The 144,179-nt window shown below is 47.7% G+C and overlaps 1 protein-coding gene across 1 annotated transcript; it reads right to left on the bottom strand.

Annotated features, from left to right (window-relative positions):
* Positions 1 to 49,239: 49,239 nt before the first annotated feature.
* Positions 49,240 to 132,807, bottom strand: ABHD10 (abhydrolase domain containing 10, depalmitoylase). Its single transcript, XM_063954779.1, has 5 exons — positions 132,652 to 132,807; positions 87,576 to 87,759; positions 60,624 to 60,735; positions 55,924 to 56,061; positions 49,240 to 49,887 (listed from the first exon to the last, which is right to left on the bottom strand). Exons 1-5 carry the CDS (start codon positions 132,752 to 132,754, stop codon positions 49,546 to 49,548), a joined length of 879 nt encoding a protein of 292 aa, XP_063810849.1. The 5' UTR covers positions 132,755 to 132,807; the 3' UTR covers positions 49,240 to 49,545.
* Positions 132,808 to 144,179: the final 11,372 nt, after the last annotated feature.

The following is a 144,179-nucleotide window of genomic DNA, read 5'->3' as shown; positions in this document are numbered from 1 at the left end:
TGTGAATTTAGGCCCATACCGTGTGCTATTATGTGAATTTCGGCTCATACTGTGTGCTATAATGTGAATTTCGGCTCATACCATGTGGGGTAATGTGAATTTCAACTCATACCGTGTGCTATAATGTGAATTTTGGCTCATACCGTGTGCTATAATGTGAACTTCGGCTCACACTGTGTGCTATAATGTGAATTTCGGCTCATACCGTGTGCTATAATGTGAAAGGGGCGCCAGTACTAGAAAGTATAAGGGGTCCTACTATACTGAAGGACACGCCCCTTTTGAGTGACCATGCCCCCTTTTCCGCATAATTGCTATCTACACTTTTTCATTCCCCCTTCAAAAATTCAACTTCGACCACTGCACCTACATCTATACATAGTTACACACCCTGACATCTTTATATACAGTGACACCGGTGGCATGTGCACATACTTTCCTTTTGTAGTTTTTATTTTTTTTTGGGGGGCGCCATTATTGATCTTGCCCTGGGCTCTAAAAACCCTAGCTACGCCTCTGGCCAGGGAACAGGCAACATTCTAGATTAAATAGAAATACTGTACTACATCTTCCTCTCAGTCTACTATTATATCAGTCTCAAGTCATCTGAGGAGGAAGGTGAAAAGAACACTCTCTCTGTCACAGATTCATGTGTAGCAGAGGAGGAGCCTTCTATTACTGTAGATGTACCAGCATTAATAGATGCAATCAAACAGATCCTTCAGTTATCTGAAGGTGAACCTGCGGCTGTTGCTAGGGAAACTGATGTATTTAAATGACAGAAAATAACCATTTGATGGAAATTAGACAGGAACCTTGGAATACCCCTTGTAAAAAGTTTCCTGTCTAAATGATTAACATCTCACTATCCTATCGCTTTGGAGTATAGTGCGAGGTGAGAGGCTCCTCCTCCAGTGGATTCTCATATCACACGTTTGGTAAAAACATCTACCTTACCTATTACAAATATTTAATCATTAAGAAACCCACAGATAGACACACTGAAAATTGCCTCAAGAATATCTTTTAACTGACGGGTGCTGAAAATAGACCTACAATAGCAGCCTCATGGGCAGCAAAAGCTATTGAACCTTGGTTGCAGGCAATAGAGGAGGAAATGCCTCTAGTTATATCAGAAGAGTGCAGAATATATTTGGATTTTATCTAGAAAGCGACTTCTTTCATTAGGGAAGCACTATGTGCTGCTGGTGTGTCGGCAGCAAAAGCGTCGGCAACATCTGTGCCTGCAAGACGCATTATTAGGTTACGCTCTTGGAAAGCGGATTTAGACTCCAAGAAAGCTCTGGAAGTTCTACCCTTTGCGGGAGATGTTCTGTTTGGAGAAGAACTGAACAAAATAGTGGCATCCTTAGCGGCTGCCAAAACAGCTTTATTCCCTTCAGCTTCTACTCCACGTTTTAAGAGCTCAAATTTTCGTACCTTTCGCCCACAAGGAAAAGCGAAAGGACAAGCATTTCCTAGGCAATCAAATGTCTCAACGTCTACTAAGCCCAAGACTAAGCAGTTATGGGCAGCAAAACAACCCCCAGCAAAAACCTGATAAAGCCACAGCCTGATGGGGTGGGCCTCCCCGTGCGAGACCTTAGGGTGGGAGGATGACTTCTTCACTTCGCAATAACTCTGAAGCAAGAACACTTCAGGTGCTTGGGTGCAAGAGGTAGTCTCTCACAGGTACACCATCTCTTTCAAAGGACGTCTCTCCTCAGCAGTATTTTCGCACGAGCCTTCCATCAGACATAGAAAAGTCTTGGACACCACAAAAAGTGCTTCAATCACTCCTCCAGTCAGGAGTAAGAGTGCCAGTTCCTCGGGCTCAAAATAAAAGGGGCTATTAGTCTTCCCTGTTCCTTGTACCAAGGCAAATGGGACATACAGACCTATCCTCAATCTCAAATCTCTCAACAGATTTGTGAAAGTTTCCAAGGATTGCAAGGTTTGCATGGAAACCCTACACTCCATAGTTCTAGCAATGAAATCAGGGGATTTCATGGTGTCATTGGACATACAAGATGCATATCTGCATATACCTATTGCACTGTCACATCAACAATACCTGAGGCTTGCTATCCTAAACCAACACTATCAGTTCCAGGTGCTGCTGTTTGGCCTGGCTACAGCGCCCTGACTAGTTACAAAAGTGATGGCAGTCATGGCAGCACACCTGCGTCATCAGAGAATAAGGATACTTCCTTATTTGGACAACATACTGCTCCTGGCCAGTACACAAGAGGTATTGCACAGCAAATTACAAACAACGATAGCCTTCCTACAAAGTCATGGTTGGCTTATCAACTGGAAAAAGTCCTCACTCATACCGTCCCAAAAGAGGTACATATGGGAGCCCTGCTAGATTCTCAAAATCAACGACTGTTTCTACCAGTGAACAAAATATTAAAACTAAGGAACAAAATACAGTGGTCCCTTCACCATCCTCAGGTGTCAATTCACTCGGCCATGGAAGTCCTCAGCTTGATGGTATCAACATATGACATGGTAGAATTTGCACAATTTTACGCTCGCACTTTACAAAGATTGATTCTAGCCAAATGGAATGGCCAGCCTCAACAGATCAAACGGCAGATAATAACCCTGACTCCGGAGGTTTGGGATCCCGAATTGGGTGCTTCTCACTACAGCCTTCGCAACACTCGTTTCAAGGGAGATGGAGCCTGGCAGAGTCTCAGTTACCAATCAATGTACTGGAACTGAGGTTACCAATCAATCAGTTACCAATCAATGTACTGGAACAAAGCATTGGCACTGGCACACACAGTATTCTCCAGGACAGGCCTGTGCAAATTCAACTGACAACACCACAACAGTGGCATATCTCAATCACCAAGGAGCAGATGCGGAGTTAGACCTCATGGGGCCCTAGACAAGATACCAATTTGGGGCCCCCCTTCCTCAAACATTCCATAGCACCATATACTGTTATCACCGCCATTGGTTGTGGGCGGCAGCAGCAGCGCAAGTCCTACCTGAGAGAGATGGTCACAGAGAGGAGATGGCAGGGGGGGGGGGGGGCAGAGAGAAAGATGAGAAAACATAGCATGTACTAAAGGATGCATTGAGTAAAGCCAGCTTTTGCTGGCATAATCCTATAGAAGTGTACGTCCTGCTTTCTGCATTTTCCAGATCCAGTCGGATCCCTCCCAGCACCCATTATGCCACACACTGTAATGCCCATTACACATTATGCCACACGCCGTAATGCCCATTACACATTATACCACACGCCATAATGCCCATTACACATTACGCTCCACAGTAAAGTTTCTAATTACTTTTAAATTACCTGCTCATTACCAGGGGTTTTTATGCTTTGGGTTCCATGCTCGTTGCCAGGGGTTTCATGCTCTAGGTTCAATGATCGTTGCCAAGGGTTTCATGCTCTGGGTTCCATGCTCGATGCCAGTGGTTTCATGCTATGGGAGTCATGCTCATTGCCAGGGTTGTAATGCTCATTGCCAGGGTTGTAATGCTCATTGTCAGGGGTGTCATGCTCATTGCCAGGGGTGCCCAATTACAGTTTAGTGAATAGCCCCAAACATAGGCAACCATGACCATGCAAATAAACAGTTATAAATACTCACACTTCAGTCTCAATATTACTGTGACATTATGACTGTCTGTCAGATACGGTAAACAGGTCCTGGGTGCCGCTGCTGTGCAGACATGCAGCTCAACCTCTCTCCAGTCCGCATAGTCAGTGCGCACCACGCTGCCCTGGCTTGGCCGGCGTCTACTCTGACCGCTCACACACACACTGAAAGGTGTAAGGGGCAGTAAATTGATCCGCACTTCCGGGTGGGCTGCTGCTGCAGGCTGTTGCTCAGCCTCTCTCCATCTCCGCATACCACATTGCCCCCTGGAATCCTCCCACAGACAGCAGAGCTCCGCTCTGCCCCTCACATCTTTCTGATTGGGCAGCCACTCGTGGCTGGCTCCTGCTATAGGTGAAAGGCAGAGTCAGTCCCCTTCGTTCATCACCCATCAGCAGCCGCCGCCCCCACGCCAGCGCAAGGTCTGCGGAGGAAGTAATTACACCACTGACAGACTTTGTCTCAAGTTAAAAGAACTATATATACAAAATATACAGTACATATCTAGAGAATACGAGCACCCATATGTCTATAAAAATTTTTTTTACCAACAGTACCATGTATTTACAAAATACCTTTTTAAATTAATATACATACTGCCCCTTACTGGTATTATTATGATAATACTCTGAATATGTACAGTGATGTCTTGCTCAAATTCTAGTCTTTACATAGGCACTCTGGCTTACACTCCTGTCCTAGGTCTTATATAATAGGAATTTAGAGCATTAGCAAGGACTGCAAATACCAGCCATAACTTTCCATCCATTGAGAGCCTCATGGACACAGAGGCAAGCTAGACAGCTGTCTAGGTACAGCTGCCTTTACCATTTAGAAGAGCTTTGTTATCTTTCAGGCTCACCCTAACTTGGCCGGCGTCCACTCTGACCGTGCATACACACAGTGAAGTGTGTAATGCGCAGTATATTGCCCCACTCCCAGACAGGCCGGTGCTGCAGGCTGTAGCTCAGCCGCCCTCAGCTTCTCATTGTCTCCATCTCCACGCACCATGCTGCCCATGGGCCCAGTATCCTCACACAGACAGGAGATCCCCGCCCTGACCCTCACCTCTTTCTGATTGGGTGGCCACTTGTGGCTGGCACCCATTATTGGTGAAAAGCAGTCAGTCACCTTCATCCACCATTACCCATCAGCAGCCACCGCCCCCACACCAGCGCGTGGTCTGTAGGGGCAGTAGTTACACTACTGAAACTCCTAATGAATTTTACCACAATCCCACCTGTCTGTCTGTGGGCCCCTGGAAGCCGCTGGGCCCTAAGCGACTGCTTATGTCGCCTTGCGGTAAATCCACCACTTCCAAGGAGGCACTCGCAGCAAAAGGGCAATGCAAGAGGTAGCCAAACATCATCTTCCGGCCATATCAGCAGTGTTCATATCAGGCCTCCTCCACTAAGAAGCAGTCTTCCTCAGTCGTCAGGATGTGCACACGGGCAAATGGGCTCTCCACCCAGAAGTGTTCCAACTACTAATGGACAAATGGGGCTGGCGAGACGTGGATCTGATGGCATCATGTTACAACCACAAAGTCCCAGTATACGGATCCAGGTCACGAGATCCGCAAGCAGCATTTCATGGATGCTCTAGCAGTACAATGGACTTTTCATCTACCATACATATTTCCCCCAATATCCCTTCTGGTAAGGGTAATATGGAAATTCAAACAAGAAGGAGGAAACCTCATTCTGATAGCCCCAGCGTGGTCCAGACGACACAGGTTCTCTGACCAACAGAGCCTATCAGTAGGGACAACAGGACCTTCTATTTCAAGTCTACATCCGGACCTGAACCGTCTCTGTCTTTGATGGTGTGGCTCTTGAATCATCCATTTTAAGAGCAAAAGGATTTTCAACCTCTGTAATTTAAACGATTCTTAAGGCACGCAAGCCTGCTTCAGCACATATATATTATAGAGTATGGCATACCTATTTCACATGGTGCACTTCTAAGCGCTATGATACATCTATACTTAAAGTATCAAGAAAAATGGGTAAAGTGGTCTCTAGGTTTCACCTTAATCAGGAAAATTTTAGTCCCTGCATTTGTCTCATCAGATCTTTCAGCAAAAGAACGGTCTTTGGATGTAGTACATTCCCTACGTATCTACATAGAAGAAGAAGAAGAAGAAGAAGAAGATCTGACTCTATATTCATACTTTATGGATTTCACAAGCGTGGCTGGCCAGCTAACAAACAGTTGCTGGCCAGATGGATTAGAATGGTTATTGCACAAGCATACAATCAAGCTGATTTGCCTGTCCCAAAATCAATTTCTGCCCATTCTACTAGATCTGTAGGTCCATCATGGGTGGCACGGCGTGGTGCATCTCCCGAACAATTATGTAAGCCACTATGTGGTCTTCCATTCACACATTTCTAAAATTATACTCATTTGATACCTTTGCATCCCAAGATGCTTCCTTTGGACACATGATTCTGTTATCCTCCCAGATGCATCCCCTCCCTTAAAAATACTGCTTTAGGACTTCTCCCTGTGGAGCCCTATAAGTCCTGAAGAAGAAAACGAGAGTTATGGTAGACTTTCCTTAGTTAACTGGCCTCTCTGGGTTTTTGTGGCATTAGTCACTGGTTCCTTTCTCCTGTCTGCGATAATGTGTTCTTATGTATACAATATCTTTCTTCTCTGCTATCCACTTCCTGCTTTGGGCTTGTAAACAAAACTGACCTGCATGAGTATGGAGGCGGAGTTATAGGGGAGAGGAGCCTTGCATTCTGGAAAGCTGGAAAGCTTGACTGTTTGGTGCCCGGACTCTGATCCACCACCTACAACCCCAATGTTCTCCTTGTGGACCATATTAACCTCAAAGAAAGACAGTTAACAAAGTTAAGACTACCATAACTCTTATTTTTTACCCAAATTCTGACAACATTTGTGAAGGTATCTGCTCCATTTGTGAGGCCAAAGTTAGTAGAGGTAGGGATGTTAACAATCTAGACACCTCCATGTTACATCATTTGCGGAAAGTTCATGAAATTAATTTTACAAACTTATAATATGATTAACATCCTCATCATCAACCTCTTCATTAGTGATAGGAGATAGTCCTTCCAAAAAATTGGTTTGTGGGGGCCTAAACAAAGCAAGCACTTCAGCCACCAAAGTGCCAATCCATCGCTGACCAGCTTAGGGGGTGATTCAGACCTGATCGCTGCTGTGCATTTTCGCACAGTGGTCAATCAGGTCACAACTGCGCATGCGTATGCACTGCAATGCGCACTCGCATCGGACGACAACAAAGGGCATCGTTGGTCAGCGACAAGATGGTGCGAAAATTTAATTTGCATGGGCGTTCGCAAGATGATTGACAGGAAGCGGACATTCATTTGTGGTAACTGACCATTTATTGGGAGTGTCCGGAAAAACGCAGGTGTGCACAAGCGTTTTCAGGAAGGGTGTCTGACGTCAGCCTGTTCTGATCGCACTACAGGAGTAAGTCCTGGGCTGCGAACAGTGGAATTTTGAAGCTCGGCATAGACATGGGATCACACACTTGCACTGTGAATTTACACTCCCCCTGGGGCCGGCTACTATCTGAACGCAGGACAGCAAAGTTACCTGCCCAGTGATCAGGTCTGAATCACCCCCTTAGTTTGTTAAACTGTGCATGTCCTTTTTAATATCCAACATAAAAGTGGGTGGAAGGGCCCAAATCCATCTTACACCACTTTTATTTTCATAACGGGTTGTATTTTGGGGGGCATTAGGGACAGTCTTTGTATTACTAAATTACAACACATTTGAAACCGATATACTGTACATTTCGCGTGTTTGTGCCGCTGCTCTGTTACTTAGTTCAGCTAGCCAGCATTGGCCAATACTGGTGAGGAATATTGTGCTCTGTGAGGTGGTCAAAACTGAGTGGAAATGACTGGATATTAATAATACTGTAGGTATAAAAAAAGACCCATATTATGTGAGTTTAGATTCAAATCCAGAACACATGAGGGCGATTTTGGCAAAATCAAAACACAAAGTTAATACAGATGTAAGAACCAGAACACAGATGTCAGCGCTCATTTCTACTCCGTACACACTCTACAGGTTTCAGGCTATGCTGATGCCAGCTGTAAATACAATTTGCAAAATTGGCAGGCTTCATCATGGCAAAATGCCACCTCCTCATTAGTGACAGGAGCCGGTTGCTGCACTGTGACATTATGTGCAGCTCCTGTCACAGTATAGGAGCCAGCAGTGCACCCAGATGATGCTCCGGAGTCAGCCCAGCATCTCCAGGAATGCTGGCCATGCCCGGAGAGTGATGAAAACATGGTCAAGCTACAAGACCATGCCCCTTTTCGGAAGCACGCTGGGGTCCTCTCAGTGCACCGAGTGAAAATAGAGGGGGGCTAGTCAGGGCCATCTTTTCATATGGGCTCAATGGGCACTTTCCCAAGGGCCCCAGGAGTCTAAGGGCACTAATAGCTGAGGATCCCCTCTTTCCACGGGTACCAGATATATGAAGATCAGCCCTAGGGAACCTGAGATATCCGACTTCTAAGCAGTGGTCCCCATCGGAGCCTGCTAATTGCTCTTCCCAGCCAGATATCTCGGGTTTTGTCTGACCTAAGGGCCCCACACACCTAGCGACCCTCCGCCGAGCTGCCCGACGGCCGATACGGTAGACGGGCGCCCCGGGCGGCGGGGGGGAGTGAATTCTCTTCACTCCTCCCATCACCCGGCTCCATAGCACTGCATGCTAATGTGGACGAGATTGTCCATATTGGCCTGCATGTTTAAATGAGCCTGGGGCCGTGCATCGTTCATCGCTGGTGCCTACACACTGAAAGATATGAACAGTATCTCGTTCATTAATGAAAGAGATCGTTCATATCTTTCACTAGTATCGACCAGTGTGTAGAGCCCATTTGAGTATTTCTGAGGGTATAATATAAAAGCTGTGTCTCTCTCCTTTCAGTGGACACTGGCAGCTTGTCTCTACTATGCCCAGAACCAGAGATAACAGACTTCGAGCAGCTGGTCCCTGCTCCAGCTCCACATGACTGGTATGCAGTTTTAGATTTTCGTTGGTGGATTGATCTGGCTCCTGAACTCTGATCCCCAAGTCCCCAGTATCTCCTGACAGGTGGGACTCTCTAGTGTTTTACCTCATTGAAAACTAAGAAATCTATTTCCAGGAACTGAAGATATCTGCAGTCAAGCAAGCTGCCCTCCCACTAGAAAATTATGAATAATAAGCCCACTCCAAAATCCACCCCTCCCCTGTGTATTAAACCCAATGCCTCTTCTACAGTTTACTGTTCTCCCTCCCGACCCATCTCCCACCATCTGTGCAATTAAAAAGTAATTAGCAGAAATTACTGCTCCAGGTCCTACATGCTGAGCGGAAGATGGAACACCCCGTACCGCCCGCGGGACAGCACAGCGGCTGCTGATAGCACCCCCTACCCCTACAGCTGTAGGATGGGTAGGGGCCCCAGTGCATTGCTTTGCCCTGGGGCCTACACTGCTGTTAAGATGGCCCTTGGGCTAGTGAAATACCATAGAGTTCCCCCTATTTTCAATAACCAGCACCAGGCATTACCAGCCGGTAAGACTGTATTCGGTTAGCCCTGCATGTGTAACATGCTTTCCTGTATTACTGTGTACTATCAATTGTTCATGTAACTTCCGTTGTTAGTGTACTATTCATTTTCTGTGGTTATGGGTGCACTGGGTGACATCATCAACAAGTGCTTGGCAACCGGAAATGGAGCCAGCGGCGCGGCTATGGCGGTGAAGGGAGAGCGCATTCGATGAGTGTACTGTTTGTATTATTGCCCTGATGAAAATGCTGCTGCATTGAAATGTTGGCTTTGAAGTGGCTGTCGTTTTTCCCCGTTCTGTGTTCCTGAGTGCTGCCGACAAAACTCTTCTGCATGGTAGTTGTACTACACTTATTATAGGGGGCAACTCGGGCTGTTACTATTATATATGTGTATATTATTACTTTTGGCCTCTTGCTTTATAGGTCTGTTGTATATACTGTATGTGTATTATCCCCTTAGGCTTAGGGGTGGATGTAGGGGTGACAACGCCCCTAGGCACAACAGTAATGGGCCTCAACACCTAATTTTATTATTTGAATGGATGGTTATGAGCTCTCTTTTTGTTATTTGGTCATATTCTCATCATTAGAGCCTGGCCCTATAGGTTTTTGATGAGTGGAGAGAAATTGTCAGTTTCATATGCCGTACGTTGGGGGCCCTTACCAAATGTTTCTACAGGGCTTACAAATGATAGTTATGTCCTTGCTTGCAACCAGAACTCAGTAAAAAACAAAAAGGATTTGCTGTTCATCCAAGTGGCAGTACACACGCTATTTCTGTGTTGTGCTTTGACCCAGTTTTCAGGCTGTTCAGAGAACATTTCACAAGCTTTATTCCAAATGAATGACAACACAAAATAAATGTACATTAAGAGGGCAATTCAACTGAGGATGGGAAAATAAATAAATGTTTTTACCACAGCTGCTGGGTTTTGCTTTCAATTAGAGGACGGAAAATGAGATGCTTTCACACACCTCCAGAGCACGTCTGATCTTTCCTGAAATCGTTATTTTTGGGAAAAATCACCAGGACTTCCTCTAGTACCCAGGCAGATGTGGACTCTGAGTCGACCAGTCCATCCCGGTTACTGAATTTTTTTTGTATACCAGTCCAGTGTCTCCCTGGAAACACAGCCTACGATGATCCCCTTTTCAAACTTGGTTAGGATTTGGTTAGTAAATGATCTAATCAGTGCTCCTCTATCCGTTTTATACCTTCACGAACACGTCTGCTGCAGGAGCACACCATTTTGCTTGTACAGGGGCTGTCCAATCACTTTTGTCTACATAGAGAGAGAGAGAGAGAGAGAGAGAGAGAGAGAGTGTGTGTGTGTGTGTGTGTGTGTGTGTGTGTGTGTGTGTGTGTGTGACGTCCCCCCTGTGTGTATCCCACCCGGAGGTAGCAGCTGGGAGTATTACATCTCCCAGCAGTCCCTGAGCCTGCCAGCAGTCCCCTCCCCTTTGCAAAGATGGAGGTGATATCAACGTGAGCCACCAAGACCACTGGAGGGGTAAGTATAGTTTTTTGTTTTACCTGGACTGCAGGGTTTTCAGAGCTGAAAATTCCCTCTGTGGGACACTGGGCACGAGGTTGGTAAGGTTTTTTTGCTCACTAAATCTCATGTCCACTTGAATTCACCACTTGCCATGCTTATTAAGATCCATGGGTAACTCTTTTGCAGTGAGCTGCAACATTGTCATAAAAAGAAAAAGTCTAGCAATTGTCTGTGTAATATCTACATAAGGGATGTAGTCGAAATCTTCTTAATGTCGACACCATATTGTAGATGGTTATGATGTCCACACTGTAAAAATGTCAACAGGCAACATGTCAGCATTCTTACAGTGTCAGCATGTGAAATGGGAGGGTTAGGCTGCAGGGGGGCTTAGGGTTAGGCACTGGAGGGAGGGTTAGGTAAAGGGAGAAATACTCATCGGAACGCTGGAGGATCACAGGTCTGAACCAGAAATGGCTGCTGGAACCTGGAGGCCGCACTGGAATCGCTGCAGCTTTCAGGAACCAGGACGATATGTTCACATGCTAACATATCAACATTTCATCACTGTCTACATGATAAATGCCTGGATGAAAGGCTATTGGAGGAGAACCATGGCAGTGCAGGTAGTAGGCAGCAGGACTTGGTATGTTGGGGCAGACTTGGTATGTTGGGGCAGCCAGAAAAGCATCGCACGAGAGGGGTTAGGGTGATGTGGGCCAGAGGCAGAGTGCAACAGCAGCTTGAGAATTCCCAGACACCTCCTATCGGGGTTGAAATGTCGTCCGGACTCTCCCAAGCATATTAATTAATGGGCACCTTGGGAATTAGCTGAGAAAAACTGTCTTAAATATGGAAAAATAATATGCAAGCGAAAACATCACCACATATCATAAACAATAGGCTATATGTATAACCAGCCCTCTGACGAAGTCTGTGATGAAACGCGTAGGGCCGTGGCCTGCTGACGTGCCTGTGTGATCCCCCTTTTGCGTCCTCCGATTGCCGGCAAGTGAAGCTGTCCTGGCGTGCAGTGGCCATTGAAGTAGCGGTGCGGTCCATGGTCCCGTCCAAGGCGTGCATCTGAGGAGGTTGCCGGGGATAGTCAATATAAAGCCATGTGGTATTGAGCCCATAGCATGTTGTGATGTGGTACGAGCACTAACGGTGTGATCTTAATTCAGTTAGCACTGTGATACTGTTTTAACAAATTAAATTTATTCTGCACTATGGGGCATCTGTTTGTGTTTTTAGATGTTCATATTCCCGTAGGATTCCGGGCTAATAGTGACGGTTTGGAGCTGCGGTCTTATACACAGATAGACCCAAGTGCACCGATCCTCTCCAGACCGGAGTGTGGTGGATTGAACTTTTTATATTGTTCAAAATTATCTGTATTATTGGACTGAGCGCAGCTGTTGTATTTTCACTATACATATGTATAACCTGCCTATATTATATACATAAGCACTTTACATACACAATATCATTAAGGTGCCCTTCCCAATACTTATCAACTGCAACCCTCAATATGGACAGTACTCCGGGACTTTTAACCAGTCAAGATGCAGTCCAATGTTTCAATATATTACATTTTTATCAGGGAACAAAAATAAATAAATGTAATAAATTGAAACATCTCGACTGGTTAAAATTCCCAGAGTGCCATTATGTCCTGAATGTGTCAGTCTGGGGGAGGGGACTCTGAGGGCGGTGTTATAGGGGTGACATTATATGGTATAATAATGCCGATATTATCTTAGACTGCAAAGCTATACCTCTAAATACACTATTACCGTGGAGCCGCTATGGCCGCTAGACTGAATGCATGTGCTACGCACTTTGTACGCTATTTGCGTACAGAGTCCTGCACGTGGTACGCACTTGGTGTACACACGCCGCGCTGAGTGTACGGAGTACGCTCAACGTGCGCACACACAATGGTTAACCTTTAAACCTTGTTAAATGATACAATGTAATGATATGCTTTACACTTTAAACCCTTAACAGCAAAGTACTGTAATGATGTAATACCTTTAAACCTTAAGTAGCGCTGGCGATACAAAGTACCCGCAGTGCGTACACCTTATCAAGGCTTATACACCTTATACAGATAAATCTACTTTAAAGCCCATGCAGGAAAGTGAAAACACAACACTGATTTGTAGTTGCAACCACAGGGTTCTAAGGCCTCAGTGGATTAATTCCAAAAGGTAAAACAATACAAATCATACACTACAGGCTAACAAGTAAATCTAAACAGAATAATGGCTACAGAGAATGTACATACGTGAGAATGTTCGCAAGCGCAACCCGGCCGATCCTCCACTGGTCATACATATAGCGTTCAGAGTCTTCTGACCGGCCAGGCAACAATGGTCTTTTTATACACAACATGCATACACAATACAATGGTCACTGTAATCTCATTGTTCATTGGACACAGAGATGTGTCTCTACATTACAGAAAAGGTCATAGGTGGATTTGAATAGGTGGGCGATGTCTTTCCCCAACTGCTCTTGTGGGTGGTATCCTCTGGATTCCCGCCGCATACATAAAATACAGTAAATACAGTTAATGTTCATATTCTACTTTTGCACAAAACTATACGCAGGAATAAGCGATCTTTCTCTAACTAACACCGGAATGTTACCCTCAAAATACCCTACAGCTGGATACTAGACATCACCTTCCAACCTTTATCTGACCCTTCCTATCATGCAAAGGCGAATCCCTCCGTCCAGGAACTGTTTAAACTAATAATACTCGCTGACATGGTCTAGGGGAACTATATCTACAATGTACACTATTTGGGTTAAATATGTAATGTTCTAATAACCCTCTATGCGTTCACAAACTCTACCGTAAATGCGCATAACACGCGCTAAGGCGCATGGCCGTTACAAGCTCCGTTACGCAAATTGCGGATATGCGCACGCACGGCAGACTGAGTGCACGCGCAGCGGGCATGTGCATGGGGTTAGTACGTTAGGCATGCATTACAATATTTTTCGACTTTGACAGGTAGATAGGGGGTTAGGTCTGTGTCAGGTAATAATATGGAGGATGCATTCATGTACTACATGTCCTGTGTCTGGCAGAGGAGAAGTCTATTTATTAAGGTGTGTACACACGGTGAGATGCTTGCTATGTCCGATTTTGACTATGGGATTTCCCTTGAACTCCCCCAGAGCACAGATCTGTGCTTAAGATTTTGTCTATGTACGATTTTGATTAAGTGACAATTTTGACTATGCTTTGAACTAGATAGTACACTACATAGTCAAGATTGACTTGTCTGCACAGTCTATCTAGCTTTGTGATACCGACGCCGCAGGAGTGCGCATTGGGATCGAATCTGTATCGGAAACTGTCAAACACCTTGAGATGTGGACTAACTTTCCTTAAGATTTTAACTATATAGTCAAAATCTTTCAGATTTATCTCACCGTGTATATACATAGAATAGTAATGAAGTGTTTTGAAAAATGACAGACATAATGGTTGTAAACCTACCATGGCTCTGGCCACACTCAATGTCCAGGAATATGAAAATTAAAATGTGGTAACTCTAGAAGACAGTCTGGTGGCTCATAGTGTCCCAGGGTGTCTTATTAAGGCAGATTCCATTCCATTAATTACTAACTATAATACTATGCATATTGGGAGGGCTTTATGCTGGTTCATATTTTTCTCTTATCTGACTCCATATACTAACAATAGTACACAGAAAGAACTGTGAAACGTTAACTATGAAAACAGTTCATATATGGCAATACTTCCTTATACAGTAGCGCCCAAGCACATTCTGAATATATATATATATATATATATATGCACTGTAGTCAATAAAGCTAAAAGATTGCAATCTCATTATCCATTCACTTCTCCTGATTCATTATTTGTTTGAAATAATAACGTGTTTCCCTACTAGATAGCACAGCGTAAGAAACTTTGCTATGTAGCTACAGTAGCTCGTCTCCCAGCTTAAACTATTTCACCTGGTACACTGGCTTATATTCTTATTTTTCAATTGCACTAGTAACCTAGGCTGGATTTAGTAATAGATGACCAGTGTTCAGCAAGGTTTCTTTAATTCAGTAATTTGTCATGCTGAGAAAAGCAGAGAAAGAATTAACATAATTTACCACCTCGTTACTATCTTAAAAATGAAAGAAAATGGTGTTGGTAAACTTATCATATCACATCACTAATGGAAAACCAATAAACAAACTGAGCATTGGTATTTGTAGCTATACAAGTTATACATCAATGATTTGGAGCTGATAAATATTGCATGCATCTGCAAAGATACGTAAAAAATATTATTTTGACCCAATTTACACCTTATAAATATATACAGCAGCTGCACTGCTATATGTACTGTTACTAAGCACTTCATGAACATTCCACACATACTTGCTCTCACAGGACATGTACATAATTGTCTGTTCTGTACTGACGTCTAATGACATATATCTGAAGAAGTCAGACAGTGCAGTGGAACAAGTTAGACCATGCTGATCATCCTAATACTGTACTATTATATTCACAGAGTTCATCTCTGGGAGTATAATTGTCTCCTACAGTTTCATTTATGTATGTGAACAGGGCAGATCCATAACTCCACATTTTGGGGCACTGTGCCAGAATGATAATTGGTGCCCACAGATGTTATGCTCACATAGTAGTGCCCCTTACACACATTATGCCCACAGAGTAGTAGTGCCCCTTACAGACATTATGCTCACAGAGTAGTGCCTATGCAGTCTACTGCATATCCTCCAACTGTACCTTTTTGGCAGGTACAGTACCTTTTTTCTATGGCCTGTACCGATTTTTGAATCTCCAAACTTCCATTGAAAGTATAGGAAAGGGGGCGTGTTCTTAGCGCCTAGAGTGTGCATCAGTATTTTTCTTTCTCCAGAATAAGCTGCCGCTTACTCAGACTGGCCATCATAAAGCCATTGACAAAGGGCCTTATTCAGGTTTGTTAGCAAACCCAAAAAGTTAGCAATTGGGCAAAACCATGTTGCACTGCAGGTGGGGCAGATGTAACATGTGCAGAGAGCTTTAGATTTGAGTGGGTTGTGTTCAAACTGAATTCTGAATTGCAGTGTTAAAATTAAGCACCAGTATCTACCTCCACTGATTTCCCAAGTGCAAGTTACACAACCACATGCCACATGTGATGGAGCAATGGGTATATAGTATCTTCAAATTACAGTGCCCTACAAAGAAAGCAGTCTAAAAGTACTTAGTGCTAGAATGGCAGAATAAGATCTGTTATTCATATTTGTGGCATTGTTTTTAGTATTTTGGGGATTCCAGGCATCTGTAATCCCTGTGTCAACACACAAGAAATGTTTGAGATGAATACTGCTGTTAAGAGATCAAAACAAGCTTTATATGTACATACAAATTTCTGAGATGAATGAGGAAGGAAGAGGGATGCGAGAGCTGTGATTACTATCCTGGCACTTGGATGTAAGGTTTGTAGGCCTAAACTAGCAGTAATGGTAGAAGCACTTCTCTATTAGAAAGAACTTGCCTACAATACAATTACAGCAGAAGCCACAGCCTAACACTGTAGCAGGTTTTTCTTAAATGCTGATTTTTTTTAATTTTTTTATAATAATAATAGCATTAAAGGTAATAATAAAGATAATTTAAAGAATCAAGAGACACACAGATGATATCCAGCACGTCTTAAATAATATATGTTCGGCTACATCATAGCAATGATCCTCTTTCCCATGGAAGGGTAGCAATCAGAGCAATTGTGTACTCTATAAACAAGGCCTGTTAGGTCTCACCCCTCTTAATTGTGATTAAAATACACTATGCGCTGGCAGTAAAAACAAAGACCAATGTGTTGGACAATATACAAAGCAGACACCAGCATGGTGACAAAGAAGACATCAATATGGTGACTTGTGTTTACAGCAAACCTCCAGCCTGGTGGACACTGTATGACAAGATCTCTAATTTGGTGCTAGTGTTTAAAGCAAATTTCCATAATGGTGTGTAGTCTATAGCTGAATATTCAATCTACTGGCAAGTGTATAGCAGAGTCCGTTTCAACCCCGTAATAAGTAGACAGTTTGCTTGTCCGAAAGGCCAGTACACACGGGGAGAGATGTGTGCTGAGCGATCTAGCACAGACTGCTCAGCACACATCTCTCCCCAGCTCAGCACTCAGCGCGATGTGTGCTGAGAGAGGGGAGGAATGTACTAGATTGTCCCTGCATGCCAATTTAGCACCGGCGATAGCGACACGCGGGGCTGCGCATCGTTATCGCTGTGGGGCATACACACGAAGAGATTCATCTAGTCAGATTGCTTAGAATTTAAGCACGGATCTCTCTGTGTGTACCCCCCTTAACATCTGACAGATCCTTGTTGCTGTGTTGACTTATTAATAGTATAAAACATGAAAATATTAGTGTAGGTCCCTGGCCAAGCACTATGCACAACCAACTTTACTAGATGGTTATGACAATGAGAAATACAGTGGAAAGCGAGCCTGTCATAGCATCATTTAAATTGCCTGACAGCTTTGGTCATTTCTATTCTGTAACATTTTTACTAATAAACTAGCTTGAACGTTCAATTGGCAGTACATGGTGCTAGGGGCATCCCATGCACAGTATTCCATGCATTTGTGGGCTGCCTGCTGGATATTTGTGGCCACAAATCAGGATTACAAAATACAAACAGGAGACCTACCTGATGTGGATGATCACTAACTGGCCTTGGCTAATGAGGTATAATGTCATTAGATCTGAGGTGATCACTTCATCAAAATCCAATCATGTTGTCCTCATAGAAGTAGTGACCAGTAATGAGCCTGCGGCACCAGTAATGCATGTTACAAATTCCTAAGTAATAATAACAAATACAAAGGGGTAGATTTACTAAGGTGGGAGGTTTTTTTTTAGAACTAGTGATGTTACCCATAGCAACCAATCAGATTCTATCTATTATCTTCTAGAAGCAACTAGATAAAAGGAGATTTATGGTAGACTTACCATGGTTAAATCTCTTTCTGCGCGGTACACTGGGTTCCACAGGGAAACATTGAGGTGTAGAGTTGGATCTTGATCCAGAGGCACCAACAGGCTACAGCTTTGACTGTTCCCAGGATGCACTGAACGGCCTCACCTATAACCCCGCCTCTGGACACTGGAGCTCAGTTCCGTTAACCAGTCCAATGCAGTAGCAGGTAAAAGAAAAGGCAGATGTTAGTCACATAGAACCACATTCTCATGACAGGAGAAGGGACCAGCGGTTAATGCCATACAAACTCAAAGAAGCTAAGTGCGTCAGGCTGGGCGCCCTGTGGAACCCAGTGTACCTCGCAGAAAGAGATTTAACCATGGTAAGTCTACCACAAAACTCCTTTTCTGCAGCGGGGTACACTGTGTTCCACAGGGAAACATCGGGGATGTCCTAAAGCAGTTCCTCATGGGAGGGGTTGTACCGTAGCGGGTACAAGAGCCCGGCGTCCAAAGGAAGCATCCTGGGAGGCAGAAGTATCAAAGGCATGGAACCTAATGAACGTTTTCACTGAGGACCACGTAGCCACCTTGCACAATTGTTCAGCGGACTCGCCACGGCGGGCCGCCCAAGAAGGTCCAACAGACCGAGTAGAATGGGCTTTAATAGCAGCAGGAGCCGGAAGACCAGCCTGTGCATACGATTGTGCAATCACCATTCAAATCCATCTGGTCAAGGTTTGTTTATTTGCAGACCAGCCACGTTTGTGAAAACCAAAAAGTACAAAAAGGGTATCTGACCTCCGGAGAGAGGCAGTCCTCTCCACGTAAATACGGAGAGCAAATACCACATCCAAAGACCGCTCTTTGGAGGACAAACCAGAAGAGATAAAGGCCGGAACCACAATCTCTTGGTTAAGATGGAAAGATGACACCACCTTAGGTAGATAACCAGGACGAGTTCTAAGAACTGCCCGGTCACAGTGAAAAATCAGAAAGAGCGGACGACAGGACAAAGTGCCTAAATCAGACACCCTCCTAGCAGAGGCAATAGCCAGCAGACACACGACCTTAAGCATAAGCCATTTAAGGTCCACAGACTCAAGAAGTTCAAATGGAGACTCTTGCAGGGCAGCCAGGACAACAGACAGATCCCATGGAGCCACAGGAGGGACATAGGGAGGCTGAATCCGTAAAACACCCTGAGTGAAAGAATGAACATCAGGAATAGGCGCAATTTTCCTCTGAAACCACACAGACAAGGCAGATATATGAACCTTGAGGGAGGCCAGACAAGACAAGTCCAGGCCTTGTTGCAGAAAAGCCAGATGTCTCTGGAGTTCTGAATTTGCATGCGTCATAGTTCTTAGCAGCACACCAGGTGAAGTAAGAATTCCAGACCCTATAATAAATCCGTGCAGAAGCCGGTTTGTGGGCCTTCAGCATAGTTTGGATAACCGCCTCAGAGAATCCTTTGGCCCTCAGGAGTGATGCCTCAAGAGCCATGCCGTCAAAGCCAGTCTGGCCAGGTCCGGGTAGACACAAGGGCCCTGAATGAAGAGGTCTGGGCGTTGAGGAAGTAGAAGAGGACGCTCTATCGATAGACCCTGCAGGTCTGAGAACCACTGCCATCTGGGCCACGCTGGAGCGACTAGAAGTAGCGTTCCTCCTTCTTGCTTGAACTACTGCAGTACCCTGGGCAGGAGAGACACTGGAGGGAACACGTAGGGCAGCCGAAAGTTCCATGGAATTGTCAGTGCGTCTACGAACGCTGCTTGAGGATCCCTTGCTCTTGATCTGTAGACCTGAACATTGTGATTGTGTCGAGACGCCATCAAGTCTACATCTGGTAGGCCCCACTTGTCCACTAGGAGTTGAAAGACTTGATGAAGACTCCACTCTCCAGTGTGCATGTCCTGACGACTGAGGAAATCCACTTCCCAGTTGAGGACTCCCGGAATGAACACTGCTGATATTGCTGGCAGATGACGTTCCGCCCAACGAAGAATTTTTGACACTTCCAACATTGCCATGCGGTTTCGAGTGCCACCTTGATGATTTATGTATGCCACCATGATGGCGTTGTCTGATTGTACTTGAACAGGCCTGTTTTGAATCAGAGGCAGGGCAAGAGTCAAAGCATTGAACACTGCCCGCAATTCCAGAATGTTTACTGGGAGAAGAGATTCCTCCTTGGTCCACCGACCCTGGAAAAAGTGTTGCTCTAGCACTGCGCCCCAACCCCGCAGACTGTCATTCGTAGTCAGTCGGACCCAGTTGGGAATCCAGAAGGTATGGCCCCTGCTCAACTGTTGGTCCTGTATCCCCCGGCCCAGTGACAGACGAACCTCCGAAGTCAAGGATATCATCCGAGACCTGATCCGATGAGGCAGGCAGTCCTACTTGGATAGAATCAACCGCTGCAGAGGGCGGGAATGAAACTGAGCATACTCCACCATGTCGACAGCTGACACCATGAGGCCCAGTACTTGCATCGCCAAGTGTATCGACACCCTTAGGTGAGAGAGGAAGTATCTGATCCTGTCCTGAAGTTTCATGATTTTCCCTTGAGACAGAAACAGTCTTTGACTGTGTGTGTTCATCCGTGGCCCCAGGTGCACCATGTCCCGAGCAGGAACCAGCGTGGACTTTTTCCAGTTAATGAGCCACCTGTAGGCTTGTAGGAATTTGACCGTGATGTCCAGATGACTGAGGAGAACCTCTTTGGAGTTCGTCAGGATCAGCAAGTCGTCTAGATATGGCAGGATCCTGATTCCCTGACGGGGGCGAAGGGCCGTCATTACGGCCATGACCTTGGTGAAGATCCGAGGGGCCGGGGCCAGTCCAAATGGCAGAGCCTGGAATTGATAGTGTAGGTTGCCTATAACAAACCGCAGATACTGCTGATGCGATATGGCAATAGGTATATGCAGGTAAGCATCCTGTATGTCCAGGGATACCATATAGTCTCCGGGTTCCATGGCCAGTACAATTGAGTGCAGCGTTTCCATACGGAATTTGGACACTCTCACAAACTTGAGTGATTTGAGGTTGAGTATAGGCCGGAAAGACCCATTGGGTTTCGGGACTAGAAACAGGGTCGAATGGTATCCCCTGCCTCTTTTGGACAGAGGTACTTCCTGTATCCAGGAGGGAACGCACAACCAGGTGTAGAGCTTGCGCTTTCATCGGATCCGAAGGGATAACCATTGTGCAGAACTGGCGAGGGGTACGTCTCCTGAAAGAGACTTTGTACCCGTGAGAGAGAATTTAAAGCACCTAGGCGTCTGAAGTGGTCCTTAACCAGACCTGGGCGAATTGTAAAAGTCGGACTCCCACCCTGGGATCCCCCAGGAGGAGGCCCACCCCGTCATGCAGCTGGCTTGTCTTGTTTTAAAGCAGGCTGACGGGCATCCCAGGATTGTTTAGGTTTGGGCTTGGTGGTTTTGGAAGTATGAGCCTGTCTCGGGTACGCCTGACCCTTTGCCTTGCCTGGAGGCCGAAAGGAATGAAAAGTGGTGCTCTTTGTCTTCGGAGCAGAAGGATTAGTATTTTGGAGAAATGCAGTCTTAGCAGCCGCTAAGTCAGTCACAACCTTATTAAGATCCTCACCAAACAGTATGTCTCCCTTAAAAGGGATTACCTCCAAAGTCTTCTTGGGAGTCCAGATCCACCTTCCACGACCTCAACCACAGAATACGGCGAGCCAAGATGGATGTAGTCGACGCCTTAGCTGCCATTACACGAGGACTGCTCCTGAATATAATGGGAGGCTGTGGCAATATGAGACAGATATTATCTGGCAGTATCAGAGATATCCTGAGGTAGCTCTTCCTCAATAGCCTGAACCCATGCTTCTATACCTTTTGCAGCACACAAGGCTGCTATAGTGGGTCTATGTACCCCACCCGTAAGGGAGTAAATAGACTTCAGGCATCCCCCCACACACTTATCTGTTGGTTCCTTCAATGAAGTAACAGTGGTGACCGGCAGAGTCGATGACACCACGAACCGGGTGACATGGGCATCCTCCAGAGGTGAATTTTCCCACTTGTTACACAACTCAGCAGGGAGAGGATAATGAGCTAGCATCTTTTTAGACAGGGAGAATTTCTTTCCTAGAGAAGACCAGGGTTCCTGACGTATTTCAACTAAGTGGTCAGAATGTGGCAATACTACCTTAGTTACCTTCTGACGTTTAAATGTATCAGGTTTCTTAGATGCAGTAGTGGGATCTACCTCATCATCAATTTGTTGAATCAGTTTAATAGCCTCCACTAGGTCAGGGACATCAACCTGAGCTGTAGATTCCTCGTCAGAAGCAACCGTATCTGTGTCTGAGGGATCAGTATACTCCTCATCCTCATCAGAAGTAACATCTGAAATATTAGTGGATTGCGAGGAGGAAGCAGCCTGCTTAGACGACCCATTGGCCCCAGAGGGATGTGGGGTAGATTTTTGACTAACCAAACATTGATTCAATTGTTGAATCTGGAGAGATAGCGTATCCGCCCAGGGCGGATTAACCACAGGGACAACATGTGGCTGCAATGGCACAGGAGGTCCCATAGGGGACGTAAGGCGTGTGACTAGTGTATTAAGCATAGATGAAAAAGCCGCCCAAGATGGTTCCTGATTGGCTACCGAAACAGCGAGCTGACTAGGAGATGAACTACACCCAGTACATAGACCATCAGTCAAAACTTCCCCTTCAGGCAAATCCTTGGTGCAAGCACTGCATGATGCAGGAGCATCCGCTGATTGCCCACCCTTTGTTGCAGACATTATAAAGAATGCAGCCGCAGAGCGTAACAGTACAATATAGCCAGACAAATATAATACCTGCAAATAACCCCGATTTATGTGACATTAAATACAGGACACAGAGAATTAAAGCGGTATGAGGTGACTGAAATACACTGTAAAACACACTAAACAGTATATACTGTGTAGCGCTATATATGAGACCCTGACGCACCTAGCCACCCCAGGGTACAGAATACAGTGAAAGCAATAGGTGGGATATACTGAAAGTGAAATCCACACAGCAGATGCAGGCACGGTAGCGTCTAGTTTACCTTCGTGGATAGGACCTTTCCCATAACCCCCTGGGTCCATGTCACAATCTATTTGGAATAGTAAAGTGTGGTGAGCGAAGCGGAGCGAGACACTGAGCCCGAAGCGTGACGAGCGAAGTGAGCCTGCGAGGGTCCAATGCTGCATAGAAAAAAAAATTACCCCAAACGAACGGAGAAAACATGTAGGTGCTGTAAGGGCGGAAGTTCTCTCCTGCCCTCTCGTTTTGTCACATCCAGGTCCTTAGCACGAAGGTAACAGACACAACCATGCAGGCACACCCAGTCACAGTGTCAATGCAGAAATTATTTCAGACAAACAATAAGACTGCACAGGACTAGTAAAAATAAGAATTTACTTACCGATAATTCTATTTCTCGTAGTCCGTAGTGGATGCTGGGGACTCCGTCAGGACCATGGGGAATAGCGGCTCCGCAGGAGACAGGGCACAAAAGTAAAAGCTTTAGGATCAGGTGGTGTGCACTGGCTCCTCCCCCTATGACCCTCCTCCAAGCCTCAGTTAGGATACTGTGCCCGGACGAGCGTACACAATAAGGAAGGATTTTGAATCCCGGGTAAGACTCATACCAGCCACACCAATCACACTGTACAACCTGTGATCTGAACCCAGTTAACAGCATGATAACAGCGGAGCCTCTGAAAAGATGGCTCACAACAATAATAACCCGATTTTTGTAACAATAACTATGTACAAGTATTGCAGACAATCCGCACTTGGGATGGGCGCCCAGCATCCACTACGGACTACGAGAAATAGAATTATCGGTAAGTAAATTCTTATTTTCTCTGACGTCCTAAGTGGATGCTGGGGACTCCGTCAGGACCATGGGGATTATACCAAAGCTCCCAAACGGGCGGGAGAGTGCGGATGACTCTGCAGCACCGAATGAGAGAACTCCAGGTCCTCCTCAGCCAGGGTATCAAATTTGTAGAATTTTTCAAACGTGTTTGCCCCTGACCAAGTAGCAGCTCGGCAAAGTTGTAAAGCCGAGACCCCTCGGGCAGCCGCCCAAGATGAGCCCACCTTCCTTGTGGAATGGGCATTTACATATTTTGGCTGTGGCAGGCCTGCCACAGAATGTGCAAGCTGAATTGTACTACACATCCAACTAGCAATCGTCTGCTTAGAAGCAAGAGCACCCAGTTTGTTGGGTGCATACAGGATAACAGCAAGTCAGTTTTCCTGACTCCAGCCGTCCTGGAAACCTATATTTTCAGGGCCCTGACAACATCCAGCAACTTGGAGTCCTCCAAGTCCCTAGTAGCCGCAGGTACCACAATAAGCTGGTTCAGGTGAAACGCTGACACCACCTTAGGGAGAAACTGGGGACGAGTCCGCAGCTCTGCCCTGTCCGAATGGACAATCAGATATGGGCTTTTGTGAGACAAAGCCGCCAATTCTGACACTCGCCTGGCCGAGGCCAGGGCCAACAGCATGGTCACTTTCCATGTGAGATATTTCAAATCCACAGATTTGAGCGGTTTAAACCAATGTGATTTGAGGAATCCCAGAACTACGTTGAGATCCCACAGTGCCACTGGAGGCACAAAAGGGGGTTGTATATGCAGTACTCCCTTGACAAACATCTGGACTTCAGGAACTGAAGCCAATTCTTTTTGGAAGAAAATCGACAGGGCCGAAATTTGAACCTTAATGGACCCCAATTTGAGGCCCATAGACACTCCTGTTTGTAGGAAATGCAGGAATCGACCGAGTTGAAATTCCTCCGTGGGGGCCTTCCTGGCCTCACACCATGCAACATATTTTCGCCAATGCGGTGATAATGTTGTGCGGTCACCTCCTTCCTGGCTCTGACCAGGGTAGGGATGACCTCTTCCGGAATGCCTTTTTCCCTTAGGATTCGGCGTTCAACCGCCATGCCGTCAAACGCAGCCGCGGTAAGTCTTGGAACAGACATGATCCTTGCTGAAGCAAGTCCCTTCTTAGTATCTCTTGAAGTTCCGGGTACCAAGTCCTTCTTGGCCAATCCGGAGCCACGAGTATAGTTCTTACTCCTCTCCGTCTTATAATTCTCAGTACCTTGGGTATGAGAGGCAGAGGAGGGAACACATACACCGACTGGTACACCCACAGTGTTACCAGAGCGTCCCAGCTATTGCCTGAGGGTCTCTTGACCTGGCGCAATACCTGTCCAGTTTTTTGTTCAGACGGGACGCCATCTTCCTGCTGAGGAAGTCTGCTTCCCAGTTGTCCACTCCCGGAATGAACACCGCTGACAGTGTTATCACATGATTTTTCGCCCAGCGAAGAATCCTTGCTGCCATTGCCCTCCTGCTTCTTGTGCCGCCCTGTCTGTTTACGTGGGCGACTGCCGTGATGTTGTCCGACTGGATCAGCACCGGTTGACTTTGAAGCAGAGGTCTTCCTAGGCTCAGAGCATTGTAAATTGCCCTTAGCTCCAGTATATTTATGTGGAGAGAAGTCTCCAGACTTGACCACACTCCTTGGAAATTTCTTCCCTGTGTGACTGCTCCCCAGCCTCTCAGGCTGGCATCCGTGGTCACCAGAACCCAGTCCTGAATGCCGAATGTGCTGCCCTCTAGTAGATGAGCACTCTGCAGCCACCATAGAAGAGACACCCTTGTCCTTGGAGACAGGATTATCCGCTGATGCATCTGAAGATGCGATCCGGACCATTCGTCCAGCAGATCCCACTGAAAAATTCTTGCGTGAAAACTGCCGAATGGAATCGCTTCGTAAGAAGCCACCATTTTTCCCAGGACTCTTGTGCATTGATGCACTGACACTTGGCCTGGTTTTAGGAGGTTTCTGACTAGCTCGGATAACTCCCTGGCTTTCTCCTCCAGGAGAAACACCTTTTTCTGGACTGTGTCCATAATCATCCCTAGGAACAGCAGACGTGTCGTCGGAAACAGCTGCGATTTTGGAATATTTAGAATCCACCCCTGCTGTCGTAGAACTACTTGAGATAGTGCTACTCCGACCTCCAACTGTTCTCTGGACCTTGCCCTTATCAGGAGATCGTCCAAGTAAGGGATAATTAAGACGCCTTTTCTTTGAAGAAGAATCATCATTTCGGCCATTACCTTGGTAAAGACCCGGGGTGCCGTGGACAATCCAAACGGCAGCGTCTGAAACTGATAGTGACAGTTCTGTACAACGAACCTGAGGTACCCTTGGTGAGAAGGGCAAATTTGGACATGGAGGTAAGCATCCTTGATGTCCAGGGACACCATATAGTCCCCTTCTTCCTGGTTCGCTATCACTGCTCTGAGTGACTCCATCTTGATTTGAACCTTTGTATGTAAGTGTTCAAAGATTTTAGAATAGGTCTCACCGAGCCGTCTGGCTTCAGTACCACAATATAGTGTGGAATAATACCCCTTTCCTTGTTGTAGGAGGGGTACTTTGATTATCACCTGCTGGGAATACAGCTTGTGAATTGTTTCCAATACTGCCTCCCTGTCGGAGGGAGACGTTGGTAAAGCAGACTTCAGGAACCTGCGAGGGGGAGACGTCTCGAATTTCCAATCTGTACCCCTGGGATACTACTTGTAGGATCCAGGGGTCCACTTGCGAGTGAGCCCACTGCGCGCTGAAACTCTTGAGACGACCCCCCACCGCACCTGAGTCCGCTTGTACGGCCCCAGCGTCATGCTGAGGACTTGGCAGAAGCAGTGGAGGGCTTCTGTTCCTGGGAAGGGGCTGCCTGCTGCAGTCTTCTTCCCTTTCCTCTATCCCTGGGCAGATATGACTGGCCTTTTGCCCGCTTGCCCTTATGGGGACGAAAGGACTGAGGCTGAAAAGACGGTGTCTTTTTCTGCTGAGATGTGACTTGGGGTAAAAAAGGTGGATTTTCCAGCTGTTGCCGTGGCCACCAGGTCCGATGGACCGACCCCAAATAACTCCTCCCCTTTATACGGCAATACTTCCATGTGCCATTTGGAATCTGCATCACCTGACCACTGTCGTGTCCATAAACATCTTCTGGCAGATATGGACATCGCACTTACTCTTGATGCCAGAGTGCAAATATCACTCTGTGCATCTCGCATATATAGAAATGCATCCTTTAAATGCTCTATAGTCAATAAAATACTGTCCCTGTCAAGGGTATCAATATTTTCAGTCAGGGAATCCGACCAAGCCACCCCAGCGCTGCACATCCAGGCTGAGGCGATCGCTGGTCGCAGTATAACACCAGTATGTATATACTTTTTAGGATATTTTCCAGCCTCCTATCAGCTGGCTCTTTGAGGGCGTCCGTATCTGGAGACGGTAACGCCACTTGTTTTGATAAGCGTGTGAGTGCCTTATCCACCCTAAGGGGTGTTTCCCAACGCGCCCTAACTTCTGGCGGGAAAGGGTATAACGCCAATAATTTTCTATCGGGAGAAACCCACGCATCATCACACACTTCATTTAATTTATCTGATTCAGGAAAAACTACAGGTAGTTTTTTCACACCCCACATAATACCCTTTTTTGTGGTACTTGTAGTATCAGAAATATGTAACACCTCCTTCATTGCCCTTAACATGTAACGTGTGGCCCTAATGGAAAATACGTTTGTTTCTTCACCGTCGACACTGGAGTCAGTGTCCGTGTCTGTGTCGACCGACTGAGGTAAATGGGCGTTTTAAAGCCCCTGACGGTGTTTGAGACGCCTGGACAGGTACTAATTGGTTTGCCGGCCGTCTCATGTCGTCAACCGACCTTGCAGCGTGTTGACATTATCACGTAATTCCCTAAATAAGCCATCCATTCCGGTGTCGACTCCCTAGAGAGTGACATCACCATTACAGGCAATTGCTCCGCCTCCTCACCAACATCGTCCTCATACATGTCGACACACACGTACCGACACACAGCACACACACAGGGAATGCTCTGATAGAGGACAGGACCCCACTAGCCCTTTGGGGAGACAGAGGGAGAGTTTGCCAGCACACACCAAAACGCTATAATTATACAGGGACAACCTTATATAAGTGTTTTCCCTTATAGCATCTTAATATATAATAATATCGCCAAATAAGTGCCCCCCCTCTCTGTTTTAACCCTGTTTCTGTAGTGCAGTGCAGGGGAGAGCGTGGGAGCCTTCCTAGCAGCGGAGCTGTGTAGGAAAATGGCGCAGTGTGCTGAGGAGAATAGGCCCCGCCCCCTTTTCGGCGGGCTTCTTCTCCCGTTTTTCTGACAACCTGGCAGGGGTTAAATACATCCATATAGCCCCAGAGGCTATATGTGATGTATTTTTAGCCAGCATAGGTACTTTCATTGCTGCCCAGGGCGCCCCCCCCAGCGCCCTGCACCCTCAGTGACCGTTGGTGTGAAGTGTGCTGAGAGCAATGGCGCACAGCTGCAGTGCTGTGCGCTACCTCATGAAGACTGAGAAGTCTTCAGCCGCCGATTTCTGGACCTCTTCTCTCTTCAGCATCTGCAAGGGGGTCGGCGGCGCGGCTCCGGTGACCCATCCAGGCTGTACCTGTGATCGTCCCTCTGGAGCTAGTGTCCAGTAGCCTAAGAAGCCAATCCATCCTGCACGCAGGTGAGTTCACTTCTTCTCCCCCAAGTCCCTCGTTGCAGTGAGCCTGTTGCCAGCAGGACTCACTGAAAATAAAAAACCTAACAAAACTTTTACTCTAAGCAGCTCTTTAGGAGAGCCACCTAGATTGCACCCTTCTCGGCCGGGCACAAAAACCTAACTGAGGCTTGGAGGAGGGTCATAGGGGGAGGAGCCAGTGCACACCACCTGATCCTAAAGCTTTTACTTTTGTGCCCTGTCTCCTGCGGAGCCGCTATTCCCCATGGTCCTGACGGAGTCCCCAGCATCCACTTAGGACGTCAGAGAAAATACATATAAATATATATAACAATGCAGTCAGATACTGGATGTATATATCAGAATACTTGTACTAAATATTCAGGTAGAGGTACACTTGTTCTTAACTAACACTGTCTGACATGTAGAATACTTAAGTGACTGTAAATGCACAGCGCTGAGCAAGCAGGCGGATTTACAGGAGACATTGCCCTGCAGTCCCGGAGACCAGCCGCAGCTACTTGTGAAAAGATGGCGCCAAAATCTCTGTCAGGGAGTGAGGGAAAGTGAGAAGCAGCTCCAGGACAGGAACACCAGCAGTAGATGGCGCCTGGAGCTGGGGGAGGGACTACAGGTCAAGTGCCTTATCCCCTATGCTGGTCCTTACCACCGGGTACTATGGAGCCTTATTAAATGGATTTTTGTGTAATCCGACCTGTGCTCCCTACCCTGGTGGATATAGTGGGGTCCCTGCTCTAACACTGTGTCCACGCCAGCGTCGCAGTCCGTCTCCTAAGACCGCGACCGGAATACGATTTTGGCGGTCCCACCTGGGGGACCCTCTTACCTCCTCCCAAAGAAGCAGCCATGCGATCCTGGAGAGCGCCAACGGCGTATGCCTGGGAAACGGAGCGCCTCCACCGCAAGTACCCGGGAACTCAGCCAGCGGGAGTATGCGGCACTGCTGGGGAGGTGTTGGAGCCGCAGCACAGCATGTCACTAGGACATAAAAGTGCTGCAGAACTTGAAAATTCTTTAAACAAAAGCTCTTTTCAGGGCTGCCTAGCGCAGACCCCCCTGTTAAGTGACCTGCTTACAAACTGAGCTCCAGTGTCCGGAGGCGGGGTTATAGAGGAGGCCATGCAATGCATCCTGGGAACAGTCAAAGCTTTAGCCTGTTGGTGTCTCTGGATCAAGATCCAACTCTACACCCCAATGTTTCCCTGTGGAACACAGTGTATCCCGCTGTAGAAATATTTAGTAGAATCTGATTGGTTGCTTGGGCAACATCACCAGTTCTAAAAAAAACTCCAACCTTAGTAAATTTACCCCAGTGATGGCAGTGGTAGTTGTGCCTAGGCATATGCCTGCAATAACAATTAATGAGACTTCATAAGCAGCAATGCTCAATAAAACTCCCACTAATAGTACTTCCCAATACAATAACATTAGTACTAATGCCATAGTATTGGGACACTAGCTGTATTAGGGCGGTATTCTATTCTTTTCACCCCCTTCCACACCTGTTCTGTTTCTACTGACGGGCGTTGTATAATCATTTCAGCTCGCTATCCCCCATGGTAGCGAGGGCACCCAACCCGTTACGCAACTAAACCTGATTACTATGGGCGCGATATGCGCAATAACGGGGATCACTTTAGATAGGAGAATGGGAGTGATATATCATTGAAATACCGCCCTTAATGTACAAAAATAAGATTTTACTTACCGATAAATCTATTTCTCGTAGTCCGTAGTGGATGCTGGGGACTCCGTCAGGACCATGGGGGATTAGCGGCTCCGCAGGAGACAGGGCACAAAAATAAAGCTTTAGGATCAGGTGGTGTGCACTGGCTCCTCCCCCTATGACCCTCCTCCAAGCCTCAGTTAGGATACTGTGCCCGGACGAGCGTACACAATAAGGAAGGATATTGAATCCCGGGTAAGACTCATACCAGCCACACCAATCACACCATACAACTTGTGATCTGAACCCAGTTAACAGTATGACAACGTAGGAGCCTCTGAACAGACGGCTCACAACAAGAACAACCCGATTTTTTTGTAACAATAACTATGTACAAGTATTGCAGACAATCCGCACTTGGGATGGGCGCCCAGCATCCACTACGGACTACGAGAAATAGATTTATCGGTAAGTAAAATCTTATTTTCTCTAACGTCCTAGTGGATGCTGGGGACTCCGTCAGGACCATGGGGATTATACCAAAGCTCCCAAACAGGCGGGAGAGTGCGGATGACTCTGCAGCACCGAATGAGAGAACTCCAGGTCCTCTTTAGCCAGGGTATCAAATTTGTAGAATTTTACAAACGTGTTCTCCCCCGACCACGTAGCTGCTCGGCAGAGTTGTAATGCCGAGACCCCTCGGGCAGCCGCCCAGGATGAGCCCACCTTCCTTGTGGAATGGGCCTTGACAGATTTAGGCTGTGGCAGGCCTGCCACAGAATGTGCAAGTTGAATTGTGCTACAAATCCAACGAGCAATCGTCTGCTTAGAAGCAGGAGCACCCAGCTTGTTGGGTGCATACAGTATAAACAGCGAGTCAGATTTTCTGACTCCAGCCGTCCTTGAAATATATATTTTCAATGCCCTGACAACGTCCAGCAACTTGGAATCCTCCAAATCGCTAGTAGCCGCAGGCACTACAATAGGCTGGTTCAGGTGAAACGCTGACACCACCTTAGGCAGAAAATGAGGACGCGTCCGCAGTTCTGCCCTGTCTGAATGGAAAATCAGATATGGGCTTTTATACGATAAAGCCGCCAATTCTGACACTCTCCTGGCTGAAGCCAGGGCCAGTAGCATGGTTACCTTCCATGTAAGATATTACAAATCCGCCGATTTGAGTGGCTCAAACCAATGGGATTTGAGAAAATCCAAAACTACATTAAGGTCCCACGGAGCCACTGGGGGCACAACCGGGGGCTGTATATGTAGTACTCCTTTTACAAAAGTCTGGGCTTCAGGAACTGAAGCCAATTCTTTTTGGAAGAAAATCGACAGGGCCGAAATTTGAACCTTAATGGACCCCAACTTGAGGCCCATAGACAATCCTGTTTGCAGGAAATGTAGGAATCGACCCAATTGAAATTCCTCCGTGGGGGCCTTCCTGGCCTCACACCACGCAACATATTTTCTCCAAATGCAGTGATAATGTTGTGCAGTCACCTCCTTACTGGCTTTTACCAGTGTAGGAATGACCTCTTCCGGAATGCCTTTTTCCCTTAGAATTTGGCGTTCAACCGCCATGCCGTCAAACGCAGCCGCGGTAAGTCTTGGAATAGACACGGTCCCTGCTGAAGCAGGTCCCGTCTTAGAGGTAGAGGCCACGGATCTTCCGTGAGCATCTCCTGAAGTTCCGGGTACCAAGTTCTTCTTGGCCAATCCGGAGCCACGAGTATCGTTCTTACTCCCCTTTGCCGTATGATTCTCAGTACTTTTGGTATGAGAGGCAGAGGAGGAAACACATACACTGACTGGAACACCCACGGCGTTACCAGAGCGTCCACAGCTATTGCCTGAGGGTCTCTTGACCTGGCGCAATACCTGTCCAGTTTTTGTTGAGGCGAGACGCCATCATGTCCACCTTTGGTTTTTCCCAACGGTTCACAATCATGTGGAAGACTTCTGGATGAAGTCCCCACTCTCCCGGGTGTAGATCGTGTCTGCTGAGGAAGTCTGCTTCCCAGTTGTCCACTCCCGGAATGAACACTGCTGACAGTGCTATCACATGATCTTCCGCCCAGCGAAGAATCCTTGCAGCTTCTGCCATTGCTCTCCTGCTTCTTGTGCCGCCCTGTCTGTTTACGTGGGCGACTGCCGTGATGTTGTCCGACTGGATCAACACCGGCTGACCCTGAAGCAGGGGTTTTGCCAGGCTTAGAGCATTGTAAATCGCTCTTAGCTCCAGTATATTTATGTGAAGAGATATCTCCAGGTTTGACCATACTCCCTGGAAGTTTCTTCCCTGTGTGACCGCTCCCCAGCCTCTCAGACTGGCATCCGTGGTCACCAGGACCCAGTCCTGTATGCCGAATCTGCGGCCCTCTAACAGATGAGCACTCTGCAACCACCACAGAAGAGACACCCTTGTCCGTGGCGATAAGGTTATCCGCTGATGCATCTGCAGATGCGATCCGGACCATTTGTCCAGCAGATCCCACTGAAAAGTTCGTGCGTGGAATCTGCCGAATGGAATCGCTTCGTAAGAAGCCACCATCTTTCCCAGGACTCTTGTGCATTGATGCACAGACACTTTTCCTGGTTTTAGGAGGTTCCTGACAAGTTCGGATAACTCCTTGGCTTTCTCCTCCGGAAGAAACACCTTTTTCTGAACCGTGTCCAGAATCATTCCCAGGAACAGCAGACGCGTTGTCGGGGTCAACTGAGATTTTGGAAAATTCAGAATCCACCCGTGTTGTTGCAGCACTACTTGGGTTAGTGCTACTCCGTCCTCCAGCTGTTCTCTGGACCTTGCCCTTATCAGGAGATCGTCCAAGTAAGGGATAATTAATACGCCTCTTCTTCGCAGAAGAATCATCATTTCGGCCATTACCTTGGTAAAGACCCGAGGTGCCGTGGACAATCCAAACGGCAGCGTCTGAAACTGATAATGACAGTTTTGCACCACGAACCTGAGGTACCCTTGATGTGAAGGGCAAATTGGGACATGCAGATAAGCATCTTTTATGTCCAGGGACACCATAAAGTCCCCTTCTTCCAGATTCGCTATCACTGCTCTGAGTGACTCCATCTTGAACTTGAATTTTTGTATGTACAGGTTCAAAGATTTCAGATTTAGAATAGGTCTTACCGAGCCGTCCGGCTTCGGTACCACAAATAGTGTGGAGTAATACACCTTTTCCTGTTGTAGGAGGGGTACCTTGACTATCACCTGCTGAGAAAACAGCTTGTGAATGGCTTCCAATACCGTCGCCCTGTCTGAGGGAGACGTTGGCAAAGCAGACTTTAGGAACCGGCGAGGGGGAGACTTCTCGAATTCCAACCTGTAACCCTGAGATACTACCTGCAGGATCCAGGGGTCCACCTGTGAGCAAGCCCACTGCGCGCTGAAATTCTTGAGTCGACCCCCCACCGCTCCTGAGTCCGCTTGTAAAGCCCCAGCGTCATGCTGAGGGCTTTGCAGAACCCGGGGCGGGCTTCTGTTCCTGGGAAGGAGCTGCTTGCTGCCCTCTCTTACCCTTTCCTCTGCCTCGGGGCAGATATGACTGTCCTTTTGCCCGCTTGTTCTTATAGGACTGAAAGGACTGCGGCTGAAAAGACGGTGTCTTTTTCTGTTGGGAGGGGGTCTGAGGTAAAAAGGTGGATTTTCCGGCAGTTGCCGTGGCCACCAGATCCGATAGACCGACGCCAAATAATTCCTCCCCTTTATACGGCAATACTTCCATATGCCGTTTGGAATCCGCATCACCTGACCACTGTCGCGTCCATAAACTTCTTCTGGCAGATATGGACATCGCACTTACTCTCGATGCCAGAGTGCAAATATCCCTCTGAGCATCTCGCATATAAAGAAAAGCATCCTTTAATTGCTCTAAAGTCAATAAAATACTGTCCCTATCCAGGGTATCAATATTTTCAGTCAGGGAATCCGACCAGACCACCCCAGCACTGCACATCCAGGCTGAGGCGATGGCTGGTCGCAGTATAACACCAGTATGTGTGTATATACTTTTTAAGGTAGTTTCCAGCCTCCTATCAGCTGGATCCTTGAGGGCGGCCGTATCAGGAGACGGTAACGCCACTTGTTTTGATAAGCGTGTGAGCGCCTTATCCACCCTAGGGGGTGTTTCCCAGCGCGCCCTAACCTCTGGCGGGAAAGGGTATAATGCCAATAACTTTTTTGAAATTAGCACTTTTCTATCTGGGTTAACCCACGCTTCATCACATACATCATTTAATTCCTCTGATTCTGGAAAAACTACAGGTAGTTTTTTCACACCCCACATAATACCCCTTTTTGTGGTACTTGCAGTATCAGAGATATGTAAAGTCTCCTTCATTGCCGTGATCATATAACGTGCCCTACTGGAAAATACGTTTGTTTCTTCACCGTCGACACTAGATTCAGTGTCCGTGTCTGGGTCTGTGTCGACCGACTGAGGTAAAGGGCGTTTTACAGCCCCTGACGGTGTCTGAGACGCCTGGGCAGGTACTAACTGGTTTGCCGGCCGTCTCATGTCGTCAACTGATTTTTGTAATGTGCTGACATTATCACGTAATTCCATAAACAAAGCCATCCATTCCGGTGTCGACTCCCTGGGGGGTGACATCACCATTACCGGCAATTGCTCTGCCTCCACACCAACATCGTCCTCATACATGTCGACACACGCGTACCGACACACAGCAGACACACAGGGAATGCTCTATTGAAGACAGGACCCCACTAGCCCTTTGGGGAGACAGAGGGAGAGTTTGCCAGCACACACCCAAGCGCTATAATATATATGGGAACAACCCTATATAAGTGTTGTATCCTTATAGCAGCTTAAATATAGTAATATCGCCAAAAAAGTGCCCCCCCTCTCTGTTTTACCCTGTTTCTGTAGTGCAGTGCAGGGGAGAGTCCTGGGAGCCTTCCTCACAGCGGAGCTGAGCAGGAAAATGGCGCTGTGTGCTGAGGAGAATAAGCCCCGCCCCCTATTTCGGCGGGCTCTTCTCCCGGAGTTTGTGAGATCTGGCAGGGGTTAAATACATCCATATAGCCTCAAGGGCTATATGTGATGTATTTTTAGCCATAAAAAAGGTATTATACATTGCTGCCCAGGGCGCCCCCCCCCCAGCGCCCTGCACCCTCAGTGACCGCTGTGTGAAGTGTGCTGACAACAATGGCGCACAGCTGCAGTGCTGTGCGCTACCTCATGAAGACTGAAAAGTCTTCTGCCGCCTGTTTCTGGACCTCTTCAATCTTCGGCATCTGCAAGGGGGGTCGGCGGCGCGGCTCCGGGACCGGACTCCATGGCTGGGCCTGTGTTCGATCCCTCTGGAGCTAATGGTGTCCAGTAGCCTAAGAAGCCAATCCATCCTGCACGCAGGTGAGTTCACTTCTCTCCCCTAAGTCCCTCGATGCAGTGAGCCTGTTGCCAGAAGGACTCACTGAAAATAAAAAACCTAAAAACTTTTTCTAAGCAGCTCTTTAGGAGAGCCACCTAGATTGCACCCTGCTCGGACGGGCACAAAAACCTAACTGAGGCTTGGAGGAGGGTCATAGGGGGAGGAGCCAGTGCACACCACCTGATCCTAAAGCTTTATTTTTGTGCCCTGTCTCCTGCGGAGCCGCTAATCCCCCATGGTCCTGACGGAGTCCCCAGCATCCACTAGGACGTTAGAGAAAAAAATATCAGTACACACACTATAATGTCATTTAATACCCACCAATAAAACTTTACAAGTAGTAGCTATTTATCCCACCATGGTACTGTGTGGAGTTTGTATATTCTCCCCGTACTTTCGTGGATTTCCTCCCACAATCCCAAAATATAACGGTAGGTTAATTGGCTCCCAAGAAATTAAACATAACGTGAATGTGTGTGCGTGTAAATTTGGCAGGGAATATAGATTGTAAGCTCCACTGGGGCAGGGACTGATGTTGAATGGTCAAATATTGGCCCCATTTATCAAGCCTTGGAGAGTGATAAACAGCACAGTGATAAAGTACCAGTGTTTCCACTCCACTCCAGTGCATGTTTTACAGATCTTTACGATCTTAAAAAAGTATCAGTCAGTAATGTATACACCTCTGCACCAACATGAAGATATGGATAACAAGCACTGCAAGGGGTCCGTGAGGAATGGAATTACACTGGCTTACACAATAAAACTATGAAGACCCTGAAGTAAAAAAATGTTAGAAGTCTATTGCCGAGAGCAAAAGGGTTATCCAAGTATTAGCTTTCAGCATGTGTATGGTTTCCCTAAATCAAGGCCTGCAAAGGGGATGAATAACAAGCTGGAGAACCAATGAGAAGGTCATTTTTTCTTTTTCTTTTTATAACCCCTTTACCTCACACATTCTAGAAAAACAAAATCATTTGTCTGAAGGATCTTTAAAGAGCAAATTCATTTTGGAAATCTCCTCAAAGGCAGCATAAAATAATGCAAAGAATTGTGAAGTGGCAAATGGCACAACTAGACAATATGTGGGTAATATAAATATAGTACCACCTACTGTATATGGCATAAGATTATATAACCAAACATTCACAAGTTGAAGGGATTTATGAAAACATTGCTTACATTCATTATTGAATGAGATACCGTTCATATCTTTGAGTGTGGAGTCACTAGTGATGAACGATGCGCGGCCCCGCGCTCGTTCATCGCTGGTGCCCCGTCGGCTGTGCATGCAGGCCAATATGGACGATCTCGTCCATATTTGCCTGCACTTCAATGGATCCGGGTGACGGGGGGAGTGAAGAAACTTCACTCCCCCCGTCACTGCCCCCCCGCCGCCGGGTCGCCCGTATCCACCGTCGGGCAGATCGGCGGCGGATCTTTAAATGTGTAGGGCCCTTAAGAAAGTATGTTGCTGATTCTGCTAATCAGATACAGTGGTTGTGTATTACTTACGATAGGCCTATTGTATTCAGGATGGTGAAGTTCACCTGATGTGACTTACCAAGAAAAAGACTGTAATAACAAATAGTTCCATAACTGCTCTCTCGCTAGTTTTCCCTCAATCTTTAAATAACCCCAAATCTAGTCATTCTCTCTTTATAGAAGCCTCTCTACTTGATTTCCTAGCTTGCGCTGATCTCTGAATCACAAACATTATGTTTAATGGAAATATTTTACATTGTTGACAACCACCTCTTCCTACCCATCTGGCACTTCAAGCATTGTTCACGCTGCTCAGCAACCTGCTCACAGTATGCACTAAAACTATTATACTGGCCTACTGATCTCATGCATACAATGTAACGTGCAATATTTGACAACACTTTATATATAACAGGCCTCTCCAGCTTTTGTGAAACTAAAAGTCCCAGCATGCCCTGACAGTTTTGCAATTATAGAATGCAAAAACTGTGGCAGGGCACAGATGGTGTGCCACAGGTTGGCCAGGCCTGCATTACAGTGTTAAGTTACACTATAATGAGACATAAAATAAGAATTTACTCACCGGTAATTCTGTTTCTCGTAGTCCGTAGCGGATGCTGGGAACTCCGTAAGGACCATGGGGAATAGCGGGCTCCGAAGGAGGCTGGGCACTCTAGAAAGATCTTAGACTACCTGGTGTGCACTGGCTCCTCCCACTATGACCCTCCTCCAAGCCTCAGTTAGGTACTGTGCCCGGACGAGCGTACACAATAAGGAAGGATTTTGAATCCCGGGTAAGACTCATACCAGCCACACCAATCACACCGAACAACTCGTGATATGAAACACAGTTAACAGTATGAAACGATAGAGCCTCTCAACAGATGGCTCAACAATAACCCGATTTAGTTAACAATAACTATGTACAAGTATTGCAGATAGACCGCACTTGGGATGGGCGCCCAGCATCCACTACGGACTACGAGAAACAGAATTACCGGTGAGTAAATTCTTATTTTCTCTAACGTCCTAGTGGATGCTGGGAACTCCGTAAGGACCATGGGGATTATACCAAAGCTCCCAAACGGGCGGGAGAGTGCGGATGACTCTGCAGCACCGAATGAGAGAACTCCAGGTCCTCCTCAGCCAGGGTATCAAATTTATAGAATTTTGCAAACGTGTTTGCCCCTGACCAAGTAGCTGCTCGGCAAAGTTGTAAAGCAGAGACCCCTCGGGCAGCCGCCCAAGATGAGCCCACCTTCCTTGTGGAATGGGCATTGACAGATTTTGGCTGTGGCAGGCCTGCCACAGTATGTGCAAGCTGAATTGTACTACAAATCCAACGAGCAATAGTCTGCTTAGAAGCAGGAGCACCCAGCTTGTTGGGTGCATATAGGATAAACAGCGAGTCAGATTTTCTGACTCCAGCCGTCCTGGAAACATATATTTTCAGGGCCCTGACAACGTCTAGCAACTTGGAGTCCTCCAAATCCTTAGTAGCCGCAGGCACCACAATAGGCTGGTTCAGGTGAAACGCTGACACCACCTTAGGGAGAAACTGGGGACGAGTCCTCAATTCTGCCCAATCCATATGAAAAATCAGATAAGGGCTTTTACATGATAAAGCCGCCAATTCTGACACTCGCCTGGCTGATGCCAGGGCCAATAACATGACCACTTTCCACGTGAGATATTTCAGATCCACGGTTTTTAGTGGCTCAAACCAATGTGATTTCAAGAAATTCAACATCACGTTGAGATCCCAAGGTGCCACAGGAGGCACAAATGGGGGCTGAATATGCAGCACTCCTTTCACAAATGTCTGAACTTCAGGTACTGAAGCTAGTTCCTTTTGAAAGAAAATCGACAGAGCCGAGATCTGTACTTTAATGGAGCCTAGTTTTAGGCCCATATTCACTCCTGCTTGCAGGAAATGCAGAAATCGACTCAGTTGAAATTCCTCTGTTGGGGCCTTTTTGGCCTCGCACCATGCAACATATTTCCGCCATATGCGGTGATAATGTTTTGCCGTAACATCTTTCCTGGCTTTAATAAGCGTAGGAATGACTTCCTCCGGAATGCCCTTTTCCTTCAGGATCCGGCGTTCAACCGCCATGCCGTCAAACGCAGCCGCGGTAAGTCTTGGAACAGACAGGGGCCCTGCTGTAGCAGTCCTGTCTGAGCGGCAGGGACCAAGGGTCCTCTGAGATCATCTCTTGAAGTTCCGGGTACCACGCTCTTCTTGGCCAATCCGGAACCACGAGAATTGTGTTTACTCCTCGCTTTCTTATTATTCTCAGTACCTTTGGTATGAGAGGTAGAGGAGGGAACACATACACTGACCGGTACACCCACGGTGTCACTAGGGCGTCCACCGCTATCGCCTGAGGGTCTCTTGACCTGGCGCAATACTTCTCTAGTTTTTTGTTTATGCGGGACGCCATCATGTCCACCTGTGGACGACCCCATTGATTTACAATCATTTGGAAGACTTCTGGATGAAGTCCCCACTCTCCCGGGTGGAGGTCGTGCCTGCTGAGAAAGTCTGCTTCCCAGTTGTCCACTCCCGGGATGAACACTGCTGACAGTGCTAGTACATGATTCTCCGCCCATCGGAGAATTTTTGTGGCTTCTGCCATCGCCGTCCTGCTTCTTGTGCCGCCCTGTCGATTCACATGGGCGACTGCCGTGATGTTGTCTGACTGGATCAGCACCGGCTGGTGTAGGAGCAGGGATTTTGCTTGACTTAGGGCATTGTAAATGGCCCTTAGTTCCAGAATATTTATGTGAAGGGCAGTCTCCTGACTTGACCATAGTCCTTGGAAATTTCTTCCCTTTGTGACTGCCCCCCAGCCTCGTAGGCTGGCATCCGTGGTCACCAGGACCCAGTCCTGTATGCCGAATCTGCGGCCCTCCAGAAGATGAGCACTGTGCAGCCACCACAGAAGAGACACCCTGGTTCGTGGAGACAGGGTTATTAAACGATGCATCTGAAGATGCGATCCGGACCACTTGTCCAACAGGTCCCACTGAAAGATTCTGGCATGGAACCTGCCGAATGGAATTGCTTCGTAAGAAGCTACCATCTTTCCCAGGACCCGCGTGCAGTGATGCACCGATACCTGTTTTGGTTTTAGGAGGTCTCTGACTAGAGAAGACAACGCCCTGGCTTTCTCCTCCGGGAGAAACACTTTTTTCTGGGCCGTGTCCAGAATCATTCCCAGGAACATTAGACGTGTCGTGGGGACCAGCTGTGACTTTGGGATATTCAGAATCCAACCGTGCTGGCTCAGCACTTCCTGAGATAGTGCTACTCCCACTAACAACTGTTCCTTGGATCGTGCCTTTATTAGGAGATCGTCCAAGTATGGGATAATTAAAACTCCCTTTTTTCGAAGGAGTATCATCATTTCCGCCATAACCTTGGTAAATACCCTCGGTGCCGTGGAGAGTCCAAACGGCAGCGTCTGGAATTGGTAATGGCAATCCTGTACCACAAATCTGAGGTACTCCTGGTGAGAATTGTAAATGGGGACATGCAGGTAAGCATCCTTGATGTCCAGGGATACCATGTAATCCCCCTCGTCCAGGCTTGCAATAACCGCCCTGAGCGATTCCATCTTGAACTTGAATTTTTTTATGTATGTGTTCAAGGACTTCAAATTTAAAATGGGTCTCACCGAACCGTCCGGTTTCGGTACCACAAATAGTGTGGAATAGTAACCCCGGCCTTGTTGAAGTAGGGGTACCTTGATTATCACCTGCTGGGAATACAGCTTGTGAATTGCCGCTAGCACTGCCTCCCTGTCTGAGGGAGCAATCGGCAAGGCGGATTTGAGGAAACGGCGGGGTGGAATCGCCTCGAATTCCAGCCTGTATCCCTGAGATACTATTTGAAGGATCCAGGGATCCACCTGTGAGCGAACCCACTGATCGCTGAAATTCCTGAGGCGGGCCCCCACCGTACCTGGCTCCGCCTGTGAAGCCCCACCGTCATGCGGCGGACTTGGAAGAGGAAGCGGGGGAGGACTTTTGTTCCTGGGAACCTGCTGTTTGCTGCAGCCTTTTTCCCCTGCCTCTGCCTCTTGACAGAAAAGACCCTCCTTTTCCCCGCTTGTTTTTCTGGGATCGAAAGGACTGAACCTGATAAAATGGCGCCTTCTTAGGCTGTGAGGGGACATGGGGTAAAAATGCTGACTTCCCAGACGTTGCTGTGGAAACTAGGTCGGAGAGACCATCCCCAAATAATTCCTCCCCTTTATAAGGCAAAACTTCCATGTGCCTTTTGGAATCTGCATCTCCAGTCCACTGGCGAGTCCATAAGCATCTCCTAGCAGAGATAGATAGTGCACTTACTTTAGATGCCAGCCGGCAGATTTCCCTCTGTGCATCTCTCATGTATAAGACTGAGTCTTTGATATGGTCAATTGTTAACAGGATCGTGTCTCTGTCTAGTGTGTCAATATTTTCTGACAGGTTATCTGACCATGCAGCGGCAGCACTGCACATCCAAGCTGACGCAATCGCTGGTCTGAGTATAATGCCTGAGTGTGTATATACAGACTTCAGGATCGCCTCCTGCCTTCTATCAGCAGGTTCCTTAAGGGCGGCCGTATCCTGGGACGGTAGTGCCACCTTTTTTGACAAACGTGTGAGCGCTTTATCCACCCTCGGGGGTGTTTCCCAACGTAACCTATCCTCTGGCGGGAAAGGGAACGCCATTAGTAATTTCTTAGGAATCACCAATTTCTTATCAGGGGAAGCCCACGCTTCTTCACACACTTCATTTAATTCATCTGAGGGGGAAAAAATAAGAATTTACTTACCGATAATTCTATTTCTCGGAGTCCGTAGTGGATGCTGGGGTTCCTGAAAGGACCATGGGGAATAGCGGCTCCGCAGGAGACAGGGCACAAAAAGTAAAGCTTTTACAGGTCAGGTGGTGTGCACTGGCTCCTCCCCCTATGACCCTCCTCCAGACTCCAGTTAGGTACTGTGCCCGGACGAGCGTACACAATAAGGGAGGATTTTGAATCCCGGGTAAGACTCATACCAGCCACACCAATCACACCGTACAACTTGTGATCTAAACCCAGTTAACAGTATGATAACAGAGGAGCCTCTGAAAGATGGCTCCCTAAACAAAATAACCCGAAATAGTTAACAATAACTATGTACAAGTCTTGCAGATAATCCGCACTTGGGATGGGCGCCCAGCATCCACTACGGACTCCGAGAAATAGAATTATCGGTAAGTAAATTCTTATTTTCTCTATCGTCCTAAGTGGATGCTGGGGTTCCTGAAAGGACCATGGGGATTATACCAAAGCTCCCAAACGGGCGGGAGAGTGCGGATGACTCTGCAGCACCGAATGAGAGAACTCCAGGTCCTCTTTTGCCAGGGTATCAAATTTGTAAAATTTTACAAACGTGTTCTCCCCTGACCACGTAGCTGCTCGGCAGAGTTGTAATGCCGAGACCCCTCGGGCAGCCGCCCAGGATGAGCCCACCTTCCTTGTGGAATGGGCCTTAACAGAATTAGGCTGTGGCAGGCCTGCCACAGAATGTGCAAGTTGAATCGTGTTACAAATCCAACGAGCAATCGACTGCTTAGAAGCAGGTGCACCCAACTTGTTGGGTGCATACAGTATAAACAGCGAGTCAGATTTTCTGACTCCAGCCGTCCTTGAAATGTATATCTTTAAAGCTCTGACAACGTCCAACAACTTGGAGTCTTCCAAGTCGTTTGTAGCCGCAGGCACTACAATAGGCTGGTTCAGGTGAAACGCTGACACCACCTTCGGGAGAAAATGCGGACGCGTCCGCAGCTCTGCCCTATCTAAATGGAAAATTAAATAAGGACTTTTATAAGATAAAGCCGCCAGTTCTGATACTCTCCTGGCCGAAGCCAGGGCCAGTAACATAGTCACTTTCCATGTGAGATATTTCAAATCCACCTTCTTAAGTGGTTCAAACCAATGGGATTTGAGGAAATCTAAAACTACATTTAGATCCCACGGTGCCACCGGAGGCACCACAGGAGGCTGTATATGCAGTACTCCTTTGACAAAAGTCTGGACCTCAGGAACTGAGGCCAATTCTTTTTGGAAGAATATAGACAGGCCGAAATTTGAACCTTAATAGATCCCAATTTGAGACCCATAGACAATCCTGATTGCAGGAAATGTAGGAAACGACCCAGTTGAAATTCCTCCGTCGGAGCATTCCGACCCTCGCACCATGCCACATATTTCCGCCAAATGCGGTGATAATGCTTTGCGGTGACTTCTTTCCTTGCCTTAATCAAGGTAGGAATGACTTCTTCAGGAATGCCTTTTTCTTTTAGAATCTGGCGTTCAACCGCCAAACGCAGCCGCGGTAAGTCTTGAAAAAGACAAGGACCCTGCAGAGGCAGGTCCCTTCTCAGAGGTAGAGGCCACGGATCGTCCGTGACCATCTCTTGAAGTTCCGGGTACCAAGTCCTTCTTGGCCAATCCGGAGCCACTAGTATCGTTCTTACTCCTCTTTGCCGTATAATCCTCAATACCTTTGGTATGAGAGGCAGAGGAGGAAACACATATACCGACTGGTACACCCAAGGTGTTACCAGCGCATCCACAGCTATTGCCTGCGGATCTCTTGACCTGGCGCAATACCTGTCCAGTTTTTTGTTGAGGCGAGACGCCATCATGTCCACCATTGGTCTTTCCCAACGGGTTACCAGCATGTGGAAAACTTCTGGATGAAGTCCCCACTCTCCCGGGTGAAGATCGTGTCTGCTGAGGAAGTCTGCTTCCCAGTTGTCCACGCCCGGGATGAATACTGCTGACAATGCTATCACGTGATTCTCCGCCCAGCGAAGGATCCTGGCAGCTTCTGCCATTGCACTCCTGCTTCTTGTGCCGCCCTGTCTGTTTACATGGGCGACTGCCGTGACGTTGTCCGACTGGATCAACACCGGTCTTCCTTGAAGCAGAGGTTCCGCCTGGTTTAGAGCATTGTAGATTGCTCTTAGTTCCAGAATGTTTATGTGAAGAGACTTTTCCAGGCTCGTCCACACTCCCTGGAAGTTTCTTCCCTGTGTGACTGCTCCCCAGCCTCTCAGGCTGGCGTCCATGGTCACCAGGATCCAATCCTGTATGCCGAATCTGCGGCCCTCCAGTAGATGAGCCTCCTGCAACCACCACAGAAGAGATACCCTTGTCCTTGGAGACAGGGCTATCCGCTGATGCATCTGAAGATGCGATCCGGACCATTCGTCCAGCAAATCTCCCTGAAAATGTTTTGCGTGAGATCTGCCGAATGGAATCGCTTCGTAAGAAGCCACCATTTTTCCCAGGCCTCCTGTGCATTAATGCACTGATACTTGGCCTGGTTTTAGGAGGTTTCTGACTAGGTCGGATAACTCCCTGGCTTTCCCCTCCAGGAGAAATACCTTTTTCTGGACTATGCCCAGAATCATTCCTGGGAACAGCAGACGTATCATCGGAAAAACAGCTGCGATTTTTGGAATATTTAGAATCCACTCGTGCTATCGTAGAACTACTTTAGATAGTTCTTTTCCGACCTCCAACTGTTCTCTGGAACTTGCCCCTTTCAGGATATCGTCCAAGTAAGGGATAATTAAGATGCCCTTTTCTTTGAAGAGAGTCATCTTTTCGGCCATTACCTTGGTAAAGGCCCGGGGTGCCGTGGATAATTCAACGGCAACTTTTTAAAACTGATATTGACAGTTCTGTATCACGAACCCGATGTACCCTTGTTGAGAAGGGCAAATTTGGACATGGAGGTAATCCTTGATGTCCCGGGACACCATATAGTCCCCTTCTTTCCGGTTCGCCATCACTGCTCTGAGTGACTCCATCTTGATTTGAACCTTTATGTAAGTGTTCAAAGATTTCAGATTTAGACTATGTCTCACCAAGCCGTCTGGCTTCAGTACCACCATATAGTGTGGAAGACTAATACCCTTTTCCTTGTTGTAGGAGGGGTACTTTGATTATCACCTGCTGGAAATACAGCTTGTGAATTTTTCCCAATACTGCCTCCCTGTTGGAGGGAGCCGTTGGTAACGCAGACTTCAGGAACCTGCGAGGAAAAGATGTCTCGACTCTCCAATCTGTACCCCTGGGATAATACTAGTACGATCCAGGGGTCAACTTGCGAGTGATCCCACTGCGCGTTGAGACTCTTGAGACTACACCCCCACCTAACCTGAGTCCGCTTACACGGCCCCAGCGTCATGCTGGGGACTTGGCAGACGCGGTGGAAGGCTTCCTTTCCTGGGAAGGAGCTGTCTGCTGCAGTCTACTTCCCTTTCCTCTATGTCTGGGCAGATATGACTGGCCTTTTGCCCGCTTGCCCTCATGGTAACGGAAGGATTGAGGCTGAAAAGACGGTGTCTGTTTCTGCTGAGATGTAACTTGGGGTAAAAAGGTTGGATTTCCAGCTGTTGCCGAGACCCCCAGGTCCGTTGGACCGACCCCAAATAACTCTTTCCCTTTATACGGCCATACTTCCATGTGTCGTATGGGATATGTATCACCTGACCACTGTCGTGTCCATGACATCTTCTGGGAGATATGGATCACGCACTTATTTTGATGCCAGAGTGCACATATCCCTCTGTGCATCTCGCATACATAAATATATAATGCATCCTATTAAATGCTCTATATCAATCAAATATTTTCAGTCAGGGAAACCGACCAAGCCAACCCAGCACTGCATCTCCAGGCTGATGGCGATCGCTGGTCGCAGTATAACCACCTTATGTGTGTATATACTTTTTAGGATATTTTTCCAGCTGCCTATCAGCTGGCTCCTTGAGGGCGGCCGTATCTGGAGACGGTAACGCCACTTGATAAGCGTGTGAGCGCCTTATTCATTTCCAACGCGCCCTAACTTCTGGCGGGAAAGGGTATAACGCCAATATTTGCTATCGGGGTAAACCCACGCATCATCACACACTTTATTTTATTTTATCTGATTCAGGAAAAACTACAGGTAGTTTTTTTCACTCCCACATAATACCCTTTTTTGTGGTACTTGTAGTATCAGAAATATGTAACACCTCCTTCATTGCCCTTAACGTGTGGCCCTAATAAGGAATACGTTTGTTTATTCACCGTCGACACTGGATTCAGTGTCGGTGTCTGTGTCTGTGTCGACCGACTGAGGTAAATGGGCGTTATTAAAAACCCCTGACGGTGTTTCTGAGACGCCTGGACCGGTACTGATTGTTTGTCGGCCGTCTCATGTCGTCAACCGACCTTGCAGCGTGTTGACATTCTCACGTAATTCCCTAAATAAGCCATCCATACCGGTGTCGACTCCCTAGAGAGTGACATCACCATCATAGGCAATTGCTCCGCCTCCTCCAACATCGTCCTCATACATGTCGACACACACGTACCGACACACAGCACACACACCGGGAATGCTCTGACAGAGGACAGGACCCCACTAGCCCTTTGGAGAGACAGAGGGAGAGTTTGCCAGCACACACCAAAAAAACGCTATAATTACATAGGGACAACCTTATATAAGTGTTTCTCCCTTATAGCATCTTTAATATATTTATATCGCCAATTTAGTGCCCCCCCTCTCTGTTTAAACCCTGTTTCTGTAGTGCAGTGCAGGGGAGAGCCTGGGAGCCTTCTCTCCAGCCTTTCTGTGAGAGAAAATGGCGCTGTGTGCTGAGGAGATAGGCCCCGCCCCTTTTTCGGCGGGCTCGTCTCCCGCTATTTATTGTATTTAGGCAGGGGTTAAATATCTCCATATAGCCTCTGGGGGCTATATGTGAGGTATTTTTAGCCTTATATAGGTTTACATTTGCCTCCCAGGGCGCCCCCCCCCAGCGCCCTGCACCCTCAGTGACTGCCGTGTGAAGTGTGCTGAGAGGAAAATGGCGCACAGCTGCAGTGCTGTGCGCTACCTTTAGAAGACTGCAGGAGTCTTCAGCCGCCGATTCTGGACCTCTTCTTGCTTCAGCATCTGCGAGGGGGCCGGCGGCGAGGCTCCGGTGACCATCCAGGCTGTACCTGTGATCGTCCCTCTGGAGCTTCATGTCCAGTAGCCAAGAAGCCAATCCATCCTGCACGCAGGTGAGTTCACTTCTTCTCCCCTCAGTCCCTCGCTGCAGTGATCCTGTTGCCAGCAGGAATCACTGTAAAATAAAAAACCTAAGCTAAACTTCTCTAAGCAGCTCTTTATGAGAGCCACCTAGAATTGCACCCTTCTCGGCCGGGCACAAAAATCTAACTGGAGTCTGGAGGAGGGTCATAGGGGGAGGAGCCAGTGCACACCACCTGACCTGTAAAAGCTTTACTTTTTGTGCCCTGTCTCCTGCGGAGCCGCTATTCCCCATGGTCCTTTCAGGAACCCCAGCATCCACTTAGGACGATAGAGAAACTACAGGTAGTTTTTTCTCCCCAAACATAATACCCTTTTTTGTGGTACCTGGATGTAAATCAGAAATATTTAACACCTCTTTCATTGCCTCAATCATGCAGCGAATGGCCTTAACGGGCATTTAATTTGACTCATCGTCGTCGACACTGGCGTCAGTATCCGTGTCGACATCTACTTGTGCCACCTGAGATAACGGGCGTTTTAGAGCCCCTGATGACTTTTGAGACCCTTGGACAGGCACGAGCTGAAGACTCGGCTGTCCCACAGTCGGCATGTCGTCAAATTTTTTATGTAAGGAGTCTATACGTGCACTCATTTCTTGCCATAATACCATCCACTCAGGTGTCTGCCCCGCAGGGGGTGACATCTCTGCTAAAGGCATCTGCTCCCCCTCCACATCATTATCCTCCTCAAACATGTCGACACAGCCGTACCGACACACTCCACACACACAGGGAATGCTCAAATAGAGGACAGGACCCACAAAAGCCCTTTGGGGGGACAGAGTAAGAGTATGCCAGCACACACCAGAGCGCTATATATATATACAGGGACTAACTGAGTTATGTCCCTTATAGCTGCTTATACTGTATACAGTGCCAATTTAGTGCCCCCCCTCTCTTTTCCCTCTTACTGTACTGTAGAAATGCAGGGAAGAGCCAGGGAGCTTCCTTCCAGCCGAGATGTGAGGGAAAAATGGCGCCAGTGTGCTGAGGATAGGCTCCGCCCCTTTTTCGCGGCCTATTCTCCCGCTTTTATTGGGATTCTGGCAGGGGTATTTACCTCATATATAGCCCCAGGGGCTATATATTGAGGTATTTTAGCCAGCCAAGGTGTTTTTATTGCTGCCTCAGGGCGCCCCCCCCCCAGCGCCCTGCACCCTCAGTGACCGGAGTGTGAAGTGTGTATGAGGAGCAATGGCGCACAGCTGCAGTGCTGTGCGCTACCTTGGTGAAGACAGGATGTCTTCATGCCGCCGATTTTCCGGACCATCTTCCTGCTTCTGGCTCTGTAAGGGGGACGGCGGCGCGGCTCCGGGACCGAACATCAAGGCTGGGCCTGCGGTCGATCCCTCTGGAGCTAATGGTGTCCAGTAGCCTAAGAAGCCCAATCCGGCTGCAAGCAGGCGAGTTCGCTTCTTCTCCCCTTAGTCCCTCGCTGCAGTGAGCCTGTTGCCATCAGGTCTCACTGAAAAAAACAAATTCTAAGACTAAAACTTTCTAAGAGCTCAGGAGAGCCCCTAGTGTGCATCCAACCTCGGCCGGGCACGAAATCTAACTGAGGCTTGGAGGAGGGTCATAGTGGGAGGAGCCAGTGCACACCAGGTAGAAGATCTTTCTAGAGTGCCCAGCCTCCTTCGGAGCCCGCTATTCCCCATGGTCCTTACGGAGTTCCCAGCATCCACTAGGACGTTAGAGAAAATATAAAACATTCTAGGGTATAAGACACAAGAGACTTGCAAGAAAAAAGCAAAACTTAAAAATACATACCAAGAAAAAAAAAAAAAAAAATCTATACTTGTTACAATGTATAATGGGAAACATTTAGCAGCTTAGGTGGAAATCCTCTTCATAATTAATAAGGTTATCATTTAAGGGAATTTCAGATAAATGTATTGAACATTGCCTGTATTTGTCTTTTTGTATAACCTTAAAACTCTTTAAAAAAAAGTCCTGGTCAGATGGGGGATCATATCTGAAGTCTGGCAGCTTGATTGGTGGGTTCCATGGATTCAAAGTTGACAGCTCCAACTAAACATATTAGCAATATTTTATTTTGTAGGTTGATGTAGAAATATCAAGGTTAATAGGACACTGCAACTACTCAAATGCACAAAAAGCGAATCAAAAATTGCAAAAATAATCAGAATTAGTAAACGCCCTGAACACAAACCATGAGTAATATAGCAGACGTGTTACCTGTAGATCTACTGTATATTAGTTTATTTTTTATAGAAATACATACAGTAGTATTAAAGTGATTACAACAAATTCTGTACAATTCAAAAACATATTCACATTTTCTATCTGGGAAGTAGAAAAGAGGAACATTTGGCCAGTATAAAATTACAGTGATACAGAAGCGAATAATAAAGTTCTTTTTCTATGTAAACATAATTATCTGCAGCGGATTTGTGCAAACATGTAATTATTATGGGAGGTGTAATAGGAGAACACTTAGGTGAAGCTTTTGGCTACTGAACAGTGGATTTTAAATTACTTTATCCCAAAGTTGTAAGTTTATCAATTAAATCATCAATTGTGTACACAAGAAGTTTCATGTCATCCTTTTCACTCATCCGATGTTGACCGTGTTTGCGGAGAATGACATCTACATCAGTACTGAGCACACAGTCAGCAATCTTCAGTGACACATGCCATGGGACGTCCTCATCTTTCATGCCATGAATCAGACGCACAGGGGACGTTATTGGTATGGGACTATTTAATATGCAGTGGTTTTCTGCCTCTTTAATAAAAGAATAAGGAATCTTATAAAAACCTTCTTCACTGTACTTTGAGGGAAGGCTAAGTTCACCCTTCTCCTCAACTGCTTTCTTCTCCTGTAAGTAGAAAGTTTTAGTAAACATATCAGCCATCTCCCTTATTACAATGTTTAACACTGTTCAAAGCAACATTTTTTCTTGTATATTAAAAGCACATAAAGCAGTAATCATAGATATGATTTTTTCCATTTTAAATAAATAACAAGTTAAAGCAGCTTTGTAAGCTATTTTCCTACAAACATTAAAAACTACTCTGGTTGGTAAATAAAAATGGCTGCCAGATAGAGATAGTCAGTCTGCTACACAGACGAAGGTTCACAGCTCTCAGTATGTCATGTGATTGCAAAGGGCCAGTACAAAGCCTCTCTGCACACTACATCATTTCCCAAGTGACTGTGATGGTAGTCCAGAATCATAGATCCTTAATAGCAGCCTGAATGTAAAATACTGCACAATACTGACATCATATTGCCAACAGAGGTGGGATTCCCGGCGTCAAAATACCAACACCTGGAATCCCGAATGGAATCTCAGCGAGACACGCTCACGTTCTGCCGTGGGGTGGTGGGGGGAGGTTAGGTTTAGGCACTAATAGGGGGTTAGAGTGAAGGGATGGGAAGTTTAGGGTTAGGGTACCTCGGAGGGATTGTTAGGTTTAGGCACAAAGAAAGGGAGGTTAGGGTTACGCACAGGCAGCAGGGAAGGGAGGTTAGGGTTAGGCACAGGGGGCAGGGAAGGGAGGGTTAGGCACAGGCAGCAGGGAAGGGAGGGTTAGGGTTAGGCACAGGCAGTAGGGAAGGGAGGGTTAGGCACAGGCAGCAGGGAAGGGAGGGGAGGCACAGGCAGCAGGGAAGGGAGGGTTAGGGTTAGGCACAGGCAGCAGGGAAGGGAGGGTTAGGGTTAGGCACAGGCAGCAGGGAAGGGAGGGTTAGGGTTAGGCACAGGCAGCAGGGAAGGGAGGGTTAGGCACCTAGCGGGGAGGGTTAGGGTTAGGCACCAACAAGGGAAGGGAGGGGTAGGGGTCAGGGGAAATTTAAGGTCTTACTTGCGGGACTGTCAGGATTTTAAAGGAAGGGATGCCGATGTCGGTATTCTGACCATCGGCATCCCGTCCATCGACATTTTAATGGATTGCTGCTTAAAGATCCTGAAAAATGTTCATAAGAAGACACTGATGTAGAATATAAATCTAAGGCTGGGTACACACTACACGATGTGTTACCCAGCGACAGTCCGACCGATATATAACGTATATTCTAAATGCTTGGGACCAGAAGTATTTTTAAATATTTGCATACTGTAATGAGATATCTTGGGGTTGGGAACCGAGTCTAAACACAAAATGCATTTATATTTCATATACACCTTACACACATAGGGGGTATCCTATTAGCCGCGATAACATTAGCCACAATTACAGATTGCGTTATCGCACCTATCTCCTGAACAATCGGGTTATCGCAGCTTGCGCGCTCCCATTTACATAAATAGGATTTTAATATCTACGGTAAATCCTTTTCTCTTACGTCCTAGAGGATGCTGGGGACTCCAAAAGGACCATGGGGTCTATACCAAAGCTCCAGACCGGGCGGGAGAGTGCGGACGACTCTGCAGCACCGACTGAGCAAACATGAGGTCCTCATCAGCCAGGGTATCAAACTTGTAGAACTTAGCAAGTGTTTGAACCCGACCATGTAGCTGCTCGGCAAAGTTGAAGTGCCGAGACACCTCGTGCAGCCGCCCAAGATGAGCCCACCTTCCTGGTAGAATGGGCCTTTACTGACTTCGGTACTGGTAGTCCAGCCGAAGAATGAGCTTGCTGAATCGTATTACAAATCCAGCGTGCAATAGTCTGCTTAGAAGCAGGATTTCCAATCTTGTTGGAAGCATACAGGACAAACAGAGCCTCTGTCTTCCTAGTAAGAGCCGTTCTAGCGACATACATTTTCAAAGCTCTTACAACGTCAAGAGATTTTGGGAACGCTACAGCATCTGTAGTCACAGGTACCACAATAGGCTGCTTTATGTGAAACGAAGAAACCACCTTCGGCAGAAATTGTTGACGAGTCCTCAATTCCGCTCTATACGAATGAAAGATCAAAAATGGGCTCTTGTGAGACAAGGCTGCCAACTCGGACACTTGTCTGGCAGATGCCAGAGCCAAAAGCATGACCACTTTCCAAGTGAGAAACTTCAACTCAACCTTACGCAAAGGCTCAAACCAGTGAGACATAAGAAACTGCAACACCACTTCATGATCCCTTCACGAAAGTCTGAACCTCAGGAAGGACGGCCAATTCCTATTGAAAGAAAATAGATAAAGCCGAAATCTGCACTTTGATGGAACCCAATTTCAGGCCCGCATCCACGCCTGCCTGCAAAAAAATGAAGGAAGTGACCCAAGTGAAACTCCTCCACAGGAGCTGCTATGGTTTCGTACCACGACACATCTTTTCTCCAAATACGGTGATAATGTTTCGCCGTGACCTCCTTCCTAGCCTTAAGGAGAGTGGGGATGACTTCCCCGAGAATACCCTTCCGAGCTAAAATCTGGCGTTCAACTTCCACGCCGTCAAACGCAGCCGCGGTAAGTCCGGAAAGAGGCAGGGCCCCTGCAGTAACAGGTCCTCTCTTAGAGGAAGCGGCCAGGGATCTTCCACTAGTAAATTCCTGAAGATCCGGATACCAGGCCCTCCGCGGCCAATCTGGAACGACGAGTATTGCTTGGACCCTTGTTCGTCTTATGATCCTCAGCACCTTTGGAATGAGAGGACGCGGAGGGTACACATATACCGACTGAAACACCCACGGAGTTACCAGGGCGTCCACTGCACAGGCTTGGGGGTCCCTTGACCTGGAACAATACCTCGGAAGCTTCTTGTTGAGGCGAGACGCCATCATGTCTATCTGAGGAATTCCCCAACGCCTTGCCACTTCTGCAAATACCTCTTGATGAAGAGCCCACTCTCCTGGATGGAGATCGTGTCTGCTGAGGAAATCTGCTTCCCAGTTGTCCACGCCCGGGAGGAAAACTGCTGACAGAGCGCTCACATGCTGTTCCGCCCAGCGGCGAATTCTTGTGGCTTCCGCCGTTGCCACCCTGCTCCTTGTTCCGCCTTGGCGGTTTACGTACGCCACCACTGTGATGTTGTCCGACTGGATCAGGACAGGGAGACCCTGAAGAATGTTCTTCGCTTGCAGGAGGCCGTTGTAAATGGCTCTTAACTCAAGAACATTTATGTGGAGAGAAGATTCCTGGCTTGACCATTTTCCATGGAAACTTCTTCCCTGCGCCCCAGCCTCGGAGACTTGCATCTGTGGTCAGCAGGACCCAGTCCTGGATTCCGAAACGGCGTCCCTCTAGGAGGTGAGAGCTTTGCAGCCACCACAGGAGAGAGATCCTGGCCCTGGAAGATAGACTTATTTTCCGGTGCATGTGTAGGTGAAACCCGGACCATTTGTCCAGCAGGTCCCACTGAAACACCCTGGCATGAAACCTGCCAAACGGAATGGCCTCGTAAGCCGCCACCATCTTCCCTAGCACTCGAGTGCATTGATGAATCGACACTCTAGTTGGTCTCAAAAGCTCCTTGACCATGGTCTGAATTTCCAGAGCTTTGTCCTCCGGAAGAAACACTCTCTGAAGCTTCGTGTCTAGGATCATGCCCAGGAAGGGCAATCGAGTCGTCGGAAGTAACTGAGACTTTGGCAAATTTAAAATCCAACCGTGATGTTGCAGAACTGTCAGGGAGAGTTCCACATTCTTTAACAATTGTTCCTTTGACCTCGCCTTTATCAGGAGATCGTCCAAGTACAGGATAATTGTGACCCCTCGCTTGCGAAGGAGTACCATCATTTCTGCCATAACCTTGGTGAAAACCCTCGGGGCCGTGGAAAGCCCAAACGGCAACATCTGAAATTGGTAATGAAAATCCTGCACCGCAAATCTCAGGAAGGCCTGATACGGAGGATAAATCGGGACGTGTAAGTAGGCATCCTTTATGTCGACTGACGCCATAAAATCCCCCCCTTCTAGGCTGGAGATCACAGCTCGAAGAGATTCCATCTTGAACTTGAAAGTTTTCAAGTATGGATTGAGGGATTTTAGGTTCAAAATCGGTATGACCGAACCGCCCGGCTTCAGTACGGACAAACAGGCTCGAATAAAACCCTTCCGCCCGTTGGGATGGGGGAACGGGAACAATGAGCCTTTGTTGATACAACTTTTGTATCGCAGCATTTACCACTTCTCTTTCTGGAAGGCCTATATGAAAAAGCGGCGGGGGGGGGGGGGGGGGGGGGGGCGTCTCCTGAAACTCCAGCTTGTACCCTTGGGACACTATGTCTACGACCCAAGGATCCAGGGCTGATTGAACCTAGACCTGACTGAAGATCCGGAGACGGCCCCCCACCGGCACGGACTCCCGCAGGGGAGCCCCAGCGTCATGCGGTGGACTTGGTAGAGGCGGGGGAGGACTTTTGGTCCTGGGTGCCTGATTCTGCAGGCAACTTCTTTCCCCTTCCTCTACCCTTGGAAGCGAGGAAGGACGAGCCTTTACCTCATTTGTATTTATTAGATCGAAAGGACTGCATCTGTTGATGGGGTGCCTTTTTCTGTTGTGTGGGAACATAAGAAAGAAAATATGACTTACCCGCAGTAGCGGTAGACACCAGGTCAGCCAGACGGTCACCAAACAAAACACTACCTTTGAAGGGGAGAGCTTCCATATTTTCAGCATTCCATTGATGGATCCAAAGCGCCCTCCTAGCCGAGACCTCCATGGCATTGGCTCTTGATCCCAAGAGGCCAACATCTCTCGCCGCACCGAATATGTCATTTACCAGTTCAAAAATACCTCAGTAACTGCTGCCCAGGGCGCCCCCTCCCCAGCGCCCTGCACCCTGTGAGTGCCGTTAGTGGTATGTGTGGGAGCATGGAGCGCAGCGCTACCGCTGCGCTGTACCTCGTTACTGAAGTCTTCTACCGTCACTGAAGTCTTTGGATCTTCTAATACTCACCCGGCTTCTGTCTTCTGGCTTCTGTGAGGGGGGTGACGGCGCGGCTCCAGGAACAAGCAGCTAGGCGAACCAAGTGATCGAACCCTCTGGAGCTAATGGTGTCCAGTAGCCTAAGAAGCAGAGCCCTTAACTAAGCAAAAGTAGGTATGACTTCTCTCCCCTCACTCCCACGATGCAGGGAGCCTGTAGCCAGCAGGTCTCCCTGAAAATAAAAAACCTAACAAAAGTCTTTTTAGAGAAACTCAGTAGAGCTCCCCTAGTGTGTGACTCATCACTCCTGGGCACAAAGTCTAACTGAGGTCTGGAGGAGGTGCATAGAGGTAGGAGCCAGTTCACACCCAGTCAAAGTCTTTTTAGTGTGCCCAAGCTCCTGCGGATCCCGTCTATACCCCATGGTCCTTTTGGAGTCCCCAGCATCCTCTAGGACGTAAGAGAAAAAATGTGTACAACTATACAGTATATTTGGATCATTTTAGGGGACTGTAAAAAAGTGGAAACGGACCGATTACTCCCACTTGCAAGTCTAAAAACATTTGTCCCACTCATAAAGCACCCCAATATACCTGTTCCATACCTTGTACCCCAATTTCCATCTCTTTGCATTTTTTTAACCCCAAAAATGACATGTCATTATTGCCTAATTAAAAACTTTTAAGCACCTAATTAGTCATTAGGGGAGGTGTCCCAGGGGTTCTGAACCAAATCCCGACATTTTTAGCTTAGCACTACTTATCACCAGCTCTGAGATGGTGAAGAGAAATCTGTGATAAACCCTACGGATACTTATCATCACTAATAAGATACCAAATTATTGCATTTGTGATCATTTACAGCAAAACCGCGGCTACATGGATACCCCCATAGCCTAAAGGTAACTTTGTACAAGATTTTTTAAATGTTGTGCCTGAAACAAAGTTTGTGCACACTGACTCATCAAAAAACAAAGACATCCATCTCAGTCGTGCTAAAAAAAACTTGGATTTCTGAATATTTTGGATAACGGATTTTCAGATATGGGAGACTAAATCTGTATATGTAGAGATGTCCAAACTTTATGGAAACGCCTGAACTTACCTCTAATGGAAGTTGGTTAAACACTGTGACAAAATGATCTGCAGCTGGAGCAACACCAACAAGAGCTGCAATTTTCTCTGGTCGCGCTAGGGCAGCAAGTAGCATTAGCCATCCTCCCATACTTGAGCCAACTAATATCTTCAAAGACACAAAACAAAATAGTGAACAGAAGGGTACTTTAAATACAATGCTTGTAGAACAGTGTACCTAGAAATGACACACAGGTATATTCAATTAGCTGCAGGGTTTCCTAGCAGCTAATTCCTGCACCAACCCGAACCAATTAGCAGGGACTCACCCGTGCGTGAATCCTCAAGGGTGTACTTTTCCTTGCAGGAGCTACATGGAAAAGTTTGCAAGAAAAAGGTACAATCGGCGGTTCACGTGCAGGGAAAAACAATTCGTTTTGCAGTTTACTCTGAGTCGGTGAATTTACAAATGGTAATCCCTGATTTTAGGAGCGGAATAATTATATAGACAATCCACATAATTACAGGTGGTGTCTGTAACCACACATCTCGACCGCTCATTGGAACTAATTCAGACCTGATCGCAGCAGCACATTTGTTAGCTAATGGGCAAAATCATGTGCACTGCAGGGAGGGGGGGGGGCAAATATAACATGTGCAGAGAGAGTCAAGGGGGGTACACACGGAGAGATCCGTGCTTAATTTCTAAGCAATCTGACTAGATTGCTCAGAAATTAAGCACAGATCTTTCCGTGTGTATGCCCATAGCGATACGCAGCCCTGCGTGACGCTATAGCCGGTTATAGATTGTGCCTGCAAGCAGGCACAATCTAGTCAGGTCGCTCACTACACCGCTGTGTGAAGTGAGTGGCCACCCGCCCCACCCCTTGCTCAGCACACACTGCGCTGAGTATGGGGAGAGATGTGTGCTGAGCGGTCTGTGCTAGATCGCTCAGCACACATCTCTACTGTGTGTACCTCTTTAGATTTGGCTGGGTTATATTGTTTCTGTGCAGGATAAGTACTGGCTGCTTTAGTTATACACTACAATTTAGATTTCATTTTGAACACACCCCACCCAAATCTTACTCTCTCTGCACATGTTATATCTGCCCCCCCTGCAGTGCACATGGGGGGTCATTCCGAGTTGTTCGCTCGCAAGCTGCTTTTAGCAGCTTTGCACACGCTAAGCCGCCGCCTACTGGGAGTGAATCTTAGCTTATCAAAATTGCGAACGAAAGATTAGCAGAATTGCGAATAGACACTTCTTAGTTTCTGAGTAGCTCCAGACTTACTCGGCATCTGCGATCAGTTCAGTGCTTGTCGTTCCTGGTTTGACGTCACTAACACACCCAGCGTTCGCCCAGACACTCCTCCGTTTCTCCAGCCACTCCCGCGTTTATCCCAGAAACGGTAGCGTTTTTTCACACACACCCATAAAACGGCCAGTTTCCGCCCAGAAACACCCACTTCCTGTCAATCACATTACGATCACCAGAACGAAGAAAAAACCTCGTAATGCCGTGAGTAAAAAACCTAACTGCATAGCAAATTTACTTGGCGCAGTCGCACTGCGGACATTGCGCATGCGCATTAGCGACTAATCGCTCCGTTGCGAGAAAAAAATAACGAGCGAACAACTCGGAATGACCCCCATGGTTTTGCCCAACTGCTAACAAATTTGCTGCTACGATCAGGTCTGAATTAGGCCCATTGCCAATACTTGAACATTCCCTGTGTGTTCAATTACTGATTGAAAGTGCTATCATTTTCTTTTGGCCTACATAACCAAAACATTCTGGAATCAATGCTAAAGATTAGACTGGATTTCGTATTGCGTTTTTATCTCCTGTCAAGTATGGTATTTAAGCACTGTACTTTTCAGTTAAAGTTTAAACAGCAAGTAAATTCCCCATGCAAAATATATTAAGGCGTGTGTATTATGGAGCTGAATAATATAGATAAAATACCTGGATCATTCATACCTAACTAAGCCATGGTAATTCACCAGAGGGTAATTGATCCCCTGGGGCTATTCAATTAGCCCGTAAGGCAGCAATTAATGGGGATTTCTTTTCAGGTCGGAGCAGAACCGAAAAGAAATACGTGATAAATAGCCTGTTATCGGGTACAAACACAGTATTAGGAGTGGTGGGTTTCTCCAACTAAGCAAACCGGCGTGACAACACTTTACTGAGAGGAATGGTAGATTCATGCGCAGGGTCAGTAATGTCACATTAACTTAAACGGACTGCATTCCTGGTTTATAGACCTGTATAAGATCACTTCAGGACATGATGCTAAAGATGTGGGAGGAGCTTCAGTTGTGTAATGGAGAGTGAGAACATTCATTTTAACTACAGCTTTTAATGTAAAGTCATCTTAAACTGAACAACACATTTTACCTCCATGGTTAACATAAGATTATTTTTATTTTAGTATATAGTGGTCGTTTAATTAAAGTCCTGGCCTTGATACAGTAAAATAACAACCAAGTTTTGTTTAGAACATAGTTTGTGTTTACCTATGGTAATCCTTGGACAGGTGGAATGCAGTCACCTGAATCACCATGTTCTAAATGCTACTTATCAATAGCTTTGTGGTGACTCAAACGGCAGCTGTAACGTGACATGACTGGAAAAGTATGTGGATGCTATAGGGTGTGATTTCTTACATTTCTGTACCCAATGTACTTAAACACATGGCACACGTGCTTCTTTGTATACTGTGCCATTTTTCCAACCATGAAGTATATAAATGTAATAGTAGTGGATTTTTATATTACACATTTCGGGCTTTTTTCTTTTTTACATATTACGAAAAAAGAAAATATATCGAATGTCTTTACATGATGAGACTAGATTCAAGGCGGGAGAAGAAAGAAAACAAATCTAATCTAATTGCAATGTTATAGCTGTCATCATAGCATAACACCACCTGCTTTCTCTTACTTATATTTATTATTTTATTTTGTCAGCCAACTACTGTACCTTTCCAACAGCAATTTGAAAATCACTATACTCACGTGGTGTGACAATAACATTTTGGCGCTGATTGAGAATAGGTAGCAGAGCAAAAAAAAGATCCATATGGCAATGTAAGGAGTGCAAATATATTTAGCTATTTTGTACGTAGCCCACAAACGCTGGGCAGCTCTATTTTTTCACATTGCAATGTAGACTTCTTCTCAGCTCTAAATATCTTTGCACACCGTAGGCACGACTCAGAGGTGGGTGCAGTGGCGAAGTCGGACACAAGTGGAAGATGCTTTAAGCCTGCACGTGTCTGAGTTGCACTGTGCATGCATCCTGATGGTTACCGCTTAGGGTAATGAATTTGGTTGACAGGCAATTTCACTGGCACCAGCAATCACGTTCCCATCGACAATCAGCGCCTCCGTAGGGCTGATGCAATGTCCAATGGTAAGCCTTTGTATGCAAGGCGTCTGGTACAGCATTAGCAGGAAGACGCAGTCACGCAGCGCAAAAAGACAGTAGTGTCTGCAATAGCGTCCACCTGTGAGTCAGGCCTTGCATTATCGTCCACCTGTAGTGCAACATTGTTTTTCCAAGATTTAAATATTTTTATTACTGTGCTCCCAATTTTGAATCAGTTCTTTCTATTATATTTCAAGCAAAACCGCATGTATTGCTTCATCAAGTAGATTACATTAGTGTTTTCTGACATGAAGGGAAGGAGAAAAGAAAATTTAGAGGCAGTGGCGGAACTTGTGAGTGGTGAGAGCAGGTGCAAAAATATGCCCCCCTCTTCTGCTCCACCCCAAGTTCATAATATGTAACATGGCAGAGGGTGACAGGGAGAGGCAGTGAGTGACAGGGAGAGGGTGCCAATGAGAGGCAGAGGGTGATGCCAGTGAGGTGGTGACTAGTAGTGGATGACAGGGAGAAGGTGACGGATAGAGGCAGAGAGTGACACCAGGGAAAGGGTGACTGGTAGTGGGTGATGGAGAGAGGCAGCAGATGACTGGGAGATGCAGTGGGTGACTGGTAGTGGGTGGCAGGGAGAGTAACGGATGAAAGGCAGTGGGTGAATCCAGGGAGAAATTGACTGGTAGTGGGTGGCACGGAAAGTGTGATGGAAAGAAGCAGTGAGTAACTGGTGCCAGGCAGAGGGTGATGGAGAGAGGCAGTAGGTGGCGCCAGTGAGAGGGTGACTGGCAGTGGTGGCAGGGAGAGGGTAAGAGAGAAAGGCAGTGAGTGATGACAGGTAGAGGCTGACTGGTAGTGGGTGAGAGGGAGAGGGTGATGTAGAGAGACAATTGGTGACTGAGAGAAAGACAGAGAGACAGTGGGTGACGAAAGGGAGAGGGTAACAGGAAGATGGTGATGGAAAAAGGCAGTTGGTGACTTTCGGGATTATGACCGTCAGTAAATCATACTGATCCCCTGGGGAGTGCAGTGCCGGCTCCTACACAGTGACAGGAGCCGAGTGCTAATGTAACTCTCAAAGCACTCGGAGTCTGTCACTGAGAAGGAGCCGGCATTTTGAGGTCACCTCTCGGCAGGTGACACCCGGGAGCGGGCCACCCACTCATCCCACTTGTAACGCCACTGCCGCTATTGTTAAGAGGGTAAATATAGAAAAAGTGTTTATGGCTTGATCAGAAGTCTCATGCAGCTTTTGGTATCCTACATTATAAAGGAACCTGAAACAAGACAAGCTGTCTGCAATGGAAAACCACTTTGTGAAAGAAAGAAACAGCAAGATAACCTGAGGTCCTTCGGACAAGTTATCCAGTATAGAAAGTACATCCTTCTTCCATTTCCCAATTGTACATTCCTTCATATCACCTTCAGAGCTCCCACATCCACTGTAATCAAACCTGAAATAGGGACATGATATTATAAAGTTTCTCATTTTAAAAGTAATCAAGGTAATAAAAAAAAATAAGAATTTACTTACCGATAGTTCTATTTCTCGGAGTCCGTAGTGGATGCTGGGGTTCCTGAAAGGACCATGGGGAATAGCGGCTCCGCAGGAGACAGGGCACAAAAGTAAAGCTTTTACAGGTCAGGTGGTGTGTACTGGCTCCTCCCCCTATGACCCTCCTCCAGACTCCAGTTAGGTACTGTGCCCGGACGAGCGTACACAATAAGGGAGGATTTTGAATCCCGGGTAAGACTCATACCAGCCACACCAATCACACCGTACAACTTGTGATCTAAACCCAGTTAACAGTATGATAACAGAGGAGCCTCTGAAAGATGGCTTCCTAAACAATAACCCGAATTAGTTAACAATAACTATGTACAAGTATTGCAGATAATCCGCACTTGGGATGGGCGCCCAGCATCCACTACGGACTCCGAGAAATAGAATTATCGGTAAGTAAATTCTTATTTTCTCTATCGTCCTAAGTGGATGCTGGGGTTCCTGAAAGGACCATGGGGATTATACCAAAGCTCCCAAACGGGCGGGAGAGTGCGGATGACTCTGCAGCACCGAATGAGAGAACTCCAGGTCCTCCTTTGCCAGGGTATCAAATTTGTAAAAATTTACAAACGTGTTCTCCCCTGACCACGTAGCTGCTCGGCAGAGTTGTAATGCCGAGACCCCTCGGGCAGCCGCCCAAGATGAGCCCACCTTCCTTGCGGAATGGGCCTTAACAGATTTAGGCTGTGGCAGGCCTGCCACAGAATGTACAAGTTGAATTTTTTTACAAAACCAACGAGCAATCGACTGCTTAGAAGCAGGTGCACCCAACTTGTTGGGTGCATACAGTATAAACAGCGAGTCAGATTTTCTGACTCCAGCCGTCCTTTAAATGTATATTTTTAAGGCTCTGACAACGTCCAACAACTTGGAGTCCTTCAAGTCGTCTGTAGCCGCAGGCACTACAATAGGCTGGTTCAGGTGAAACGCTGATACCACCTTAGGGAGAAAATGCGGACGCGTCCGCAGCTCTGCCCTATGTCGAATGGAAAATTAAATAAGGGCTTTTATCAGACAAAGCCGCCAGTTCAGATACTCTCCCGGCCGAAGCCAGGGCCAGTAACATAGTCACTTTCCATGTGAGATATTTCAAATCCACATTCTTTAGTGGTTCAAACCAATTGGATTTGAGGAAATCTAAAACTACATTTAGATCCCACGGTGCCACCTTAGGCACCACAGGAGGCTGTATATGCAGTACTCCTTTGATAAAAATCTGGACCTCAGGGACTGAGGCCAATTCTTTGTGGAAGAATATTGATAGGGCCGAAATTTGAACCTTAATAGATCCCAATTTGAGACCCATAGACAATCCTGATTGCAGGAAATGTAGGAAAACGACCCAGTTGAAATTCCTCCATCGGAGCACTCCGCTGCTCGCACCACGCAACATATTTTCGCCAAATACGGCGATAATGCTTCGCGGTGACTTCCTTCCTTGCCTTTATCAAGGTAGGAATGACTTCTTCTGGAATGCCTTTTCCTTTTAGGATCTGGCATTCAACGCCATGCCGTCAAACGCAGCCGCGGTAAGTCTTGAAAAAGACAAGGACCCTGCTGAAGCAGGTCCCTTCTCAGAAGTAGAGGCCACGGATCGTCCGTGACCATCTCTTGAAGATCCGGGTACCAAGTCCTTCTTGGCCAATCCGGAGCCACTAGTCTTACTCCTCTTTGCCGTATAATCCTCAATACCTTTGGTATGAGAGGCAGAGGAGGAAACACATATACCGACTGGTACACCCAAGGTGTTACCAGCGCGTCCACAGCTATTGCCTGCGGATCTCTTGACCTGGCGCAATACCTGTCCAGTGTTTTGTTGAGGCGAGACGCCATCATGTCCACCATTGGTTTTACCCAACGGTTTAATAGCATGTGGAAAACTTCTGGATGAAGTCCCCACTCTCCCGGGTGAAGGTCGTGTCTGCTGAGGAAGTCTGCTTCCCAGTTGTCCACGCCCGGGATGAATACTGCTGACAGTGCTATCACGTGATTCTCCGCCCAGCGAAGGATCCTGGCAGCTTCTGCCATTGCCCTCCTGCTTCTTGTGCCGCCCTGTCTGTTTACATGGGCGACTGCCGTGATGTTGTCCGACTGGATCAACACCGGTCTTCCTTGAAGCAGAGGTTCCGCCTGGCTTAGAGCATTGTAGATTGCTCTTAGTTCCAGAATGCTTATGTGAAGAGACTTTTTCAGGCTCGACCACACTCCCTGGAAATTTCTTCCCTGTGTGACTGCTCCCCAGCCTCTCAGGCTGGCATCCGTGGTCACCAGGATCCAATCCTGTATGCCGAATCTGCGGCCCTCCAATAGATGAGCCTCCTGCAACCACCACAGAAGGGATACCCTTGTCCTCGGCGACAGGGTTATCCGCAGGTGCATCTGAAGATGCGACCCTGACCATTTGTCCAACAGATCCCTTTGCATGGAATCTGCCGAAAGGGATTGCTTCGTAAGAAGCTACCATTTTTTCCCAGGACTCTTGTGCATTGATGTACAGACACCTTTCCTGGTTTTAGGAGGTTCCTGACCAGGTCAGATAACTCCTTGGCTTTTTCTTCGGGAAGAAAAACCTTTTTCTGAACTGTGTCCAGAATCATCCCCAGGAACAGCAGACGAGTTGTCGGCATTAATTGGGATTTTGGAATATTCAGAATCCATCCGTGCTGCTTCAGCACTTCTTGAGATAGTGCTAAACCCATCTCTAGCTGTTCTCTGGACCTTGCCCTTATTAGGAGATCGTCCAAGTATGGGATAATTAATACGCCTTTTCTTCGAAGAAGAAATATTATCTCGGCCATTACCTTTGTAAAGACCCGAGGTGCCGTGGACAAACCAAACGGCAGCGTCTGAAACTGATAGTGACAGTTTTGTACAACGAACCTGAGGTACCCCTGGTGTGAGGGGTAATTGGAACGTGGAGATACGCATCCTTGATGTCCAAGGATACCATAAAGTCCCCTTCTTCCAGGTTCGCTATCACTGCTCTGAGTGACTCCATCTTGAACTTGAACTTCTTTATGTATAGGTTCAAGGACTTCAGATTTAGAATAGGCCTTACCGAGCCATCCGGCTTCGGTACCACAAATAGAGTGGAATAATACCCCTTCCCTTGTTGTAGAAGAGGTACCCTGACTATCACCTGCTGAGAATACAGCTTGTGAATGGCTTCCAAAACCGTCTCCCTTTCTGAGGGGGACGTTGGTAAAGCAGACTTCAGGAAACGGCGAGGTGGCTCTGTCTCTAATTTCAACCTGTACCCCTGAGATATTATCTGCAGGATCCAGGGATTTACCTGCGAGTGAGCCCACTGCGCGCTGTAATTTTTGAGACGACCGCCTACCGCCCCCGAGTCCGCTTGCGAAGCCCCAGCGTCATGCTGAGGCTTTTGTAGAAGCCGGGGAGGGCTTCTGTTCCTGGGAAGGAGCTGCCTGTTGCTGTCTCTTCCCTCGTCCTCTGCCTCGTGGCAGATATGAATAGCCCTTTGCTCTCTTATTTTTAAAGGAACGAAAGGGCTGCGGTTGAAAGGTCGGTGCCTTTTTCTGTTGGGGAGTGACTTGAGGTAGAAAGGTGGATTTCCCGGCCGTAGCCGTGGCCACCAAATCCGATAGACCGACCTCAAATAACTCCTCTACGCATCGCCTGTCCACTGTCGTGTCCATAAAGCTCTTCTGGCCGAAATGGACATAGCACTTACCCGTGATGCCAGTGTGCAGATATCTCTCTGTGCATCACGCATATAAAGAAATGCATCCTTTATTTGTTCTAACGACAGTAAAATATTGTCCCTGTCCAGGGTATCAATATTTTTGATCAGGGACTCTGACCAAACTACCCCAGCACTGCACATCCAGGCAGTCGCAATAGCTGGTCGTAGTATAACACCTGCATGTGTGTATATACCTTTTTGGATATTTTCCATCCTCCTATCTGATGGATCTTTAAGTGCGTCCGTCTCAGGAGAGGGTAACGCCACTTGTTTTGATAAGCGTGTTAGCGCTTTGTCCACCCTAGGAGGTGTTTCCCAGCGCTCCCTAACCTCTGGCGGGAAAGGGTATAAAGCCAATAACTTCTTTGAAATTAGCAGTTTTTTATCGGGGCACCCCACGCTTCATCACACACGTCATTTAATTCTTCTGATTCGGTAAAAACTACTGGTAGTTTTTTCACACCCCACATAATACCCTGTTTAGTGGTACCTGTAGTATCAGCTAAATGTAACATCTCCTTTATTGCCAAAATCATATAACGTGTGGCCCTACTGGAAAATACGGTTGATTCGTCACCTTCACCACCGGAATCAGTGCCTGTGTCTGGGTCTGTGTCGACCGACTGAGGCAAGGGACGTTTTACAGCCCCTGACGGTGTTTGAGGCGCCTGGACAGACACTAATTGAGTGTCCGGCCGCCTCATGTCGGCAAACGACTGCTTAAGCGAGTTGACGCTATCCCGTAATTCCACAAATAAAGGCATCCATTCTGGTGTCGACCCCCTAGGAGGTGACATCCTCATATTTGGCAATTGCTCCGCCTCCACACCAATAACGTCCTCATACATGTCGACACACACGTACCGACACACAGCAGACACACAGGGAATGCTCTATACGAAGACAGGACCCACTAGCCCTTTGGGGAGACAGAGGGAGAGTCTGCCAGCACACACCAAAAAGCGCTATATATGACAGGGATAGCCTTATGATTAAGTGCTCCCTTATAGCTGCTTTTATATTAATATATTGCCATTTATTCTGCCCCCCCTCTCTGTTATACCCTGTTTCTGTAGTGCAGTGCAGGGGAGAGACCTGGGAGCCTTCCTGACCAGCGGAGCTGTGACAGAAAATGGCGCCGTGTGCTGAGGAGATAGGCCCCGCCCCTTTTTCGGCAGGCTCGTCTCCCGCTATTTAGTACATTTAGGCAGGGGTAAATATCTCCATATAGCCTCTGGGGCTATATGTGAGGTATTTTTAGCCTTTTTAAAGGTTTTCATTTGCCTCCCAGGGCGCCCCCCCCCAGCGCCCTGCACCCTCAGTGACTGCCGTGTGAAGTGTGCTGAGAGGAAAATGGCGCACAGCTGCAGTGCTGTGCGCTACCTTAAGAAGACTGCAGGAGTCTTCAGCCGCCGATTCTGGACCTCTTCTTGCTTCAGCATCTGTGAGGGGGCCGGCGGCGTGGCTCCGGTGACCATCCAGGCTGTACCTGTGATCGTCCCTCTGGAGCTTCATGTCCAGTAGCCAAGAAGCCAATCCATCCTGCACGCAGGTGAGTTCACTTCTTCTCCCCTCTGTCCCTCGTTGCAGTGATCCTGTTGCCAGCAGGAATCACTGTAAAATAAAAAACCTAAGCTAAACTCTCTAAGCAGCTCTTTATGAGAGCCACCTAGAATTGCACCCTTCTCGGCCGGGCACAAAAATCTAACTGGAGTCTGGAGGAGGGTCATAGGGGGAGGAGCCAGTACACACCACCTGACCTGTAAAAGCTTTACTTTTGTGCCCTGTCTCCTGCGGAGCCGCTATTCCCCATGGTCCTTTCAGGAACCCCAGCATCCACTTAGGACGATAGAGAAATAGAGGATAATGCAAGTTCTATACACAACATTTTTGAAATAGTTTGATATACCCAAAATAGCTTTATTTTCCCTATCCAAACACAACTTGAGATGTTTTAACATTTTCTTTATAATTACTGTGCAGCTGAGTGCTGCCCTCATATCAGCAATTTTTGGATAAAGATGGCTAAGAAAGCCTAAAGCGACAGTGTGCGCCAATCCGATAAACGCTCCGAACCGACAAAGTGATTGTCAGATCGGTGTGTGCACCTGTATACAATCAGTGTGTACTTTCTTTTGATCTCAAAGTTGTATTTCCAGTTTCCATATATCACTACTACCAATATCCCTACTTTCTCACTTTATTCTTTTTGAATTATGATTCATTAATTGTGATCTGAAGAAACAATAAAGCAGTCAGCACTTTTTCTATGAGACTGCAGCATTAACACAAAATGCACAAATTAGAAGCATCTTCGAAGAATCCATTAAATCCCAGGAGCAGTCAATTATTAAAGTAACTGTTTAAAAAATATAAATAAATAATATTATATGGGGGATATTCAATTGCTTGAAAAGTCAGTTGGGTGTCTGTTTTTTCCTAACTAATAGACAGGAAAAAAACAGACACCAACCCGACTTTTCACACATTTGAATTCCCCCCTATGTATGTGTGTGTATATATATGAAAAAAAGATGTGAGAATAGCGCCTAATAATGCATTAACCGTGACCCCTCATAAAGGTCCCTCCACCATGTATTGTAGCACCAAACGAATTGAATAAGTACCATGTAGAGTGGAATAAATCCACCCTTTAAAACATATGTTGCTGGAATACAATTCCTGGTCGACCAGAGGTCCTCTGATGTCACTGCTTTAGCGTCCCTTCAAAGCTCATCCCGAGCAATCACATAGAGGGGAGACAACAAGAGATAGACAAAAAATCGTGCAGTATAGTTAAACACAATTTATTGGCCCCCAAAATACAATAAAAACCTGTACATTAAATTAAAAGTTATAGAGCTTATCTGATAGAGAACAGGTAGGTGATCACTGCTCAACGCGTTTCGTCCTTCTGGCTCAGTCTGCCTGGACTTCCTCAGGAGCATACTGTCTATTTGGAGTACAATCTATTTATACACTTCTTAACTGCTTAGATTAGGGGTGGGATTGCCGTCAAAACACACTTCCTATTGCATCACTTCCGCTGGAAGTGACAGACTTCTTCGCCGGGCGGTGAAATTCCCATACAATGCACGGCTTCCCTCACATTGCGGGCTGCGGGAAGACGTCACCGCATTAACATGACGTGACCTCCGGGACATGTGACCTCCGGAACATGTGACCACCCATATGTGCGCTGGGACTGACGCGGTCACAGTGCCGCTCCCCTCACACACTAGAGCGGCCACAACTTACCAGGGTCAGTCCTCCATTTTTCTGGTGTCTTATTACCAGAGCCAGTCCTCCATTTTTCTGGTGTCTCATTACACACATATTCAAACATGTATATAAATAAATGTATATAAAAAAATAAGAATTTACTCACCGGTAATTCTATTTCTCGTAGTCCGTAGTGGATGCTGGGAACTCCGTAAGGACCATGGGGAATAGACGGGCTCCGCAGGAGACTGGGCACTCTAAAGAAAAGATTAGGTACTATCTGGTGTGCACTGGCTCCTCCCTCTATGCCCCTCCTCCAGACCTCAGTTAGGGAAACTGTGCCCGGACGAGCTGACATTACAAGGAAAGGAAATTTGAATCAAGGGTAAGACTCATACCAGCCACACCAATCACACCGTACAACTTGTGATAACCTTACCCAGTTAACAGTATGAACAACAAATGAGCCTCATGAACAGAAGGCTCATAACAATAACCCTTATTTAAGCAATAACTATATACACGTATTGCAGAAAGTCCACACTTGGGACGGGCGCCCAGCATCCACTACGGACTACGAGAAATAGAATTACCGGTGAGTAAATTCTTATTTTCTCTGACGTCCTAGTGGATGCTGGGAACTCCGTAAGGACCATGGGGATTATACCAAAGCTCCCAAACGGGCGGGAGAGTGCGGATGACTCTGCAGCACCGAATGAGCAAACACAAGGTCCTCCTCAGCCAGGGTATCAAACTTGTAGAACTTTGCAAATGTGTTTGAACCCGACCAAGTAGCCGCTCGGCAAAGCTGTAAAGCCGAGACCCCTTGGGCAGCCGCCCAAGAAGAGCCCACCTTCCTTGTGGAATGGGCTTTTACTGATTTTGGATGCAGCAATCCAGCCGCAGAATGAGCTAGCTGAATCGTGCTACAGATCCAGCGCGCAATAGTTTGCTTTGAAGCAGGAGCACCCAGCTTGTTGGGTGCATGCAGGATAAACAGCGAGTCAGTCTTCCTGACTCCAGCCGTTCTGGAAACATATATTTTCAAAGTCCTGACTACGTCCAGTAACTTGGAGTCCTCCAAGTCCCGAGTAGCCGCAGGCACCACAATAGGTTGGTTCAAATGAAACGATGATACCACCTTTGGGAGAAATTGGGGACGAGTCCTCAATTCTGCCCTGTCCATATGGAAGATCAGATATGGGCTTTTACATGACAAAGCCGCCAGTTCCGACACACGCCTAGCCGATGCTAAGGCCAACAGCATGACCACTTTCCACGTGAGATACTTTAGTTCCACGGTCCTAAGTGGCTCAAACCAGTGGGATTTTAGGAAATCCAACACAACGTTAAGATCCCAGGGTGCCACTGGTGGCACAAAAGGGGGCTGAATATGCAGCACTCCCTTAACAAACGTCTGAACCTGGCAGTGAAGCCAGTTCTTTTTCAAAGAAAATGGATAGGGCCGAAATCTGGACCTTTATGGACCCCAATTTTAGGCCCATAGTCACCCCTGACTGTAGGAAGTGCAGGAAACGACCCAGCTGGAATTCCTCTGTAGGGGCCTTCCTGCCTCACACCAAGTAACATATTTTCACCATATACGGTGATAATGCTTTGCTGTCACGTCTTTCCTAGCCTTTATCAGCGTAGGAATAACTTCATCCGGAATGCCTTTTTCAGCTAGGATCCGGCGTTCAACCGCCATGTCGTCAAACGCAGCCGCGGTAAGTTTTGGAACAGACAGGGCCCTTGTTGCAGCAGGTCCTGTCTGAGAGGCAGAGGCCATGGGTCCTCTGTGCGCATTTCTTGCAGTTCCGGGTACCAAGTCCTTCTTGGCCAATCCTGAACAATGAGTATTGTTCTTATTCCTCTCTTTCTTACTATTCTCAGTACCTTGGTTATGAGAGGAAGAGGAGAAAACACATATACCGACTGGTACACCCACGGTGTCACTAGGGCGTCCACAGCTATCGCCTGAGGGTCCCTTGACCTGGCGCAATATCTTTTTAGCTTTTTGTTGAGGCGGGACGCCATCATGTCCACCTGTGGCAGTTCCCATCGCTTTGCGATCTGTGTGAAGACTTCTTGATGAAGTCCCCACTCTCCCGGGTGGAGGTCGTGTCTGCTGAGCAAGTCTGCTTCCCAGTTGTCCACTCCCGGAATGAACACTGCTGACAGTGCTTGCACGTGATTCTCTGCCCACCGAAGAATCTTTGTGGCTTCCGCCATTGCCATCCTGCTTCTTGTGCCGCCCCGGCGGTTTACATGGGCGACCGCCGTGATGTTATCTGACTGAAAGCTTGCGAGCAGGGCCTTCCTACCTCTATGTCTGTCTGTTTTTACCCAGTTTTGTTCTATTACTGTTTTTCTAATTGTAAAGCGCAACGGAATATGCTGCGCTATATAAGCAACTGTTAATAAATAAATAATAAATAAATAAATCAGTACTGGCCGGTTTCGAAGCAGGGGCTCTGCTTGACTCAAGGCGTTGTAAATGGCCCTTAGTTCCAGTATATTTATGTGTAGAGATGTCTCCAGACTTGACCACAGCCCTTGGAAGTTTCTTCCCTTAGTGACTGCCCCCCATCCTCGGAGGCTTGCATCCGTGGTCACCAGGACCCAGTCCTGTATGCCGAACCTGCGGCCCTCGAGAAGGTGAGCACTCTGCAGCCACCACAGAAGAGACACCCTGGCCCTTGGGGACAGGGTGATCAGCCGATGCATCTGAAGATGCGATCCGGGCCACTTGTCCAACAGATCCCACTGAAAGATCCTCGCATGGAACCTGCCGAAGGGAATGGCTTCATATGAAGCCACCATCTTTCCCAGGACTCGCGTGCAGTGATGCACCGATACCTGTTTTGGTTTCAGGAGGTCCCTGACCCGAGATGCTAATTCCTGGGCCTTCTCCACCGGCAGAAACACCTTCTTCTGTTCTGTGTCCAGAATCATGCCCAGGAAAAGCAGACGCGTCGTAGGAATCAGCTGCGACTTTGGAACATTCAGAATCCAGCCGTGCTGTTGCAACACTTCCTGAGAAAGTGCTACGCTGATCAACAGCTGCTCCCTGGACCTCGCCTTTATGAGGAGATCGTCCAAGTACGGGATAATTATAACTCCCTTCTGCCATTTATCATCATTTCGGCCATTACCTTGGTAAATATTCTCGGTGCCGTGGACAGGCCAAACGGCAACGTCTGGAACTGGTAATGACAGTCCTATACCACAAACCTGAGGTACTCCTGGTGAGGTGGGTAAATGGGGACATGCAAGTAAGCATCTTTGATGTCCAGCGACACCATAAAATCCCCCTCTTCCAGGCTTGCAATAACCGCTCTGAGCGATTCCATTTTGAACTTGAATTTCTTTATATAAGTGTTCAAGGATTTTAAATTCAGAATGGGTCTCACCGAACCGTCCGGTTTCGGTACCACAAACATTGTGGAATAGTAACCCCTTCCCTGTTGAAGGAGGGGGACCCTGACAATCACTTGCTGGAGGTACAGCTTGTGAATTGCCGCCAGTACTACCTCCCTTTCCATGGGGGAAACTGGCAAGGCTGATTTGAGGTAACGGCAGGGGGGAGTCGCTTCGAATTCCAGCTTGTATCCCTGAGATACAATTTGTACAGCCCAGAGATCCACCTGTGAGCGAACCCACTGGTTGCTGAAGTTTCGGAGACGCGCCCCCACCGCACCTGGCTCCGCCTGTGGAGCCCCAATGTCATGCGGTGGACTAAGTGGAAGCAGGGGAGGACTTTTGTTCCTGGGAATTGGCTGCATGGTGCAGCTTCTTACCTCTACCCCTGCCTCTGGCAAGAAAGGATGCGCCCCTGACCCTCTTGCCTTTTTGGGAACGAAAGGACTGCATTTGATAATACGGTGCTTTCTTAGGCTGTGAGGAAACCTGAGGCAAGAAAGTCGACTTTCCAGCTGTCGCTGTAGACACGAGGTCCGACAGACCGTCCCCAAACAATTCCTCACCCTTATAAGGCAAAACCTCCATGTGTTTTTTAGACTTAGCATCTCCTGTCCATTGCCGAGTCCATAAGACCCTCCTGGCAGAAATGGACATAGCATTAATTCTAGAGCCCAGCAGGCAAATGTCCCTCTGAGCATCCCGCATATATAAGACGACGTCTTTGATATGGCCAGGGTTAGCAAAACAGTATCTCTGTCGAGGGAATCTATGTCGTCTAACAGAGTATCTGTTCACGCTGCTACAGCACTACACATCCAGGCTGAAGCAATAGCAGGTCTCAGTAGAGTACCAGAGTGTGTATACACTGACTTCAGGATAGCTTCCTGCTTTCTATCCGCAGGCTCCTTTAGGGCGGCCGTATCCTGAGACGGCAGGGCCACCTTTTTAGATAAGCGTGTCAGTGCCTTGTCCACCCTAGGGGATGTTTCCCAACGTAACCTGTCCGTTGGCGGGAAAGGGTACGCCATCAGTAACCTCTTAGAAATCACTAATTTCTTATCAGGGGAACTCCACGCTTCTTCACACAATTCATTTAATTCATCAGATGGGGGAAAAGTCACTGGCTGCTTTTTCTCCCCAAACATATAAACCCTCTTGGTATTAACAGGGTTAATCTCAGAAATGTGTAATACATCTTTCATTGCAATAATCATGTATCGGATGGCCTTGGTCATTTTAGACTGTAAATGTGCCTCATCATCGTCGACACTGGAGTCGGACTCCGTGTCGACATCTGTGTCAACCATCTGAGATAGAGGGCGTTTATGAGCCCCTGACGGTTTCTGAGTCGCCTGGGCAGGCGCGGGCTGAGACCCCGGCTGTCCCAAGGCTGCAGCTTCATCAAACTTTTTATGTAAGGAGTTTACATTGTCATTTAAGACCTTCCACATATCCATCCAATCAGGTGTCGGCCCCGACGGGGGCGACACCACACTTATCTGCCCTTGCTCCGCCTCCACGTAACCTTCCTCATCAAACATGTTGACACAGCCGTACCGACACACCGCACACACACAGGGAATGCTCAGACTGAGGACAGGACCCCACAAAGTCCTTTGGGGAGACAGAGAGAGAGTATGCCAGCACACACCACAGCGCTATATAACACAGGGATTCTCACTGATAATAAGTGATTTACCCAATAGCTGCTTTATATGTCTTATTTGCGCCTAAATTTATGTGACCCCCCTCTCTTTTTAACCCGTCTTGTACCTGGATACTGCAGGGGAGAGCCTGGGGAGCTGCTTCCAGCGGAGCTGTGAAGAGAAAATGGCGCTGGTGTGCTGAGGAAGAAGGCCCCGCCCCCTCAGCGGCGGGCTGCTGTCCCGCTTTCTGTGTGAAAAAATGGCGGGGGTTTTTACATATATACAGTGCCAGACTGTATATATGTATTTTTATGCCAAAAGGTACTTCAACTGCAGCCCAGGGCGCCCCCCCCCCCAGCGCCCTGCACCCTACAGTGACCGGAGTGTGTAAGTGTGCTGGGAGCAATGGCGCACAGCTGCGGTGCTGTGCGCTACCTTAATGAAGACAGGAGTCTTCAGCCGCCGATTTCGTCGTCTTCAAGCTTCTGTTCTTCTGGCTCTGCGAGGGGGACGGCGGCGCAGCTCCGGGAACGGGCGATCGAGGACAGGTGCCTGTGTTCGAACCCTCTGGAGCTAATGGTGTCCAGTAGCCTAAGAAGCACAAGCTAGCTGCAAGCAGGTAGGTTTGCTTCTCTCCCCTTAGTCCCACGTAGCAGTGAGTCTGTTGCCAGCAGAAGCTCACTGAAAATAAAAAACCTAATAAATACTTTCTTTACTAGTAAGCTCAGACGAGCCCACTAGGAGCACCCAGCTCTGGCCGGGCACAGATTCTAACTGAGGTCTGGAGGAGGGGCATAGAGGGAGGAGCCAGTGCACACCAGATAGTAATTTTAGAGGGTTACCACCTGCGCACTGAGGCAATGCCAACTACCTAATGAGTATGGCGAGCTGCTGATGTTTGTAGGTGATCTATCCTACCAGAAAAATTGCAGAGTATGTATAACACAGCGCTCAGCCCCTGATAATTGAACTTATGGGGTGTCAGTGTTCACCTTATCTATGTAGTCTTGATTATAATATTATGTCACAGGTGTGAATCATAGATTGTATTGATGTCAAACAGATAATAATAAGAATTTACTTACCGATAATTCTATTTCTCGGAGTCCGTAGTGGATGCTGGGGTTCCTGAAAGGACCATGGGGAATAGCGGCTCCGCAGGAGACAGGGCACAAAAGTAAAGCTTTCCGATCAGGTGGTGTGCACTGGCTCCTCCCCCTATGACCCTCCTCTAAGCCAGTTAGGTACTGTGCCCGGACGAGCGTACACAATAAGGGAGGAATTTTGAATCCCGGGTAAGACTCATACCAGCCACACCAATCACACCGTACAACTTGTGATCTAAACCCAGTTAACAGTATGATAACAGCGGAGCCTCTGAAAAGATGGCTCACAACAATAATAACCCGATTTTTGTAACTATGTACAAGTATTGCAGATAATCCGCACTTGGGATGGGCGCCCAGCATCCACTACGGACTCCGAGAAATAGAATTATCGGTAAGTAAATTCTTATTTTATCTATCGTCCTAGTGGATGCTGGGGTTCCTGAAAGGACCATGGGGATTATACCAAAGCTCCCAAACGGGCGGGAGAGTGCGGATGACTCTGCAGCACCGAATGAGAGAACTCCAGGTCCTCCTTAGCCAGGGTATCAAATTTGTAGGATTTTACAAACGTGTTTGCCCCTGACTAAATAACCGCTCGGCAAAGTTGTAAAGCCGAGACCCCTCGGGCAGCCGCCCAAGATGAGCCCACCTTCCTTGTGGAATGGGCATTTACATATTTTGGCTGTGGCAGGCCTGCCACAGAATGTGCAAGCTGAATTGTATTACACATCCAACTAGCAATAGTCTGCTTAAAAGCAAGAGCACCCAGTTTGTTGGGTGCATACAGGATAACAGCAAGTCAGTTTTCCTGACTCCAGCCGTCCTGGAACCTATATTTTCAGGGCCCTGACAACATCTAGCAACTTGGAGTCCTCCAAGTCCCTAGTAGGTGCAAGGCACCACAATAAGCTGGTTCAGGTGAAACACTGACACCACCTTAGGGAGAGAACTGGGGACGAGTCCGCAGCTCTGCCCTGTCCGAATGGACAAACAAATATGGGCTTTTTTGAGAAAAAAAACACCAATTTGACACTCGCCTGGTCCAGGCCAGGGCCAAGAACATGGTCACTTTTCATGTGAGATGCTTCAAATCCACAGATTTGACTGGTTTTAAACCAATGTGATTTGAAGAATCCCAGAACTACGTTGAGATCCCACAGTGCCACTGGAGGCACAAAAGAGGGTTGTATATGCAATACTCCCTTGACAAAGTTCTGGACTTCAGGAACTGAAGCCAATTCTTTCTGGAAGAAAATTGACAGGGCCGAAATTTGAACCTTAATGGACCCCAATTTGAGGCCCATAGACACTCCTGTTTGCTGGAAATGCAGGAATCGACCGAGTTGAAATTTCTTTGTGGGGCCTTCCTGGCCTCACACCACGCAACATATTTTCGCCACATGTGGTGATAATGTTGTGCGGTCACCTCCTTTCTGGCTTTGACCAGGGTAGGAATGACCTCTTCCAGAATGCCTTTTTCCCTTAGGATCCGGCGTTCCACCGCCATGCCAACAAACGCAGCTGCGGTAAGTCTTGGAACAGACATGGTACTTGCTGAAGCAAGTCCCTTCTTAGCGGCAGAGGCCATAAGACCTCTGTAAACATCTCTTGAAGTTCCGGGTACCAAGTCCTTCTTGGCCAATCCGGAGCCATGAGTATAGTTCTTACTCCTCTACGTCTTATAATTCTCAGCACCTTAGGTATGAGAAGCAGAGGAGGGAACACATACACCGACTGGTACACCCACGGTGTTACCAGAACGTCCACAGCTATTGCCTGAGGGTCTCTTGACCTGGCGCAATACCTGTCCCGTTTTTTGTTCAGACGGGACGCCATCATGTCCACCTTTGGTAGTTCCCAACGGTTTACAATCATGTGGAAAAAACTTCCCGATGAAGTTTCCACTCTCCCGGGTGGAGGTCGTGCCTGCTGAGGAAGTCTGCTTCCCAGTTTCCATTCCCGGGATGAAACACTGCTGACAGTGCTATCACATGATTTTCCGCCCAGCGAAAAGTCCTTGCAGTTTTTGCCATTGCCCTCCTGCTTCTTGTGTCGCCCTGTCTGTTTACGTGGGCGACTGCCGTGATGTTTTTCCCACTGGATCAATACCGGCTGACCTTGAAGCAGAGGTCTTGCTAAGCTTAGAGCATTATAAATTTACCCTTAGCTCCAGTATATTTATGTGGAGAAAAGTCTCCAGACTTGATCACACTCCCTGGAAATTTTTTCCTTGTGTGACTGCTCCCCAGCCTCTCGGGCTGGGCTCCGTGGTCACCAGCATCCAATCCTGAATGCCGAATCTGCGGCCCTCTAGAAGATGAGCACTCTATAACCACCACAGGAGAGACACCCTTGTCCTTGGATATAGGGTTATCCGCTGATGCATCTGAAGATGCGATCCGGACCATTTGTCCAGCAGATCCCACTGAAAAGTTCTTGCGTGAAATCTGCCGAATGGAATTGCTTCGTAGGAAGCCACCATTTTCTACCAGGACCCTTGTGCAATGATGCACTGTTTTTAGGAGGTTCCTGACTAGCTCGGATAACTCCCTGGCTTTCTCTTTCGGGAGAAACACCTTTTTCTGGACTGTGTCCAGAATCATCCCTAGGCACAGCAGACGTGTCGTCGGGATCAGCTGCGATTTTGGAATATTTAGAATCCACCCGTGCTGTTGTAGCAGTATCCGAGATAGTGCTACTCCTACCTCCAACTGTTCCCTGGACTATGCCCTTATCAGGAGATCGTCCAAGTAAGGGATAATTAAGACGCCTTTTCTTCGAAGAAGAATCATCATTTCGGCCATTACCTTAGTAAAGACCCGGGGTGCCGTGGACAATCCAAACGGCAGCGTCTGAAACTGATAGTGACAGTTCTGCACCACGAACCTGAGGTACCCTTAGTGAGAAGGGCAAATTTGGGACATAGAGGTAAGCATCCCTGATGTCCCGGGACACTATATAGTCCCCTTCTTCCTGTTCGTTATCACTGCTCTGAGTGACTCCATCTTGATTTGAACCTTTGTAAGTGTTCAAAAATTTTTTAGATTTAGAATAAGTCTCACCTAGCCTTCTGGCTTCAGTACCACAATATAGTGTGGAATAATACCCCTTTTCTTGTAGTAGGAGGGGTAATTTAATTATCACCTGCTGGGAATACAGCTTGTGAATTTTTTTTTTTTTCCCATACTGCCTCCTTGTCGGAGGGAGACCTTGGTAAAGCAGACTTCAGGAGCCTGCGAAGGGGAAACGTCTCGACATTCCAAACTGTACCCCTGGGATACTACTTGTAGGATCCAGGGGTCCTGTACGGTCTCAGCGCCATGCTGAGAACTTGTCAGAAGCGGTGGAACGCTTCTGTTCCTGGGAATGGGCTGCCTGCTGCAGTCTTCTTCCCTTTCCTCTATCCCTGGGCAGATATGATCTTATAGGGACGAAAGGACTGAGGCTGAAAAGACGGTGTCTTTTTCTGCAGAGATGTGACTTAGGGTAAAAACGGTGGATTTTCCAGCAGTTGCCGTGGCCACCAGGTCCGATGGACCGACCCCAAATAACTCCTCTTCCTTTATACGGCAATACACCTTTGTGCCGTTTGGAATCTGCATCACCTGACCCCTGTCGTGTCCATAACATCTTCTGGCAGTTATGGACATCGCATTTACTCTTGATGCCAGAGTGCAAATATCCCTCTGTGCATCTCGCATATATAGAAATGCATCCTTTAAATGCTCTATAGTCAATAAAATACTGTCCCTGTCAAGGGTATCAATATTTTTAGTCAGGGAATCCGACCAAGCCACCCCAGCTCTGCACATCCAGGCTGAGGCGATCGCTGGTCGCAGTATAACACCAGTATGTGTGTATATACTTTTTATGATATTTTCCAGCCTCCTGTCAGCTGGTCCTTGAGGACGGCCCTATCTATAGACGGTACCGCCACTTGTTTTGATAAGCGTGTGAGCGCCTTATCCACCCTAAGGGGTGTTTCCCAACGCGCCCTAACTTCTGGCGGGAAAGGGTATACCGCCCATAATTTTCTATCGGGGGGAACCCACGCATCATCACACACTTTATTTAATTTATCTGATTCAGGAAAAACTATGGTAGTTTTTTCACATCCCACATAATACCCTCTTTTGTGGTACTTGTAGTATCAGAAATATGTAACACCTCCTTCATTGCCTTTAACGTGTGGCCCTAATAAGGAATATGTTTGTTTATTCACCGTCGACACTGGATTCAGTGTCCCTGTCTGTGTCTGTGTCGACCGACTAAAGTAAACGGGCGTTTTAAAACCCCTGACGGTGTTTTTGAGACGTCTGGACCGGTACTAATTGTTTGTCGGCCGTCTCATGTCGTCAACCGACCTTGCAGCGTGTTGACATTATCACGTAATTCCCTAAATAAGCCATCCATTCCGGTGTCGACTCCCTAGAGAGTGACATCACCATTACAGGCAATTGCTCCGCCTCCTCACCAACATCGTCCTCCTACATGTCGACACACACGTACCGACACACAGCACACACACAGGGAATGCTCTGATAGAGGACAGGACCCACTAGCCCTTTGGAGAGACAGAGGGAGAGTTTGCCAGCACACACCAAAAACGCTATAATTATATAGGGACAACCTTATATAAGTGTTTTCCCTTATAGCATCTTTTTTATATATTTCTAACGCCAAATTAGTGCCCCCCCTCTCTGTTTTAACCCTGTTTCTGTAGTGCAGTGCAGGGGAGAGCCTGGGAGCCTTCCCTCCAGCCTTTCTGTGAGGGAAAATGGCGCTGTGTGCTGAGGAGATAGGCCCCGCCCCTTTTTCGGCGGCCTCGTCTCCCGCTCTTAACGGATTCTGGCAGGGGTTAAATATCTCCATATAGCCTCCGGAGGCTATATGTGAGGTATTTTTAGCCAAAATAGGTTTTCATTTGCCTCCCAGGGCGCCCCCCTCCCAGCGCCCTGCACCCTCAGTGACTGCCGTGTGAAGTGTGCTGAGAGGAAAATGGCGCACAGCTGCAGTGCTGTGCGCTACCTTTAGAAGACTGAGGAGTCTTCTGCCGCCGATTCTGGACCTCTTCTTATTTCAGCATCTGCAAGGGGGCCGGCGGCAAGGCTCCGGTGACCATCCAGGCTGTACCTGTGATCGTCCCTCTGGAGCTGATGTCCAGTAGCCAAGAAGCCAATCCATCCTGCACGCAGGTGAGTTCACTTCTTCTCCCCTAAGTCCCTCGTTGCAGTGATCCTGTTGCCAGCAGGACTCACTGTAAAATAAAAAACCTAAGCTAAACTTTTCTAAGCAGCTCTTTAGGAGAGCCACCTAGATTGCACCCTTCTCGGCCGGGCACAAAAATCTAACTGGCTTGGAGGAGGGTCATAGGGGGAGGAGCCAGTGCACACCACCTGATCGGAAAGCTTTACTTTTGTGCCCTGTCTCCTGCGGAGCCGCTATTCCCCATGGTCCTTTCAGGAACCCCAGCATCCACTAGGACGATAGAGAAAATAACTTAAGGTATCAATTAAACTTTTATTGGGGAGTCACAGTGCTCCTCCCAGACACTTTGTTAATACTATGGGTTCAGGGTTAATTCTGTCCATGCAAATTGCGTGAATTTTCTCCTGTACATGACTTTTAATAATCTCTGACCATTATCATAGGCCGCCAAAGTTAATGCGCCCAAATGATCCAATCAACAAAATATAGAAATAAAAATAAAAAATAAATAAAAGAATTCAATTGCTGATCGCAAATGTACTTGTTAAATGTGATGTTCCGCCCTAGATAGAGCCGTCTTTAGTCCTGCTAACCGCAGCAGATTCTTGGGTATAAAATAGAAATGCAGGTATACGTTGGGGGATATATGTTCTGGGGGTGCGGCGTCCCGTAACCCTCAAGTGCATATACTTACCCTTCTTCTTCTGGTCGTCCTTGTCTTTCGTCCCCCGCTGTGCTTGCTTGTCCCTCCGTCTCGCTCCCCGGCCGGTGTAGAACCTCTGTGTGCAACCTGCACACCGATGCACGGACCTCCGGGATGACGAGATCACCGGCGGCTACGGCACTTCCGGGTACTGTTAGCCTGTTGTAGGCATTCAGTCCCCGGCGCGCTGCAGTACTGACGGCGGCTCTACTTCACTAGCCAGTGAAGGAGACTGTAGGATCGGGAAGCGGTTGATGCTGTCAGCGGATCTTTTAAAGATGATAAATGTTAGATCATGTCGTGTTCCTCCAACGCGTTTCAGCCTTAATTGGCCTTCCTCTGGGAGCAGTGTATCAATTAGTGCTGTATGGGACTCCTTATATGGTCCCTCCTAATTTCTGATTGGCTGTAATTGATTGAATAAATGGGAGTTAATCTAAAACACACGCTGAGTTGTAATTGATACTGTCTGTTTGATGTAAACGTTATTTCTTTTTACATTCGATGCAGTGTTTCAATTGCGGATTTGTAAATATACATGAGCCTCATTATAATTCCTTTGGATAAATGAGATATATAATGCAACACTGTCCACCTTTCCGTTTAGTGGAATAATTTCAAATTAGCACCCCTTATATGTGCCAGCGTAATATGCTAAAGTACCCTGACAATCATTAACTTTATTTCTGATAAGCTTATATGTGTATGTATCCCCATATTACCTTACTAACTGTAGAGAGAGGGGACAATTAGTATAGGAAACTTAGCGATGAAAAATCTGTTTGTCTTGAATTTGTCCCAAAACATATTAGAATTGTGTTGTATCCTGTTAGTGTATTGATTCATTTCTTATGTTGTGTTGGCGGAGCCAGACGCCGACACCTATAGGTGAGAGGGAACAAACGGAATGGTTAAACGAATGTTGAGGGGAGGGGGGGGAATTGGTATAGGAGCGGAAGAGAAGGACCTGAGTCCAATTGATTGGGGATGGAAAGAGGAAAGAGGGATATGGAGGTAGGTGCGGGATGGAGATGCATGAATGGTTGGTGTGTTCACTGAAGTAACAGCTTGCAATAGGGCAGATTTATTGAACTACAAGAAACAGAACAAAAAAGAAAACAAGGAGGAGATAGTTTTCATTACAGGTTACTCCAAACAAGCAACACAATTGAAAAAAATCCTAAAGAAAAATTGGCCACTTCTGATGGAGGATGAGATACTAGCAGATAAACTTCCAACTCAACCCAGAATAGTCTTCAGAAAGGCCCCAGACATAAAGAAAACATTGGTAGACAATCATATCCCCCCCAAACGTCAGAAGCAGACGACATTAACAGGTTTAGACCCCAAAAAAGGTTTCTATTACTGTGGCACATGTCTAGGTTGCACCAATGCAAGAAATAGAAGCACAAAACCAACAACACAGTTCACTTCAAGCATCACCAAAAAAGAATATGAAGTGAGGAACAGGATGACATGCAACAGCAAAGGCATCGTATATCTATTAGAATGTGACTGTCACAAACAATATGTGGGCAGAACGATAAGGACACTCAAGACACGAATAAGTGAACACATAAGAAACATCAAAAAAGGATCAGAAGAACATAACTTATCAAGACATTTTAGAGAATTCCATGGGAGTGATCCAAGCTCCCTGAGATTCATCGGCATAGAAGAGGTCACACCAAACTGGAGAGGAGGAGACTTTATGAACAAGATCAACAGGACAGAACTTAAATGGATGTACGAACTAAAAACTTTCACACCTCGGGGACTAAATCTAGACAATGAAGTCAGATCCATCATATGTAAGAAGAACTAGACCAAAATAGGTGGCATTTCACCAGGTACCATGAAATAACCATAGCCGATATTTTGAGAAGAGAATGGGATTAACATACAAGAAGAACTGGACCAGAATACCAATCATCATGGAATGAACTTAGACACTTATTTACGAGGGATGTAATATTAATATACAAAAAGATGTTCAGGAGTGCATGGACATTTTAGATATAGGGAAATAAGGACTCACTCAGTTACTTATATCACATTTCCTATTCCTTATTCCCATATAGCACACCAACCATTCATGCATCTCCATCCCGCACCTACCTCCATATCCCTCTTTCCATCCCCAATCAATTGGACTCAGGTCCTTCTCTTCCGCTCCTATACCAATTCCCCCCCCTCCCCTCAACATTCGTTTAACCATTCCGTTTGTTCCCTCTCACCTATAGGTGTCGGCGTCTGGCTCCGCCAACACAACATAAGAAATGAATCAATACACTAACAGGATACAACACAATTCTAATACGTTTTGGGACAAATTCAAGACAAACAGATTTTTCATCACTAAGTTTCCTATACTAATTGTCCCCTCTCTCTACAGTTAGTAAGGTAATATGGGGATACATACACATATAAGCTTATCAGAAATAAGGTTAATGATTGTCAGGGTACTTTAGCATATTACGCTGGCACATAAGGGGTGCTAATTTGAAATTATTCCACTAAACGGAAAGGTGGACAGTGTTGCATTATATATCTCATTTATAAAAAAGGAATTATAATGAGGCTCATGTATATTTACAAATCCGCAATTGAAACACTGCATCGAATGTAAAAAGAAAATAAGAATTTACTTACCGATAATTCTATTTTTCATAGTCCGTAGTGGATGCTGGGGACTCCGAAAGGACCATGGGGAATAGCGGCTCCGCAGGAGACTGGGCACAAAGTAAAAGCTTTAGGACTAGCTGGTGTGCACTGGCTCCTCCCCCTATGACCCTCCTCCAAGCCTCAGTTAGGATACTGTGCCCGGACGAGCGTACACAATAAGGAAGGATTTTGAATCCCGGGTAAGACTCATACCAGCCACACCAATCACACCGTACAACTTGTGATTTGAACCCAGTTAACAGCATGATAACAGAGGAGCCTCTGAAAAGATGGCTCACAACAATAATAACCCGATTTTTGTAACAATAACTATGTACAAGTATTGCAGACAATCCGCACTTGGGATGGGCGCCCAGCATCCACTACGGACTATGAGAAATAGAATTATCGGTAAGTAAATTCTTATTTTCTCTAACGTCCTAGTGGATGCTGGGGACTCCGAAAGGACCATGGGGATTATACCAAAGCTCCCAAACGGGCGGGAGAGTGCGGATGACTCTGCAGCACCGAATGAGAGAACTCCAGGTCCTCCTCAGCCAGGGTATCAAATTTGTAGAATTTTGCAAACGTATTTGCCCCTGACCAAGTAGCTGCTCGGCAAAGTTGTAAAGCCGAGACCCCTCGGGCAGCCGCCCAAGATGAGCCCACTTTCCGTGTGGAATGGGCCTTTACAGATTTTGGCTGTGGCAGGCCTGCCACAGAATGTGCAAGCTGAATTGTACTACAAATCCAACGAGCAATCGTCTGCTTAGAAGCAGGGGCACCCAGCTTGTTGGGTGCATACAGGATAAACAGCGAGTCAGATTTTCTGACTCCAGCCGTCCTGGAAACATATATTTTCAGGGCCCTGACTACGTCCAGCAACTTGGAATCCTCCAAGTCCCTAGTAGCCGCAGACACCACAATAGGCTGGTTTAAGTGAAATGCTGAAACCACCTTAGGGAGAAATTGAGGACGAGTCCTCAATTCTGCCCTGTCCGTATGAAAAATCAGGTAAGGGCTTTTATAGGATAAAGCCGCCAATTCTGAGACACGCCTGGCTGAAGCCAGGGCTAACAGCATTACCACTTTCCATGTGAGATATTTTAAGTCCACAGTGGTGAGTGGTTCAAACCAATGTGATTTTAGGAATCCCAAAACTACATTGAGATCCCAAGGTGCCACTGGAGGCACAAAAGGAGGCTGTATATGCAGTACCCCCTTGACAAACGTCTGAACTTCAGGAACTGAAGCTAGTTCTTTTTGGAAGAATATTGACAGGGCCGAAATTTGAACCTTAATGGACCCTAATTTGAGGCCCATAGACAGTCCTGTTTGCAGGAAATGCAGGAATCGACCCAGTTGAAATTCCTCTGTAGGGGCCTTCCTGGCCTCACACCACGCAACATATTTACGCCAAATACGGTGATAATGTTGCACAGTTACATCCTTCCTGGCTTTGATCAGGGTAGGGATAACTTCATCCGGAATGCCTTTTTCCTTCAGGATCCGGCGTTCAACCGCCATGCCGTCAAACGCAGCCGCGGTAAGTCTTGGAACAGACATGGTCCCTGCTGGAGCAGGTCCTTTCTTAGAGGTAGAGGCCACGGGTCTTCCGTGAGCATCTCTTGAATTTCCGGGTACCAAGTCCTCCTTGGCCAATCCGGAGCCACGAGTATAGTCTTTACACCTCTCCTTCTTATGATTCTCAGTACCTTGGGTATGAGAGGCAGAGGAGGGAACACATATACTGACTGGTACACCCACGGTGTTACCAGAGCGTCCACAGCTATTGCCTGAGGGTCCCTTGACCTGGCGCAATATCTGTCCAGTTTTTTGTTGAGGCGGGACGCCATCATGTCCACCTTTGGTTTTTCCCAACGGTTCACAATCATGTGGAAGACTTCTGGGTGAAGTCCCCACTCCCCCGGGTGAAGATCGTGTCTGCTGAGGAAGTCTGCTTCCCAGTTGTCCACTCCCGGAATGAACACTGCTGACAGTGCTATCACATGATTTTCCGCCCAGCGAAGAATCCTTGCAACTTCCGTCATTGCCCTCCTGCTTCTTGTGCCGCCCTGTCTGTTTACGTGGGCGACTGCCGTGATGTTGTCCGACTGGATCAACACCGGCTGACCCTGAAGCAGAGGCCTATTTAAACTTTTACTCTAAGCAGCTCAGGAGAGCCACCTAGATTGCACCCTTCTCGTTCGGGCACAAAATCTTAACTGAGGCTTGGAGGAGGGTCATAGGGGGAGGAGCCAGTGCACACCAGCTAGTCCTAAAGCTTTTACTTTGTGCCCAGTCTCCTGCGGAGCCGCTATTCCCCATGGTCCTTTCGGAGTCCCCAGCATCCACTAGGACGTTAGAGAAATAACGTTTACATCAAACAGACAGTATCAATTACAACTCAGCGTGTGTTTTAGATTAACTCCCATTTATTCAATCAATTACAGCCAATCAGAAATTAGGAGGGACCATATAAGGAGTCCCATACAGCACTAATTGATACACTGCTCCCAAAGGAAGGCCAATTAAGGCTGAAACGCGTTGGAGGAACACGACATGATCTAACATTTATCATCTTTAAAAGATCCGCTGACAGCATCAACCGCTTCCCGATCCTACAGTCTCCTTCACTGGCTAGTGAAGTAGAGCCGCCGTCAGTGCTGCAGCGCGCCGGGGACTGAATGCCTACAACAGGCTAACAGTACCCGGAAGTGCCGTAGCCGCCGGTGATCTCGTCGTCCCGGAGGTCCGTGCATCGGTGTGCAGGTTGCACACAGAGGTTCTACACCGGCCGGGGAGCGAGACGGAGGGACAAGCAAGCACAGCGGGGGACGAAAGACAAGGACGACCAGAAGAAGAAGGGTAAGTATATGCACCTGAGGGTTACGGGACGCCGCACCCCCAGAACATATATCCCCCAACGTATACCTGCATTTCTATTTTATACCCAAGAATCTGCTGCGGTTAGCAGGACTAAAGACGGCTCTATCTAGGGCGGAACATCACATTTAACAAGTACATTTGCGATCAGCAATTGAATTCTTTTATTTATTTTTAATTTTTATTTCTATATTTTGTTGATTGGATCATTTGGGCGCATTAACTTTGCGGGCCTATGATAATGGTCAGAGATTATTAAAAGTCATTTACAGGAGAAAATTCACGCAATTTGCATGGACAGAATTAACCCTGAACCCATAGTATTAACAAAGTGTCTGGGAGGAGCACTGTGACTCCCCAATAAAAGTTTAATTGATACCTTAAGTTATTATTATCTGTTTGACATCAATACAATCTATGATTCACACCTGTGACATAATATTATAATCAAGACTACATAGATAAGGTGAACACTGACACCCCATAAGTTCAATTATCAGGGGCTGAGCGCTGTGTTATACATACTCCACACCAGATAGTACCTAATCTTTTCTTTAGAGTGCCCAGTCTCCTGCGGAGCCCGTCTATTCCCCATGGTCCTTACGGAGTTCCCAGCATCCACTAGGACGTCAGAGAAAAGGGGAATCCTGTATGATTCTCAATACCCGGCACTCGCAATAAATAATATGATTACATAAAATATCACGTCACGTTGCCGCATTAACGTCTTCCCGCAGCCCGCAATGTGAGGGAAGCCGTGCATTGTATGGGAATTTCACCGCCCGGCGAAGAAGTCTGTCACTTCCGCCGGAAGCGGAAGTGATGCAATAGGAAGTGTGTTTTGGCGGCAATCCCACCCCTAATCTAAGCAGTTAAAAAGGGTATAAATAGATTGTACTCCAAATAGACAGTATGCTCCTGAGGAAGTCCAGGCAGACTGAGCCACAAGGACGAAACGCGTTGAGCAGTGATCACCTGTTCTCGATCAGATAAGCTCTATAACTTTTAATTTAATGTACGGGTTTTTATTGTATTTTGGGGGCCAATAAATTGTGTTTAACTATACTGCACGATTTTTGGTCTATCTCATGTTGTCTCCCCTCTATGTGATTGCTCGGGATGAGCTTTGAAGGGACGCTAAAGCAGTGACATCAGAGGACCTCTGGTCAACCAGGAATTGTATTCCAGCAACATATGTTTTAAAGGATGGATTTATTCCATTCTACATGGTACTTATTCAATGCGTTTGGTGCTACAATACATGGTGGAGGGACCTTTATGAGGGGTCACGGTTAATGCACTAGGAGGCGCTACTCTCACATCTTTTTTTCAGAAATACACAGACCGCTTGAACAACGGTATATTGGAGGAAAGCTGCCACTCAGTACGAGAGGAGTGCATGAAAGTCCTGAATCTGTAAATTTGGACTACACCTAAAACAACTATACGTGGAACATTTAACTGTGGGGTGTAGCTCTTAGTACCACCTGCATTGTGTGTATATATATATATATATATATATATATATATATATTGAAAATTAAGTAGTTGTTCGGCACTCCAGGAGTAACAGGTAACGTGTAAATGCCTGGCGCCTTCCAAAGCAGAGATATGCTGGATATATAGCATAGTAGTTTGCAGCCTCTGATTATGTGTTAAAGTCCTAAGAGTGCCGCCGTTTCTCTACTATATATATATAAAATTAATCTTAGGATTTTACAGTACAGTACCACAATTTAAAAGGAAAGATCATGCAGCTTTTTTTTCTGCTATAAAGGGTGTACCTCACATAATGTGGACAAACTTTCTTTCGTCCACTATAAGGACTATGTTTTTTCTTCCCAATCTAGATATGAGTTCACTTTAAACCCATCACACATGCTTACATGTGCCACACCACAACATCATGCATATAAATCTCATGGTAAAGAGGTCAGCTCTTTATGCCAACAGCCTGGGATTCCAGAGTGCCTAGGACAACCATTAGCCAGTAAGAAGTACAGGTAGATGCTTCAATTACACCAACCATGTTAGATACCACTAACAAATCGATACAAGCAGTGACTTGTCTCTTTCTACAGCCTACAGTTCACAATGGACTCTTGTTACTTTTTCAAACTGAAACCATGATTTCCTGGAAATTCTTGTACAGGTGATACTCACCGGATAAATGCGTGTCCAAGTGATTTGCAGAAATCTTCAAGAGCCAGTGCTTTCTGACCATTCATGTCGGATGCATATCCAGGTAAAAAAATGACTCCAGGGCTTTTGCCTTTTAATTTCTGGTAGGCCAATTTAGGTAGATCTTGTCGTGACAGATACTGTATGGATGACTTTAACCTGCAAGCTTTACATGAACAAAAAATAAACACCCCAACAAAAGTTATATACATATTTTGAAAAATACTGCAACATATAAACAAAGCATAGTAGCAGAGAGTCTGAAAAACATGCTACAGTATAGCTTAGGTATACAGAAATATACAAATACACACAATATGGCTGTTGCAATCTCATATTCAGTTCCCACCCTTCTACGAAAAAGAACCCACAGCCACATACTTTAGTATTGAACAGAAATAGCGTAGTACTTTAAAAGTGAATTGCACATAACCTGTTATTCTATTGTAAGCTTCACCAACAAAGAAAAGTTGCTGGAAATCAACAAATTCTGTTTTTCAATTTACTTTTCCAGGAACAAAAACAAAAGGCTTAAAAAATATATATATATATATATATATATATATATATATTTTTTTTTTTTTTAACAGGTTGAACTATCCATATTTGCTTAGAAACTCCAATTTATTGTTTTACATTGGGATCCAAAATATCTATTGGGTAGAAGAAGATGGGATACACATGAAAGCATATACTGTAAATGCTTTGATCTTTTTGTACAATAGATTTTTAAAATGAACTAAAAAATACACAGTATCATTATTCAGTTAACTACAGGAATGCTTTTCCAAATATATCACAAAATGGTTTACAGTAGGAAGGGAATGATTTTTAAGCTTTTATTTGGCATTATATATTCATTTTTTTAAGTCCAGGAACATATGATAGTTGTTTGAAAACGGGATGTAGTTATGTGACCGACGGTCAAGACGCGACTCCAACCCTTTTAAAACATATTGGCCGGTATCCAATTGAGCGCGGGTAATTGGTTCGCCAGGGACGATCCTATTTGTCCCTATAAGTCGGTGTGAGACGCAACTTATTGGGGATTTTGTTTCACCTTCCTCAGACAGGCAAAACCAAATCCCCGAAAACGGGTCTGTTTCTCACAAAAACACAGGTTTCACTGAACCTGTGTGTTTTCGGGAGAAAATGTATTTATATTTATTTTTTTACGGCGGATCTAATTGGATGGGCTGTAAAAAAATATCAGTGAAACATCGGGAAAAAGTTTGAAAAATGTTTTACCGCATCTAATTGGATACCTGCCTTAATATCACAAGGGGAAAATCATACTGTATTTCCTATTGACACTTTTACTGCTTTTGTTCAAACTCGACAAATCTATTCTTTTATGACAGATTTAGTAGTGTTTGGATAATTGTTATATATCTCCAAACAAAAGGTAACTGGACTACATAGCCTCAATAAGCACTTTTTCTTATTGCAGTCTCGCTGGATCATAGGCACCACAGATATACCATGGGGGTTTAGGTGGTTTGGAATTAATTGGGCACCAAACAGTTAAAACTTTTCGATCCCAGAATGCACTGGGTCCTCGTCACCTATAACCCCTCTCCAGCACTAAGCCATTCAGTTTTGTATTGGTACCTTTTTTTACAGGAGACTGCTGTTCAATCTCAAGCTTTTTTTATGTATTAGAGCTGACTGCGTCGGGTGAGCTATGGACAACGGTGCTGCAGCTCTATCACTCCCACCAGCGCTGTGACATTGGTGATGAGGTCCAGTGTTTCGGCAGCCACCAGTAAAGCATATGCTAGCTATAATTTTTCCGGGCCAAGGATCGCAGCCGGACAACGGGGGAAGGTAAGTGGCGGTTCAAGGCCTCCACATTTGGAGACGCTCTGGTGGCGCTGATTGAAGAAACCGTGTCACTCGCGTCTTCCGCTAGACCACAAGGGCATAAATATATATATATATATATATAATAAGAATTTACTTACCGATAATTCTATTTCTCGTAGTCCGTAGTGGATGCTGGGGACTCCGTAAGGACCATGGGGAATAGCGGCTCCGCAGGAGACTGGGCACAAAAGTAAAGCTTTAGAACTACCTGGTGTGCACTGGCTCCTCCCCCTATGACCCTCCTCCAAGCCTCAGTTAGGATACTGTGCCCGGACGAGCGTACACAATAAGGAAGGATTTTGAATCCCGGGTAAGACTCAAACCAGCCACACCAATCACACCGTATAACTCGTGATCTAAACCCAGTTAACAGCATGATAACAGAGGAGCCTCTAGAAAAGATGGCTCACTACAGCAATAACCCGATTTTTTGGTAACAATAACTATGTACCAGTATTGCAGACAATCCGCACTTGGGATGGGCGCCCAGCATCCACTACGGACTACGAGAAATAGAATTATCGGTAAGTAAATTCTTATTTTCTCTAACGTCCTAAGTGGATGCTGGGGACTCCGTAAGGACCATGGGGATTATACCAAAGCTCCCAAACGGGCGGGAGAGTGCGGATGACTCTGCAGCACCAAATGAGAGAACTCCAGGTCCTCCTCAGCCAGGGTATCAATTTTGTAGAATTTTACAAACGTATTTGCTCCTGACCAAGTAGCTGCTCGGCAAAGTTGTAAAGCCGAGACCCCTCGGGCAGCCGCCCAAGATGAGCCCACCTTCCTTGTGGAGTGGGCATTTACAGATTTTTGGCTGTGGCAGGCCTGCCACAGAATGTGCAAGCTGAATTGTACTACAAATCCAACGAGCAATAGTCTGCTTAGAAGCAGGAGCACCCAGCTTGTTGGGTGCATACAGGATAAACAGCGAGTCAGATTTTCTGACTCCAGCCGTCCTGGAAACATATATTTTCAGGGCCCTGACAACGTCTAGCAACTTGGAGTCCTCCAAGTCCCTAGTAGCCGCAGGCACCACAATAGGTTGGTTCAGGTGAAACGCTGAAACCACCTTAGGGAGAAACTGAGGACGAGTCCTCAATTCCGCCCTGTCCGAATGGAAAATCAGATAAGGGCTTTTACAGGATAAAGCCGCCAATTCTGACACGCGCCTGGCCCAGGCCAGGGCCAACAGCATGACCACTTTCCATGTGAGATATTTTAACTCCACAGATTTAAGTGGTTCAAACCAATGTGACTTTTGGAACCCAAAAACTACATTGAGATCCCAAAGTGCCACTGGAGGCACAAAAGGAGGCTGTATATGCAGTACCCCTTTTACAAACGTCTGAACTTCAGGGACTGAAGCTAGTTCTTTTTGGAAGAAAATTGACAGGGCCGAAATTTGAACCTTAATGGACCCCAATTTCAGGCCCATAGACACTCCTGTTTGCAGGAAATGTAGGAATCGACCCAGTTGAATTTCCTCCGTCGGGCCTTACTGGCCTCGCACCACGCAACATATTTTCGCCAAATGCGGTGATAATGTTTTGCGGTTACATCCTTCCTGGCTTTGATCAGGATAGGGATGACTTCATCCGGAATGCCTTTTTTCCTTCAGGATCCGGCGTTCAACCGCCATGCCGTCAAACGCAGCCGCGGTAAGTCTTGGAACAGACAGGGTCCTTGCTGGAGCAGGTCCCTTCTTAGAGGTAGAGGCCACGGATCCTCCGTGAGCATCTCTTGAAGTGCCGGTTACCAAGTCCTTCTTGGCCAATCCGGAGCCACGAATATAGTGCTTACTCCTCTCCATCTTATCAATCTCAGTACCTTGGGTATGAGAGGCAGAGGAGGGAACACATACACTGACTGGTACACCCACGGTGTTACCAGAGCGTCTACAGGTATTGCCTGAGGGTCCCTTGACCTGGCGCAATACCTGTCGAGTTTTTCCCAACAGTTTATAATCATGTGGAAGACTTCTGGGTGAAGTCTCCACTCTCCCGGGTGGAGGTCGTGTCTGCTGAGGAAGTCTGCTTCCCAGTTGTCCACTCCCGGAATGAATACTGCTGACAGTGCTATCACATGATTTTCCGCCCAGCGAAGAATCCTTGCAGCTTCTGCCATTGCCCTCCTGCTTCTTGTGCCACCCTGTCTGTTTACGTGGGTGACTGCCGTGATGTTGTCCGACTGGATCAACACCGGCTGACCTTGAAGCAGAGGTCTTGCTAAGCTTAGAGCATTGTAAATGGCCCTTAGCTTCAGGATATTTATGTGAAGTGATGTCTCCAGGCTTGACCATAAGCCCTGGAAATTCCTTCCCTGTGTGACTGCTCCCCAGCCTCGCAGGCTGGCATCCGTGGTCACCAGGACCCAGTCCTGAATGCCGAATCTGCGGCCCTCTAGAAGATGAGCACTCTGCAACCACCACAGGAGGGACACCCTTGTCCTTGGTGACAGGGTTATCCGCTGATGCATCTGAAGATGCGACCCGGACCATTTGTCCAGCAGGTCCCACTGGAAAGTTCTTGCGTGGAATCTGCCGAATGGGATTGCTTCGTAGGAAGCCACCATTTTACCCAGAACCCTTGTGCATTGATGCACTGAGAGTTGGCTCGGTTTTAGGAGGTTCCTGACTAGCTCGGATAACTCCCTGGCTTTCTCCTCCGGGAGAAACACCTTTTTCTGGACTGTGTCCAGGATCATCCCTAGGAACAGAAGACGAGTCGTCGGAACCAGCTGCGATTTTGGAATATTGAGAATCCAATCGTGCTGCCGCAACACTACCTGAGATAGTGCTACACCGACCTCCAACTGTTCCCTGGATCTTACCCTTATCAGGGAATCGTCCAAGTAAGGGATAACTAAAATTCCCTTCCTTCGAAGGAATATCATCATTTCGGCCATTACCTTGGTAAAGACCCGGGGTGCCGTGGACCATCCATACGGCAGCGTCTGAACGGATAGTGACAGTTCTGTACCATAAACCTGAGGTACCCTTGGTGAGAAGGGTAAATTGGGACATGAAGGTAAGCATCCTTGATGTCCCGAGACATCATGTAGTCCCCTTCTTCCAGGTTCGCAATCACTGCTCTGAGTGACTCAATCTTGAATTTGAACCTCTGTATGTAAGTGTTCAAAGATTTTAGATTTAGAATCGGTCTCACCGAGCCGTCCGGCTTCGGTACCACCACAGTGTGGAATAATACCCCGTTCCCTGTTGCAGGAGGGGTACCTTGATTATCACGTGCTGGGAATACAGCTTGTGAATGGCTTCCAAAACTGTCTCCCTGTCAGAAGGAGACATCGGTAAAGCCGACTTTAGGAAACGGCGAGGGGGAGACGTCTCGAATTCCAATTTGTACCCCTGAGATATCACCTGAAGGATCCAGGGGTCTACTTGCGAGTGAGCCCACTGCGCGCTGAAATTCATTGAGACGGGCCCCCCACCGTGCCTGATTCTGCTTGTAAAGCCCCAGCGTCATACTGAGGGCTTGGCAGAGGCGGGAGAGGGTTTCTGTTCCTGGGAACTGGCTGATTTCTGCAGCCTTTTTCCTCTCCCTCTGTCACGGGGCAGAAATGAGGAACCTTTTGCCCGCTTGTCCACGAAAAGACTGCGCCTGATAATACGGCGTCTTCTCATGTTGAGAGGCGACCTGGGGTACACACGTGGATTTCCCAGCTGTTGCCGTGGCCACCAGGTCTGAAAGACCGACCCCAAATAACTCCTCCCCTTAATAAGGCAATACTTCCAAATGCCGTTTGGAATCCGCATCACCTGACCACTGTCGTGTCCATAACCCTCTACTGGTAGAAATGGACAACGCACTTAGACTTGATGCCAGTCGGCAAATATTCCGCTGTGCATCACGCATATATAGAAATGCATCTTTCAAATGCTCTATAGGCAATAATATACTGTCCCTATCTAGGGTATCAATATTTTCAGTCAGGGAATCCGACCACGCCAACCCAGCACTGCACATCCAGGCTGAGGCGATTGCTGGTCGCAGTATAACACCAGTATGTGTGTAAATACATTTTAGGATACCCTCCTGCTTTCTATCAGCAGGATCCTTAAGGGCGGCCATCTCAGGAGAGGGTAGAGCCCTTGTTCTTACAAGCGTGTGAGCGCTTTATCCACCCTAGGGGGTGTTTCCCAACGCACCCTAACCTCTGGCGGGAAAGGATATAATGCCAATAACATTTTAGAAATTATCAGTTGTTATCGGGGGAAACCCACGCATCATCACACACCTCATTTAATTTCTCAGATTTAGGAAAACTACAGGTAGTTTTTCCTCACCGAACATAATACCCCTTTTTGGTGGTACTCGTATTATCAGAAATGTGTAAAACATTTTTCATTGCCTCAATCATGTAACGTGTGGCCCTACTGGAAGTCACATTTGTCTCTTCACCGTCGACACTGGAGTCAGTATCCGTGTCGGCGTCTATATCTGCCATCTGAGGTAACGGGCGCTTTAGAGCCCCTGACGGCCTATGAGACGTCTGGACAGGCACAAGCTGAGTAGCCGGCTGTCTCATGTCAACCACTGTCTTTTATACAGAGCTGACACTGTCACGTAATTCCTTCCAACAGTTCATCCACTCAGGTGTCGACCCCCTAGGGGGTGACATCACTATTACAGGCAATCTGCTCCGTCTCCACATCATTTTTCTCCTCATACATGTCGACACAAATGTACCGACACACAGCACACACACAGGGAATGCTCTGATAGAGGACAGGACCCCACTAGCCCTTTGGGGAGACAGAGGGAGAGTTTGCCAGCACACACCAGAGCGCTATATATATACAGGGATAACCTTATATAAGTGTTTTTCCCCTTATAGCTGCTGTATTGTTAATACTGCGCCTAATTAGTGCCCCCCTCTCTTTTTTAACCCTTTCTGTAGTGTAGTGACTGCAGGGGAGAGCCAGGGGAGCTTCCCTCCAACTGAGCTGTGAGGGAAAATGGCGCCAGTGTGCTGAGGAGATAGGCTCCGCCCCTTTTTCGCGGACTTTTCTCCTGCTTTTTTATGGATTCTGGCAGGGGTTAAAATTCATCCATATAGCCCTGGGGGCTATATGTGATGTATTTTCGCCAGCCAAGGTGTTTTTATTGCTGCTCAGGGCGCCCCCCCCTAGCGCCCTGCACCCTCAGTGACCGAAGTGTGCTGAGGAGCAATGGCGCACAGCTGCAGTGCTGTGCGCTACCTTGGTGAAGACAGGACGTCTTCTGCCGCCGATTTTCCGGACCTCTTCTGTCTTCTGGCTCTGTAAGGGGGCCGGCGGCGCGGCTCTGGGACCCATCCATGGCTGGGCCTGTGATCGTCCCTCTGGAGCTAATGTCCAGTAGCCTAAGAAGCCCAATCCACTCTGCACGCAGGTGAGTTCGCTTCTTCTCCCCTTAGTCCCTCGATGCAGTGAGCCTGTTGCCAGCAGGTCTCACTGAAAATAAAAAACCTAAAACTAAACTTTTCACTAAGCAGCTCAGGAGAGCCACCTAGTGTGCACCCTTCTCGTTCGGGCACAAAAATCTAACTGAGGCTTGGAGGAGGGTCATAGGGGGAGGAGCCAGTGCACACCAGGTAGTTCTAAAGCTTTACTTTTGTGCCCAGTCTCCTGCGGAGCCGCTATTCCCCATGGTCCTTACGGAGTCCCCAGCATCCACTTAGGACGTTAGAGAAATATATATATAAATATACATATACACACAAACTAGCATGGGGACACTTGTAACGTGGTAGCCCCGGAGGAAGGGGGGAATATCAGCATATGGGTACGCTCTCCCCATTACCGCCTCCTCCAGCCCAGGATATGATTCTTTGAGAGTTTTCACGCTTTTTCTGGGTTGTAAAATACTAACTTCCTCCACCCTCTGTGAGACACTAAGACAGTACTGGCTTCAGAGGTCTCAGGAGGTTGGATTCAGTCTCCCTGTATACCTTTCCCTGGGGACAGGTTATACAGCACTCATTTACCAACCTTTGAGGTTTGCATAGTTGAGTCAGTGCCCATTATTATATGCATTGTATGTGACTTGTTGCTAGCTACTGCTGTTTGTGTTCAAACTCTGCTGTATTTATTATACTGTCCCTGTTTTTAACCTCCTATTCCCATACCAGGGGGTTATGTTGTACCTCGCATTTTACTTGTAATTTGTGAGTGGTGTAACATTTGCATATTATTGTACTGGTTTCTTGCAGAACCTGCTCAGTCAAGTTAGATGTGCAGGGTTTTGTGCAAGATGGTCTCTGTTTTTAGGTGTTATGTGGCACCATTACTCAATACGGTAACTCCAGCACCTGTCCTAGAACCACAATGGGTGGCTTCTTTGTCTCAGGTTATGGCTCATTTAGTAGAACGCTTGCTTGTGCCTACTCTGACTCTACAACAAGGGTTGCCTCAACAGTCTTGGGCTTCGTTGTTGGGCCCACCTTGGATGAACATGTTTTCACATTCTGCCCAGAGTCTAAGCTCAGACGTCAGTTGCCTTTGAAAATATGTTCCAGAGTGACACACCGGGGGCCTCCAAAGCATCCAGACAAGTTACACCCTCATCTCTGTCAGCGCAGGCCTCAGATTCTGACTGATTCTGATCGGGAGGAAGATGATTGGTTCTTGTCCAGGACGGCGTACTAAGGTGGATATTCTTGCCTTAGGGCAGTCAAAACTATACCTGAAATAGAGGAGGAGGAACCAGCTTCTAGGCCTAAGGGTCCTATCCTTAAGCGACAGATAATCGTTAAAGCGGAGTTCCCACAGTCAGATCAGCACAGCGAGCTCATGCGTGAGGCCTGGAGTACTCCTAACCAGAAGTTTCAGTTACCAAAAAAGCTGGCTTCTATATATTCTCTCCTAGAGGGGAGAATATACGAAGTGGGGAGTTCCCCCCTCTGTAGATGCTCACATCTTTGCAAAGACCTGGTGTCAGATTACCACAGACACTTGGGTGCAAGAAGTGGTCTCTCACGGATACGTTCTCACCTTTCAGAGACGCCCTCCGCAGCACTTTGGTTGTACGGCCCCTCCAGTAGATCCACTCATGGCATTGACTCTGCAACAGGCCGTTAATGCCCTTCTACAGTCAGGAGTTATAATGCCAGTTCCTGCACTTCAACAATGGACAGGGTTTTATTCCAAATAAAAACACAAAGTACCAGCGCTGGCTGTAAAAATTATATAAAGACGGTTTGCTGAATAAAATAACAATTTATTAAACCATTAAAAAACCAGGAGTAGATTCCTGTTATTATTCTTAATAACACTTAAAATTATAAATTCCCCCTGGGTATAATCGCTATTTGCATCCACTCTCCTCTGGGACATATATTGTTACGGCTAGGACAATCTCCAGATGGCATTCACTGTAGCAGAAGATAGTTACCAGTTCCACAATGGAGATATATGATGGCATCATCCTGAGGAAGCTGGATCACTCTGTTGCCAGCGAAACGCGTTGAGCCTGTCTACCCACCTGGGCATCATTCCACGATACATTGGGACTTTGACATCTTCGGCACCTATTGGACATTGCTCCCATCACTGAAAAATTTATTCCAACAAAGATAAAAGACCGGATCCACAAACACAGCTAGCAATGGACTTTTCCTAAAGCTGATGCCATCATATATCTATAGTGTGGAACTGGTAACTATCTTCTGCTACAGTGAATGCCATCTGGAGATTGTCCTAGCCGTAACAATATATGTCCCAGAGGAGAGTGGATGCAAATAGCGATTATACCCAGGGGGAATTTATAATTTTAAGTGTTATTAAGAATAATAACAGGAATCTACTCCTGGTTTTTTAATGGTTTAATAAATTGTTATTTTATTCAGCAAACCGTCTTTATATAATTTTTACAGCCAGCGCTGGTACTTTGTGTTTTTATTTTCAATATATTCGGGGATTTGACCATCCCCTTACCAGCTGCTGCTGGCTGCGCACTTACATATCTTTTTACTTTTCTATAGGGTTTTATTCCACACTGTTCCTGGTGTGCAAACTAAATGGTTCTTTCCGACTCATACTCAACCTCAAGGCTCTCATCATGTTTGTCTGAGTGCCCAGGTTTCGCATGGAAACCCTCTATTCCACTGTCCTGGCACTGGAACTTGGGGGAGGTGTGGGGGGTTAGGCTGCATCTCGGGGAGTTAGGGTTAGGCTGCGGGGAGGGGGTGGTTAGGCACCCCCCTCGTATAGTTAGGCTGCGGGGGAGGTTAGGTTTAGGCAGCGGGGATAAGGGGTTAGGTTTAGGCACATACGGGGGGAGATTAGGGTTAGGCACCAAGGGGGAGGTTAGGGTTGGACTGCGGGGAGGGAGGATTAGGGGGTTGGGGAGAGGGGAGAACACCCCTTACTCACCCCTGTCGGCTTCATACACATCGGGGTCCCGGTGTCGGTATTTCGAGCACCTGGATCCCGTGCGCCGGTAAATCATACTGCTCCCTTCCATTCTTCCTTCTCATTTGTCCTGCTCCTGCCTTGGGCTTGTTTACTAACCTGGATGGCCTGGAGGATGGAGAGGGGTTATAGGTGATGAGGACCCAGTGCATTCTGGGACCGAAAAGCTTTAACTGTTTGGTGCCCGGTTCGTTCCAAACCACCTCAATCCCCATGATATTCCTGTGTAGCCTATGAAGAAATAGCGTTAACCATGGTAAGTCTACCACAACTCTTATTATCCTATACATTGCAGCCCCACCCCCCCTACTTCTTTGTTAAAGCACAGGTACTCCTATATAAATGTTGATAACAATAAACATATCTGCCTGTGTTATATTTCCATTGACAATACAACATCTAGAAACTAGGGACGACCATCAAATGGTTCACTATTGATGGTGCCATATGTGTCTATCATCGATGACCAGCTTTATCACAGCACAGGCAGTGCCTTGTAAAACAGTGGGAGATGGGACAGAAGCAGCAAGCCAATCAGGGAAAGGGGTGGGACTATGACACTTCAGGGGTGAAGCTAAGCTCTGTACCCACCACAGTGTGGGGATGGCAAAAAAACATTGCTACCCTAACTGCCATTAATGGTGGTGTAACACTAATGGTCAAAAATATCAACCATCTGTAGCAAAGCTATCCCTAATAAAAACATCAGCTGCATAAGTTTGGAGTACAGTTTTAGTACAGCACTCCAGAGTATGCCAACATTATATAAACGGTTTAACATGATAACTTCCATAGTAGCAGAAGGTGCAGCTGTGACATGGCCTGCAGCTCAGAAATCCACTCTTGCGTTTTACAAGGCTGGCCCTTACAAAATTATGCTGTGGGACCTACAACTATCTAGCCATGGCCTTTGAGGGAATTGAAACTGTTATTTTATGATGTTAAATGTACAGTACATATAAATACAAACTATTCAATGTATTTAGCAAATCGTTTAGAAAACTTTTACATCACAACTTATTTAAACATGGGCAAATTCAGGTAAATACAACTATTCTATGCTGTCCAAGGTGTTGAAACAATTTTGGGAACAATTAAATTACCCCAGGTGCGAGATAAGCAGTTCGCGGCCAATATATCGCTAGCCTATCAGCTGGTGTGTACCCCCGATATGTCTGTGAACAACGCCGATGCCAGATGCAGCCATGCTCATGCTGCAACATGACTTACATGGCACCCCGCCGGCAATCTGCTGCCGGGATCAAGGGGTGGGTATGCTGACCACCGGGATCCCAGCCCCAACCCATGCCAGGCTGTGACTATTCATAGACAGTGATCGCTCCATTATTTCCTAAAGGAATTAATGAAGCGACCTTCGGCTGCAAAAAGTCGTAGGCTGGCACGTCATGATGCAACATGCCACATCGCAGTAAGATGAGCATGTCTACATCTGTGTATCAACGCATATGGCTGTGTGTACAGATGCGCGGGGGGGGGGGGGGGGGGGTCTGACACCACAGCTGTGCAAGCAAATTAAAATGCCTGGCCAGCTGGGTGTCCTAACCGAAACGTTAGGAGGCCGAACGGTGTGTATACTTATCTGGATCAGCTGCTTGGTCGGCGATGGCTGGTACACCTATGTGTCAGTCAAGTGTGTACCCAGCCTTAATGTGGCTACATGCTGCACTTATGGTACTCCCTGACATACAAAAAATAAGAATTTATTTACCGATAATTCTATTTCTCGTAGTCCGTAGTGGATGCTGGGAACTCCGTAAGGACCATGGGGAATAGCGGCTCCGCAGGAGACTGGGCACATCTAAAGAAAGCTTTAGGACTATCTGGTGTGCACTGGCTCCTCCCCCTATGACCCTCCTCCAAGCCTCAGTTAGGATACTGTGCCCGGACGAGCGTACACAATAAGGAAGGATTTTGAATCCCGGGTAAGACTCATACCAGCCACACCAATCACACCGTACAACTTGTGATATGAAACCCAGTTAACAGCATGATAACAGAGGAGCCTCTGAATAGATGGCTCACAACAAGAACCCGATTAGTTAACAATAACTATGTACAAGTATTGCAGACAATCCGCACTTGGGATGGGCGCCCAGCATCCACTACGGACTACGAGAAATAGAATTATCGGTAAGTAAATTCTTATTTTCTCTGACGTCCTAGTGGATGCTGGGAACTCCGCACTCTCCCGCCCGTTTGGGAGCTTTGGTATAATCCCCATGGTCCAGCGTAAGGACCATGGGGATTATACCAAAGCTCATAAACGGGCAGGAGAGTGCGGATGACTCTGCAGCACCGAATGAGAGAACTCCAGGTCCTCCTCAGCCAGGGTATCAATTCGTAGAATTTTGCAAACGTGTTTGCCCCTGACCAAGTAGCTGCTCGGCAAAGTTGTAAAGCCGAGACCCCTCGGGCAGCCGCCCAAGATGAGCCCACCGTCCTTGTGGAATGGGCTTTTATTGATTTAGGCTGCGGTAATCCTACCGCAGAATGCGCCAGCTGAATAGTGCTACAAAAACCAGCACGCAATAGACTGCCTAGAAGCAGGAGCACCCAGCTTGTTGGGTGCCATCAGGATAAACAGCGAGTCAGTTTTCCTGACTCCAGCCGTCCTGGAAAAATAAAATTTACAGGGCTCTGACTACGTCCAGCAAATTGGAATCCTCCAAGTCCCCAGTAGCCGCAGGCACCACAATAGGTTGGTTCAAGTGAAAACCTGAGACCACCTTCGGGAGAAACTGAGGACGAGTCCTCAACTCTGCCCTATCCATACAGAAAATCAGATAAGGCCTTTTACATGACAAAGCCGCCAATTCTGACACACGCCTGGCCAAGGCCAACAGCATGACCACTTTCCACGCGAGATACTTTAGCACCATGGTTTTAAGTGGCTCAACCAATGCGACATTAGGAAATCCAACACCACGTTGAGATCCAAAAAGTGCCACAGGAGGCACAAAAGGAGGCTGAATATGTAGTACTCCTTTAACCAAAGTCTGAACTTCAGGCAGTGAAGCCAGTTTTTTCTGGAAGAAAATCGACAGAGCCGAAATCTGGACCTTGATGGACCCCAATTTGAGGCCCAAACGTCACCCCTGCTTGCAGGAAGTGCAGGAATCGACCTAGTTGAAATTCCTCCGTCGGGGCCTTCATGGCCTCCCACCAAGCAACAAATTTTCGCCAAACGCGGCGATAATGTCTTGCGGTGACATCGTTCCTGGCTATGATCAGGGTAGGGATGACTTCCTTCGGAATTCCCTTTTCCTTTAGGATCCGGTGTTCTACCGCCATGCCGTCAAACGCAGCCGCGGTAAGTCTTGGAACAGACAGGGTCCCTGCTGCAGCAGGTCTTGTCTGAGCGGCAGAGGCCAAGGGTCCTCTGCCAGCATCTCTTGAAGTTCCGGGTACCAAGCTCTTCATGGCCAATCCGGAACCCCGAGTATGGTTTTCACTCCTCGCCTTCTTATTATTCTCAGTACCTTGGGTATGAGAGGTAGAGGAGGAGACACATAAACCGACTGGTACACCCACGGTGTCACTAGAGCGTCCCCAGCGATCGCCTGAGGGTCCCTTGACCTGGCGCAATATCTTTTCAACTTCTTGTTGAGGCGGGACGCCATCATGTCCACCCGTGGTCATTCCCAACGGTTTACCCGCATTTGGAAAACTTCTGGATGAAGTCCCCATTCTCCTGGGTGTAGGTCGCCCATCGGAGAATCCTTGTGGCTTCTGCCATCGCCATCCTGCTTCTTGTGCCGCCCTGTCTGTGTACATGGGCGACCGCCGTGATGTCGTCTGATTGGATCAGTACCGGCTGGTTCTGAAGCAGGGGCCTTGCTTGTCTTAGGGCATTGTAAATGGCCCTTAGCTGCAGAATATTTATGTGAAGCGAAATCTCCTTGGAAATTTCTTCCCTGTGTGACTGCACCCCAGCCCCGAAGGCTGGCATCCGTGGTCACCAGGACCCAGTTCTGTATTCCGAATCTGCGGCCCACTAGTAGATGAGCCCTCTGCAGCCACCACAGCAGCGACACCCTGTTTCTTGCTGACAGGGTTATCCGCTGTTGTATCTGTACATGGGACCCGGACCATTAGTCCCACAGGTCCCACTGGAACGTCCTTGCGTGGAGTCTTCCGAATGGAATTATGCTTCGTACGAAGCTACCATTTTTCCCAGGACTCGTGTGCATTGATGTACCGACACCTGTCCTGGTTTTAGGATGTCTCTGACTAGAGATGACAACTCCTCGGCTTTTTCCACTGGAAGAAACACTCTTTTCTGGTCTGCGTTCAGAAACATTCCCAGGAACAGAAGACGTGTCGTCGGGACCAGCTGTGACTTTGGAATATTGAGAAACCAGTCGTGCTGTTGTAGCACTTCCCGAGAGAGTGCTACCCCCACTACCAACTGTTCTTTGGGCCTCGCCTTTATCAGGAGATCGTCCAAGTACGGGATAATAAAAACTTCCTTCTTGTGAAGGAGTATCATCACTTCGGCCATTACCTAGGTAAAGACCTTCGGTGCCGTGGACAACTCCAACGGCCGCGTCTGGAACTGATAGTGACAGTCCTGTACCACATATCTGAGGTACTCCTGGTGATGGGGGGGGGGGAATGGGGACATGCAGGTACGCATCCTTGATGTCCAGGGAGACCCTGTAATCCCCCTCGTCCAGGCTCGTAATAAGCGCCCTAAGCAATTCCATCTTGAACTTGAATCTTCTGATATAAAAGTTCAAGTATTTTAATTTCAAGATGGGTCTCACCGAACCGTTGTGGTACCACAACCACTGTGGAATAGTAGCCCCTTCCTTGCTGAAGGAGGGGCACCTTGACAATCACTTGTTGTGATTATAGTGTTGAATATCCACCAACACCGTCTCCCTGGCAGAGGGAGGTGCCGGTAAGGCAGATTTTAGGAAACAGCGGGGGGAAGAACGTCTCGAACTCCAGCCTGTACCCCAGAGATACTACTTGAAGGACCCAGGGATCTATGTGAGAGAGCCCACTGTCCGCTGAATTATCTGAGACGGGCCCCCACCGTACCCGGGTCCGCCTGAGCAGCCCCAGCACCATGCTGTGGACCTACCGGACGCAGGGAGGACTTCTGCTCTTGGGAACTAGCTGTGTGTTGCAGCTTTTTTCCTCTACCTTTGCCTCTCGGCAGAAAGGATGAGCCTCTAGCCCACTTGTTTTTCTGGGGCCGAAAGGATTGTACTTGATGATACGGTGCTTTCTTTTGTTGTGGGGTAGCCTGTGGCAAAAAATTTTATTTCCCAGCAGTAGCTGTGGAAACGAGGTCTGAAAAACTATCCCCAAACAGTTTTACCCCCTTATAGGGCAACTTCCATGTGCCGATTCGAGTCGGCATCGCCTGACCATTGCCAAGTCCATAACCCCCGTCTGGCGGCAATGGACCTAGCGCTTATTTTTGATGCCAGCCGGCAAATATCCCTCTGTGCATCACGCATGTATAAGACCACGTCTTTTATATGCTCTATTTTCAGCAAAATATTGTCCCTATCCATAGTTAGTTTCCAACAGGGAATCTGACCACGCAGCGGGAGCACTGCCCATCCATGCCGAAGCAACGGCTGGTCGCAATATAATGCCCTAGTGTGTGACCATATCTTATAGGGTAACCTCCTGCTTTCTATCAGCAGGTTCCTTCAGGGCGGCCGTACCCGAAGACGGTAGTGCCACCTTTTCTGATAAACTTGTAAGCGCTGTATCTACCCTATGGGGTGTTTCCCCGCGTGACCTATCCTCTGGCGGGAAAGGGTACGCTGCCAATAACCGTTGTAGAAATTATCAATTTCTTACCGGGGGAAGACCACTCTTCCTCACACACCTCATTTAATTTCTCAGATGCAGGAAAAACTACTAATAGTTTTCTCTCACCAAACACAATACCCTTTTATGTGGTACCTGGGGTATAATCATAAATGTGTAATACATTTTTCATTGTCTCAATCCTGTAACGGGTGGACCTATTTGGAGGGTATACCAGTCTCATCGATGTCGACACTGGAGTCAGTATCCGTGTCGACATCTGTGTCTGTTATCTGAGGTAGCGGGCGATTTTAGAGCCCCCCATGACATTTGAGACGCTGGAACAGGCACAAGCTGAGTAGCCGGCTGTTCCGTGTCGTCGGCCTTTTATGTAAGGAGTTGACACTTTCACGTAATCCTTCCATAAGTTCAACCACACCGGTGTCGACCCCGCAGGGGGTGACAACATATTTACAGGCATTCGCTCCGCCTCCACCTCATTATCCTCCACATACCTGTCGACACAGCCGTACCGACACACAGCACACACACAGGGAATGCTCTGATAGAGGACAGGACCCCACAAAGCCCTTTGGGGAGACAGAGGGAGAGTATGCCAGCACACACCAGGGCGCTATATATCACAGGGATAGCACCTATAAAAAAGTGTTTTCCCTTATAGCTGCCTATATGTTGTATACTGCGCCTAAATTGTGCCCCCCCCCCCCTCTCTTTTTAACCCTTTCTGTAGTGTATTAACTGCAGGGGAGAGCCAGGGAGCTTCCCTCCAACGGAGCTGTGAGGGAAAAATGGCGCCAGTGTGCTGAGGAGATAGGCTCCGCCCCTTTTTCGCGGACTTTTCTCCCACATTTTTATGGAATCTGGCAGGGGTTAATATACATCCATATAGCCCTGGGGGTTATATGTGATGTATTTTTGCCAGCCAAGGTGTTTATATTGCTGCTCAGGGCGCCCCCCCCCCAGCGCCCTGCACCCTCAGTGACCGGAGTGTGTGGTGTGCATGAGGAGCAATGGCGCACAGCTGCAGTGCTGTGCGCTACCTTGGTGAAGACTGATGTCTTCTGCCGCCGATTTTCCGGACCTCTTCTTGCTTCTGGCTCTGTAAGGGGGCCGGCGGCGCGGCTCTGGGACCGGACTCCGAGGCTGGGCCTGTGTTCGGTCCCTCTGGAGCTAATGGTGTCCAGTAGCCTAAGAAGCCCAAGCTGGCTGCAAGCAGGCAGGTTCGCTTCTTCTCCCCTTAGTCCCTCGATGCAGTGAGCCTGTTGCCAGCAGGTCTCACTGAAAATAAAAAACCTAAAACTAACTTTTTCTAAGAAGCTCAGGAGAGCTCCTAGATTGCACCCTGCTCGGTCGGGCACAAAAATCTAACTGAGGCTTGGAGGAGGGTCATAGGGGGAGGAGCCAGTGCACACCAGATAGTCCTAAAGCTTTCTTTAGATGTGCCCAGTCTCCTGCGGAGCCGTTATTCCCCATGGTCCTTACGGAGTTCCCAGCATCCACTAGGACGTCAGAGAAAAGGAGATTTATGGTAGACTTACCATGGTTAAATCTCTTTCTGCGAGGTACACTGTGTTCCACAGGGAATACATTGGGGTGTAGAGATGGATCTTGATTCAGAGGCACCAACAGGCTATAGCTTTAGACTGTCCCAGAATGCATTGTGGGGCCTACTCTATAACCCCGCCTCCAGGCACTGTGAGCTCAGTTTTGTTAACCAGTCCAATGCAGGCGCAGGTAAAAGAGAAGGCAGATGTTAGTCACATAGAACCACGTTCTCACGACAGGAGAAGGGACCAGCAGCTAATGCCATACAAACCCAAAGAAGCTAAGTGTGTCAGGTTGGGCGCTCTGTGGAACCCAGTGTACCTCGCAGAAAGAGATTTAACCATGGTAAGTCTACTATAAATCGCCTTTTCTGCAGCGGGGTACACTGTGTTCCACATGGAATACATCGAGGATGTCCTAAAGCAGTTCCTCAAGGGAAGGAACGTACCTTAGCGGGTATGAGAACCCGGCGTCCAAAGGAAGCATCCTGGGAGGCAGAAGTATCAAAGGCATAGAACCCAATGAACGTGTTCACTGAGGACCACGTAGCCGCCGTGCAGAAATGTTCTACGGAAGCGACGCGGCAGGCCGCCCAAGAGGGTCCAACAGACTGAGTAGAATGGGCTTTAATAGCAGCAGGAGCTGGAGGTCAAGCCTGTTCATAAACTTGTGCAATCACCATTCTTATCCATCTTGCCAAGGTTTGCTTAGTCGCAGGCCAGGTACGGTTGTAAAAACCAAAAAGTACAAAAAGGGAATCTGACCTCCTGATAGAGGCAGTCCTTTCCACGTATATACGGAGAGCCCGTACCACATCCAAAGACCGCTCTGTGGAGGACAAACCAGAAGAGATGAAGGCCGAAACCACAATCTCTTGGTTAAGGTGAAAAAGATAACACCACCTTAGGCAAATAACAAAGGTTAGTTCAAAGAACTGCCTAGTCACGGTGAAATATCAGAAAGGCTGGACGACAGGACAAAACGCCTAGGTCTGACACCCTCCCAGCAGAGACAATAGCCATTAGGAACAGGACCTTGACCGTGAGCCATTTAAGGTCCACTGACTCAAGAGGTTCAAATGGAGACTCTTGTAGGGCATTCAGAACAACAGACAGATACCAGGGGGCCATAGGAGGGACATAGGGAGGCTGAATCCGTAAAACATCCTGAGTTAAAGTGTGAACGTCAGGAATAGACGTCATTTTTCTCTGAAACCAAACCAACAAGGCAGAGATATGAACCTTGAGTGAGGCCAGACGAAGGCCTAAGTCCAGGCCTTGTTGCAAAAAAAGACAGAAGTCTGGAAGTACTGAATTTGTAAGTAATTCTTAGCAGCACACTAGGTGAAGTAAGAATTCTAGACCCTATAATAAATCCGCGCAGATGCCGGTTTGCGGGCCTTCAGCATAGTTTGGATGATTGCCTCGGAGAATCCTTTGGCCCTCAGAAGTGAAGCCTCAAGAGCCACGCCGTCAAAGCCAGTCTGGCCAGGTCTAGATAGACACAAGGGCCCTGAATGAGGAGGTCTGGGCGTTGAGGAAGTAGAAGAGGACGCTCTATCGATAGACCCTGCAGGTCTGAGAACCACTGCCGTCCGGGCCATGCTGGATCGACTAGAAGTAGTATTCCTCCTTCTTGCTTGAACTTCCGTAGTACCCTGGGCAGGAGTGACACTGGAGGGAACATGTAGGGCAGACGAAAGTTCCATAGAATTGCCATAACATCCACGAACGCTGCTTGAGGATCCCTGGTTCTTGATCCGAAGACCGTAACTTTGTGATAGTGTCGAGGTGCCATCAGGTCTACATCTGGTAGGCCCCACTTGTTCACTGGGAGTTGAAAGACTTCCTGATGAAGACTCCACTCTCCGGCATGCATGTCCTGACGACTGAGGAAATCACCTTCCCAGTTGAGGACTCCCGGAAATGAACACTGCCGATATTGCCGGCAGAAGGCGTTCCACCCAACTAAGGATTTTTGACACTTCCATCATTGCCATGCGGCTTTGAGTGCCGCCTTGATGGTTTATGTACGCCGCCGTGATGGCGTTGTCTGATCGTACTTGAACAGGCCTGTTCTGTATCAGAGGCAGGGCGAGAGACAAAGTATTGAACACTGCCCGCAATTCCAGAATGTTTATCAGGTGGAGTTATCCCTCCATGGTCCACCAACCCTGGAAAGAGTGCTGCTCCAACAACGCAACCCTTCAGACTGGCGTCCATAGTCAGTAGGACCCAGTTGGGGATCCAGAAGGTACTGCCCCTGCTCAACTGCTGGTCCTGTAACCACCAGGTCAGTGACAGGGGAACCTCCGGAGTCAAGGAGATGATGTGAGACCTGATCCGATGAGGCAGGCCGTCCCACTTGGAAAGGATTAACCTCTGTAGAGGGCGGGAATGGAATGGAGCGTACTCTACCATGTCGAAAGCAGACACCATGAGGCCTAGTACTTGCATCGCCAAGTGTACCGACACTCTTGGGCGAGAGAGGAAGTATCTGATCCTGTCCTGAAGTTTCTGGACCTTCTCTGGAGACAGAAACAGCCGCTGACTGTGTATGTCCGGTAGTGCCCCCAGGTGCACCATGCTCCGAGCAGGGACCAACGAGGACTACTTCCAGTTGATGAGCCACCCTTGGGCTTGTAGGAAGTTTACCTTCAGTTGTAGATGACTGAGGAGGACATTGTGGTAGTTTGCCAGAATCAGCAAATCGTCCAGAGACGGAAGGAACCCGACTCCCTGGCGACGGAGATGAGCCGTCATCACGGCCATAACCTTGGTGAAGTTCCGAGGGGCCATGGCCTGTCCAAACGGCAGAGCCTGGAATTGATAGTAAAGGTTGCCAATAGCAAACCGCAGACATTGCTGATGCTTACCTAGATATGCCTATTGCCATATCGCATCTTGTATAACCAGGGATACCATATAGTCTCCGGAATCCATGGCCAGTACAATTGAGCGCAGTGTTTCCATACGGAACTTGGACACTCTAACAAACTTGTTTAGTGATTTAAGGTTGAGAATAAGCCGGAAAGACCCATTGGGTTTCGGTACTAGAAACAGGGTCAAGTAGTATCCTCTGCCTTTCTGGGACAGTAGTACCGGCACTACCACTCCTGTATCCAGGAGGGAACACACAACCATCTGTGGAGCTTGCAACTTTAACGGATCTGAAGGGATAAACGATGTGCAGAACTGGCGAGGAGGACGTCTCTAGGAAGAGACTGCGTACCCATGAGAGACAACTTCTCGCACCCATGCGTCTGAAGTGGTCATTAACCAGACCTGGATGAATCGCAGAAGTCGGCCACCCACCCTGGGATCTCCCAGGGGGAAGCCTGTCCCGTCATGCAGCAGGCTTGTCATGAGAAGCAGGCTCACGAGCAGCCCAGGAACGTTAGGCCTTGGGCTTAGTGGTTGTTGGAAGCACGAGACAATCTCGGGTATACCTGACCTTCACTTTCCCTTAAGGCTGAAAGCATGGAAAAGTGGTACCTTTTGCCTTCTGTGCAGAAGGGGTAGCATTTGGGAGAAAGGCAGTCATAGTAGCCGCCGATTCAGACCCAATTTTTAATTAGGTCTTCCCAAATAAGATGTCCCCAGTAAAAGTGGAATACCTCCAAGGACTTTTGGAGTCCAAGTCCACCATCCATGACCTCAACCACAGAATACGGCGAGCCAGGACAGATGCATTTGATACCTTGGCAGCCAACAAACCCGCCTCAGGGGATGCCTCCTGGTGTAGAAAAAGGTTGTGGTGGTATTGTGAGACAGGGAATGTCTGGCATTGTCAGATATATCCTCGGGCAGCTCTTCCTCTAAAGCCTGATCAAGTAATCAATCTATTTTGCAGCCCAAAGAGGACGCAATAGTGGTCTATGTACATCACCTGTAAGGGAGTAATAGACTTCAGGTATCCCTCCACACACTTACCTGTTGGTTCCTACAGTGAGGGGACAGTGGTGAGAGGCAGAGTGGACGACACCCGATGGGTGACACATGAGTTCACTAGCAGTGAATTACCTACTCGTTATATAAAATATCAGAGAGATTATTGGATAGGGAGGAGGAAGCAGCCCACTCAGATGACCCAGAGGCACGAGAGTGACCTGGAATAGGGTTTTGCCTGACCAAGGAATGAGTCATACGTTACAATCTGTGAGGCAACATTTTCCCGCCCAAAGCGGAGTAACCATGGGGACATCAGTGACTGTAATGTTATAGGTGGTCCCATAGGGGGCATAAAGCGTTCACCTAGAGAACCCAGCAGGTTCGAGAACGCAGCCCAGGTTGGCTCCTGATTGATTACAGGAGCTGCAGATTGACTGGGAGATGTATGAGGCATAGCACACAGACCATCACACAAAACTTCCTCTTCAGGTAAATCCGTTACGGATGCTCTGCAGGATGCAGGAGCGTCCCTAGATTTACTGCACTACATGTTAAACATTATATACAAATGCAACAGAAAGTGGTTTAGTACGATGAAGCAAGACAGAGTACAATACCTGCAAATAAATCCGTTAGCATGTGACTGAGCACCCAGTACACAACACCTGCAGATAAATCTGGTATTATGTGCCCGAGTACACAGTAGAATACACGTAATCGGTAAATACTGTGACACACTATATATGGTCCCAGACACACCTAGTGTCCCCTAGGGTACAGTATACAGTGATAGATATATCTGGAATACACCGCAGTGAAATCACATAGCAGATACAGGCACACATAGTCACGTTTGCAATGCAGATAATTATTTTCATGACAATAAAATTGCATTGGAATATTATATGAACACATATAAAAAAATAAAAATATATATATATATATATATATATAAAACAATGCGCGGTCTGAGACCGGATGTATATATAAAAATACTCATACAATATATTCTGGCACAGGTACACCTGTTCTTAACTAACGCTGTCTTATTATCGACATGTAGAATACTTAACGTGTTTGTTAAAATACGACGCTGATGCACAGGCGGGTTGACAAAGGAGACCTTGCACTGCAGTCCCAGAGACCAGTCACATCTATTTTAGAAAATGGCGCCCAGCTACTCAGTCAGGGAGTGAGGGAGAGTGTGAGGCAGCTCCAGGGCGGGAACACCAGCAGTAGATGGCGCCCGGAGCTGGGTGAGGGGCTACAGGTCAAGCACCTTTTCCCCTATACTGGTCCTCACCACCGGGTACTATGGAGCCTTATTAAAGTGGATATTTTACTATCCGACGACCTGTGCTCCCATGCCCTGGTGGATATGGTGGGGTTCCTGTTCTGTCACAGTGTCCACGCCAGCGTCGCGGTTCGTCTACTTAGACCGCGACCGGAACACAATTTAATTGCGGGTCCAGTCTGGGGGACCCTCTTACCTCCTCCCTTAGTAGCAGCCACGCAATCCAGGAGAGCATCTGCGATGGTGTGCCTAGGAACTCGAGCGCCTCTGCCGCAAGTACCCGGGAACAGAGCCAGCGGGAGTATGCAACGCCGCTGGGGAGCTGATGGAGCCGCAGCACAGTATGTCACACTGACATATGAAGTGCTGCAGCCCTTGTAGTCTTCTAAAAAGCTTTTTTAGGGCTGCCTAGCGCAGATTCCCTGTTAAGTGACCTGCTTCATGCAGGCACCAACTCTAAAACTGAGCTCACAGTGCCTGGAGGCGGGGTTATAGAGGAGGCCCCGCAATGCATTCTGGGACAGTCTAAAGCTTTAGCCTGTTGGTGCCTCTGGATCAAGATCCATCTCTACACCCCGATGTATTCCCTGTGGAACACAGTGTACCCCGCTGCAGAAATCCACAAATCTGGGGCAAGATCAGGCCGCTAGAGGGGCGAGTTCAGTTGGAGTTGCTGGCATTTACATGCCAGTAACTCACCCCACTCACAGGCAGGTTTGAGTTATACCCCTTTCAGACGCACCCAGGAATTTGTACACGGTTGCTTCCTGTGTGCGACCCGGCTTGGAACCTATTTCAGGCTTGCAGCCCGACCCGGCATATTGCCGGGCTGTTGACGTCATCTCCGATGAATATCTCCAAGCGCCACCTGCTCCTGTGCAGAGAACGGGTGCCGGTTCGCCTTGACCCGGCTTACCCGTAAACACTGCATGTATCTCGGGTCGGACTTCAACCCAGGTCGCGACCCGGGATATTGCTTTAGGACCCTTTCAGACTATACAAAATAAACGTTATGGTAAGAACTTACCGTTGATAACGTGATTTCTCCACAGGTATCCACAGGATAACATTGGGATATTGTCGAGCGACAGCGAAAATGGCACCAACACGGTCACGAGCTTTCTGGCCTCCCAGGATGCATTGGGGCCTCCACTATATAGTCCCGCCCACTGACTCAGTCAGATAAGTTCTTTCCACAGCGATTATAGGCAGGAACATTAGGTAGAGACCTGTACAGGCGATAAGAACACACATGCACACCCTTCCATACAAGAAGGAAGAGGTTTTTAGTGTTTGTCTAGATCCTCAAATCAGATGCGTCCGGGTGGGATCCCTGTGGATACCTGTGGACATAAGAGAAATCACGTTATCAATGGTAAGTTCTTATTATAACGTTTATTTCTCTGGCTGGGTCCACAGGATTATCCACAGGATAACATTGGGATTCCCAAAGCCATTTTAGTGGTGGGGACGCTCCTGATTGCACAGGAGGACCTTTCGCCCGAAGTCTGCGTCATGAGAGGCAAAAGTATCCAAGGCATAATGTCTGATGAATGTGTTTATGGAAGACCATGTGGCTGCCTTACATATCTGTTCTGCTGATGCACCCTGTTGTGCTGCCCAAGAAGGACCTACCTTACGTGTAGAGTGTGCAGAGACATTAGCCGGAATAGGGAGATCTGCATGAGAATAAGCTTCAGATATTACCACTCGGAGCCATCTCGCCAGCGTCTGTTTACTAGCAGGCCAACCTCTCCTATGGAATCCGTAGAGGATGAAGAGGGAATCTGTTTTCCTGATGGCACTAGTACGATCTATATAGATTTTTAAAGACCGGACCACGTCCAGTGACGCTTCTCCCGCAGATAGGCCCGATACCTGAAAAGCTGGGACTACAATCTCTTCATTCAGGTGAAACTTTGACACCACCTTTGGAAGATAACTAGATCTCGTTCTGAGAACTGCTCTGTCTGGAAAAAAACTTAGGAAAGGAGACTTACATGATAATGCTCCTAAATCTGACACTCTTCTGGCTGACGCCATTGCCAGTAAAAAAAGAACTTTAATCGTTAACCACTTAAGATCCGCTCCCTCAAGTGGTTCAAACAAAGGACCCTGGAGAAATTTAAGAACTAAATTCAAATCCCAGGGAGCTGCAGGAGGAACAAATGGAGGTTGAATATGTACTACTCCTTGGAAAAACGTACGTACATCCTGTAGGTCAGCAATCTTCTGCTGAAACCATACAGTCAACGCTGAGACTTGCACCCTCAAGGAAGCAACCTTCAACCCCTTATCCAATCCTGCCTGCAGAAAATCCAAAATTCTAGCTACTTTAAAGGCTCTTGGATTGTAATTTTTTCCAGAACACCAATGAATATAGGCTTGCCATATTCTATGATATACACGGGCCGAAGAAGGCTTTCTTGCTCTAAGCATGGTTTGGATTACTTGCTTTGAAAATCCTTTAGCCTCTAAGATAGAGGTTTCAACAGCCACGCCGTCAAAGACAGGCGATCCAGATGACTGTGACAACAAGGACCCTGCATTAACAGATCTGGACGTTGAGGGAGCAGTATCGGTGCTTCCACGGACATTCTCCACAGATCTGTGTACCAATGCCTTCTTGGCCAAGCTGGAGCTATTAGAATGATTGCTCCTTTTGCCTGTTTTATCTTTCTCACTACTCTGGGTAACAGAGATATTGGAGGGAACAGATATGCCAGCTGAAACCTCCATTCTACTGACAGTGCGTCTACCAGGACTGCTCCTGGGTCCCTTGTTCTTGATCCGTACCTCGGAACTTTGTTGTTTAGACGAGACGCCATAAGGTCTATCTCCGGTAGACCCCATCTGTTCACCAGTGTCTGAAACACTTCTGGGTGTAGTGCCCATTCGGTTTCCTGAATGGTGTGCCGACTGAGAAAATCCGCTTCCCAATTTAGTACACCCGGGACAAATACTGCTGACAATGCTGGGAGATGGAGTTCTGCCCACTTTAGAATGGGAGTTACTTCCTCCATCAGACTCTTGCTGCGAGTCCCTCCTTGATGATTTAGGTATGCTACTGCCGTCGCATTGTCTGAGCGGATCTGGACTGGTCTTCCTTGTAGATTGTCCTTTGCCTGAACTAGGGCCAAGTAAATGGCTCTTATTTCTAACAGATTTATCGGCAGGCGACTTTCCCTTGCGGTCCATTTTCCCTGGAACCATAGGCTTCCGAGTACCGCCCCCCAACCTTGCAGGCTGGCATCTGTCGTCAGGACTTGCCACTCTTTTATCCAAAAGGGTCTCCCCTTGTTTAAATGGTCTGTCTGTAGCCACCATGCTAGAGACCTTTATACATTTACTGGAATCTTTATCATCTGCTTCTTTATTGTTTGATGATTTCCGTTCCATTTTGTCAAAATGAGATGCTGCAATGGTCTGGAGTGGAATTGCGCATATTCCACCATGTCGAACGTTGATACCATCAGACCCAACAGTCGCATTGCTGCATGGACTGACATTGTCTGGGCTTGCAACGCTTCCTGAGCCATGACCTGCACCTTGACTATTTTCTTCTCTGGTAAGAGAACTCTCTGTAGGTCTGAATCCAATATGGCTCCCAAATGAACCATCCGCTGTGATGGATTCAGGGACGACTTCTCCCAATTTATGAGCCACCCGTGTCTCTGTAAACAAACTATCGTCTATTGGAGATGGCTCAACAGTAAATCTTGCGACTGTGCTAAGATTAATAGGTCGTCTAGGTATGGGAATATCCTTATCCCTTGTTTGCGCAGACAAGCTGCCATAACCACCATGATCTTGGTAAACACCCTGGGTGCTGTAGCTAGCCCGAAGGGCAGAGCTTGGAACTGGAAGTGTTCCTTGAGGATGGCAAACCTGAGGTAACACTGATGTGATAGTGCTATAGGCACATGTAGGTAAGCATCCCGCACATCCAGAGATACCATATAGTCTCCCGGTTCCATAGCCAACATTATGGAGCGTAACGTCTCCATGTGGAACTTCGGGATCCATATGTAATTGTTCAACATCTTCAGATTTAGAATTGGTCGATATGACCCATTTGGTTTCTGGATTAGAAACAGATTGGAGTAATACCCCTGTCCCTTTTGTGATGGAGGTACTGGGACAATCACACCTGACTGCAGTAATTTTTGGACTGCTTCTTGCAGGGCACTGGCCTTCGACTCTATACGAGACGGGCTGGTGCAAAAAAATCTTTGAGGAGGCTGCCTCCTGAATGGGAACCCATACCCCTGAGATACTACCTTCTGCACCCAGGCATCTGTTGTTGACTGTTGCCATGTGTGTGCAAATTGCAGGAGTCGGCCCCCAACCCTGGAATCCTCCAGGCGGAGGCCCGTCTCTTCAGGCTGAGGGCTTTTGTTCAGGTTTGGAAGCTGGCTTTTTGCTAGCCCACTGCTTCCTACCCCTGGATTTAAACTGGGGTTGTTTAGGCTCCTCTTTACCTTTCGCTTTGCTTTGCCAGCGAAATGAGCGAAATTTTAAACCCTTGGACTTAGGGTTGTAGGTAGCCGGAAATCTGACCTTCTTCGATTCAGCCTCTGACTCTAGGATATCCGATAAAGGTTTTCCAAATAATATATTACCCACGAAAGGCAATGCTTCCAATTCCTTCTTGGACTCCGCATCTGCCTTCCAGGTCCGTAGCCAGACTGCTCTGCGAGCGACTACTGCCAGGGCTGAAGCTTTAGAAGCAACAGTGCTTACATCAATGGCTGCTTCTTCTAAATACTGGGCAGATTGTCTTAAACGGCAAAGACCATCCTCTTGCTCCCTAGTAGGAGAGGGGATGTCATTCTCTAGTTCCTCTATCCATTCGCCCATTGCCTTTGCTACCCAGGCCGAAGCCATAGCAGGTCTTACCACTGCACCCACAAGAGAAAAAATATTTTTCAATAGGCTCTCTACCCTCCTGTCTGTGACATCATTCAAAGAGGTAGATGACAGTGGCAAAGCAGATTTGTGCACTAGTCGCAGAACATGTGCATCTACTTTTGGAGGAACTTCTCTCTTCGAACAATCTCCAGCAGGAAATGGATAATAAGAATCCCATCTCCTAGGAATCTTATACTTTTTACCGGGCGCTGCCCAAGACTCATCCATCATTTCCGTCAAATCCTCCGACGCTGGAAATTCAGCTTTCACTGACTTTGTTCGTTTGAATACAGGTGCTTTTGCTTTTAACGCTGTCTTGGCTGGTTCTTCCAGAGAAAGCACAGCCTTTACTGCATTAATGAGTTCAGCTACATCATCTGAACTAAAGCCCTGCGACTGATCATCATACGGAGTTGAATCTATTGTTTCCGCATCATCATCCGATGTATCCTCTTGTGTAGTCTGCCATACAGACGTATCTGTCTTAGTCTTACCTACCCCTTGGTTGCTTGTAGAGGCTACTGGAACCAAACCATAGGAAGGGAGCTGCATGTATGGGTTCATAGTGTAACCTAACCCTTGAGGTGGTGCTACTGGAGCTAACCTGTCCGCTATTGAAGACAGAGTCTTTGCGAACATATTCCATGGTGGCTCTACTGGAGGTTGAACTAACTCCTGTTTTTTACTTCGCTGAAAAGCGAAACAGTTTGCACACAAACCCTCATAAGTGACCAATTGAATCATATCAATTACCCCTGACTTACAAGATAAGCATGTTAGGGCTGTAGGAGTGCTTGACAAATTCTCCTCATCACTTTTGCCGCTCACAGACATTTTTTCTGATATTGACTACACAATTTTGTGACTGAACCACACCCTATAATCAGTATATAGAGGTGAAATCAATCTGACCACAGTGCACCTGATTTGAGGGTCAGAACAGGACTGACATTACACAGAAAAGTCAGCACACATACTAGCAGTCAGTCACATGTTAAAGCATTAGACATTGTCATATGAGAATACAACCTCCATAATAACTTATACATAAGTAGGAAAATTGTACTTCTGTTTAACTGGTTCTTTTTCAACATAACATGCAGAAAACACAGTAATATACAGGTCTCATATGCAATAGGTACTAAAAATTAACAGTGCACACTAAGAAGTAGAAGGAATTTTTAGTACTGTATACCCTGCCTCCAGGGAGCGGGATACAGGGAGACTCACCACACTTCCATATCCAAGCAAAGACGCTCGAAAGACGCTGAGTGGATTCAGACGCTACTGGTGTACACTGCCGCTCTTGGTAACTGATAACGGACACGGACGCTCACCAACGGACACGGACGCTGAGCGACTCCACGTGCATGCAGACACTAAAGGCCTGCGACTCGGTCTGGGCGGGTTTATATCCAATGTGCACAACCGCAGCGTCTAAGCTGCGACCGAGTACCCTCGTGGTAGCGTCTGAGCCGGAAGTGAGGTCATTCAGTTCATGAAACGAGAGACCCGCGGGAACTGGCCATGAACTCGGAGGAGGGACGGCCAGGAGAGCGTCTAAAACCCCCTGTTGACTTAAACTCCCAGGATCGCGGCCTCACCTAGTCCTGGCGCCTATGATCCCCGGAGCGTAGCGCTGTCACACTCGAGATGTTCGGCGCATCAACACGCTGTTTGTAGTCTCCACCAAATCAGCGTAGCTGTGTCCTGACCCCTCTAGTAAGAGGAAGTCCATATACTCACTGTCTCCCCATGCTCCGGCCACAGCCTGGTAACGTCTGCTGGACCTGCTAGAACATCCGACACAGACGCCCGTCGAGACAGCACTGTACCGCGAAGGTAAGCGTTGTTGCGACCCGGTGGGGAGTTGTTGGAGCGACTCTTTCTAATACACGTTTAAGACGCTGTTAAGAGAAGTCGCTCAAACCAAAACAGTAAGTCTATAAAAATAAAGTAATGAAAACTTGAGGCTGCTTTCACAGCAGCCCTGTGACCATGCGGCTTCCTGCCGCACCAAGCCAAAAAACTGATCTGACTGAGTCAGTGGGCGGGACTATATAGTGGAGGCCCCAATGCATCCTGGGAGGCGAGAAAGCTCGTGACCGTGTTGGTGCCATTTTCGCTGTCGCTCGACAATATCCCAATGTTATCCTGTGGATAATCCTGTGGACCCAGCCAGAGAAATCCCGGGTTGATACGTGTTCACGTGCAATAACCCAGGAAAGTTTTGCTAGTCTGAAAGGGGTATTAAATAGGATTTTGGTACCTACCGGTAAATCCTTTTCTCTTAGTCCGTAGAGGATGCTGGGGACTCCAAAAGGACCATGGGGTATAGACGGATCCGCAGGAGCTTGGGCACACTATAAAGACTTAAACTGGGTGTGAACTGGCTCCTCCCTCTACGCCCCTCCTCCAGACCTCAGTTAGAAAACTGTGCCCAGGAGAGATGGACATTTCGAGGAAAGAATTTATTGTTATAAACACGGTGAGTGTCCTACCAGCTCACACCTCAAACACACCATAGAACGTGGCATTCAGTAGAATACCAGCCCATAGCATGAACAAAACACAGCCATATGCTGAGAGAATATGCAACACAAACCGTGTGTCCACATAAGCAAAAATAAGACCCCGCATGCCATGGCATGAAAAAAATGGTAGCAACCGCCTGACAGAGAAGACACACCACCAGGGTGTAACCAAAAACACTAACTGCAGACACTGTACGCACTGGGACGGGCGCCCAGCATCCTCTACGGACTAAGAGAAAAGGATTTACCGGTAGGTACCAAAATCCTATTTTCTCATACGTCCCAGAGGATGCTGGGGACCCCAAAAGGACCATGGGGTTTATACCAAAGCTCCAAAACGGGCGGGAGAGTGCGGACGACTCTGCAGCACCGAATGAGCAAACAAAAAAGGTCCCCCAACAATTAATCCGCTCGGCAAAGTTGAACCACCTAGACTCCTCGGGCATCCGCCCAAGAAGAGCCCATCTTTCCATTAGAATGGGCTTCCACCGACTTCGGTCACGGCAATCCAACCATCGAACAACATGCCAAATCGTATCACAGATTCAGCGTGTAACAGACAGCATACTGCAGTCGCCCCAAGCATGTTGGGAGCATACCGGAGAAACAGAGCCTCTATTTCTCCAAACTGAGCCAAATTGGCAACCCAAATATTCAAATCCCCGGTAACACCGAAAGACTTTGAATCAGCTAATGCCGAAGAAACCACCGGCATCAAAAATAGACTGTTTTCTGCGAAACCCAGAAACCACTCTTTGGTAGAACTACAATCCGAGTTCACAAGTCCTCTCAGTCTACCTGGACAAACCCACCACGTCCGACACCCACCTTACGGACGCCAAAGCCAATAGCATGACCACTTTCCAATAGAGTTTTTTTTTTTTTTAGAAAATAATAAGGCCATACTGCCCCGAAATGGAGCCTAACTGTAGGCCTGCATCCACAATGGCTTGTAAGTATGGAAAAGAACGACCTAGCAGAAATATGGCATTCAACCGCTACGTCGTCAGACGCAGTCACGGTAAGTCTTGACACACTCCCTGATCTAGTTGTAACAGTTCCTCACGTAAAGGAAGAGGGCAGTAACCTCCCATGAGCAAATCATGAAAAACTGGATAGCAAAACCTCCTTGGCTAAATCAGAACCGAGAGGATCGCCTGAACCTATATTCTTCTTACGTTTATCACCTTCCGAAAAAGTGAAATAGGAGAGGCCACATAGACCGACTAAAAACACCCATGGTGTCACGAGGGTGTCCCTTGCCTGAGGCCTCTCGTTGAAGCGAGACACCAACATGACCAATTGCGACCCTCCACAAAAGTTGTCACGTCTGTGAAAACTTCTCGACGATGACTGAATTTTTCCGCGGATGGAGATCGCGTCAGCAGGGGAAATCTATTACTACTTCGCCAACCACCGGAACGAATACTACCAGACTTTTTGCCCCACGGCAAAACTGTGCATCTTCTGCCATTGCCGCTTTGCTCCTTGCTCCGTCATAGCGGCTTACTCACGCCATTGCTGATAAGTGGTCTGGCAGAACTAACATGGGCCGAACACGAAGAATACGTTCGTCGAAAATATATTTTAAATCAAGAAAGCTTATTGCAGACAAGCAACCCAACTTAACCTTAACCTCTGGAAATACGTCCCTTGCAAGGCCTGCTCTCCAGCCTCGGAGATCGTTATGCACGGATACCAGGATCTAACCTTGGATCCCGAACCTTCATCCCTCTAGAAGGAGAGAACCGAGCAGACACCACAGGAGTGATGTCCTGGCCTTTAGGATTATATTCCGGTACATGTGCAGGTGAAACGCGGACCACAATTTCAAGTGGCCCCTTGAAAGCCACTCTGGCAGTAGACGTGCTCACCAAAACAAGCCTCGTAGGCCGCACCCATCTGTTTTAGTAACAGAACATATTGATGAAGTGTCCCAGCAAAGCTGATCCAACTATGTATCCTCAGACCTCTTTCCACAGAAAAAAACCCCGAACATTAACCGGGCAGTATCTACTCTGAAACCCCCCTCCGACAACTGTGTCGGTGGGAACAACAGCCAATCCCTGTGTCGCAGAACAGTCAGAGAGAAACAACGATTTGCACCTTTATACAGGGACAACCGGACAATGTCCTGAACCTGACGCACCTCTGTATGACGTAGCGTACTACCTCCCCAACCAGAGGGGAACGGCAAGATCCATTCGAAAAAACAGTAAGGGGAACAACCGTAACTCAGAATGCTCCCCCTTTTGATTCTATAAGTAACTCACAAGTCTTAGTCCCTTCCTGGACTAACTGAAATTATTAGACTAGCGCTCTCCGGAGTGGGAACTAGCCAGATAGATTCAGCGACAAGTGGTGGATGTGTTGGAAACAGAAAACGACATCCACTTCTGCGAACCTACCAAGGCTGCAGAACTCTTACCTTCCAACCTTCCACTGGCTGCACAGAAAAGGAAAAAAGAACGGCATCGAACCGGTTAAAACGACTGCATCCCACAAAAGAATGCGTCACCAACCGTTGTGAAGGAGGCTAACTCACGCAGGTAGACTTACCAGGTGTATCCGCCGAGAGTGACTGAACAGAGAGCTCACCAAACAGCAGTATACCTCCCCCGAGTATCTCTCGGAGACAACCTCAGCATTTTCCCGGCCCGAAGGGCAGAGCTTGGAACTGGAAGTGTTCCTTGAGGATGGCAAACCTGAGGTAACACTGATGTGATAGTGCTATAGGCACATGTAGGTAAGCATCCCGCACATCCAGAGATACCATATAGTCTCCCGGTTCCATAGCCAACATTATGGAGCGTAACGTCTCCATGTGGAACTTCGGGATCCATATGTAATTGTTCAACATCTTCAGATTTAGAATTGGTCGATATGACCCATTTGGTTTCTGGATTAGAAACAGATTGGAGTAATACCCCTGTCCCTTTTGTGATGGAGGTACTGGGACAATCACACCTGACTGCAGTAATTTTTGGACTGCTTCTTGCAGGGCACTGGCCTTCGACTCTATACGAGACGGGCTGGTGCAAAAAAATCTTTGAGGAGGCTGCCTCCTGAATGGGAACCCATACCCCTGAGATACTACCTTCTGCACCCAGGCATCTGTTGTTGACTGTTGCCATGTGTGTGCAAATTGCAGGAGTCGGCCCCCAACCCTGGAATCCTCCAGGCGGAGGCCCGTCTCTTCAGGCTGAGGGCTTTTGTTCAGGTTTGGAAGCTGGCTTTTTGCTAGCCCACTGCTTCCTACCCCTGGATTTAAACTGGGGTTGTTTAGGCTCCTCTTTACCTTTCGCTTTGCTTTGCCAGCGAAATGAGCGAAATTTTAAACCCTTGGACTTAGGGTTGTAGGTAGCCGGAAATCTGACCTTCTTCGATTCAGCCTCTGACTCTAGGATATCCGATAAAGGTTTTCCAAATAATATATTACCCACGAAAGGCAATGCTTCCAATTCCTTCTTGGACTCCGCATCTGCCTTCCAGGTCCGTAGCCAGACTGCTCTGCGAGCGACTACTGCCAGGGCTGAAGCTTTAGAAGCAACAGTGCTTACATCAATGGCTGCTTCTTCTAAATACTGGGCAGATTGTCTTAAACGGCAAAGACCATCCTCTTGCTCCCTAGTAGGAGAGGGGATGTCATTCTCTAGTTCCTCTATCCATTCGCCCATTGCCTTTGCTACCCAGGCCGAAGCCATAGCAGGTCTTACCACTGCACCCACAAGAGAAAAAATATTTTTCAATAGGCTCTCTACCCTCCTGTCTGTGACATCATTCAAAGAGGTAGATGACAGTGGCAAAGCAGATTTGTGCACTAGTCGCAGAACATGTGCATCTACTTTTGGAGGAACTTCTCTCTTCGAACAATCTCCAGCAGGAAATGGATAATAAGAATCCCATCTCCTAGGAATCTTATACTTTTTACCGGGCGCTGCCCAAGACTCATCCATCATTTCCGTCAAATCCTCCGACGCTGGAAATTCAGCTTTCACTGACTTTGTTCGTTTGAATACAGGTGCTTTTGCTTTTAACGCTGTCTTGGCTGGTTCTTCCAGAGAAAGCACAGCCTTTACTGCATTAATGAGTTCAGCTACATCATCTGAACTAAAGCTCTGCGACTGATCATCATACGGAGTTGAATCTATTGTTTCCGCATCATCATCCGATGTATCCTCTTGTGTAGTCTGCCATACAGACGTATCTGTCTTAGTCTTACCTACCCCTTGGTTGCTTGTAGAGGCTACTGGAACCAAACCATAGGAAGGGAGCTGCATGTATGGGTTCATAGTGTAACCTAACCCTTGAGGTGGTGCTACTGGAGCTAACCTGTCCGCTATTGAAGACAGAGTCTTTGCGAACATATTCCATGGTGGCTCTACTGGAGGTTGAACTAACTCCTGTTTTTTACTTCGCTGAAAAGCGAAACAGTTTGCACACAAACCCTCATAAGTGACCAATTGAATCATATCAATTACCCCTGACTTACAAGATAAGCATGTTAGGGCTGTAGGAGTGCTTGACAAATTCTCCTCATCACTTTTGCCGCTCACAGACATTTTTTCTGATATTGACTACACAATTTTGTGACTGAACCACACCCTATAATCAGTATATAGAGGTGAAATCAATCTGACCACAGTGCACCTGATTTGAGGGTCAGAACAGGACTGACATTACACAGAAAAGTCAGCACACATACTAGCAGTCAGTCACATGTTAAAGCATTAGACATTGTCATATGAGAATACAACCTCCATAATAACTTATACATAAGTAGGAAAATTGTACTTCTGTTTAACTGGTTCTTTTTCAACATAACATGCAGAAAACACAGTAATATACAGGTCTCATATGCAATAGGTACTAAAAATTAACAGTGCACACTAAGAAGTAGAAGGAATTTTTAGTACTGTATACCCTGCCTCCAGGGAGCGGGATACAGGGAGACTCACCACACTTCCATATCCAAGCAAAGACGCTCGAAAGACGCTGAGTGGATTCAGACGCTACTGGTGTACACTGCCGCTCTTGGTAACTGATAACGGACACGGACGCTCACCAACGGACACGGACGCTGAGCGACTCCACGTGCATGCAGACACTAAAGGCCTGCGACTCGGTCTGGGCGGGTTTATATCCAGTGTGCACAACCGCAGCGTCTAAGCTGCGACCGAGTACCCTCGTGGTAGCGTCTGAGCCGGAAGTGAGGTCATTCAGTTCATGAAACGAGAGACCCGCGGGAACTGGCCATGAACTCGGAGGAGGGACGGCCAGGAGAGCGTCTAAAACCCCCTGTTGACTTAAACTCCCAGGATCGCGGCCTCACCTAGTCCTGGCGCCTATGATCCCCGGAGCGTAGCGCTGTCACACTCGAGATGTTCGGCGCATCAACACGCTGTTTGTAGTCTCCACCAAATCAGCGTAGCTGTGTCCTGACCCCTCTAGTAAGAGGAAGTCCATATACTCACTGTCTCCCCATGCTCCGGCCACAGCCTGGTAACGTCTGCTGGACCTGCTAGAACATCCGACACAGACGCCCGTCGAGACAGCACTGTACCGCGAAGGTAAGCGTTGTTGCGACCCGGTGGGGAGTTGTTGGAGCGACTCTTTCTAATACACGTTTAAGACGCTGTTAAGAGAAGTCGCTCAAACCAAAACAGTAAGTCTATAAAAATAAAGTAATGAAAACTTGAGGCTGCTTTCACAGCAGCCCTGTGACCATGCGGCTTCCTGCCGCACCAAGCCAAAAAACTGATCTGACTGAGTCAGTGGGCGGGACTATATAGTGGAGGCCCCAATGCATCCTGGGAGGCCAGAAAGCTCGTGACCGTGTTGGTGCCATTTTCGCTGTCGCTCGACAATATCCCAATGTTATCCTGTGGATAATCCTGTGGACCCAGCCAGAGAAATCCCGGGTTGATACGTGTTCACGTGCAATAACCCAGGAAAGTTTTGCTAGTCTGAAAGGGGTATTAAATAGGATTTTGGTACCTACCGGTAAATCCTTTTCTCTTAGTCCGTAGAGGATGCTGGGGACTCCAAAAGGACCATGGGGTATAGACGGATCCGCAGGAGCTTGGGCACACTATAAAGACTTAAACTGGGTGTGAACTGGCTCCTCCCTCTACGCCCCTCCTCCAGACCTCAGTTAGAAAACTGTGCCCAGGAGAGATGGACATTTCGAGGAAAGAATTTATTGTTATAAACACGGTGAGTGTCCTACCAGCTCACACCTCAAACACACCATAGAACGTGGCATTCAGTAGAATACCAGCCCATAGCATGAACAAAACACAGCCATATGCTGAGAGAATATGCAACACAAACCGTGTGTCCACATAAGCAAAAATAAGACCCCGCATGCCATGGCATGAAAAAAATGGTAGCAACCGCCTGACAGAGAAGACACACCACCAGGGTGTAACCAAAAACACTAACTGCAGACACTGTACGCACTGGGACGGGCGCCCAGCATCCTCTACGGACTAAGAGAAAAGGATTTACCGGTAGGTACCAAAATCCTATTTTCTCATACGTCCCAGAGGATGCTGGGGACCCCAAAAGGACCATGGGGTTTATACCAAAGCTCCAAAACGGGCGGGAGAGTGCGGACGACTCTGCAGCACCGAATGAGCAAACAAAAAAGGTCCCCCAACAATTAATCCGCTCGGCAAAGTTGAACCACCTAGACTCCTCGGGCATCCGCCCAAGAAGAGCCCATCTTTCCATTAGAATGGGCTTCCACCGACTTCGGTCACGGCAATCCAACCATCGAACAACATGCCAAATCGTATCACAGATTCAGCGTGTAACAGACAGCATACTGCAGTCGCCCCAAGCATGTTGGGAGCATACCGGAGAAACAGAGCCTCTATTTCTCCAAACTGAGCCAAATTGGCAACCCAAATATTCAAATCCCCGGTAACACCGAAAGACTTTGAATCAGCTAATGCCGAAGAAACCACCGGCATCAAAAATAGACTGTTTTCTGCGAAACCCAGAAACCACTCTTTGGTAGAACTACAATCCGAGTTCACAAGTCCTCTCAGTCTACCTGGACAAACCCACCACGTCCGACACCCACCTTACGGACGCCAAAGCCAATAGCATGACCACTTTCCAATAGAGTTTTTTTTTTTTTTAGAAAATAATAAGGCCATACTGCCCCGAAATGGAGCCTAACTGTAGGCCTGCATCCACAATGGCTTGTAAGTATGGAAAAGAACGACCTAGCAGAAATATGGCATTCAACCGCTACGTCGTCAGACGCAGTCACGGTAAGTCTTGACACACTCCCTGATCTAGTTGTAACAGTTCCTCACGTAAAGGAAGAGGGCAGTAACCTCCCATGAGCAAATCATGAAAAACTGGATAGCAAAACCTCCTTGGCTAAATCAGAACCGAGAGGATCGCCTGAACCTATATTCTTCTTACGTTTATCACCTTCCGAAAAAGTGAAATAGGAGAGGCCACATAGACCGACTAAAAACACCCATGGTGTCACGAGGGTGTCCCTTGCCTGAGGCCTCTCGTTGAAGCGAGACACCAACATGACCAATTGCGACCCTCCACAAAAGTTGTCACGTCTGTGAAAACTTCTCGACGATGACTGAATTTTTCCGCGGATGGAGATCGCGTCAGCAGGGGAAATCTATTACTACTTCGCCAACCACCGGAACGAATACTACCAGACTTTTTGCCCCACGGCAAAACTGTGCATCTTCTGCCATTGCCGCTTTGCTCCTTGCTCCGTCATAGCGGCTTACTCACGCCATTGCTGATAAGTGGTCTGGCAGAACTAACATGGGCCGAACACGAAGAATACGTTCGTCGAAAATATATTTTAAATCAAGAAAGCTTATTGCAGACAAGCAACCCAACTTAACCTTAACCTCTGGAAATACGTCCCTTGCAAGGCCTGCTCTCCAGCCTCGGAGATCGTTATGCACGGATACCAGGATCTAACCTTGGATCCCGAACCTTCATCCCTCTAGAAGGAGAGAACCGAGCAGACACCACAGGAGTGATGTCCTGGCCTTTAGGATTATATTCCGGTACATGTGCAGGTGAAACGCGGACCACAATTTCAAGTGGCCCCTTGAAAGCCACTCTGGCAGTAGACGTGCTCACCAAAACAAGCCTCGTAGGCCGCACCCATCTGTTTTAGTAACAGAACATATTGATGAAGTGTCCCAGCAAAGCTGATCCAACTATGTATCCTCAGACCTCTTTCCACAGAAAAAAACCCCGAACATTAACCGGGCAGTATCTACTCTGAAACCCCCCTCCGACAACTGTGTCGGTGGGAACAACAGCCAATCCCTGTGTCGCAGAACAGTCAGAGAGAAACAACGATTTGCACCTTTATACAGGGACAACCGGACAATGTCCTGAACCTGACGCACCTCTGTATGACGTAGCGTACTACCTCCCCAACCAGAGGGGAACGGCAAGATCCATTCGAAAAAACAGTAAGGGGAACAACCGTAACTCAGAATGCTCCCCCTTTTGATTCTATAAGTAACTCACAAGTCTTAGTCCCTTCCTGGACTAACTGAAATTATTAGACTAGCGCTCTCCGGAGTGGGAACTAGCCAGATAGATTCAGCGACAAGTGGTGGATGTGTTGGAAACAGAAAACGACATCCACTTCTGCGAACCTACCAAGGCTGCAGAACTCTTACCTTCCAACCTTCCACTGGCTGCACAGAAAAGGAAAAAAGAACGGCATCGAACCGGTTAAAACGACTGCATCCCACAAAAGAATGCGTCACCAACCGTTGTGAAGGAGGCTAACTCACGCAGGTAGACTTACCAGGTGTATCCGCCGAGAGTGACTGAACAGAGAGCTCACCAAACAGCTGTATACCTCCCCCGAGTATCTCTCGGAGACAACCTCAGCATTTTCCCGGCTACACCTCCTGCTGTCACGCGGCAGCCTGCTGCAATGTTAAAAGTAGAATAAACATAAGCAAGCTTACCCACTCTAGGTAGGGTAATTCTATCGGATGCCTACCCGAATACAACCCTCCCTCATGTGCATGCAATGCAAATAAGGCTAAAGTATAGAAATAAAATATCACTTAGCTTCCTGTGTATGATCCTTTGCGACCGGGCTCTGCGTCGACCAGGAGTTGACTGCCGTAATGTTCTCTCCGCGTCGGGAAGAGAATAATATTCGGACTCCTTGAGAGGATCGAAAACCAACTCGTCACGGCCAATCTAGAGCTTAATCAACAGAGCGATCAGCACATGAGAAGAATACCATTATCTTAGCATTCATGGATATACATAATGTAATACACAATAAAACACACATATCTTAACCATGCATATATAAATATATATCTACATATATATACATATAGATATAACCTATACGCAAGTGGATTGTCCAGACCCGTCAGGTCCCAGCAATGTGTTGTGAATGTGTATGACCATGTACTGACGTGCCCCCGATGTGGATCTACCAGGAACGCTATGGTCGACAGAAACTGAGTAAATGTCGACAGCAAGGAGTAGTAAGCGGGCAAAAAAATAATAATAATCTTAGAGCCCTGAGGGGTCTGAGGGAAGTATACATATACAATTTCAATAACACCCCCCCCCCCCCCACATATACCTATAAATATATACATATATATATATATATATATCAATACAGGTACAAGGCAATAACAGCCTGTTAATTTTTCTACCCCGGAAAAACCGTTGATGCCGACAGGGCATCCACCAACAACTGTGTCTCCCCTAGCGCGTTGACTTGTTCTCAAGCACACAAAACCAACCTGCTAATACTTAATTTTTTTGAATCAAGTACCGCCAAGCGTCGGCGAAGCCGACAGTTATCCCCACAGCAACTTGTGACAAAGCCCTAACACCTGTCGACATATGTCGACTAACCGATAGTGGGTAAAACACAGGGAAACAGTGAGTTTATGTATCACAACAAGGATTATGCGTCCATTATTAAACATAATGCTATATGACACCCATATAGCATTAAACACTCTGTGCCCCCCCTCCTTCTTACTATACAGTAAATTCTGGTGGGGACCTGATGAAAATGGCGCTGACTCCTCTGTGAGGGCTAAGCTCCGCCCCCTCCCGGCGCGCTTAAGCCCGCTCAATTAAATATAAATATATAACTCCCTAAAAACTAGCTGGGGACCCTATATACAGGGGGTAACCCCCTGTATAACTTACTTTTTGTCCCAACGCAGCCCAGGGCGCCCCTCCTGCGCCCTGCACCCACGGAAGCCGTTGGTGTGTGGGAGCTATGGACCGCAGTGTGCACGCTGCGGTCTCCCGGTGGGGCGAAGACACCCGGTGTCCGGGTATGTTCCCCCGCCCGGGATCCTTTTATCAATGCCGGTCAGGGCGCTCCCCCCCAGCGCCCTGCACCCTGGAGGCCGACGGGGAGCGGAAGCAGAAAGCGCAGCGCTATTGCTGCCTCTCCCTCCCGTTCGCGGCGCACTGGCGGGGCGGGCGCCGAAGCATGTCCCCCCGTCAGTGATTAAATTTTTTAAATGTTACCCAGGGCGCTCCCCCCCAGCGCCCTGCAGGCCCGGTGGAGTGGGGGAGCCGGGAGCGCAGCGCTACCGCTGCTGCTCCCTCCCGTTCACGGCGCACTGGCGGGGGTGCACCGAAGTATGTCCCCCCGCCAATGATATTACTGATTTCATTATATGCTGACCAGGGCGCTTCCCCCCCCAGCGCCCTGCACCCTGCAGGTGATGGAAAGCGCGGGAGCCGGGAGTGCAGCGCTACCGCTGTCTCTCCCCCCTGCGATACGCTGGCGGGGTGAACATACACCATGCCCAGGCACCGTAATATGTCCCCCGCCAGCATTATAGACCGTCAGCAACATGCCCCCAGGGCGCTCCCCCCCAGCGCCCTGCCAGAGACGTTGGTGTGTGGGAGCATGGAGCGCAGCCCTACTGCTGCTGTTACCTCCGTTACTGAAGTCTTCTGCCGTCACTGAAGTCTTCTGTTCTTCCAATACTCACCCGGCTTCTTTCTTCTGGCTTTCGTGAGGGGATTGACGGCGTGGCTCCGGGAACAAGCAGCTAGGCGCACCAAGTGATCGAACCCTCTGGAGCTAATGGTGTCCAGTAGCCGAGAAGCAGAGCCTTTAAACTAAGAAGAAGTGGGTCCTGCTTCTCTCCCCTCACTCCCACGAGATGCAGGGAGCCTGTAGCCAGCAGGTCTGCCAGAAAATAAAAAACCTAACAATAAAGTCTTTAGGGAAACTCAGGAGAGCTCCCCTAGTGTGTGACCCATCACTCCTGGGCACAAAGTCTAACTGAGGTCTGGAGGAGGGGCATAGAGGGAGGAGCCAGTTCACACCCAGTTTAAGTCTTTATAGTGTGCCCAGGCTCATGCGGATCCGTCTATACCCCATGGTCCTTTTGGAGTCCCCAGCATCCTCTAGGACGTATGAGAAATTACATTGACCCCTTGGAACAGAGATTTTCAACCTTTTACAACTCGCGTCACACTGAACAAGATTTAAATATTGCCAAGGCACATTCAAATATAATGCTGATGCATGGTGCAGTTGTGTGTCCTAGGATGTCATGTTGCAGCTTCTCCATAGGTAACGCCTGAGACGCATCTGAGAAAGCCAGAAGAGCCCAACACTGCCCGAGCCCAAAATCAGAACTGGCTCTGCAACCACTAAACCAACCAGTATTGATCGTTCCAGGGCCTCAGTAGCGGCAAAACAGTGACGGGCCTGGCTCTGCTCCTATGGGTATGGGTCGACTCAACTTAGGTTGACAGTCATTAGGTCGACCACTGAAGGTCGACATGGGCATTAGGTTGACCGGTGAAAAGGTCGACATGAGTTTTTGGACTTTTTTTTGGTGTCGTTTTCTTTGTAAAGTGACAGGGAACCCCAATTAGTGCAGGTTACTGTTACAATCGTAGTACACGTGGATCGTCAAGTATGGAAAAATCCCAAAAATTATTTTATTTTTAAAACTCATCATGTCGACCTTTTGACCTAATGACCATGTCGACCTAATGACTGTCAACCTAAGATGTCTCGACCTAACGACCGTATCCGCTTCTATGGCGGCACACCTGGAGACTGCTCAGGGCACACTAGTGTGCCACGGCACAGTGGTTGAAAAACACTGCCTCAGAGTGATTACTGTATATCAGGGGTACAAACAGTTCAGAACTCCAGTTGCTGTGGAAGTAGAAGCCCCAGACAATTCCCTGTCATATATTACAGGGGTTGGTGCTGAAATGCCGGCGGGTGGGTTGCTGGCCGTCAGAATACTGACAGCGTAGGGATGATTCCTAACCATCTATGGTTTATGGCCGATGTTGAATGCTTTTGTCATCAATGGGAGAGAATCAGATGGTTTCCCTTCATCGATGGCACAGCATAAACATATATATTGTTTTTATTTTACAAGGTGTCGGGACTCGGGGCATAGCTCCACCACCAACACCCCACCCCTGTGCAGTGATTGGCCCGCAGGTCATTCACTGAAATAACAGGGAGGACCATCAATCATACCTCCCAACATATGGAGGCTCGAAGCAGGGACTCTTCCTGACACAGCGTAGCAGTGCGCTGCCAAAAGGCGGCGTGGCCTACTGAAAAAATCGGGGCAGTTGGGAGATATGCATCAATGAGTGAAACAATCGATGGCCTCCCATAGCATAGTTAATGACCATTGATAGCAACCATCGATGGCAAACACACCGATGGCCATCCATACGACAGCGGCATGCTACTGTTTAGAATCCCCACAGGGGTGGGGAAGCAACAGTGGTGCAAGTGTGCGGGTACGGGTGGGTACGGCGTACCCTTAAGAATTTAGCCGTGGGTACGCCGCACGCACACCGACGGGCCGCCGCACCTCGCCGCTCCCTGTCCCTCCCTCTGCTGCTCACCGCCGCTGATGTGAGGGGAGGAGAGCACAGCCTGCGCCTCTCCTGCCCCTCAGTGTCTTTGTTTAATTCAGCGCCGCCTGTGAGCCAATCAGAGCTCGCGGACCGGCAGTCAAGGCTTCCGGACCGCGAGCTTTGATTGGCTCACGGATCGGCGCTGAATTGAACAGGCACCCACACACCCGCACCCGTCGGACACTGAGGGGAAGGAGAGGCGCAGGCTGCGCTCTCCTCCCCTCACACACAAGACAGCAGCGGTGAGCAGGGGGGGCATACCTGGCACTGGGGGCATGTATATCTGGCAATGGGGGCATGTATACCTGGCATTGGGGGCATACCTGCCAATGGGGGCATGTATACCTGGCACTGGGGGCATATCTGGCAATGGGGGCATATCTGGCAAAGGGGGGACATGTGTATCTGGCACTGGGGACATGTGGCACTGCGGGGACATGTGTATCTGGCACTGGGGGCATATGTGGCACTGCGGGAATATGTGTATCTGACACTGGGGGGCATGTATATCTAGTACTGGGGGCATATCTGGCAATGGGGGGACATGTGTATCTGGCACTGGGGCATATCTGACACTGAGGGCATATCTAGCACTGAGGGCATATCTGGCACTGGGGGCATATCTGGCAATGGGGGGACGTGTATCTGGCACTGGGGCATATCTGACACTGAGGGCATATCTGGCACTGGGGGGACGTGTATCTGGCACTGGGGGGACGTGTATCTGGCACTGGGGGCATTTCTGTATCTGGCACTGGGGGCATATCTGGCACTGTGGGTGCATTTCTGTATCTGGCACTGGGGGGCAATGTATATCTGACACAGTGGGGGCATTTGTGTATCTGGCACTGTGGGGCAATGTGTATCTGGCACTGTGAAGCAATGTGTATCTGGCACTGTGAAGCAATGTGTATCTGGCACTCTGGGGGCATTTGTGTATCTGGCACTGTGGGGCAATGTATATCTGGCACTGTGAAACAATGTATATCTGGCACTGTGGGGCAATGTGTATCTGGCACTGTAAAGCAGTGTGTATCTGGCACTGTGGGCCAATGTATATCTGGCACTGTGGGGCAATGTATATCTGGCACTGTGGGGCAATGTATATCTGGCACTGTGGGGCAATGTAGGGCAACGTGTATCTGGCACTATTGGGGTCATATGTGTATCATGCCCCATGTGGCATTTGGCCACACCCATTTTATGGCACGCGCACACAGTACCCGTAAGACATTTTTTTCTACTTGCACCACTGGGAAGCAAGCTACCTCTCACCCCCTAACCCTCCCTTACTGCAGCCTACTGTAAATCTTTTGACTGCTGGGATCCCAACCAGATACCTATTACTGCTAGTTTTTTACTCTCCAGCAGGTACAGAAAACATACAGTACAGGCAACACTATCAATACAAACATATACTGCCACGACTGATAGGAACTGAAAGTGTTGGTATACCTATAAAAAAAAGGCAAAAGATAAATAGCGACATACCATTATAACATAATCATGAAATTAAGCATTGTGAATTCTGCAGTGGAATCAGCTCACAACACTAATATTCATGACTAGCGTTTATATATATATATATATATATATATATATACATACACACATACATATATTCATATATTAAATATAGAGCTGTTGTGTCAAGGAGTCTGTTAATGAAACAGATACTGTGGGTTTTTTTGTTTTGTTTTTTAAAGGAGTACTATCACTTATACAACATAAGTACTGTATATACTGACTGTACTGTAGTTACTCTATTGTAAGGGTATGGTAATAGAGCCTGCACAGGATAGGGAAGGATGTACCACTCTCGTGTGGGTGCTGTTCAAGGACATGGGTGAGTCGCTCTCACCTGGGAGGTGCATGGTGACTTTGGGCTTTAGGGGGGCAGCTCCCCGTGTGCACAGCGCAAGCGCCCAGGTGCGAGATCCCCCAAGCGCTCGAGACGCCATCATCTCGCGTGCCAACTACGCAGCCTGGCTGTGACCCTTCCGCCCTCCCACCCGCGTGACGTACCGGAGGATGGCCTCGTGCCCTCGCTGCTGCTCAACAGCTGCACGTGACGCGGTGGGTGGGCGTGGCGTTGATGTGCACGCGCATTATTAGCATCATTGAGAAGAAAATAAGCACACGCTGTAACATAATTGTCAGAGACTGCCAGGCCCCGCCCCACTATTACTGAAGCTCTTATCTGGTCACGGTGCTATGTGCCGGATAAGATATATGTCTGACATTTTCTTTTATTACGTATCATTAGCGCTTCAGGTGAAAATGTGATGGAGTTCAGGAGCTCGCTGTTGACAGGTGTTTTTATTATTATGCATACTATGGCCCCCATTTGTCAAGCCTTGTAGAGTGATAAATAGCACAGTTATAAAGTGCCAGCCAATCAGCTCCTAAAGGTGGCCATACACTTATGCGACTTCTAGCATAACATTTCCCTTGAACCGCCCGGCAGCTTTCCAGGCGGCTGGATCGTATATAATACATTGTATGTGGTCCTTTTGCATACGATGTATCGTATGTGATCCCAGCCATGCCTATAGAGATATGTATAGTGTTCTTCCGATCTAGGCGCTCCAATACGATGCTCATGGGACCGCACATCGGATCAGAGGTAAAGCACATGCGATTTGCCCGTTTTCATCCAATTTATCAGCCCAAAACGTCGGAATCAGATGAAATAAGGCAAAATCTCACTAGTGTATGGGCACCTTAACTGTCATGTTAGAGGCTGTGTTTGAAAAATGACAGGAGCTGATTGGCTGATACTTTTATCACTGTGCTATTTATCACTTTCCAAGGCTTGATAAATCTGGGCCATATATTCTAGAAGTAAAATGATGGCATAATTTAAATATGATGATGTAATTTAATATATGAGCTGAATTGTATGTGTCATGAATGATACACCTGCATTATTGTTTTGGTATCAGTCTGCAGGCTGTCCGCACATTAGGGAAATAAGTTGAAATTACATTAATTCAATGCAAGGCCCTAAAGTCTGACATTTTGCCTGAGTATAGAGGTAACAAACCTGCATCATATCAGCCCTGTGAATAAAAGCTGTATGATTACTGTTTGTAGTGTCAATATCTTTACTCATATTTAAAACTGAAAAACATCACTGTCTTTTTTTCAGGTTACACCTATCAGTGCTAAAATATTGAATGCAGTTGCGGCCTTCCTCATGTCGTTTGCTGCAGCTATGTCTGTGACGTTATGCTAATGCCCAGTGCCAGATTAAGGTACGCAACTACGCATATGACTGGAGCTGAAATTTATTGAGGGCCTCTTTCTGCTACTGCAGGAGGTATGACCAGTGATGTGGGAACGTAGCTCTCTCACTGGCACCTTCCTCCATATCTGATTGCCTCTCCCCCCCCCCCCCAATCAACCTGATTGCCAATGTAGCAAGAGCCAGTGTGCTAGTGCGGTCACTGGCCCTGCTACTTTGCACCGTTCCCCTTCTGGCCTGGGAAGGGGGCCCGGATCCAGAGGGACTTTGGCTGCGTCCTACGCGGCGGGTTATGGCTGTGGCACCGAGCAGCGCTGAGGACCTAGACCTTGCCTGGTTCAGTCCCAGTCTGTCCCCTTGGCGGCAGAGTTCGGCAGCGGCCATGGAGGCGGCGGTGGACCTGCATCTGCAAGTATTCAGGTCCCGACAATCACAACAGCGCAGTTTGAATTTGGTGCCAACTGTGAGGTAATCACAAGTAAAAGGTTTGTTTGGAGTTTTTCTGGCGCCTCACTTCAAAATGGCTGCCTCTTGACTTCACGATTGGACTTATCCCAATGGAGTTCTAATGGTATCTGAAAGATTGTGGGGGATGTGAAGAAGATGGCACTACTGTGCCTATAAGAATGAAGATATAGTGGATAACCCAAATGAATATCCATATTAATTTGGGTTATCCACCATAGCTTCATCCTAATAGGCACAGTAGCGCCATCTTGTGAGGCAATCACAGCTCACGAGCTGGTGGTCATTCGGAAGTGGCGGCGGTGAGCCAATCCTGGCTCGCCACGTCATAGGCTCACCTGCTGGCACTGATATTAGTCAGTGCCGGGCGCAGGAGGGTAGTTTGTCAGCCAGGAAGGAGCAGTTAAGAGCTCCTGAAGATAGAAGATGCTGGGGAAGTCCTGGAGGACGGCGGCCATTGTGAAAGAGCTGAACGGGGCGCGCCTGCCGGGTGAAGATGCCGGAAGTCCTGGGGCAGCTGTGTGCGATGGAAAAGAGCTAGTACTGGCTACCGCTGTCCAGGTGAAGTCTCCAGGAAGACTGGAGGTGGTGGGAGCCATCCCGCCTCCAGCAAAGATCACATGGTGGATGGGGCACAACCCTTGGGATGGGTAAGTCCAGCCGGTACCACCCTAGACCACCAGGGTTTGGACACTAGGTCCGTGGGTATATCAGGCACTAGGCCTGGGGCACAGTAGATGTGCACTAGGCCTGGGGAGATATAAGTGGGGCATTAGGCCCTATAGGTTGGCGCACTAGGCAGGCTCTAGGACCAGGGAGCAGTACGGGTGTTAGGCCCTATAGGTTGGCGTACTAGGCGAGCTCTAGGCCCAGGAAGCAGTATGATGAAAACAAATGTGTTGAATAAATGCGCTACCTGAACAATGCTGCCTGTTTACTAAATAACGGAGTCCTCATCAAATTCCAAAAAAGGCACAGTAGAATATTTATTAGACACAGGACAATATTTGTCCTTCCTCAGAAGCTTCTGAAAAAGGACAAATATTGTCCGAAACGCGTTAAGCTGGTGGCGTTTTTTGCTGTGGATGTGGCCCTGACTTCTGACCTAAAGCCTGCTCCATCTGGTTGTGATCCGGAAACTGCCAGTGGTATCCCCATTACCATTCTGGGAGGGTAACGTGATGATAACAGCGGTCTACATTCCCCACTGTACCATTTGATTGGTTACATGCTCTTATTTCTATGTAAATTGTGAGTGTCCTGTGTCTAATAAATGTGTTTGTCCCTAAAAATTCTATCTGCACCATGATCTATTCTTCTTTTGTATATTGAGAGAAAGATTTTCGGGGTGCATTGGGAATTGGAGAACATTGACTGGGACACTCCTGGAATACCACCTGACTGACCATTTGGTGGCCCTGAGGATTTAAGAACTGGTTTTGTGTCATCCTTGGAATTACTTGTCATTTTGTGGACACTATTCATGTAGGTTCATTGCGCCCATTTACTAAATTTATATTCTACCAGGAAGCAGTTATGGGCATTATGCCCTATAGGTTGGCACACTAGGCGGGCTCTAGGACCGGGGAAGGGCACAAGGCCCTGTAGTATTGTATGGTGCGATTGACTGCACAGTTAGTCGGTGCTTTGCCGCAGGTGTGGTAAGTTGACGCTAGGCCATGGAATCCCTTGATCCGGCGCTAGGCCGCAGGTTCGATAAGTCGGTGTTATGCTGCAAATGTGGTTAGTCAGCGCTAGGCCATGGTATCTCTTGATCAAGGGCTAGGCCGCAGGTTGAATAAAGTCGGTACTATGCTGCAGGTGTGGCAAGTCAGCACTAGGCCGTGGTATCTCTTGATCTGGCGCTAGGCTGCAAATTGGATAAGTTGGTGCTACGCCGCAGGTGTGGTAAGTTGGCGCTGAGCCGTGGTATCTCTTCATCCAGTACTAGACCACAGGTTGGATAAGTCGGTGCTATGCCGCAGGTCTGGTAAGTCGTGCTAAGTCATGAAATCTCTTGGTCCAGCACTTGGCCACTACGCCCCTAGGTTTAGGGCGTAGTCAGGCCCCCATTAAAGGTAGACTGCGGTAAGTTCCTAGTTTTCCCCACAGTCAGGCCCCCATGAAAGGTAGGCTGTTGGAAGGTAAGCGCTGGTGAATATCACAAGGTTTGAAATGGTATAATCACATATTGTCATATGGGCTGCCGTTTTGTGTTTTATTACAGGAGTTTTAGAAGGAAGACCAGTCGTCTGGCAGGAAACCGAGGTTATATCTGGTGAGCATATTTGTGTTTTGTGTGTAATCCGTGTGTGTATGTTGTTCCTTTCCCCATTTTTCCTTTGGGCATTTTCGTTCAGTGTTGCGCCTGGTGCTCTGCACCAAAATGGGGCACCCAGTCTGTGGCCACAAGTGGCAGTGATGACCATTCACTGAGCCCAGTGGAGGTCATCCCTGCATAGCGTGTTTTCTGTGATTTCCAGGTCATCCCAGGAGGCTCCCGTTCGTGTCCAAGCTGCATTCCAGTGCTGTCCGTGTCGCCGTGACGGACTGAAGGTGGGAACAAGAAGTTTAAGGTAAGCAATAAACCACCACCTCCGTACCTCCCACACCATTTCCAAAGCTGTTTTTGTTTCAAAGCTGTTTTATTGCTCCCTCCCTGCATATCTCCATGATTGACACCTTCCAAAACTTTCTAATTGCTACAGTAATTCCCTCCATATGTCACTGCCCACTATATAACTTACACTGCCCCTTCAAAGCTCACTCTGCTTCCCATCACACCTCATTGCTACCTTCTCAACTCACTGCCTCCTCACTGATTACACTGCCCAATCACACCTCACAATCACAGCTTACTCCTCTCAAACCTAATACTGTGTACACATGGTGCGATATTTCTTTCAATTTTGACTATATAGTCAAAATCGAAAGAAAATATAGTGCATATCGTGTGTGTATACTCCTTGTGATGCCTATGCGCGGTCCCGCGGGAACGGCATCGCAAGGAAAAATAGACTGTGCAGGCAGCCCAACATTGACTATATTTAGTGAATGTCGGGCTGTGCGCCACATTGCGCCATGTGTACACAGCCTTACTGTTCCCCCTGTAGCTCACACTACCCTATCACACCTCACTGCTCGCGTCGCAGTTCAGTGCCCCATCACACCTCACTGCTCATTCTGCAGCTTAATCTTCTCCCCTCTGCCTCTTAATGCTTTCCTCACAGTGCACCATTCATGTCATTGACACACTGACACACACACACACACACGTCATAAACACAAATAGACGCTCACATGCAAGTCTCTCTCTCTCTCTCACACTCACACACACATACACACACAGGGCCTAATTCATGTTTGTACGCAATGGAGCAATTATCGTCAGATTGCTCATGTGCTGCGATCGCAATGCGCATGAGCAAGGTGCCGATGTGATTTCACTCATAATGAGGATTTCATGGAAAACCAATTGGCAGGAAGTAACCATTTGGAGGTGTTAATGTGGCGTTTTCGCGGACTGGGTGGGAAAACGCAGGCATGTCATGGCTGTTTTCAGGGGGATATATCTGTTGACAGCTCTCACTCCCTCTTACCTTACAAACCGCAATCTCTCTGACTGGACCGGCCCCTGATCCATAATAGCTTCTCCTCTCCCTCTGACAGCAGCAGCAATGCTGAGCCTGAGTCCTGTGTAGCCCTGCCCCCTGCTCAGTGTTCTGGAATCCCTGCTGGACCCACACTAGCCACTGCTGCACCCAACTAACAGCACCTGGAAAAGCCTGCTAGCCAAAGCAGATGACATCTTCCAGTTTGCATTCCACAGTGGAATGCTAATTCCTGAAGCGCGGCTGCCGGTGGACAGTGTGACCTGGCCTGGCCGACATTATGAGCCAGTCTGGCCCAGTGGGGACTTTCCCACTAACCCGGTGGTCCAATCCGCCCCTGTTAGTGAGTATAAAGCTCTCTCATCCTTCACATGCAGCACTGTGTCATGTGATTCAACCCATTTCTGGTTAAACTCGAGACGCTGCTGCTTTGGGTCTGCTCCACCTTCAATGACCTGTGGTGCTGGTGCTTTAGAAACATAGAATTTGTTGGCAGATAAGAACCACTTGGCCCATCTAGTCTGCCCCTTTTTTTTTTTGCATTATTTTTATCTCTAACCTTATTTGATCCTTATTTCTTTGTAAGGATATCCTTATGTCTATCCCATGCATGTTTAAATTGCTCTACTGTTTTAACCTCTACCACCTCTGATGGGAGGCTATTCCACTTGTCCACTACCCTTTCGGCAAAATAATTTTTCCGCAAATTTCCCCTGAACCTCCCCCCCTCCAGTCTCAGTGCATGTCCTCGTGTCCTATTGCTTCTCTTCATTTGGAGAATATTTCCTTCCTGGACTTTGTTAAAACCCTTGATATATTTGAAAGTTTCTATCATGTCCCCCCTTTCCCTTCTCTGCTCCAAACTATACATATTGAGATTTCTTAGTCTTTCTGGGTATGGTTTGTGATGTAGGCCATGCACCATTTTAGTTGCCCTCCTTTGTACAGTTTCTAATGTATTACCGGTAATATCCTTTTGAAGATATGGCCTCCAGAACTGAATACAGTATTCTAGATGAGGCCGTACCAATGACCTATACAGTGGCATTATTACTTCTTTCTCTGACGTCCTAGTGGATGCTGGGAACTCCGTAAGGACCATGGGGAATAGCGGCTCCGCAGGAGACTGGGCACAAAAGAAAAGCTTTAGGACTACCTGGTGTGCACTGGCTCCTCCCCCTATGACCCTCCTCCAAGCCTCAGTTAGATTTTTGTGCCCGACCGAGCTGGGTGCAATCTAGGGGGCTCTCCTGAGCTTCTTAGGAAAAGTTAGTTTTAGGTTTTTTATTTTCAGTGAGACCTGCTGGCAACAGGCTCACTGCATCGAGGGACTAAGGGGAGAAGAAGCGAACCTGCCTGCTTGCAGCCAGCTTGGGCTTCTTAGGCTACTGGACACCATTAGCTCCAGAGGGACCGAACACAAGCCCAGCCTCGGAGTCCGGTCCCAGAGCCGCGCCGCCGGCCCCCTTACAGAGCCAGAAGAAGTCCGGAAAATCGGCGGCAGAAGACATCAGTCTTCACCAAGGTAGCGCACAGCACTGCAGCTATGCGCCATTGCTCCTCATGCACACCACACGCTCCGGTCACTGATGGGTGCAGGGCGCTGGGGGGGGGGCGCCCTGAGCAGCAATATGAACACCTTGGCTGGCTAAAATACATCACATATAACCCCCAGGGCTATATGGATGTATATTAACCCCTGCCAGATTCCTGAAAAAAGCGGGAGAAAAGTCCGCCGAGAAGGGGGCGGAGCCTATCTCCTCAGCACACTGGTGCCATTTTCCCTCACAGCTCCGCTGGAAGGACGTCTCCCTGACTCTCCCCTGCAGTCCTGCACTACAGAAAAGGGTAAAACAAGGGGGGGGGGGAGGGGGCACTAATTAGGCGCAGTATAATATAAACAGCAGCTATAAGGGGAAAAACTCTGTATAGTGTTATCCCAACATATATATATAGCGCTCTGGTGTGTGCTGGCATACTCTCCCTCTGTCTCCCCAAAGGGCTAGTGGGGTCCTGTCCTCTATCAGAGCATTCCCTGTGTGTGTGCTGTGTGTCGGTACGACTGTGTCGACATGTATGAGGAGGAAAATGATGTGGAGGCGGAGCAATTGCCTATAATGGAGATGTCACCCCCTAGGGAGTCGACACCTGAGTGGATGGGCTTATGGAAGGAATTACGTGAAAGTGTCAGCTCTTTACAAAAGACGGTTGATGACATGAGACAGCCGGCTACACAGCTAGTGCCTGTCCAGGCGTCTCAAAGACCATCAGGGGCTCTAAAACGCCCGCTACCTCAGATGGCAGATACAGACGCCGACACGGATACTGACTCCAGTGTCGACGATGAAGAGACGAATGTGACTTCCAGTAGGGCCACACGTTACATGATTGAGGCAATGAAAAATGTTTTACACATTTCTGATAGTACAAGTACCACTAAAAAGGGTATTATGTTTGGTGAGAAAAAACTACCTGTAGTTTTTCCTGCATCTGAGGAATTAAATGAAGTGTGTGATGAAGCGTGGGTTTCTCCCGATAAAAAACTGATAATTCCTAAAAGGTTATTGGCATCATACCCCTTCCCGCCAGAGGATAGGGCACGTTGGGAAACACCCCCTAGGGTGGATAAAGCGCTCACACGCTTGTCTAAACAGGTGGCACTACCGTCTCCTGATACAGCCGCCCTTAAGGAACCTGCTGACAGAAAGCAGGAGAATATCCTAAAATGTATATACACTCACACGGGTGTTATACTGCGACCAGCAATCGCCTCAGCCTGGATGTGCAGTGCTGGGGTGGCTTGGTCGGATTCCCTGACTGAAAATATTGATACCCTGGATAGGGACAGTATATTACTGACTATAGAGCATTTAAAAGATGCATTTTTATATATGCGTGATGCACAGAGGGATATTTGCCGACTGGCATCAAGAGTAAATGCGCTGTCCATATCTGCCAGAAGAGGGTTATGGACGCGACAGTGGTCAGGTGATGCTGATTCCAAAAGGCATATGGAAGTATTGCCTTATAAAGGGGAGGAGTTATTTGGGGTGGGTCTATCGGACCTAGTGTCCACGGCAACTGCTGGGAAATCCACATTTTTACCCCAGGTAGCCTCTCAACATAAGAAGACGCCGTATTATCAGGCGCAGTCCTTTCTGCCCCATAAGGGCAAGCGGGCAAAAGGCTCCTCATTTCTGCCCCGTGGCAGAGGGAGAGGAAAAAGGCTGCAGCAAACAGCCAGTTCCCAGGAACAGAAGCCCTCTGCCGCTTCTGCCAAGTCCTCAGCATGACGCTGGGGCTCTACAAGCGGACTCAGGCACGGTGGGGGCCTGTCTCAAGAATTTCAGCGCGCAGTGGGCTCACTCACTAGTGGACCCCTGGATCCTTCGGGTGGTATCTCAGGGGTACAAATTGGAATTCGAGACGTCTCCCCCCCGCCGTTTCCTAAAGTCTGCCTTACCGACGTCTCCCTCCGACAGGGAGGCGGTATTGGAAGCCATTCACAAGCTGTATTCTCAGCAGGTGATAATCAAGGTACCCCTCCTGCAACAGGGAAAGGGGTATTATTCCACGCTGTTTGTGGTACCGAAGCCGGATGGCTCGGTGAGACCTATTTTAAATCTAAAATCTTTGAACACTTACATACAGAGGTTCAAATTCAAGATGGAGTAACTCAGAGCGGTGATCACGAACCTGGAAGAAGGGGATTATATGGTGTCTCTGGACATCAAGGATGCTTACCTCCATGTCCCAATTTACCCTTCTCACCAAGGGTACCTCAGGTTTGTGGTACAGAACTGCCACTATCAGTTTCAGACGCTGCCGTTTGGTAAAGACCCGCGGCGCCGTGGACAATCCAAAGTAATGGCCGAAATGATGATACTCCTTCGAAGGAATGGAGTTTTAATTATCCCTTACTTGGACGATCTCCTGATAAGGGCAAGATCCGAGGAACAGTTGGTAGTCAGAGTAGCACTATCTCAAGTAGTGCTGCGGCAGCACGGTTGGATTCTCAATATCCCAAAATCGCAGCTGATCCCGACGACACGTCTTCTATTCCTAGGGATGATCCTGGACACAGTCCGGAAAAAGGTGTTTTCTCCCGGAAGAGAAAGCCAGAGAGTTATCCGAGCTAGTCAGAAACCTCCTAAAACCAGGCCAAGTATCAGTGCATCAATGCACAAGGGTCCTGGGAAAAATGGTGGCTTCCTACGAAGCAATCCCATTCGGCAGATTCCACGCAACAACATTCCAGTGGGACCTGCTGGACAAATGGTCCGGATCGCATCTTCAGATGCATCGGCGGATAACCCTGTCCCCAAGGACAAGGGTGTCTCTCCTGTGGTGGTTGCAGAGTGCTCATCTTCTAGAGGGCCGCAGATTCGGCATTCAGGACTGGGTCCTGGTGACCACAGATGCCAGCCTGCGAGGCTGGGGAGCAGTCACACAGGGAAGAAACTTCCAGGGCTTGTGGTCAAGCCTGGAGACATCACTTCACATAAATATCCTGGAGTTAAGAGCCATTTACAATGCTCTGAGCCAAGCAAGACCTCTGCTTCAAGGTCAGCCGGTGCTGATCCAGTCGGACAACATCACGGCAGTCGCCCACGTAAACAGACAGGGCGGCACAAGAAGCAGGAGGGCAATGGCAGAAGCTGCAAGGATTCTTCGCTGGGCAGAAAATCATGTGATAGCACTGTCAGCAGTGTTCATTCCGGGAGTGGACAACTGGGAAGCAGACTTCCTCAGCAGGCACGACCTCCACCCGGGAGAGTGGGGACTTCACCCAGAAGTCTTCCACATGATTGTAAACCGTTGGGAAAAACCAAAAGGTGGACATGATGGCGTCCCGCCTCAACAAAAAACTGGACAGGTATTGCGCCAGGTCAAGGGACCCTCAAGCAATAGCGGTGGACGCTCTGGTAACACCGTGGGTGTACCAGTCAGTGTATGTGTTCCCTCCTCTGCCTCTCATACCCAAGGTGCTGAGGATTATACGGCGGGGAGGAGTAAGAACTATTCTCGTGGTTCCGGATTGGCCAAGAAGGACTTGGTACCCGGAACTTCAAGAAATGCTCACAGAGGACCCGTGGCCTCTACCTCTGAGAAGGGACCTGCTCCAGCAGGGACCCTGTCTGTTCCAAGACTTACCGCGGCTGCGTTTGACGGCATGGCGGTTGAACGCCGGATCCTAAAGGAAAATAAGATTTTACTTACCGATAAATCTATTTCTCATAGTCCGTAGTGGATGCTGGGGACTCCGTCAGGACCATGGGGAATAGCGGCTCCGCAGGAGACAGGGCACAAAAGCAAGCTTTTAGGATCACATGGTGTGTACTGGCTCCTCCCCCTATGACCCTCCTCCAAGCCTCAGTTAGGTACTGTGCCCGGACGAGCGTACACAATAAGGAAGGATCTTGAATCCCGGGTAAGACTCATACCAGCCACACCAATCACACCGTACAACTTGTGATTTGAACCCAGTTAACAGTATGATAACAATGAAGTAGCCTCTAAAAAAGATGGCTCACAACAATAATAACCCGATTTTTTTGTAACAATAACTATGTACAAGTAATGCAGACAATCCGCACTTGGGATGGGCGCCCAGCATCCACTACGGACTATGAGAAATAGATTTATCGGTAAGTAAAATCTTATTTTCTCTAACGTCCTAGTGGATGCTGGGGACTCCGTCAGGACCATGGGGATTATACCAAAGCTCCCAAACGGGCGGGAGAGTGCGGATGACTCTGCAGCACCGAATGAGAGAACTCCAGGTCCTCCTCAGCCAGGGTATCAAATTTGTAGAATTTAGCAAACGTGTTTGCCCCTGACCAAGTAGCTGCTCGGCAAAGTTGTAAAGCCGAGACCCCTCGGGCAGCCGCACAAGATGAGCCCACCTTCCTTGTGGAATGGGCATTTACAGATTTTGGCTGTGGCAGGCCTGCCACAGAATGTGCAAGCTGAATTGTACTACAAATCCAACGAGCAATAGTCTGCTTAGAAGCAGGAGCACCCAGCTTTTTGGGTGCCTACAATATAAACAGCAAGTCAGACTTT

This window comes from Pseudophryne corroboree, chromosome 2 (assembly GCF_028390025.1).
Source record: "Pseudophryne corroboree isolate aPseCor3 chromosome 2, aPseCor3.hap2, whole genome shotgun sequence".
Taxonomy (NCBI): domain Eukaryota; kingdom Metazoa; phylum Chordata; class Amphibia; order Anura; family Myobatrachidae; genus Pseudophryne; species Pseudophryne corroboree.
This window is presented reverse-complemented; position numbering and strand designations above follow the sequence as displayed.

Coding starts and splice junctions, on each gene's coding strand:
- ABHD10 (XM_063954779.1), bottom strand. CDS start 132,754: ATGATGGCGTCTCGAGCGCTTGGGGGATCTCGCACCTGGGCGCTTGCG. Junction 87,760..132,651: donor AGTCACCATGCACCTCCCAG/GTGAGAGCGACT, acceptor GTTCATGTAAAG/CTTGCAGGTTAAAGTCATCC. Junction 56,062..60,623: donor ACTTGTCCGAAGGACCTCAG/GTTATCTTGCTG, acceptor GTGTCTTTGAAG/ATATTAGTTGGCTCAAGTAT.